This window comes from Tamandua tetradactyla, chromosome 21 (genome assembly GCF_023851605.1).
Source record: "Tamandua tetradactyla isolate mTamTet1 chromosome 21, mTamTet1.pri, whole genome shotgun sequence".
Taxonomy (NCBI): Eukaryota; Metazoa; Chordata; class Mammalia; order Pilosa; family Myrmecophagidae; genus Tamandua; species Tamandua tetradactyla.
The window spans coordinates 25,704,194-25,848,372 of record NC_135347.1 but is presented as its reverse complement, the minus strand read 5'-3'; the positions used below and the strand labels follow the sequence as shown (position 1 = coordinate 25,848,372).

The 144,179-nt window shown below is 35.1% G+C and overlaps 1 long non-coding RNA gene and 1 other non-coding gene across 6 annotated transcripts; both read right to left on the bottom strand.

Annotated features, from left to right (window-relative positions):
* Positions 1–47,860: 47,860 nt before the first annotated feature.
* LOC143665533 (uncharacterized) lies at positions 47,861–132,215 on the bottom strand. 5 transcript variants are annotated; one of them, XR_013167040.1, is made up of 6 exons: positions 132,114–132,215; positions 103,620–103,875; positions 98,696–98,735; positions 96,875–96,942; positions 90,089–90,258; positions 47,861–47,975 (listed from the first exon to the last, which is right to left on the bottom strand). It is a non-coding gene; the product is annotated as an uncharacterized LOC143665533 (long non-coding RNA). The 5 variants fall into 5 exon arrangements; XR_013167042.1 differs by lacking the exon at positions 47,861–47,975 and adding an exon at positions 49,648–49,768; XR_013167041.1 differs by lacking the exon at positions 96,875–96,942.
* LOC143665879 (U6 spliceosomal RNA) lies at positions 78,721–78,825 on the bottom strand. The gene has a single exon (XR_013167274.1). It is a non-coding gene; the product is annotated as a U6 spliceosomal RNA (small nuclear RNA).
* Positions 132,216–144,179: the final 11,964 nt, after the last annotated feature.

Below are 144,179 nucleotides of genomic sequence, written 5' to 3'. Positions count from 1 at the left end.
CACCTTGCTCATTACTGGTACATAGAAACACTACTGATTTTTGCATGTTACTCTTGTACCTTGGCGTTTTGATGAATTAATTGATGAGCTCTGCCAACTTTGTTGTAGATATTTTGGTATTTCTCTATATAGGATCATGTCATCTGCAAGTAGTGAAAGTTTAATTATTTCTCTTTCAATATGGATGTCTTTTCTTTCTTTTTCTTGCCTTATTGACCTAGCTAGAACTTCCAGCACTGTATTGAAAAACAGTGGAAAGAGTGGGCATCCTTTTCTTTTTCCAGAATCTGGAGGAAAAGTTTTCCTTCTCTGACCATAGAATATAATGTTAGCTGTGTATTTTTCATACATGTGCTTTATCATGTGGATGATGTTTCCTTCTATACCTATGTTTCTAAGGGTTTTTAACAAGAAACGATGCTGAATTTCGTCAAATGCCTTTTCTGTGTCAGCTGAGATAATCATATGTTTCCCCCCCTTTGTATTGTTGATGTATGTATTATATTAGTGGATTTTCTGGTGTTGAACCACTCTTGCATACCTGGATAAAACACTTTATTGTAGTGTATAATTCTTTTGATGTATTGTTGGATTTGATTTACAAGGAATATGTTAAGGATTTTTGCAACTATGTTCACAAGAAATTGGTCTGTAATTTTATTTTTCTGCATCTTAACCTGACTCTGTTATTAGGATAATTTTGGCTTCACAGAATGAATTAGGTAATGTTCTCTTCTCTTCAATTTTTTGAAGACATTTGAGCAGTATTTGTGCTAATTCTTTTTGAAATGATTGGTAGAAATCACTTGTAAAGCCATCTGATACTGAGCTTTTCTCTCTTAGGAGATTTTTGGTGACTGATTCAGTCTTGTGGCTCATAATTGATCTGTTGAAGTCTTCTATTTCTTTTAGAGTCAATGTAGATTGGGTGTTTCCTGTCCATTTCACCCAGGTTGTGCAATTTGTTGGCATACAGTTATTCATAGTATCCTCTTATGATTCTTTCTATTTATGTGGGGGTATGAATAATATCCACCTTCCCATTGCTGATTTTATTAATTTGTGTCTTCTCTCTTTGTCAGTTAATAGGATTTTGCCAGTTTTATTGATTTTTTTTCAAAGAACCAACTCGTGCTTTTGCTAATTCTCCCTATTTAATTTTTTTCTGCTTCATCTTTGTTATTTATTTTCATTTGTTGCTTGGGGTTAATTTGCTATTTTGTTTCTAGTTCCTCCAGAGGTACAGTTAGGTCTTTGATTTTAGGTTTTTCTTTTTTGATGAAAGCATTTAGGGCTATACATTTCCCTCTCAACACTGCCTTTACTGTATCCATAAGTTTGGATAAGTTGTACTCTTGCTTTCATTTATCTCAAGATATTTACTGATTTTCCTTGCAATTTTCTTCTTTGACCCAGTGGTTGATTAAGAAAATGTTATTTAACTTCCATGTATTTCTGGAATTTCCCAGTTCTCTGCCTGTCATTGATTTCCAGAGTCAATCCATTATGATAAGAAAAGATACTTTGTATGATTTTAATCTGTACTTATTGAGACTTGTTTTATCAACCTTCACGTGGTCTCTCCAGGATAACCGTGATGCACTTTGGAAGAATGTATATGTCCTGCTGTTTTCGATGTAATGTTTTGTATAAGTCTCTTTAGTCAAGTTCATTTATCATAGTTTTCAAATTCTCTGTGTCTATATAGTTCTTCTGTCTAGATGTTCTATCTATTGATGAAAGTGGTATATTGAAACCCCCAACTAGTATTGTAGAGATGTTTTTCCTCATTTAAGTTTTGCCTCATATATTTGCCCTCATATATAGGGCACTGTGGTTTGGTGCGTGAATATTTGTGATTGTTATTACATCTTGTGGATTTTCCCTTTTATTATTACATAGTATCCTTTTTCTCTTAAAAGAGCTTTACACTTAGATTCTCTTTTTTGTTTGTTTGTTTTTGTCTGATATTAGTACAGTTACTCCATCTCTTTTATGGTTGCTATTCAAATGGAAAGCCTTTCAACCTATTTTTGTCTTTGGGTCGAAGGTAAGTCTCTTGCAAACACATAGTTGAATTATGTTTTTTATCCACTCTGCCAACCTGTCTTTTGGTTGGGACAGGTTTCTATTCCTCATTTCTGTGTTTGTATATATATTTTAAATATTTTTTTTGTTTACTCTGGAGTTTATATTACACCAAATACTTTCAAAATCTACAACTCAAAAGGAAACTGACAACTTTAATTGCATACATGTTCTCTACTCCCTTATCCCTCAGTTTCCCTTCTTTATGTTGTGTTTGTCCCACTATACCACATTCTATTTTGTGTCTGCTTTCAGAAAATATGCCTTTTTCATTTCCAATTTTATTCTGGTTTTCATATGATTTAAAGAGTAGAGTTGTATATTGAGGATGCAAAACTACTTTTACATTTACCCTTTTAGTTACCCTGACTGATGATTTTCAATACTCCACACTATTCCAAGTCACTGTCTCTTGTCTTCATTTCAACCTGCACAACTTCCTTTAGTAATTCTTGTGGAGCAAAATGCCTTCTTGCCTCTATGGTTTCTGATGAGAAATCAGCATGTAGTTTTATTTAGGATACCTTGCATGTGATGAATTGTTTTTCTTTTGCTGCTTTCAGAATTCTTTATCTTGGCATTGGATATTCTGATTAGTATGTGTCTTTGAATAGGTCTACTAGGATTTATTCTTTCTGGAGTACATTGAGTTTCTTGCACATTTCTATTATGTCATTCATGAAAACTGGGATGTTTTTGGCCATTATACCCTCAAATATTCTTTTGCCCCTTTTCCCTTCTCTTCTCCTTCTGGGACACACTTGGCCCATGTCTGTGTGCTTCATGCCATCATCCAAATCCCTGAGACACTGTTCAATTTTTTTCTAGTTTTTTCTCTATCTGTTCTTCTGACTGTACAATTCTGATTGTCTTACCTTGTAGCTTGTTGATTCTTTCATTTGCCTGTTCAAATCTTCTGTTGCCTTTAGTATATTTTTTAATCCCTGCTATTGTGTCTTTCATCCCCATAATTGCACTATTTCTTTTATCCTTTTAAATTGTTCTTTATGCTCATACACTGTCTTCTTAATATCCTTTTTCTCTTTGTGTATATTTTCCTTGAATTGATTTAGAATATTTGGTTCAAGATTTTCTATTAGTTTTTACAACTTCTGAGTATGATCTCAAGTTTTCATTTGTTCTCTTGACTGAGCCATATCTTCCTGTTTTTTAGTATGGCTTATGATATATGCTGATATATTGTTTTGATGGGTTAATTATGAAGATCGATTTCTCTCTTTTGTCTATAGTTTTATTGTGTACTGGCTTTGTGTTAATGCTCTCCTTTGCTGCTTGGTCTATCATTCTAGATTTTAGTAACTGTTCAGACAAACTCAGATTATCTTCCTTTGGTTCTTGCCATGAATATGCAGTGCAACTTTTAAGATTGCACTTTTTGCGCAATTGTTTTACCTCCAGGAGAGAATTTCCTTTTCTGTGTTCTTTCTCTGGAATCTTGATTTCTTCTGTTTCTTTTTGTGCAGACTTTTTTTTCCCCCTAGCTGTCATGATTTGTTTAAATTCTCTCCCACATTTATTGTCCTGTTTTCCTTATACTTTTTAGTTCTGAGACCCATCTTATCTTACAGCAGTTCAGCTTAGTACTCTCTCCCCTTTCTATTGTCTCTGAAAAGCTTTATTGCCCCCAGTTTCTTCCCTGCTAGTATATCTTACCCTGTGAAGCCAGAAGAGATTAATCCAGAAGATGGGTCATTTCAGGAAATCAGTTTTGCTTTTAGGTGTTCCAGATGACTGAAACTGGATTGGTCACAACAGTTCTCACCAACCTTTCTACAGTTGTCTTTCTCTTGTGTCCCATTGGGGGGCGTTTTGCATATAGCACTCTTCAGTGGCTCATGATCTGTCCCTGAGTTTCTATGGACTTAGATCCCTGTGCTTGGATTGTTGAGTTTTAACTTGCTGCTGTGATTCAGTCTACAGTCTCTGCCTATGAGGAGAGGGAACCAGGGCTGTGTTGCCCTACTGTGGCTTTCTAGCCCCCCAGGACTGTAATGCAAACCCATCACTTTACGTAACCTGAGAATGATTGTTGCTGGATCCTGGAAGAGCATAACAACAACGAAACAACTGTATAGTATACACTTATCCAATTTTTCTTTCCACCGATGTAAATTTGAGAAAAAAACCCTAAATCAATAGATCACATTGCTTCTGTGAGTTAAATTTCTAAGCCAGGCCAAAAAATGTTTCAGTAGAATTTATGTTTCTAAAATATGCATAAAAGAGGCACCATTATTGTTTACTCATTGTTTCACTGATATTCAGTGAATCCATGGTTTTCAGATGATAGCTTTATTATGGCATGACAGTCTGATTTGTCTCTTTCAATATGGTTTAACTCACATTCTTATATACAGAAGACACTTAATAATTTGTTTTAAATAAATTTCTTTTAAAATAAATCTTTATTATAAATTTGAGTGATTTATTTAATTTTACTCAAATATCCTATGCTTGATAAAGAAATAAAAGGGAATTTAGACAAGATGAAAAATTACTTCTTATTTTCCTACCAAGAATTAATTACTGTTGAAATTTTGGTGTCAATTTGTGTATACTTTCAAAATTATCTAGAAAAATGTGATTGTATATATATATATATATATATATATATATATTTTTTAGGTATATGGCCTCAGGAGTCAAACCTTGGTTTCCCGCATAGAAGGCGAGCATTCTACCACTGAACCACCTATGCATGCATGATTGTATAATTTTGTAACCTCCATTTCTCAAGTATCAGTTGAAATATATATTCAAATATACATATATATTGATAGAGCATATATTTTAAATTTTGCATTGTGTTCATTACACTTAATACTGTAACTAACAATTTTCTTCATATATATGTCTATACTTATTCAATTATTTCTTCAAGATGCCTTCTTGAAGATATATTATATCAGAAAATAGACTTTTAACTTACTTGAAATATAAAATTATTATAACTTTTCACTTTCAACATTTTACTAGAATTACTGTTTTCACACATTTGTACAACCAAAGTCTGAATAAGTAAAAACAATATTCTAAATATTCATTTCTTTTATTATTATTATTTTTAAAAATTTCTTATTGGTGCCTTCTTTCCCTCCAAACTTTGGAGACAGTTTCCTTTTCTGATTGACATCTAATGTTTCTGTGGACAACTCCAATCAACTGATTTTCATCTTCATAAGTTACCTTCTTTATTTGTCCTGAATATTTGCAAAATGTTTTCTTCTTTTTTTGGTGGTGGGGAGAATATACATGGGTCAAAACAGAGAGAGAAGAATCAAAGTGTTAGGAAACAACAAAGGAGGAGTTTTGAGTACATTCTTCCTCATTTCCTTACCTTACCTCATTTTCCTTCATAGCTGTGCTGGTTTGAAACTGCTAGGTATCCCAGAAAAGCCATGCTCTTTTATCTAATACAATCCTGCAGAATAGATTATATTAAGATTAAATACAATCTAATCCAGAAGATTCAAGACAGATGCTCAGAGAAAAGGCCACAGGAACTAGGAGTTGAAATCAATGTAACCCAAGAGTAGAGGGCCAGCAGACATCACCATGTGCCTTCTCAGTGACAGAGAAATCATGGAAGGGAATCGCCTTTCTTGAGAGAAGGTATCCTTTTGTTGAGGCCTTACTTTGGACATTTTCGTGGTCTCAGAACTGTAAATTTGTAATTTGACAATAGTCCCTGCCTCCTGGAGTTCCCTCTCTGGGAAGGAGGTGGGAGGAGAAAAATAATGATAAAGGAAACAGGTTTGCTGTCAAAGATGATTAAAACTAAGAAGAAAAATAAGGTAAGCTAAGGAGATGAGGAAGAATCTTTTCTTCCTCATTCTTATGTCTTCATATATTTATATGATAAGCCCCTTATCATACAAATTCCATATAAATTTATAGTTCCATACGTGTTTGAGGATTGGTTTTTACTTTTCTGCAAAAAGAAACAAAAAGCTGTTGGGATTTTAATAGGGATTGCATTGAATTTGTAGATTGTTTATTTTAATACTGATATATTAAAAATTTTAACTCTTCCACTCACGAAAATGGATGTCTTGCTATTTGTTTGTGTCTTTAATTTCTTGCAGTAGTGGTTCGTAATTTTCAGAATACACATTTTTACCCTTACATAAATTTATTGTAATATATTTTATTATTTGAGTTGCTATTATAAGTGGAATTATTTTCTTAAATTTCTCTTTTGATTGTTCATTGCTAGTGTTTAGAAATGCAATTGTTTTTGTGTGTTGATTTTACCATACGACTTTGTTGGATTTATATATTAACTCTGATAGTTTTCTTCTGCATTTCTTTGGGTTCTTTCTCTATGAGGTCTCATCATCTGTAAATAGAGATAGCTTTATTTCTTACTTTCCAACTTGGATAACTTTGCTGCTGTTGTTGCATGGACAGGCACTGAGAACCAAACCCACGTCTCTGGCATGGCAGGCGAGAATTCTGCCTGCTGAGTCACAATCACAGTGCCCCCAGCTTGGAGAACTTTTGTTTCTTTTTGTTCCCTAATTGCTCTGGCAAGAACTTTTCTAGTACAATATTAAATAATACAGTGAAAGCAGACATTCTTATCTCAGTTCTGAACTTAGGGGGGAACACTTTGAGTCATTCACCATTATGATATTACCTGTGGGTTTTTTTCATGTTGAAAAATTCCCTTCTCTTTCTGAGTATTTATATCAAGAAAGGGTGCTGAATTTTGTTGAATGCCTTTTAAGCATATATTGAAATAACCATGTTTTTTTTTTCTTCATAAGCTATTTATGGAGACTATTAGATTGATTGATTTGGATATGATGAACCACCTTTGCATTCCTGGGATAAATACTGCTTGGTAATTATGTATATTTTTTTAAAATGCTTTTGGATTCAGTTGCTAGTATTTTGTTAAGAATTTTTGCATCTGTATTCTTAAGAGAAATTGGTCTCTAATTTTCTTTACCAAACTTTGGTATCACAGTAATACTGTCCTCATAGAATGAATTAAGAATTGCTCCCTCTTCTTGAATTCTTCAGTAGAGTTTGAAAAGTATTAGTACTAATTATTCTTTAAAGGTTTGGTAGAATTCATCAGTGAAGCCATCTAGCCCTGGTGTTTTCTTTGGTGAAAGGCTTTTGACTATTAATCCAATCTCTTCACTTGTAGTTTTGTTGATGTTCCCTATTTCTTCCTGATTCAGTTTGGGTAATTAAAGTATTTCCAGGAATGTTTGCATTTCTTCTAGATTTTCGAGTGTGTTGGTGTACAATTTTTTATACTATTCTCTCATAATCCTTTTTATTAATTTAAGGTCCATAATGATATCACATTTTCTTTTCTAATTTTAGTTGTTTACTAAAGATTTGTCAATTTTATTGATTTTTCAAAGAACTAATTTTATTTTGTTTATTTTCTCAATTGCATCTCTCTTTCTCCTTGATTTAACCTTAATTGTGTCCTTTCTTCTGCTTAATCTACTCCTGTTTTTATAGTTCCTCAAGATGCAGGTTATTACTTTGAGATCTTTCTTCTTTTTTTAATACAGCCACACATTATCCCCTCAGCACTGCCTTTGCTGCATCCCCTCAGCTTTGGAATGTAGTTTCTTTATTTTGTTGTTGCTGTTCATTTGTTTCTAGGCATTTTCTAATTTGTTCTTTAACTTGTTTGCTTAAGATTGGGCTGCTCATTTCTGCTTATTTGGAATTTCTCCTGTTTTCCTTCTGTTATTAATTTCATAATGACCAAGGAGGTTATTTTTATGTTTTCAATATTTTAAAATGTATTTAGACTTCTTTTGTGCTAAATCTGTTGTCTATCCTAGAGAGTGATCTGTGGGCACTTGAAAAGAATATGTATTCCAGTGCTGTTGCATGAAGTGTTGCATACATCACAGATCTAGTTGGCTTATAGTACTCTTCAGGTTCTCTATTTCCTTACTGATCTTCTGTTTAGATATCCTATCTAGTATTGAATATGGTCTATTGAAATCTGCAATTATTGTAGAACTGTCTATTTCTTCCCTTAATTCTGTCAATGTTCATTTAATATATTTTGGTGCTTTGCTATTAGGTGCTTATATGTGGATAATTTTTAAAACTTTGCTGAATTGATACTTTTCTCAATATGTGTAGTTCTTCTTGGTCTCTTGTAAGAATTTTTACTTAAAATTTTTTTTTCTGGCAATAATATAGCTACCCCTTCTCTCCTTTGATTATTATTTGTGTGAATTTTTTCCCCATCTTTTCACTTTCAACCTATTTGTATCTGTGGATCTAAGGCAGGTATCTTCTAAGCAGCATAACATTGGGTCACGTTTCTTCATCCATTTTCTCATTCTCTACCTTTGGATTGCAGAATTTAATTCATTTTCATGTCAGTGCCGTATGGATCATTCTATCCCTTTCCTCTTGCTTATTTCTAAACTTCCACTCCAAAAGTGCAAAACTTGGACCCCACTATCAATCTTCTCTTCATATCTATATTCCACTGTGTGGATGAATCATAGTTTGTTTATCTTTTACCTATAACAGCTCATCTTTTGCTTCCAATTTTGGGGAATTATGGATAAAGCGATCATAAACATTCATGTCTAGTTATTTTTTTTTAACAACAATAAATTACATATTACTGCTAATGCTGAGTAAACTGCAGCCAAGTTGATTCTGGGAGAGACAGTGTTTAAATCTCTTACTTTGACATAGATTTCATAAATACAAATATAAATGCTATTTCTTCAATTTATGTTAAAGTGTGAAATGCTATTAGCTATATGAATCCTTTTGCCACCGATAGACTTTGACAATTGAATAGTATACCTAATTTTTAAAGGTGCTTTACAGATTACATGCAACTATAATATTTTGAATATTTGTTATATTTATACTAATATTTAAGCAATGGTGACTATTTCAAAATGATTATTTTTAGAGATAATGATAGAAAATACTTTGCTTAAAAAATGATTATCACTTTAGAATTGTTTGACTATAAACTTTATCTATTATATTTGAATTAGAATTAAAAAAAAATCACACTGATGTTTTTCCTTTTTAAAATATTCCTCCTCAGAGCCAAGATTATATATGATTGAATTTATCATGGTAGATAGAAACAAAATGATTGGGTCAGTCTTGTCCTAGGGCTGCCAGTATCAAACATATGAAGTTATTATAACCAAGGTCCTCAAAAAGTCGTAAAGCAACAGACTTGAGAAAAATAGGAGATTGCTAAAGTCACTGTACTATTTGTTCACTGAGAAGAGGTTGGGGAGTGATCACTGACCTCTAAGCAACAGAGAATGGAACTAATCTTTCACTTCTGAATGAGTTCCTCACTGTAATTGATGATATCTCCTGAAATGGCTGTGATCATTAGGGCTCCAGTGACTGAATTAAAAGAAAATGAAGGATGCAGATGGCTGTAGTAAAGCACAGAAAATGCATTTCTTCATGGTGACAGATACAACTGATCATTTTACAAGGAAGTGCTTTACTGGAAGTGTTTCAGCTATGTAGTTCTCACGGAAAATGAAGAGTAATGTAAAAATTGGACAAGATGAAACTAGCTGTTTCCTTCCAGATATTGACTGCACAAGTCACTTTCAATAAATCAGTTGCTTATTGTACCTAAGACAGCAGTTTATTAATATTATGAAAGCCCTACCAAATATTCTCTTTGGTTAGGCAATCTTGGAGCACTACATGATAAAACAGAAGTTTTTCTACATATTTTTTCCGTTATTGACACTTGAACTACTAGGCATATTTATTGAGAAATAACCTTGATGATCTAAAACAGTCAGGAGTAGGCAACACTTTTTTGTAAAGGGCATGATAGGAAATATTTTAGGATTTTTAAGACCATACATCCTCTGTAATTCAACTTCACTGTTTTAGGGGGAAACACCTGTAGACGATACTAAAACAATGGTGATGACTCTGTTTCCATAAAACTTTATTTGCAAAAGTAAAACACAGATGGATTTGGCCCTGCAGTTATATATGAATCTATGATCTAAGAAATCTATTCATACTAGACAATGTTGTTAATTATAACAATTAAGAAGCTTAGCAACTTACTATAATAAAATAAATGGAATGGTAGAGTTAAATACTCTAGTTTTCTACAGCTAATGGGGTTTATACAAATCCTACAAGATTTATAATTATTTCATTTAAATAAATACAGAACACTATTCCAAAAGAACCACAGGTCAATGTCACCTTGAGATTTTTTTCAGCCATTAGGAGGAAAAATATACACTTAGTGACCGTTTTTATTAGTTATTTTTGAATGCTGGTGTGTATTTCTAACCAAAATTGTCTAACAACTTTATCTTTCCAAACCCCTTTTCTATCACTGGCAGGTAATTTTTAAGTCTTTTTGTTTCATTGTCAAACCAAATAAGGTGTTTCTGTATCAATTTACCAAGGCCTTTTAATAATAAATTGTGTTAAATATTCAATAAATATTAAGAGAAAATTATAATTAATAAGTCTACTATATCCATAATTTCATCCTGTTTTAAGTGGCTTCTCCATTTTTCAAACATAGAAAGATAAAGAACTTTCCTTCAGCTGAAGGAACAAAGGCTTTGGAGATCACCTAAAATGTCCAATCAATAAGAATACCCTTCTTGTGACATTTTTCTCCTCCCAGCACAACTACATAGTTATGAAATATTGGCAAGAAAGTAAGATATTTTTCCATTAACTTCACATTTTTCCCAGCATTCCTGATGCCAATTAGTATCTTAAAAGGCCTTTCAATCAAGACAATCGTGCTGACTAATAATCTCTTCACCAGAAACAGTCACTTAGGCTTCCTTTTCTGTTACAACAGAAATAGGAGATAAATTACCCTTACGTCCTATCCAATACCTCTTCCCTTCATTTCTTCTATGACCAGATTTGTAAAACACAAACCAGTACATAGAATTGTCGATATATATATATATATATATTGACCCAAAAAGAGGTTCTATGTCTCATACTCAGAAGATTTCTCTGACACTCAGAATTGGCCGTTTAGTATGTCTAGAAGTTGGCTGTTCACTTCCACCTTTCTCCACTTCGGTTTTTAATTCCTACACAAGGAGAAGTTCTCCTATGGATTTGCCAGTTCAAGGATGTTCATAAACTGGTTCATTGTTGGAATTCAGTCTCTTTCAGCTCTTATTAATGCTGAGGTGGTAACAACTGGCTTTCGCTTTGGCTCTACCTTCCCCATCTCTCAGGGTTCTCTTTGTTTCATTCAGGTTAAATTATAGAAAAGCTGAGTCTCCCCATCACCACATCATTGGTAAGTAAAAGAAGAATGGTTAAACATTTTCAGGTTAGGAAAACCTTTCTTGGGCCAAAAAGTTAAAACAGTGTCTCAAGAATCCTGCTGGGAACCCATAAAACTCAATTTAGAAGTATTTACAGAGTACTAGTTTGTCATAAGAGTAATCAGAAATACTCCTTGGGAAAAAGAAAGAATACTACTCTAAGATTTTTATCTGTTTTAAATGCTAGAGGCTTCCATTAGACATTGGCAGTTCTTTTTCAAAAAAGGGTATTTAGCCATTCATAAGTGTTCAAGGTAAAGAGAACATAAACATATCCCTGGAAATTTTTATTCTGATTGTGAAAATTTGAAAAAAAATATTTGGGAAAATTTTAAGTGTTTAAACATTATTTTGGGTTATTGGTTAGCTAAATTGTCAATGCTCCTTTAGCACATATATACTCTCTATATCTGAAATGCACAATGTGTAAATCCCAACAATCACTTCCATCTTTATAGACTATATGAGAATACTGTTAAAGTTCCAAAAACTAAATAATTCTAGAAATATGTCAAAACAGTAGTTTTTCTCATTACAAAAATAGAGTGTGAATACCATAGAAAAGACAAAGAAAAAGAACACCATGAATTTTAAATGGTGTTATTAGTGCCACATAGATTAATAAATGTAATCCTATAAGATGATAGAATCAAGCCCCATTGGCACCAAGAAAAATATAGTGCAAAAGATAAATGAGGAATATTTTTAATGTTCATATATAGGGATTTATTTATTTTTCTATATTGAGTTATGTGAAATCTTCTAGAGTTCTTACTGTGGAATTAATAGGAGAGTTCATGAGTTCAAAATGTGGTTAATAGAAATAAGAAACTAAAATGCATTTATAGTTTTCAGGAGAGTGAAGGAAAAAATAAGAATTTATGAGCAAGATCAGTAGCGACTTCCATAAGAATTCTACAACAGGGATACACATACAATGACCGATGGATGAAATCTAGCATGCTGCTTTTTTTTCTAAAGCCAGTGAACTAGGAATGTCTTTTACACTTTCAAATCGTTGAAAACAAGTAAAAGAAAACTTTTGAGGACGCATGACAGCTACATTAAATTCAAAGTTCTGAGTTCATAAGTAAAAATTTGATTTTCAGCAATAAAAATATGTATAAGATCTTATCCTGGATTCTTGCCCCATGTTGTACACAACTTGTATAATCCCCTTTTCTTGGACTGGACCAAGATATATGATTGGATTTCCCTAAAGTGATTAGTTTAGAATATATGATGCAGAAGCCTGTAAAAAAGGGAGATTGATTATATGGATGGGCCTTACCTAATCATATGCACCTTTTAAATCTGAGTCTTTGGGTGAGACACAGAGTAAGTCAGAGATTCAAAACAGCAACAGGTGTCTTGTAGGAGCAGAGAAAGGGCATCCATCCACTGTTAGCAAGTAAACAATGACATGAGTCCTATAACTGCAAGGAATTGAATTCTGCCAATGATGAGTGATCTTTGAAGAGGCTGAGAATTCAGCCTCAGATGAACCAACATCCCTGGCCAATATCTTTAGCTCAGCCTTGTGAGATCATAAGTTGAGCAGTCATGATGGGCCAAAGTCTTGACCCACTGAAAGAGAAAATAAACTTGTTTTAAGTGACTTGTTTTAAGTCACTAACTTTGTGGTAAGTCATTACACAGCAGTAAAAACTAATACATACCTAATCCAATTTTTAAGGGAAGTGAAATTATTTCCCCTCTCTCTTGGGATTCTTGGGGACCTTCTGTTTTATTCATCTAGGACAGTTTTGCCAATTGAATATCTATTTGCCATTGTGTTTATTGTATCCTGCACTGTTGTCCAGTTCTTATTTCTAGCTGGATACTGTAGCTATTGCATTTTCTTTTCTAGATGTGAATGCTTAATTGTGTGTATCTCTTTTACATTTCTGCAAAATTGTCAAAAAAAGTTTACAACAAATGATTATTTCATTAACAAAAATTCTCTAGTGCTGGTCATTTCAACAAATTATAAGTTATTAGTATACAATAAAATGGTTTTGCAAGGAAAGCAGGCATATCACTGAAATAGCAGGGATAGCAGGCATAACAGTGACAGCAGAGTAAACCATGTAAAATGTGTAGTAGGTATCCCTCTGTTAATAATCCCCTGATTCTGGGTTCACTAAGGGAATTTGGCATGGTTTTTACTTGGATTCCATTCTCTGGTACATTGCTGTTTCCTCTTGTCAATTTACACCTTATTCCCCAATTTCTTATCACACATCGTGAAGAGCAGTTAGTCTAATCTTAGCACCCTCAGGTTTTTCCCAAAGGTCTCCTTTTCATAATCAAATATGCATAAATCTGTTTATTTCAAAACAAGACTGTTCTCCCTGAAAGAAGCCATTTATTGACTCATATATCCTCTATTTTGAGGCAGCATTTTATAATATTGCAATATGTTAAATATAATTATTAGTGTAAGGTAGCACAATATTTCTGTTGATGGTGGAATAAATTAGAAATGATATAAGAACATTGCATAGAAGCTATACAGATTTCTTTAATTTTCTCTAGTGGTTTTTTGTATTTTTATTAAAAAAAAGAATATTAAAAACTTAAACCTATGGTGTTGGCCTGATTCTTAACAATTTGTTGCAAATATAATGCAACGAAATATATATTATGAAGATTTATTATATCTGTGAATGATGTTCTAAATGTTGAACTATAACATTTAAGCTGTAGCATCAAGAAGCTTATGATATTTTAATTGCATCTCAATTAGCAGTAGGCATTCTAACTGTGCTTTTCATCTCTATTTATTCATCTCTTTAAATTTTTCTATACATTACATTTTCTATTTCACCAAAAACATAACTCTTGTTTATTTAATTTGCTTTTCCATTTTGCTTCTTTGGCTACCTTTCCAGGATTTCCCAAACAACTTAATCGATTTGATATTTTTAAGTACTTACCCAATATATTTTTCCATAATAGTTATGCTTCTCCATTACTCTGTCTCAATGCTTGATTGTGCATATCTTTTTTTACATTTCTACAAAATTGTTAAAATAATTTACACAGAATGATTATTTCATTAATAAAATGCTCTACTCTAGTGTTGGTCCTTTCAAACATTTCAACAAATTATAAATTATTAGTATAAAGATAAAAATAGTTTTGCATGTAAGAAATGGGCAGGCATTGGCCTTTATCTTGCATCTCTTCTGTTTAAAGAGCCATGGCTTCCCTCCAGGTGTTGCTATATATGTTGCCTGTCTGCCAAGTTTTTTAGAGCATAAAGAAAATTCAAATGTTCTAATTCAGTGTATTCACCATGTAGATATAGATACTAAAGTTGAGTTTAACACACTACTGCTAATATGTTTTTCACATATTATTCAGCTACATAGTTGCAGAAGCAGAACTAGGCTTCAATTTCAGATTTTTTAAAGCTACATTTTAAATGCTTTTAAAACATGTTTTTGCTTTATCCCTAAGGTTGTTGATTACTGCCAAATTGCCTTTATAACATCACTTTAAAACCTCTGTAAGTGGCAAGTGTGTATCTGCATAGTAACTGCTCAGTTTACAGCTGGTCAATTGATTGACTTGATCTAAAAATGATATTCTAATTTGTGAGCCTCTATTAAGAATAGTATTCTAAAGTAGTAACCATTAACATCTCTGTGAAGTTGTGTTCATTCCCTTTAGGCTCATTTATTGGCTCTCTTTTCTCTATTAATGAAATTTGTTCCCTTGAATTATTTTATATGTACCTTGAATATACTTAACTAATAAAGTGTAGTGTGATTAATAATAATCTCTATAGCCAATACTCCCAAAGCGTACATGCTCAATTAAGGTATACTTCTGTAGTGAGTGGGTAAACAAGAGGCATCTCCTATGAAAAATGGGTATATTTGGCCAAGCTCCTGTATTCTAGTTCTGTATATTAGGGCTCATGCCTGCTTCTTCACATTATGTATACGGCATACCTATAAATTCCGCAGAATTGAAACACAACCATTTTTATGACTACTGTTAACATTATACTTATATAGTTGTTGTTGTTGTTAATTCTCCATTATAGGCATCTGATCAAATTAATGTTGGTAAGCTGATGTACAATGAATTTGTTAGCCTTACAATAGGGATTTCAGTATATTAGGCAAACATTCATGAAATGATGCATGTAGAATATGCTCTTTATGAAGATTTTCTATGTTTTCTACCAAATTATCTATTAGTTTAACAAATTATATTGATACAATTTTTCTGCATAATAGACCACTAAAAGAATCTCATGATCTCAAATTTCCTCTTTTATATGCAGAATAACCCAAAGGACTGAATTGCTCAATTGAACATTCTGTTTTGATTATACAGAAATAAATGTTGGCTCTTAACAAACTTCCAAGTGGACATTTATTTGATACTCCTTGCTTCGACTAATCTAGCATCTTTTCTGTCTGTTAAACCATATATTTTGCTTTGTGTCACTGAAGTTGATGCAACATCTGCATTTAAAAACCAAGGTAACTGAGCACAAAATAATGGAATCATATTCTTTGAGCTATTTTTTAGGAGCAACTGTATATATTTTAAATTTATATCTGTGTTATTTTTTCATTACTTTGGAGGAAACATTTTAAGAAAATCATTACACTTTCATATGGACAATGTAGTGTCTATATTCCAAAGAAAAATGGATTTGCTAAATATTCCTCTTAAATGTTTTGTCAGGTGTATTAAAGTGAAAAGACTGTCTATCTTATGCCATTCAGAAAGAAGCATTAGTAACAGTCGGTTCTGACATGGAAGATAAATGATACAAATAAAAATGATGGAAATATCATTTTGAAATCTTCTACTCATCACTCTGTATGCATTTGAACATTTGCTGGATGATGACTTTTGAAGCTTCTGCCCCAGTGGATGATTTCAAAACAGATTTCCTTTACAATATAAAAATTTTCTCATTTTCTTAAGCAAATAAACAGAGAAAAGAGTCTGAACAAAGCTCTGAAGATGGAAATGAAGGAGAAAAGTTTGCCAAAATGACAACAAAAAGTGAAAAGAGATGCACTCTTTGAAAGAATGAAAAGATCTCAAAGAAATAAAGGGATTATTTGGCATTGCTCAATTTCATTAAAAAGGGAAAGGAGAAGACAGCTGTAGTGAATATTTTCTCACACAGTTGCTGGCCTAAATTAATTTTAAATGAAGAGGGAAGGGGGAGATGATTGATCCAGGTTTGAAATTAAGATATTGATGAGAAATCATGGATTAGCCTTTGAGCTTATTGATCATGAGAGTGCTTGTGACTTTTATTAGAGTGCCTCTGAAAATTGCATTGACAAATATTGTTTTCCTTACTGTCTCAAGTAGACATTTAAAGTGAAGGAGGGACTCCAGTGATACTGAAAAACAGTTGTGAAAATTTTGGCAAAGTAATTGTCTAACTGAATTCAAACAGTGAAAATATTTAAATATTGCTAAGGTAATTTTTTGTTTTCACATAATATTTATTTTTGAGGTTTTTTAAAAAATATTTTTAAAAGTGAATATTCTAATATGCTTTGTGAAAGAGGAAGATCTGATTATTATATAGGTCCTAACATAACTCTTAGAAAATTATAATTATCCTACACTTGTCATATTACTTTAGAAAATACCACTCACTATGACATTTTTTTAAATGAGATATGTATAAATAAAGTAGAATCACATATATTAAGTATAAAATTCAAAGAGTCTTCACAATTGTATCCATCCTTATAAACAAAGCATATACCTTGGTTTAAAACATTTTCTTCAACAAAGATCTCTTATGCCATTTCCTAGTCAATTTATGTTCCCCATCCCCAGACAATCGTAATTGTGGTTTTATGTACCATAAATAGATTTGTTTGTTCCAGAAGATCATATAAAGTGAATATCAGACTATGTTATCTTTTGTATCTGGCTTCTTTTACTTTTACTTCTCTTTACTTCTTTTACTTAGCATAAGTAAGAGATTCACCCACGTTGTGTGCATCAGTAGTTTATTCCTTTTTAGTGCTGAGTATTATTCTTGAAAGGATATACCATAACTATATTTTACCCATTCTGGTATAGATGAACATTTGAACTGTTCTCAGTTTTTTACTGTTATGCAAAAAGTAGCTTATTAGTTAGGATTCTCCAGAGAATTGGCTCGCCCAACCATGGAACTGAAAAATCTAAATATTAATAGGGCAGGCCACATGCTGGAAGCTCAGTCTTCTCTTTCCTCTCCTTTTAAAACTTCAATTATATGGGATTGATGGCTTAAGATTGTCCCACATATGAGGGAGTTTCTGTTAATTTTTACCAGTCATGTTTTCTCAATGTGCTTCAGTTTAGATAATTTCTTTTGACATGACTTCAAGCTGACTGCAGTGTTCAAACTTCTCTTTAGTTCAAACAGGGATTTTCTTTTTTTCTTAATTATCAACTTTCCCATTTGTTTCTATTTAAATTCATCATTTATTAGGATTCCCATTTGTTGCTTTGTTTGCTTTTTTAATTTTATTTTATACAAATTATTTGATTATTAAGTTTTATGGTTTAATTTTCATTCCAGTAGCATATATACAACCTAAAATCTCCCCTTTAACCACATCCATATGCGTAATTCATTGCTGTTAATTATACTCGCAATATTGGGATACTGTCACCACCATTCATTTCTAAAACTTTACAATCTACCTAAATAGAAATTTTGTACAAATTAAGTATCAACTCCCCATTCCATATCTCAAATCCAGCCCCTGGTAATCTATATACTAGACTTTACCTCTGTGAGTCTGTTTATTCTAACTTTTTCATATTTTTGAGATCATACACTATTTATCCTTTTGTGTCTGGATCATTTCATTCAACATAAGGTCTTCAATGCTTATCCATGTTGTCACATGAATCAGAACTTATTTTCTTTTTAATACTGAAAAATATTCCATTGAGAATGATACTAGCTATGGGCTTTTCACATAGACTTTTTATCATGTTGAGGAAGTATCCTTCTATTACTCCTTTTTAAAGTGCTTTAACCAATGAAAGATGCTGGGTTTTCTCAAATGCCCTTTCTGCATCAATTGAGATGATCATGCTGTGCCTTCACTTTGTTTTGATAAAGTCGTATATTACATTAATTGATTTTCTTGTTTTGAATAGATCTTGCATCCCTGGGGATAAAACCTAATTGATTGTGGTATGTAATTCTTTTGATGTGATGTTGGGTTTGATTTACAAAAAGAATTTTGGCATCTATATCCACAAGAAAAAATAATCTGTAATTTGCTCTTCTTGTATTTTTAGATAACTTTGGTATTAGGATGATGTTGGCCTCAGAATGAGTTAGTATTCCCTTCTCTTCAATTTTTTGGAGGAGTTTGAGCAGGATTAGTATTAATTCTTCTTGGAATGATTAGTAGAATTCACTTGTGAAACCATCTGATCCTGGGCTTTCTTTGTTAGGAGGTTTTTGATGACTGATTCAATCTCTGCTTATAATTGGTCTGTTGAGATCTACTATTTCTTCTACAGTCAGTGGAGTTTGTTCACGAGTTTCTAGGAATTTGTCCATTTCAACAAGGTCCTCTACTTTGTTGACATACAGTTGTTCAGAGTATCCTCTTAATTTTTTTTTTAATTTCTTGGGGTGCAGTAGTAATGTTCCCCCTCCACTGCTGATTTTATTTACATCTCCTTTCTTTTTTGTGTGTCTCTAGCTAGGATTGGTAAATTTTACTGATCTTTTCAAAGAACCAGATTTTGTTTTTGTTGATTCTGTATGATTCTATTCTCCATTTTTTTTACTTCTGCTTCAATCTTTGCTATTTCTTTCCTCCTTCTTTCTTTTGGGTTAGTTTGCTATTATCTTTCTAGTTCCTTCAGGTTTGAAGTCAGGTCTTTGATTTAGTCTTTCTTCCTTTTTAACAAAGGCATTTTGGGCTATAGATTTCTCTCTTGGCATTACCTTTGTTACATCTCATAAGTTTTGATATGTTTCTCATTTTCATTCATTTCAATATATTTTCCATATTCCCTTGCATTTCTTCTTTGGTCCACTGATTGCTTAAGAGAATGTTATTCAACTTCCATGTATTTGTGGATTTTCCAGTTCTCTGTCTTCAATCCATTGTGTTAATCCATTATGTGTGATTTCTAAATCTTTTCTAAGTATTTCTAAATGTATTCAGACTTCTTTTTTTGACCCAACATATGATCTATCCAGAAGGATGATCCGCATGCATTGAGAAGAATATATATTTTGCATTTTTCAGATATGATGTTCTGCATATGTCTGTTAGGTCTAATTCATTTATATGTTATTCAAGTTCTCTGTTGCCTGATTGATTTTCCATCTAGTTTTTCCATTTATTTATGAGAATGGTACACTGAAGTCTCCAACTGTAATTGTAGAGATGTCTATTGTTCTCTTCAGTTTGTGAGTCTGTGCTTCATGTATTTTGGAACAACATGGTTGGCTGCATAAGTATCTATGATTGTTATTTCTTCTTGGTGGACTGTCCTTTTTATTAATATAAAATACCCTTCTTTTCCTTTTATAATAATTTTTGACTTAACGTCTCTTTTATTCCAATATTAATAGTTACTTTATCTTTATTTTGGTTATTATTTGCATGGAACATCTTTTCCGATCGTTTTACATTCAACCTATTTGTGTCTTTGGGTCCAAGATGACTCTATTATAAGTGGCATACCTTTGGGCAATGCTTTTTATGCATTTTGCCATTCTGTGTCTTTGGCTGGGGTCTTTAACCTATTAACTTTAGTGTTACTGTAATGGCAGTACTTACTTCTGCCATTTCATCATTTGGTTTTTGTATGCCATATCCTTTTTGTGTTTCTATTTTCCTTTTTCATACCTCTTTTTTTTATAGTTGATCTTTTGTGATGTAGCTGACTGATCTCTTCTTACAATTTTGTTTCTGTATATTTTTAAAATGCTTTCTCTTTGGTTACCCTAAGGTTTGTATTACACAAACTACATCTTTAAACTACTAATTTAAAAAGATGCCAGCTTTGCTTCAATAACATACATTTTCTCTGCTCCCATACCCCTTTCTTTCTCTTCTTTATGTTGTTTTTGATCCACATTAACTCTATACATTTTGCATGTCAGTATTATCAAATATGCCTTTTTCTTATTCAATTATATTCTGACTCTTACAGGAATTAAAGAATGAAGTTTCATATTGAGGATCTTCATTTCTTCACACTTCTTCAAACCACTCTCTCCTGCATTTTCCTCTCAACCTGCAGAACTTCCTTTTTTAATTCTTATAAAGCAGGTTTTTCTGATGAAATATTTCACTCAATAAAATTCTGTGGATGTATTCTTTCTCTCTTAGCTTCTCTCAGCTCTGGGCTGTACTCCAAAATATCTCTCCCTTAAAGGACTCCAGTAAACAGATTAGGACAACCTTTAATGCGCAGGGTCACATATCCATGGAAGCAACCTAATCAAAATATCCCATCCAACAATAGGCCTGCCCCCACATGATTGTATTAAAATCTCTCAGTTTCTATTTATCTGTGAATATTTTAAACTCTACCTCATTTGTGAAGAAAAATTTTGTTGGATAAAGTATTTGGGGCTGGTAGTTGCTCTCTTTTATTACCTTGAATATGTCATACCACTACCATTGCACCAACCTGTTTTTTTTTTTTTGATGAGAATGGAACTTAATCTTAAAGAGCATCCCTTATTTGTGATTAATCACTTTTCTCTAGCTTCTTTTAGACTTTTTTCTTTATCTTTGGCACTAGACATTCTGATTGGCATGTGTCTTAGAATAGGTCTATTAGGATTTATTCTGTTTGGAGTGTTGTTCTAGTTTGCTAGCTGCTGGAATGCAACACACCAGAGATGAATTGGCTTTTTATTAAAGGAGATTTATTTTGTTAGTTCTTGAGAGGACAAGCAGCTGACTTTCAACTGAGGTTCTTTCTTACATGAGAAGGCACAGGATTGGCTTTTTATAAAAGGGGATTTATTTTGTTAGTTCTTCAAAGGCAGCTGACTTTCAACTGAGGTTCTTCTTACATGAGAAGGCACAGGGTGATCTCTGCTGGCCTTCTCTCCAGGCCTCTGGGTTCCAACAACTTTCCCTGGGGTGATTTCTTTCTACATCTCCACAGGTGCTTAAATGACAGACTCAATGTAGCATAGCCCAAGCAGCTCAGCATACCTCATCTCAGCACTCACAGTTCAGCCAATTAAATCAAATGTCACTCATTGCATCAGGCATGCCTCCTAGTTGACTGCAGATAGAATCAACAACAGATGAGCTGCACATGCCAGTGGCTCCTGTCCACAGCAATAGAACTAAACACCTTCACCTGGCCAAAATGACACCTGAACCTAACCACCACAAGTGTGTTGAGCTTCTTGAACATATATATTTATAGTTTTCATAAAAGTTGCTAAGGTTTCAGTCATTATTTCCTCAAATTTCTTTCTGTCCCTTTTTCGGTTTGCCAAAGCTGCCAGAATGCACTATACTTTTCATGATTGGATTGACTTTTACAAAGGGGATTTATTAAGTGAAAATGTTCAAATTTAGGTGCTAACAAAAGGATACCTTTTTGAAGGAAAGGCTGCTGGGCATCTAGGGTTCCTCTGCATGGGAAAGCACGTGGTGATCCCTGCCTATTTTTCTCTCAATAAAATTCTGTAGGTATATTCTTTCTCTCTTAGCTTCTTTTTCTCTCTTAGCTCTCTTACAGCTCTGGGCTGTACTCCAAAATAGCTCTCCCTTAAAGTACTCCAGCAAACAGATTAGAAGAACCTTGAATGTGCAGGGTCACCTATCCATGGAAACAACCTAATCAAAATATCCCACCCAACAATAGGTCTGCCCCCACAAGATTGTATTAAAAGAACATATGCTTTTCTGGGATACATAACAGATTCAAATCAGTATGCTCCCCCTCTGGTCCCCCAAAAGATATGCTCTTTCCATATGCAAAATGTATGCATTCCATCACAATATCACAAAAGCTTAAATCATTTCACTAACAATAAATAAGTACAAACTCATTATCAAAATCAGTTAAAGGTATGGTTTGTCCTAAGGCAAAATTATTCTCTAACTGTGGACCTTGTACCTTAGAACAAATTATCTGCTTCCAACATATAAAGAAGGGACAGTCGTAGAATAAATATTCCCATTGCCATAGGGAGAAGTTGGAAAGGAAACAGGGGTCAAAGTTCCAAAAAAGATCCAAGACATGCAGGACAGACTACATTAGATTCAAAGTCTGAGAGTCATCTTACAGGATATTTTATCATTGGGGCTGGAGAGAGTGGCAGTCCCACCCTCACCAATGGCTTTTGCAGTGGCTCTGCTCTCTTGAAACTTTGGGAAGACCACCATTTTCTCAGCTTCACCCTCTTCAAGCATTGGAGTAGCACCTGGACTCTCTATCATCTCCAAGGCATACTCTCAAATCCTTTAGAATAGTGAGGTGGGGATCAGGCTATCCCCAATTCTCCAAGCATCTGAGAGCCCTGGGGTGGCAACACTTCTCCTAAACCAGGGAGAAGAAGGTTAGCACTCTGTAAACTCATCCCCTCCATATGCATGGGTAGGTCTGCTCTCCTGGATCAAAGTTTCTTGGCTCTAGAACTTAGTTTCATGATTTTTCCTTTGAAGACATTTTTCTTTCAATTTGTCCATCTTTTATCCCTTTTAGCCCATATTGGCAGTAGCTCCAGACATACAGATCCTATCAAAACTTTTCATTTTAGCATGCACCTACAGGAGTCCCAACATTCAGACAATAGGGCCCTCTTCAAATCCTTTCTGGATAACTGCATTTCCCATCCTGGCTTTTTATGAAATGGTTGACTGGTTCCATGGATTGTCAAATACACACATGGAGCATTACTTTCTGGGAACTCATTTTCTGAAAGTCCAAAATTTTCCAGATCATCAATTTCTCATTTCATTGTGTCTGAGAGTTCAGTTCTTAGCTTATCCGTTTTAGCTTGCATTTTACCATAAGCTTCAAGGAGAAGCCAGGTTGCATCTTCCACATTTAGTTTGAAAATCTCAGCTACATATTCTGGCTCGTCACTTTCAGACTCTCCCTTCCAATGTCAGTACTCAATTTGCTAAATAGTTTGCCACTTTAAAGCAAGGATCACCTTTCTTCCAGTTTGCAATGACACATTCATCATCTCTATCTAAGGTTTCATTGGAAGAATCTTTAGCAGCCATGTTTCTACCAATAGTACCTTCAAAGCATTCTAGGGCTTTCCTTTTATGCTTCTCACAGTTCTTCCAGAATCTTCCCCTTATCTGTTTAAAAAGTCATTCCAACATGTCTGGTATTTGCAAACTCAGCAGCACTTTACTTTTCTGATACCATCATCCTTTTCAGTTTGCTAAATCTGCTGGAATGCTACATACCAAAACTGAATTGACTTTACAAATGGGATTTATTAAGTTACAAGTTACAATTCTAAGCCTGTGAAAACGTCCAAATTAAGGCACCAACAGGAGGACACCTTCTTGAAGGAAAGGCTATTGACACCTGAGATTCCTCTGTCAGATGAGGAAGCACATGGTGACATCTGCTTTTCTTTCTTTCCAAAATGTCTCTCTGGTTGTTTTCTTCCTCTCTTCCTTTGCCTCTGAGCTCTCTCCAAAAAGTCTCTCCCTTAGAGGTCTCCAGCAAGCAGATTAAGATCTGCTAGAATGTGTGGGGTAACAGCTCTATGGAAACAAACTAATTAAAAATCCTACCCAACAATAGGTCTGCTCCCACTAGATTAGATTAAAAGAAGGTAGGCTTTGAGGGGTATGTAGCAGACTCAAACCAGTACAGCTTGTTTTCCCTTCACTTCTTCTTCTGAGAAACCCATGACGTATGTTTTTTTTTTTTTTTTACCTCATGCTGTCTTTAAAACTCTTGAGACACTGCTCATTTTTTTCTGTTCTTTTTTGTATCTGTTCTTCTGATTGTATGATTTTGAATGTTCTTACTTCTAGCTCATTGATTCTTTCTTTGCCTGTTCAAATTTGCTGCTAAATGCTTTTAGTGTTATTTAGATCTTCACTGTTATGCCTTTCATCCCATAATTTCATTGTTTTTATTTTTTAACCTTTCAAATTCTTCTTTATATTCACGCATTGTCTTCTAAACTTCCTCTAGCTCTAAAATCCATATTTTCTTTCATCTCCTTGAATTGATTTAGGAGATTTTTTTTTTTACCTTCTTTGATTAGTTGTTCCAAATTCTCTGTGTCCTCTGAAGTTTTCATTTGTTCTTTTGACTAAGCTATATTTTCCTGTTTCCTAGTATGGCTTATGTATATATATGTATATATTTTGCTAAAGTCTGGACATCTGGTTATTTTCATTTTTTAACTCTGAAGGTCAGTTTCTCCCTCTTGTCTAAGGTTTTACTGTTGACTGGCTTTGTGTTAAATCTCTACTTTGACTCTTGTTCAAACTTATTCTGACATTTAAAGCAGCCTGTGTTTAGCTGTCCAGATTTTCTCAGCTCTTTTTCATCTGTTTGTTGCCCTAGATATACAGAACATTTTTAAGATTGCATTTTTTGGCAATTTTTCACCTTAAGTTGAAAGCTTCCTTTCTTCTATTCCTTCAGAAATCATGATCTGTCCTGCTTATTTTGTACAGAGATTTCCCCCCCCCCCCCCACCTGCTGTGATTTGCTTAAGTTCTCTCCCTCACGCATTACCCCCTTTTCCTTTAGGTTCTGGAAACCATCCTGCTTTACAACAGCTGAATTTTCCCGTGTGTGTGTGTGTCTTTCCTGTCTCCAGTTTCTTCCCCTTAGAGCATCCAGGATCCCAAATGAGGTCAATCCAGAAAGGTTTGTTTTGCATTGAGGCAGTTCAAGTGAACAGAGACTACATTGAGTGTGTGCATCTTTTACCAACAGTTCTGCCACAATCACTCCCGTTATTTTTTTTTCTTGGGGTCCCTTTTGTAGGTAGCACTCCTCAGAAGCTTGTGCTCCACCCTGCACCTCCACATACTTGGGTCCCAGTGTCTAGATTGCATGAAATTCTAACTTTCTGCTATGACTTACTCTACACTCTTCATCCATGGCAAAAGGACCCAGGCTATGCTGTCTCTGCAAGCATCGAAAGTTTTGTGGGGTGGAGGGAGGCAGAGGAGTCTGGGCTGGTAACTTTGGAATGGAAATCTACCTAATTTGCAGATTATTTTTTTTCTTTTTCTTTAATTCAGAATTAGTAAAGTCCTTCTCCAGTCTCTATTATCCTCCAAAGTTCTAGTCAAATGGCATTTGTCCTTTTATTGGAGGATTCTGAGAGGACACTTATCCAGGGGATGTCTAACATCACTATGTTGATGAGATCCCTATTTGTTTTTAATTTCATTTATGCTTACTTTCATATCCTTGAACATGTTTATAATGGCCGTTTTAATTTCCATGTCTCCTAATTCTATTCTCTTGTTTTATGTCTGCTTCAATTGACTGAGGTTTGTGTGCATTATTCTCTCTCTCTCTCTCTTTCATCTCTAGATTACTTCTGTTTGTACAGTTTGAATTTTTATCCTTTTTTTTTTTTTTTTTGACTGGAATGAGGCAAGTAGCCTGATCTTCAGATCAGCTTATTTCTTTAAGTTCAGTTTAAGGATTTTGGGAGATAGCTATAAGTTAACATTTATTCCAAATGTAAGAGTTCTATGTTTAGTTTGCAGCCCTTTTTGGAGTTTCCCTTTAATGCCTTGGGCACTCAGTGGGTTGTGTTGATGCTGGGTTTTCAGAGCTTTTATTCCCCTAGTTCTATTTGAACCCTCCGTGTTGATTCAGTTATAACTCCAAGTATTTTTTTTTTCTTTATCTAGCTGTGCTGGTTTGAATCTGTTGTGTGCCCCAGAAAAGCCACATTCTTTAATCCTCATTCAGTACTGCTGGGTGGGAGCTTTTTGATTGTTTCCATGGAGGTCTGATCCTCCCAATTGTGAGTGGTAACTTTGATTACACGGTTTCTATGGAGAGCTGTCTCCACCCATTCAAGGTGGGGTTGCTTACTGGAGCCCTTTAATGGGAAACTATTTTGGAAAAAGCTTTAGACCCCACAACCAGAGGTCTTTGGAGATGAAGAAGGAACCATTCCTGGGAAAGCTTCATGAAACAAGAAGCATGGAGGGAAAGCTGGCAGATGTCTCCATGTTTGCCATGTGCCTTTCATGTTGAGAGAGAAACTCTGAATGTTATCAGCCTTCTTGAACCAAGGTATCTTTCCCTGGATGCCTTAGCTTGGACATTTTTATAGCATTGCCTTAATTTGGACATTTTCTGTCTTAGAGCTGTAAACTTGCAACTTAATAAATTTTCCTTTTTAAAAGCCTTTCCATTTCTGGTATAAAGCTTTCTGGCAGCTTACGAACTAAAACACTAGCTGTTATGCTCTAAAAGGTTATGTGTTAGCATTGTAAGCTCTTCCTGCAAAGCCACAATTTAGTACTCAAATGCTGTGGCAGATCCCTATGCATAAATCCAGATTCTCTTAACTCCTGGGATTTAGGAACCTGCCCAGCAATTCCAGCCATGTCAAAAGTCCCAAACTCCAATCAGTCTTCATTTTGTAAGAACATATTATTTTGCTTGGCTTTTTCTCCTTGTGTCACATTCTGGTTTAGTGCCTCCAACAAAAACCTCTCCCCTTTTTGTTTTCTTTCTCTTATGGCCTTGCTATTTCCCACATGCTGTCTAGTTTTACAAATCAGTCCAGTACCAATCATTCCACCATGTTTAAAGGGAAATCCCTCTGATGATTCTTTAATGAGGATTTTAATTTGGTAATATTATCAAATTGAAGTTCATTCTAGTCATCCCACTGACTTCTTCATAGAGGCTATATTGGGAGTTGGCATAAATTTGGTTTATTTATTGTGTGACTTGATGTCCAAGTGCAGGGAATATTTATCAACACATTCAAAATACTTTCAAGTTCTATATTGCTTTATTTGTAATTACAATTCTTTCTTTGACAACAAAATATATTTGTCAAACTTCACTGCATAGTGTTATGCTATATTTTCAGAAATTACATTATTTGTAGCTTTTATTGCCTGTTTAACTTGAATCCAATGCACTATTATTGCTAAAGTATAGGCCAGTATTTTTCACTTATTCTGTGAATAAAATATTTTGAGCTCTCTTACTTGTTATTGCAATGTTAATTGCCCATGAATTTGTAGTAATATTCTGTCATCACATTCTTATTTTCAAATTAATTTAAGTTTAAATTATTCCTGCAGCGATAAAATGTAGGGTGGGAGAAAAATCCCTATAGCCACCTAAGGGGAGTCTCTTCTTAATTCAATCCAAGGATTAATGAACAATATATCAAATTTCCTATTAGAATAGCAAAAGGATAGTAAGAATCTGAAAGTGGTAAACTCAGTAAGTATCAAATTCAAGACCACATTTATTAGTCTCTTTTCCATATCAGATTCTGGGCTATTTGAAAAATGTGCTGATTTTAATAGGATTTGTGTGATGTTTGTCAGAGGTTTATTATGAAACAAGGGTTCTAATAACCATCATACATAAACTTTAGATATAAAGTGTTTGTACTAGTGACATCTGTGATAATATTGTTATTTTCATTATTCTTGTGACATTTCCAAGGTAATAAGGCACTCGATATGATTTTGCATAGTCTATGAGTACCCAAGGAATAAACTATTTAATTAAAGTTACAATATCTTGTTCACTAAATAAAAGATTTACAGAATATTAATAACAACCCACACTAGTGTTAAGAAATAAGGTTAGAAAAATGAATAAGTCAAGGCCAGAGAACTAAAACAGCATAGAAACTAGCGCAGGCATTTTGTGAATAAGCATAAAATGAAACAAATTTATTGTAGGTCATGGAAATAACCTCATTTCATAAATGAGTTTTGTATGTTTGTTCAATGAATAGAGTTGATTGTATTAAAGCTTGTAGACAAAAGACAAATATGGAAGTGCTACATGCAAGTGTATGTCTTATTGGAGTTGAAATACTAATGGAGATTGATTTATATTACTTTGAATTTAGCTTGATATTTCAATTTGTGGACTCCAATCTTCCGTAATGGAAACTTCTCATCACTTCCATTCAAATACGCTTTACTTTTATCTCTTTTTTTTCTCAACCAAGATATAAAAATTACTTTGAAATTCATATTCTAATTTTTCTAAACATTCTAAATCAAACTTTATCAAGCTATAATTTACATGCAAAAAAATGCACCCATCATAAATATACTATTCAATTTGTTTGGCAAATAGGTATAACCACAGAATTAAGACCACAAATATAAAATTTTCCCACCACCCTATGAAATTTCCTCTTGACAAGTTACTGTTTAATCCCCTAACATTGACCTTACACAACCACCATCTAATTTGTGTCAATACTGATTAGTATTGTTTGTTCTAGGATATAAATGTAAATGGAATCATACAATATATACTTTTAAAGTCTAGCTTCTTTTGTTCAGCATAATGCCCTTGACATTCAGTTGTTTTATGTTTCATTGTGTTTGTAACTTTCTAGAGCTGAATAACATTTTACTGCGTGGTAAAAAAATATCTTGTCTATCAATTCACTCAGTGATGGACTTTTGGATCATTTCCAGCTTGAAAATAAAATAATAGAGCTGATTTAAATTTTTTATAAATATATTTTGTATATATATATATATATATATATTTCATTCTCTTGGATAAGAATTTAGCAGAAGAATTACTAAATCACATTTTGAGTGTATGCTTAAATTTGAAAGAAACTATCAAACAGTTCTCAAAAAAATTCTAACATTTCAAACCCTAATAGCGATAAATGAGGCTACCAGTTTCTCTACATCCTTGCTAATACTTGATAGTGTTAGTCTTTTAGTATGATTAATACTAAGGGTCAGGTGAGGGATTACATTATAGTTTTAACTTGCATTTTATTAATGATTACTGATTTGCGGAATATTTCAATTTTTTAATCTTATATATCTCCTTATATAAAGTGTTCAAGTTTTGCCCCAACTTTTTTATAAGAATTTTTTATCCTTTTTATTGAACACAAGTCCAATTATCTAGGCACAAGTCCTTTAATAAGTATGTGTATTGAGAATGTTTTCTTACATTTGAATGCCCACATTTACATTTTTGTTTTCTAAAAAATAATTTCTTAGTTTTAAATTTGATGGAGCTTAATTTCTGATTTTTTTCTATTGCAGTTAGTGAATTTTTGGCTGTTTCTAAGATACCTTCACCTGTCTGCAACATTTTTTCCTATGTGCTTTTCTAGAACGTCTATAGTTTAAATTTTACAAGAAAGTGTATTTTCCATTGCACTTTACTCTTTGTGTATGATGTGAGATAAGAAGTCAATTTTCTATTTAGTGTGTGTATCCAGTTGTTACGGTCCCATTTGTTGAAACAATATACTTTACCCATTGAATTGTTTTGACGTGTGTGTTGAAAATCAAATGATTATATATGTTTGTGAGTATGTGTTTCTGTTTTCAACTCTCTCTTTTGTTCTGCATGTCTGGCCTTATCTCAGTAACATATTCTCATGATTTTTACAACTTAATTACAGCTTAATTACTTACTTACAGCTTTTGTGGACAGGTAATGTAAGTTTTCTAAATTTTTTATTCTTCAAAGTTGTTTAAGTTATTATATATTCTTTGCTTTTCCATGTACATTTTAGCATTGACTTACCAATCCCTTAAAGACGTCACCTAAATTTTTTATATCTATAGATCAATTTAGGGACGATTAATATCTCAATAACGTAATTTCTTAAACTGAATTCCTGTTCTTTTTTGGTAGCTTCTTTAAATTCTCTCTATATATGATCACGTTGTCTGCAAATAAATATTATTTACAATTTAGGAATTCTATTTTATTTTCTCTCTTGCAGTACATCATTGAAGTGAAGTATGAGAGACCTTGAGACAAGCCCTGAGATTACAAGAGAAAGTACTGTCTATATTCCCCAATGTGCTTCAAACCCTTCATTATTGTTTGAGTTTTGTCCCAAATCTTATTGCAACCAAATAAATGATGCTAACACAAAACTGCTCAGATACAATCTCTTCATTTCTCCATTCGGAGAAATTGTGAAAGATAATAAAATGTTGTTTTAAGGTCTGTGAAGGTTTGAGATGATTTCTTACATATTAATACATAAATTTGTGCCTAGAAGCAGTATGCTGCCTTAAAAAAACACCTAAAATATTTGACATAGGTTTCATAGTCAGGCAGAAAGCAAAACTTGAAATAGACTTATGGTAGGTTGAATTATGTACTCCAGAGGGGGGAAAAAAACTGTTAATCTTAGCCATTCATGTGAGTGTGAACACATTATAAACAAGAACTTTTGACTAGGTTCTTTTTAGTTATGATGTGAACTAACTAAATGAGGTTGGACCTTAATCCTATCACTGGGGCATTTATAAAGAGAAAGGAGGCAGAGAAGCAGAAGCAGGAAGTCAGTGAAATCAAAGACAGAAAGAAGAGGATGTCACCATGTATCAGGAAACCCAAGGAACCCCAAGAATTGCCAGTTCGCTAGAATGCTGACAACTCTGGGAGGAAGTGAGAAATCCAGGCTCAGAAAGTGTAAGACAATAAATTCTCATATTTAAGTGAACCCATTATGTGGTGTTTATGATAACAGCCAAAAAACTAAGGTAGGGCTTGAGAATATTCATTTTAACATCCTGAAGGAGAGTATTAGTGGAAGCCCAGTAGCTCTGAAGAAAATCTGTCAATGAGAGATTTTAAAAATGTAAAGAAAATATGGAACTGATAGAATTGTGTAGTGGTGAAAATTTAGGAATACTATCACCTTCAGTAATGAAGAAAATATGAAATGTATCAAAACTTGATTATTTAGCGAAGGAAGTGTCCTGAAGGAATATCAGTGTTTCTTTCTATATATGATAAATGCCAGAGGAGAGGGATTGCCTAAAGAAAAACTTTTAAATAGTTTTTAAACAACCTTTATATTTAAAAAAAAAAGAACCAGTATTTATTGAATTTGAGAATAAAACTGTTTTTCAGTGCTTATATCCACAGTTAGAAAAACAAATAAACCAAAAAAAGATTAAAAGCCATTTTCACACTAAAATATATTTAAAGGGAAAACTTCAAATCCAACTTTATCTCTAAGAATTTTATTAAGACATCATAAAAATTGTAACTAGTTTCTTATACACTCTTTTCAAATAGACAAAAGTTTTTCTAAGGTTTTATATGACTGCCTCACAGAACTTAGAACTTATCTGTCAAATGATAGAGCTTTTAAGAAACTTAAGAGTGGGTGGTCCTAAAGCAGACTTTCAGAGAGCCCATAATAAAGGGCAGGCTATTTGAAGATATTTCTATGTATTTTTCTAATGGACTGGATTATAAATTAATATATAAGAAACACACAAGTTTTTTTAAATAATTATACCAATTCTGAAAGGGGCAGAGATGGTAAAAATAAATAAAGAAATGAGTCCTTTGGTTCTCAGATGCTAGCTTCTAAGACACCAAAAAAGGAAGGCACAATGGTCATGCCAAAACAGCTTCAGGAACTTCTCCTGCTATAGGCTTGAGGATAAGGCCATAGAAAAAATTCTCATTCAAAACATAGTAGATGTTTTGCAGTCATTTCCTAAGCTAGTGTCTTTGACATCTATGTGTTTCTTACACTGTATGTGAAACTTTCCTACTACGTGAGATGTGCCATTAACAACAAAGTAATCAGGAGACAAAACTCCCATTTACCCCTTCCCTCCCATGGAATTAGATCTGTGGGTATGTCCTGCTGCCAAAGCCCTTGTCAGTAAGGAGCTGAGCCCTTAAAGACTGAAGAAGAACTAGTCTCTAGAAAAAAATAAAAAAAATAATGGAAATCAAACTTAAAAAAAGAATACTTTATATTCTCAAACCACGATTGCTTCACATAATCTCTTCAGTTTTGCCTTGAAGTTTTAACATAAAGGTCTTGCTATCTTTGTATTTGCAGTTATGGATTCTGTCATTTGTACTGTCTTATGTTCGTGGTTTCCTCATATGTCTTGTAATTTTTGTTTATATTTGCCAAGTCAGTAGGAGTTTTTGCTCCTCTTTCCCCAAATTTCTCAGTTATACCAGTGCCCTGGATTGAGTAGTCTATAATTATGAGAATTGAAAGATTTATATGATCTGAAGAGGAGACAGAAGAGGGGAAGGACGTGTAATAAAATAAAGTATAAGTGGCCAGGGAGGATCAAATGGAATCAAGAGGTTGTTCTGGAGGCTGCTGTTATGCAAACTTCAGTTAGATAGTACTAATTGCCATGGTTTGCTAAATCCCAGTCCACATCACTGCTGTTGTCTCTTAAGAACACCTAAGGGCTTGAACTGAGACTTGAACCATCATAGAATGGTTACATGCACTAGGTTTGCCTTTCTGAAACATACAATTGCCAGATGGTTCCTAGGTCTGATAAATATTGAAACACAGAGGGACCAGCCTCTCTAGGATTATCAATTAATTACATCCCCCTAACCTTCAGTGTGGATACCTCTTCTCAACATGAAAAGGTCAGAGTAGGCATTCACCAGAGATCCCTATAGAATGGGCTAAGGATTAAAGGAGAAGGAGAAAGTATAATAGAGAAAATGGGATTTAACAAATGAGTATAGCTGTTGAATCATTATATTAATATTCTTTCTAGCCTCCAGTGCTTTGGGGCAGCTAGAAGGAATAATCTGAGATGATGGAATAGTAGTCCATGGCAAATTTTTTTTTGTAATTTTGTTGAAATATGTTTTGAAAATTGTTGATTTTTCCTCTTTACTTTGTATATATGTTATACTATATATAAATATATATATATTTTTTCAAAAGGATACTATTAAGCTTGTTTCAAGCAATGTCTTATGGACTTTACCCTTCAAAGTTAGAATTTCTCAGTTTTGGTTTACAATTCCCTATGTGTTTAGTTTTGAGTACCTGGTATTTTAATTATTTTTTCAAGTGATTCTTGTTTCCAGTCATGGTTTGGGTCTGATAGTTTACTGCTGCATAACTCCAGACTGTGTCTCTGCCAATGGGGGAAATTTTTCCAATGTCTCTTCTTTTTCTAGATTGCTTTTTCCAGATTTTTTGCTTAATATATATATAGATATTGGATAACAAATAAAGTATAATGTATATATTATATAATATATAAAGTATATTTATATGTTATATATGTGTGTGTGTTTAATAAAATAAAAATCCATGAAAGAGGTGATATTTAAAATTACATCATGGATTGTAACATTTATTTACAATGTAACAGATATGTAAGATTTCCTTAAAAAACAGTATTTATTTTAGATCTTTAGTATTAAGATCTAAAAAAAATTAATTGTAAAACTGTCATTGAACCTAGATAATGGTGACCTAGGGGTTTAGTATCCAATCTTCCTTTCTTATAGGATTGAGATCTTCTATTACAAAAGAGTTTTAAAAAATTATTATGTATGAAATAATGTTTTAAACTTTGTAAGCAGTCACATCATCATATTCCCATGGATGTCTTTATTATAGTTGCTTTAGTTTGAAACCTCCCAGAATGCAATATACCAGAAATGGAATGGCTTTTATAAAGGGAATTTATTAAATTGCAAGTTTATAGTTCTATGGTCATGAAAATGTCCAATCTGAGGCATTGAGGGAAAGAAACTATAACTCCAAAGAAAAGGCTGATGCAGCTCAGGGTTTCTGTCTCACCAGGAACAGCACATGTTGATGTCTGCCGTCTTTCTCTCCACATTTCACAAGGCTTCCCTAGGGCCATTTTCCTTCTTCATCTCTATGAGCTCCATTGGTTCTCATGGCTCTAAAGCTTTTTTCCAAAATGTTTCTCTTTTATAGGTCTCCAGTAAGCAAACCCTCCTTGAATGGATGGAGACACCTCTCCATGGAACCCATCTAGTCAAAAGTTACCACCACAATTGGATGCATCACACTACCAGGGAAACATTCAGAAAGTTCCCACCCACTAATATTGAATGAGGATTAAAGGACATGGCTTTTCTGGGGTATATAATAGGTTCAAACTGGCACAACATCTAAAGATATCCTCTTTGTATTCAAAATTCAAACCCACTAACTTTATAGCATATTTGTGCAATTTAAGGCAAAAAAAAATATTGCATGTGAATAAAAAACAAACTTATCAAGAAGTTAAAAAAATACCTTAATTAGGAGGCTCAGAACAGAAACAGGGCCTTCCTACCAATTTCATTTATTGCTAATGACAGATTTACAAATGGCACAAGGCCAGACTATGGTTCAAACTGAAGCTTGATTTGAAAACAACACAAAATGGAAGCAAATTCCTAAAGCTTCTTCTCTTTATACCTTTTTAAAATAGTTCACTAAATGTGAAATTTGGAAGAGTGTAAATCTGTTACTCTTGGAAACTGATTATCACTAAGAATATATCTTCCTCTAAAGAGCAAGATAGAAAGGCAATTAAGAAAAAGAAAAGGTCTGTGAGAATATATGTAAACCTTTGTCAAATGAACATAATGAGGACTAAGGCCAGATTACACTAATATTGGAAACTAATACTGGAAACGTCATTTTATACCTTTGAGTGCCTTTTGGCATTCAGTGCAAGAACCACAGCTGGAGCTTATAGTTTTGTAGATTATTTTTAATCAAGCCATCCTCGAGCATTGTTAGTTATCCTTTTTAAAACAAAAGTGTTCATGCTGAATAGTTTCATTATCTTTTTGTTATTTTTCCTCCTCTTCAAGCATTTATTTTGCAGGCAATATCAATCAAGCAGAAGGGTAGCATTATCAAGCATTGTATTCTATCCTTCCATGTCTCATTTTAGACTAAGAAGAAGTCATTTTATCCTTTTTTCCTTCTCTTAAGATTCACTAGAGTTCCAGGTAAGTAAACAAAAGTTGAAAGAATTCTTTCTTTTTCACAGTAGGCTGTTGCACCCTGGGATGTTTTGATGCCCCTTGTGGTTGAAGGTAATTTAAATCCACTGTGGAAATAGTTTGAGTTATTGAAGAAGACTGCTCTAAACTTTTTGTGCTATCCAAAAGACATGAAGTGCGTGAATGTGTGAAGTCCAGCCTCTTTCCTGAGATAGAGTGTATTATTACTATATAAAATATGTGTGTGTCTGCTGGGAGGGGGAATTACCTTGTGTGTATATTTTTTAATATTCATATGGTATACATAAAATCTTCACCTTATACATACAAGAGGAAACAGCAGTTAATTTTCTTTCATTTTATAATAATCTTTATCAATTTGCAATTTGGAAACTAGTACACAAAAACAAGCCTTTGGGTATCAAAATATTTCTCATCACTAACCGGAGATAAGATATGCCGTTTTGCATTTCTGCAGTGGAACCACTTAGCCTGTAGGTAAAATGTGCTTCATTTCCCTTTCTTTCTGATGAGGAGCACTCTGCTGGTTTTGATTTATAGTTCTCATAAGGAAGGTAACATGTTTCATGATTAGCTTTAGTTATAAATCATCTGCTTATTGAATAAGAGATTCTGAAAAGACAGTAAGAAAATAACTATATACCTTTATTTATATTTAATAATCAACATGATTCATGTTTTCAACACATTTTTATATCATGACTTATTTTAAATGAATCACATGAAAATATGTGCCTAAGATAGTTATCATTTTAGAACATCTTTTTAGGTTCTAAATTTAAAGTCAACTTAAAGCCTTATTGTGGATGCTACTTATGCCTCATTTCAAGGACTCACTACTCCAGCTACTGTAAAATTCACCAAATGATTGCAGGCTTCAGTTTTGCTTAAATACAACCTAACGGATATGTTTTTTGACCAACAGGAAGGAGAAAAGACCAAAACTTGATCAAAGGAGCTTCATTTGGAGACTATGTACAGACAGGCTAAAGCCTAAAATGGTGAGAGTAGCAAGCAGGGAAAGTGGTAGAGCTTACGTAGAATGGTTGGTGAGAAATAAGGAAAGGGAGGGTGTGGGTTTGGGCATGGGAAATTGGCATAGTCTCATTGATGGGTTTAGAAGTGGAGGGCTAAGCAGTGAGTCAGCAGGTTTCATTAGCAAGGTTTAAAATTTAAACACTGCCATAGTCATGTAGAGTTGCAGCTGCTGGAGGGCAGATGTTGGGTAAGGGGAGCTTAACTCAAGATTACAGCTCCCAGGGAGCAAGAGAGCATGGGCTGGGATGGGCTCAGTGATCTTCCTGGAAATCATGGATGAGGGGAAACTTCTTGAATTATTTGCTAGGAGTTGGTTACATTATGGGGGAAGGGGTTCTGCCTAACATTTCAGCCTTTTCCTTTTAGTTTTCTTGGGAGGCTGAAGGGCAAAAGTCTGTTTTCTGTATCTGCTTGCAGCTGGTGGGGGCATAGAGTGGTCCCTATGTTTCATCATTGGCAGTGACTGGTACTGATGTTTTTGCTGGAGGAGTAGCATGTCTCCAACAGCATGATTCATCATTATTTGGACAGTTCTGCAAATAAAGCTGGTTAAGTGTCTTAAGAATCAGGACCCAAAACTAAAAAGAGATATATCTGGTTGATGACTCTCTAACTACCTCAAAGGTGGAAAGAAGCATTGCCATTAGGGGCAAAGAGATGATACAATGAAACTGGTTGCTGTTCTTGGAAAGTCTGGCATCTTTGGGTTTAAAAGAGCTTTCCTGGCATTGGAACAATCCAGCAGTTTTAAGTCTTTGAAAAAAAAAAACCTAGTAAGTAAAATTTTATAGCACACAGGATATGGAAAATTATTGATTGGGTTTGCCATATTGTGGCAGTTTGCAATATCTGGCTGAAACTTGTATAAATGTAACCTCCAGGATGACCTCTCAACTCAATTTGAAATCTCTTGGCCACTGAAAATCTATTTATTTTCCCCTTTTGGTCAGTTAATCTATGATGCCAGGGCCAGGCTCATGATTCCATTTCCACAATGCCACTGCCAGGTTTACACCCCTGGAAATCATGTCCCATGTTGGAGGAAAGTTCAGAGTTTGGCTTATAAAGAGGCCATATTTGAGCAATAGCAAAGATTTTCTGGAGATGATTCTTAAGCAGTAATTATAAGTTTGTTAATACAGAAATAAGTTTCATAAGGGCAAGCCTCAAAACTGAGGTATAGCTTATTAAATTGGGAGCACCTCTTGCTTAAGAAAATTTCAGGAATTCCCCAGGTGGGAAAGTTAAATAGTTCTATTTTTCCTAGCCCCTTAAGGGAATTTGCAAACATTTTTTTTTCATTTTGTGCCCCAAATACCCTGAAATGCATCATTGCATAACATTGATTTGTACAGAATATTAAGATTTTTGTTCCATTTTAGGTTCTATACTAAATAAAGCTGAATTGGGTTGTTTAAATTAAAAGACTAGCCAGATGAAATTAGATCGTGTGCTTCAGAAAAATTAGATTTGGGACAAAATAAACATTTTTCTTTTTATCTCACACAAAAGTTAAAGCTTTAAAACACAGACAATTTTATTCTTTACCTTGTATATTAATATATCTTAGTTTTAACCAAATCAGTTTCATGACATCTTTAATCAGAGTTTGATCTTTTTCTGTTTTCTTTTTAAACAATTGTTGTATGTACTCTTGCAGACTTTCAGAGTTGGAGAACTAAATCTGAGCTTCAGGTGTCATATGGACACTTAAAGTTACAGGGAACTACTAGCTATACAAAAAGCAAATCATTTTAGAATTTAAAAATAACAGTTAAAGCTTTCACTCTGAACTTCAATTTTTATAAGCATTTTTAAATGAATTTACTTTTAGAAATAAAAAATTAGACAGTTGTTTTATGTTAAAAAGTAGCAGAGCTTTTGTTCTATTTCACTTTTACCACTTAGCAGAATTATATTAATTAACAGATAAAATATTATATATATGTATATATTTGTCCTGTCTTTCTTTTGAAATTTTTCCTTGTAAGGAAACAGGGCTCTGACTTACAGATGATCACATGTACTTTTAGAGAAGTACTAGAGCAAAGCAGTGCAACTGGTAATATAATCTTTAGCTTTTTAAGAATAATTAAAACTATTACTAACAACATCATACCATTGCTGAACATCATACAGATTAGTATCAAGATATAACATGGATAGTGAGAACATGGTTAGATTCTCAGGAATTCTTTGCAATTTCTAAATATAAAAATAATATTATTTTACTTGTACATATTTAACCAGCCATAGGATAGAAATCTCTTTTAACCACTGTAGTACTTCCCAAACATTTCCCATGTAAGAGGCTAAACTGTTTTAACACACCACTACCTATAGAAGGTGAAAGAACAAATTGTTTGCAACAGATTTTTCCTGAACAGTGAAAAGACTTGTCTTCTGAAATAAAGGATGAGAAGGTTAAGGATATTAACAAGGTTATTATTCTGAAAATCTTTGTTTCTAGACTCAGATGATTGAGAAAAAGTTTTTGAAAACTTTACATTAAGAACAGACTAACAATCCATGTTATTTTAACATGGAGAAAAAGTAATATTTTAGTTTAGTGTGAATACTTGGCTTCATACAAAAGCTTTCTTTATGAAATATATGATAAACAGACTGTGCCAGTTTGAAGGATTATGTACCCTAGAAAAGCCAAGCTTTAATCCTGATCCATCCTGTGGAGGCAGTTATTTCTTTTAATCCCTAATCAGAAATGTAGATTGACAACTTGATAAGATTTTCTCCACAGAGATGTGACTCACTCAAATGTGGGCATTAAAATTTGGTTAGAGGGAGATGTGACCCCACCCATTCTAGGTGGGTCTTCATTAGTTTATGGGAATCCTTTAAAAGAGGAAAAAAATTGGAAAAAGCTTCAGAGTCACAGGATCCATGAGAGCCAAGAGAAACACAGAGCCCACACAGACAGAGACGTTTGGAGAGGAAGATGGAAAACACCCATGGGGAACATCATGAAACAAGAAGCCTGGTGAGAAAGCTAACAATCATCACCATGTTGACCATGTGCCTTTCCAGTTGAGAGAGAAACCCTGAATTTCATCTGCCTTTCTTGAGTTAACCTTTTGTTGGTGCCTTAATTTGGAAATTTTTATAGACTTGCTTTAATTGGGACATTTTCATGGTTCTAGAACTGTCACTTTTCAACTTAATGAATTTCCCTTTTTAAAAACTGCTCCATTTCTGGGAAAGCACATTCCAATAGCTTGCAAACTAGAATGCAGATTTATTAAATTTTGGTCAGCATTGACTATGACAGACATAATTGATTTTCATAAATTTCTTTTTGCAACTCTCTGTATTCATTCAAAGCTTATAGCCAACAATGATTATTACAAACAAAATTCACCTCCTCCATCCCTTTACTACTTTCTGTATCCATTCACGGCTTATAGCCAACAATGACTAAAACATGCAAAATCCATTTTGTTAAACTTTCTATCACCTTCCGTATCCAACTTTCTATCACCTTCCGTATCCATTCCACCTATAAATTTTATTTATTCAGACTGCACATAATTAGAAATACATTTGATACTAAATTCATAAAGCTTTTGAACCTGCATACTTCCTTCCAATGATAGTATTCATGAAAGGGAGAAGAGACAGAGATACTACAAAATAATGGAAGAAGGAAGAAATTTATGCTTGGGTTAGGAACACATCCATGCATTTATATATTTTATATTCAGAACACTCAAATAATTACTTTATAATATGCCTAAAATATCTGTCCAATTCAATGTTACTTTAGGCTAGTCTGTTTTATCAGTAAGCATATACACATTTATGAAGAACACACCCAAGCAGAATAAAATCACATTTGTTTAATTCAAAATTTATCATACATTTCTTTTATCAGAGGTTAAAAATATGTTTGTTTTCATATCTTAAAATTACAAACAATTTAAAAAGTACATTGACTGTCAGTTCTGGAGAATATACTGTAATTATTTAATTTGTTGCAAACTTAAATCCAGGAAAACTTTTCCATATTTCTCAAAGATCTTTCATTTTACTTAATGAAATTTGATTAGATTTTATTCAGTTACTCCTATTTCTAGGCTATTTATATTTTAATAATGATCTGATTACTACAGCTGCTATTGCAAAGGTTTTATTGTAAAAAAATTGAATACTTTAGTCAACAGAATGGTTTATTTGGTTGCATTTCATGCTTATAATTTCTAATTACCATACTCAGTAGAAAAAAGAATTCTAAACCACACTTCACCATATTTTTTTGTGCCTAGCCCTCCTCCCACAACTGCATTAGGTGGTTATGCCTTGGGGCAGAGATAGGTTGGACAGAAAGAGCAGATTCCTTGAGCTTTGATTTGAAAGTCTTAGGTGAAGGTCATGGAATTTGGGGAGGTCTTACACCTTTCTTTAACTATTTCCAATTATTAGATTTATTTTACTAAAAGCTATGACCAGGAGTATTGGAAAAGGCCTTTGCTATTTTAGAGGCAGTTTTCTGCTTCCTTAGAGAAATTCCTAGGGCAATCTCTTTCAAGTCTAGGTTTCTTTGCAGTAATTACATTAGGAGGCACTGTATGGGGGTAGGAGGAGGAGGGGAAGTTTCAGAGGAAGGTTGAGACTCTGTGGTGGAGTCTGGGGATGGTGGGAGAAGATATTGGGGAGTGTCATCTTCTGGCTCTGCTGCAGCAGCTGCAGCTTGTCTGGGCGAAGCTGCATTTGAGAAAGTGAGCTGAGGAGGTCTTAGTGGGGCCTAAGGAAGAGTCGGGAAGAGGAGGAGAAGGGGTGCTGGTTTCAGAACTTGACTGTTTTTGCAAGAGGGGAATGGAGAAGAAGGACTTGATGAGTAAAACAAGTTTGACAGAGTGGGGGAGGGTAGTGCCTCCACAAGCCAAAGAAGGCCTGGATATATGGGACTTCACTCCATTTGCTGAGACACTGATAGTAACTGTCAAGGTCTGGAAGAATTTGTGGGTCAAGTGTTCTATTTTCAGGCTAAACTGACCCATTAAAATATTTGTACTGTGGTCATGTGGTAAAATTAATCTCTTAGGTCTTAAATTAGCAGCAAGATTAAAGACTGCTCATTTTCCATGATAGTGGAGAGGGTAAGGAGAACTTTCACTCTTAGATGTCTTTAAAACAATCATATCATCTTAAAACTTAAAAGGAAACCATCAGCACAACCACAGTAACAGCAGAGGTAAATAATGGAGGTAGGGACAAGAGTTAAGAGGAGGCTTAGGTTTCCTATTTGGTGAGGGTGTGTTTATTGGTTTTATTTCTCTTGGGATTTTTTCACAAAAGAAAAAGGAAAAAAGTCTATTGTGACAATAAAAAAAATATTTAAGCCCTCTACCCTCCTATATTCTGGAATAGCTAGAAGGAAAAATATGAGAGGATCATACAGTAGCCCATGACAAACTCTGGGGTCTGTCATGTAACTACTTGTTGAAGAGTGCTTTGAAATCTGTTGCTTTTTTAATTCTTTGCTTTGTGTATATGTTATGCTATACAATAAACATTTAAAAATAAAAAAGATGCATTTAAGCTTTTTGGGTGGACCCAACTTGTCTTAATTATTGATAATTAACGATGAACAGTGACTTTTTCAATGGATTGCTATTGGTTAGAAAATGCCATGTCAGTCAAGTCACTAACCATTGATGGCTGGCTTAAAAAGGAACTTTTGACCTGGTACCACTTGGGCATGGCTGAGGACTGGTGGAATTTGCCTGACATTCAACGGGTTCACAAGTTAGTTGCACTTACCCTGGCTGTGTGTGTTAGGGAAGGTTCTTTAGGTGGTAAATATCAGAAACCATCTCTAGCTAGTTTGAGTAGAAAAGGACTTTTTTGGGGGTGGGGGGGTGGATACTGGGAAATCTCACTGAAGCCTGGGAGTCACTGAATCTCCAGGCCTCTGAGAAGCTGGCACCAGGGCAGCAACTCTGGGCCTAGATTGGTCTTTTCTATTTGTCTCTCCGGCTCTACTCTCCACCTTTCTCTATCCTGTACCATCCTGCTCTGTGCATTTCTCTGCTGGCTCTTATGTACTATACAAATGGGCCCTTTGACTTTTGGTTGGGTTTGGTTAGCAGCATTTCCTGGTAGGAGAGCAAAGAAGGAAAAGAGAGTGAGGTCAGGATTCTTATTCTTTTGGCTCCCACTTTTGGAGATGACTAAGGCTGCTCAAGCTACTTGGACAAAGGTTAAACTTATTTCAAGATGGCCTTCTTGACACAACTCTCTTTCCAAATTCTAGACATAATGCATGATTTTCTTCCCTTTTGAACTTCCCTCTTAAGAGTTTTAAGCTCCAGTGAATATGTGGAGGAGTGAAGGTGGAGGCATCCCACATCTCTCTTGCTCCTGGGGTCCTGGTCCCAACAAAGGCAGCTTTCCCCTAGTGCTAATATTTCCAGATATGTTGTCCTGGACAACAGAAAAAGAAAATGCCACACAGAACAGAGGAGGGCATTTTTCCTTACCCTGAGATGATTTGTCAGTGTTGGTACTGAAGTCAGGCAAGTGGGTTCCATCTCCTCCTATGGAGGTTTCATCTCCATTCCCAGTCTGCTGTCTTCATGACACGTAAATATCTTGATTGATTCACTTTGGGAGTTGATTTCTTTCAGTAATCTAAGGCCTTGTATTTGAAGGATGGTTGTACAGCAGGGAGCAGGGTATGGGGCAGGGCATTCTGTGCGGCAATTTGTTGCAGGGCATGTATGGTTGCAGGTTGGGGATGTTACACTGATGCTTGTGAACATGGGCACCCAGTGGCCAAGGAGGTTGCAGCTGTATGGGTGCACCAGTCTGAGGCTGTAACCATGGTGTCTGCAACCCTGATTTTTGCTGGTCTAAGGCACGAGGCCCTATGTGCACATGCGTAGAGCTGTGACAGCAGGTCAGCATTATGCCTTTGTGGATTGGGGGTAGATATGACTCAGCTGCACAGGTCAACACTTTCTCAGAGCTGGGAAGTGTGGCTGAGGGCCATGCACAAGTGCAGTTGTAGGACTGCTGTAAGATTCAGTTCCAAGAGTTGAATGACATGATCAGGGCCCATACACATGAGTGAGCCTAAGAGTGCTGTAAAACTGGTGCACAGAATTCAGGGGAGTGGGGCAGGGTGAGGTATGTGACACTATGGGCAGGAGGGTAGGTGTAGCCTAGGTATGGAGGTTGTTCTAGTTTTCTAGCTGCCAGAATGCAATATATAGAAATGGAATGGCTTTTAAAAATAGGAATTTAATGAGTTGCTATTTTGTAGTTCTAAAGCTGAGAAAATGTCCCAATTAAAACAAGTCTGTAGAAATGTCTAATCAAAGGCATTCAGGGAAAGATACCTTGGTTCAAGAAGGCCAGTGAAGTTCAGGGTCTCTCTCTCACATGGAAGAGCAATGGTGAACACAGTCAAGGTTTCTCTCTCTTGTCTGGAAGGGCACATATTGAACGTGCATCATCTGCTAGCTTCTTCTCCTGGCTTCCTGTTTCACGAAGCTCCTCAGGAGGCATTTTCCTTCTTCATCTCCAAAGGTTGTTGGCTGGTGGACTCTGCTTCTCGTGACTATGTCATTCTGCTCTGCTATCTCTTAATCACTCTCATTCTAAAATGTTTCCTCTTTTATAGGTCTTCAGAAACTAATCAAGACCCACTAAAATGAGTGGAGATACACCTCTAGCTAACCCAGCTTAACAACAACTCTTGATTAAATCACATCTCCAGGGAGATGATCTAATTACAATTTCAAACATACAATACTGAATAGGGATTAGAAGAAATGGCTGCCTTTACAAAATGGGATTAGGATTAAAACATGGCTTTTCTAAGGCAGATACATCATTTCAAACCAGCAGAGAGGTTAATGTCCATTGTACTTAAGCACTAGCGCAGCCTGCAGAGAACATGGAGGAAGAGGTAGTTCCAGGAAGGATGCAGAAGAGGTTGGTTTGACTGCGCTTGGCGTGGGGTGGGGGGAAGCTACATGCATTGGGAGCTGGTGGGGTGGGTACACCTGGAACGCAGAGAATGAGAGCAAGGGGTAGGGTTCAGGTGTGTGCAATGTGGGGTGAATCGCCAGTCATGGGGCTACACTGGTGAGGGTGGCATGCCCAAGGAACACTGCCTGGCTTACTTCCTAGTCCCCAGCTCCCGTCTGTGCACTCCCACATTCTCAGAGCCTCCTCACTAGGCTCCAGCCCTCTGCCTCTCAGTTCCTTGGCCTCTGCAACCAGGGCTGTCCCATGTGGTGCAGAAGGCTCTCCCAGGTCAGCTGCACTCCTGATTTTCTGCCTCAGTCACCTTCCTAACTCTTCTCTAACTTTTCAGGGGAGCAAGGCTAATTTTGAGCCACTCTATTCCAGTACACATATATTTTTTACATAGTGAAAATGTTTCCACATGTACTCTCCTAGTTCACTGACTTACATAAAATTTTCTTTTTATTAAAGTAATTTATTTTTATTTTCTTTTTCACCCTTCTTTCCTTTGACAGAATCTCTTCTAAAACAATTCATCCACAAACCAACATATTTTGCACAAATACATCTTATTCCCTTTGAATGCCTCAGAAAAATTTGAAAAGCTCTTGGTATGGACTAAATTGATACTACCTCAATTTTCTAGATAACCTGAGTTATTTTTCATTTGTAGAAAATGTGTTTTTCATAGCTTTTAGATTATAACTTGTCAAAATAGTGGGGTTTTTTTTGTGTATCTGTGCATGAAAAATATGACAAGAAGTACTTAAATGTTAAATGATGAACATAAGGTGATGACATTCAATTTATTCATTCACTATTGAAGACTAAAAAATATTCAATTTCCCTTAAAGGGCAGAGTATGTTATCTCCTCGTGAATCTGTACTTAGTTGAATATTTGCTATGGTCAGTGAAAGGGAACAAGAACAGTGGCATACCAGATCAAAGCCCGTGCTCTTTGAATATATTGAGAATGTCATGTGATTCACGCTGCTGCAGATGAGAAGACACTCATAGAAGAGGCATTCCAGGCAAGGTATTCTAGATCAGTCATCCGTGCTTTCCACACCAGGCTGAACTCAGACATATAAGATAGTCCAGCCAAGACCAATCGAGCTCGACCCTTCCCAGAAGAAACCTCCAGACAAAATGTAGGAATATTTCAATGACAAATTATTATTATCTTAGGCCAATGATTTCCTTTAAAATTCTTTTCAGGTTTATTGAGGTATAATGTGCATATATTGAAATTTAGACATTTAAGTTGTGCAAGTCTATATATATTGTTTTTGGCGGGAGGGATACATAAGCTGATAAAGGTCTACATATTTTGACAAATCTGTATAGTCACATAACCACCATCACAATGATGATATACAAAATTTTCATCATTCCAAAGAGTTTCTTTGTGTCATTTGATCAACCCCAATTCCACCCTCAACTACTTTGGCCCCTGACTGCTATTGATCTGATTTTTGACCCTATAATTAGATCTTTTAGAAATTGTCATATAAACGGAATCACTTAGCCTGTAGCATTTTGAGTGGAGTTTCTTTCACCTAGGATAATGCTTTTGAGATTTATCCATGTCATAGTATGACTCAGTAGTTCATTCTTTCTTTTATGCTGAGTAGCATTATATGGATATAGAATAATTTGTTTTTCCACTAATCAGTTGTAGGTCTTTAACTGTTGTCAGATTTTGGAAATTATGAATAAAGCTTTGTAGGCAGGTTTATGTGTGAGTTCATGACAACTTCTCTTGCCTGTTTTATATAGTATATATTTAAGTTTATAAGAAGTTGCCAAATTGTTTTCCAAATTGGTTATACTATTTCACATTCCCAACAGTGAAATTTTAAGAGTTTCTATTTTTTAATTTTTTTTTGCCATTCAAATATGTATGCAGTGATATCTCATGGTAGTTTAATTTGCATTTCCTGAATGACTAATGATGAGAATATTTAAATGTGCTTATTTTAGACTCATAAATAGTCTGTAGCGAAGTATCTTTTCATATATTTTGACCATTTTCATTTGGTTATTTGCTTTTTCATTCTTGATTTTTCAGAGCTTTTTATATATTCTGGTTATTAAATAAGCGTTTTTCAAATATTTTCTCTGACACCTTGGCTTGCCTTTTCTTTATATTGTGTCCTTTAAAGAGCAGAAGTTTGGATTTATTTATTTATTCATTTATTTAAGGAAGTCTGTTGTTTTCTAATGTGGCACATGTTTATTATGTCCTAAGAAATCATTACATATCTTAAGGCTCAGAGATTTTCTTTTATATTTTCTATTAAAAGTTTGAAATTTCAGGTTATACTTTTACATTTACGTTATTATTATCTTTTTGCATATGGATGTGTAATTGTTTTAGCACCATTTATTGAAATGACTAAAATTTCTTTGTTGAACTACATTGCCAAATTTGTCAATTTTCTTTTGTTCATATGCATATGAGACTATGTCTGCACAATAAGCTTATTCTTTTCCATTAATATGTGATTATTCCTTCACTGAAACACATCATCTTGATTACCATAGTTTGCAGAAAATCTTGAAACCATGCAGGGTGAATCTTTCAACATTTTTTATTTTCAAAATTGTTTTGACAAGTTTAGGTCTTTTGTTTTTCCACATAATGTTAAGAATCAGCTTGTATATTTCTTCAAAGTAGTCTGCTGGTATTTTATTTGGGATTATGTTCAATGTGCAGATCAATTTGAGAAGAATTTGTCCTGACAATATTGAGTCTTCTATTTGATGAACATGATATATCTCAAACTTTACTTAGATCTTCTTTGATATTTCTCAAAAAATGCTTTGCAGTTTTTAGCATATGAATTTTACCCAGTTCTAAAATTTACCCCTAATTACTTAGTGTTTTTTAAGCACTATTACAAATGGTATACTTTAAATTTCAATTTCCAATTTTATATTGCTAACTTATATAAAGACAATTGACTGTAGTATGCTGACATTATTTCCTGTATCCTGCTAAACATACTGATTTTGGAAGATTAAGGAGTATTTTCTTTGATGACAATCATGCTTTCTTGAATTAAGGAAATTTTATTTCTTACTTATACAATCTTTGTGCCTTGTATTGTTTTCCCTTGCCTTTATTTCACTAGTATTTATGCTATTGGATAGGAGTGGTGAAAGTGTACATTCTTGTCATGGTCCTAATTATAAAGGGAAATAATTCAGTTCTTAAATGTAAGTTATGATCTTAGCTGTAGTTATTCATAGATATCCTTTGTAAGGTAAGATATTTGGCTTTTATTTCTAGGGTATGTAGACATCTTGCTATGAATGAATATATGAATTTTGCAAAATCCTTTTTCAAGCCTCTTTTGAAAAGAACATATGTTTCCCTCTTTAAAATGTAGTTGTAAGTTAATTATATTGATTGATTTTTAAATTTTGAACTAGTAGTTTTATTCTCAGGATAAAATTCATTTGATTAGGGTGGTACGATGGTGGCTCAGCAGCAGAATTCTTGCTTACCATGCTGGAGACATGAGTTCAATTCCTGGTGTCTGCCAATGAAAAAGAAAAAAAAAATCATTTGATCATCATTTATTATCTTGTGTATATATGCAGTATTTAGTGTGCTAATTGAAGAATACTGGTACTCATATTCATGAGGTCTTTTTTCTCTTATAATATTTTTGTCTGATTTAGGTATCCTTGCAATTTAGGGCTTAGAAAAATTTGAGGGGTATGACCACTTCTTTTATTTTCTGGAAGATTTTTTTTTCTTCTTTTATTATTTTGTGGCCTTCACTGGTGATGCCACCCTAATCTTTAGTTTTCACTATGAATGAATTTCTTAATGCATATAGAATTATTTGAGTTATCTATTTCTTGAATGAGCTTTGGTTATTTGTGTCTTTCAACATTTTTTCCCACATTCTCTCTGCTATAAAATTAACTGACATGTCAACAGGTTTCAGCTTGGTTTGCTTTGCAAGAAGTGCGAACTGATACAGTTACTCACTTATTCATTCAACAATTTATCAATGAATCTTTTAATGGGGGTTTAAAAAGCCACTGATATTGTTTAGATTCTGTTATATACATTGAGCAGATGACAGAACTGAATTCTAAGAACTCAGAGAAGACTATGTTACAATATTTAGAGCCCAGTGTGATAACATTATCTCATACAGATTTACTCTGCATGGGCTCTGAAAGTAGAAAAAAATAAGGACACACTTTACTCCTTGATAAGGTCAGAAAAGTATCACAGAAATGTGACCAGGGTCTTAAAACATAAAGAAAAATTTTATAGATGTGGAAAGAACCATTTAGAGGCTTTAAATATTTAAAAATTCATACAAAGAAGAACTTATGTAAAGATACATCCAACAAAAGCAATCAGTCTCCTTGCTCCTTCTACTGTAGCTACACTGACCCCTTTGCCACTCATTTATCATACCTCACACATATTCCCCCCATGGAGACATTGTACTAACAATTAGCTCTGCCTGAATATTTCATTTAGATTTCTCTTAAATGTTAACTCCCCAGAGAGGCCTTCTCTAACCACTCTGTTTAAAATGATATTATTCTCTCCCTTTATATCTGCTTACTTTTTAAAATTTTCTCATAGCATTATAGGATAGTATACCTTTTTTTTTCTTCATGCATTTGCTTATTTTCTTTCTTGCAACATCTCTCCCTTTAGTATACAAGTTCCAAGATGGGAGAGTTTATGGTTTATCCTTTGTTGTTATTGTCGTTTTTTACTGCATTACCTCCCATATCACAGACATTTGATAAATATTACTGAAATATTACTGAACAAATAAAAACGAATGAAAATCAATTATTTTAGGAGATTTTTTTAACAACTAAGAAACTCACCTGGAATAGGAAAAACAGACTTTGATTCTGTGAACTGCTACTACTCATTTGAACACATTTTATAATTTTTCTGAATTTCAGTTTTCTAGTCACAAGATTTAAATTTCCAATTTTGTCATGATGCACATTAACTTGTTCCCCCTGTAATGACCAGGCATCTCCAAATATCCAACTTTCAGATATCACTCACTAATACAACTGTTGTTCCATATGCTGCATACTTCTATAATCACTTAACACTAATTGGAAACTTATTCAATTTACTGTATATTAGTCCTTTTTCCTGAACAGCTAGATGAAACAAACTGAGTTGAATTCATTTTATTTGTTAATTTATCATAATAATTCCATGGATCAACTTCACTGCCCTTGGACCATCATTAATGAAGTCATTTCAAGCATCTGACTTGGTCTGTCTTCGTGTGGACCCGGACTGAAGGTTTTCTCTTTCTTTACTGAATTACTGCACGAGGAAGGATAAGAGCATGCAGAAGCTTTTATAAGTTTCAATCACTGCTTAACTTCAGCTCTATAAAATTTATTTAATATATAAAGGCAAAAGAGGTGTGAAAAGTCAGGTGTTCTGTCCCTAGTCTACCTGACTTTCCCACACTAATTAGATTATCTAAATATTCCGCTTGGATTTTCTTCCAACCAGCAAAATCTGACCTCCCTGGAGCAGCTCATGTCTTACATTGCCCTTTCCGAGAGTCATCACGTTTCCTCCAGAATAGGCTGGGCTTTCCTTTTCCGCCTTCTCTTGGGTATCAGAAATCTTCAAGTTTCTGGCATTCACGTATATTACTTTCTTTTGCTAGGGTATAGAGAGAGCTAGGAGAACTTCAAGCCCAAACACGGACCAGGAAGTAAGTCCAACAAAATGGCATTATGGATGTAGGATCAGAAAGGCAACTTATCTGGTTTCCTTTTTTAACATCATATAAAATAAACACACAAAACTAATAGTAGAAAACTACACACTTTTTACTCTGAGGTTAGAAATGTCAACAGTCACACTTTTACAATCTTATTTTGCTGGAAGAACGTTCTTTCTTAGTCCTTAAATTCCTTTAATTTAATTTTATTTTTTTACCCCTTCCCAATGTGTTCAGGGAAAGTAGGAAAAACTTGAGGACGGAGATTATATGACCAATCTCATTTATGCCTCTAACTGTTAACTTAAATACTTTGTGTAGAATAAATTCTTGATAAGTGTGGGGGAAATTATAAAGAAAATTAAAATAATGACATTTATTTTTAAAGCTATGTGCTTGTTTTTTATTTATATTTCTTGAATAATATGGAATGCACATTCTACCTTCCTGAGATGTGAAAAAAACTTTTTTGTCTTTTCTAAGTTTAAATATATATGTAAGGAGATGTAACAGGGTCAATATTCTACTTCAACTAGTAATTCTAACTCTATTTTTTTTCTGTTTTATTTAACCTTCCCAAAATCCATTTGCAGTCTCCTTACATTTTATTATCTTCCCCATACTGAAAAAAGTAGAATTTTTCATTTATATCTTAAGATACATTTATTCATGTTTAATAAAAATTTTTAAAAACTCATTTCTCTTATTTCTGACACCATTTCTCCAGAATTCACGAGAGGAATATGTTGCATTTTAGAAAGCGCTTTATGCATCTTCTCTCATTAGAGCCACACGCCGACCTCAGGGAGGGCAGAGCAAGTGCAATTCTGCTTGTATTAGTGAATGATCAGAAACAGTAAGAGATAAATCTTAGCTCACATTGCTTGAGGTGGCAGAGATAGAATTCGGGTCTCCTGCCCTACAATTATATCTTAAGTCACTCCAGAAACATGTTGCTAAGTTTTCCAGCACTGTCTGGTGCTATGTAAAAGAAGCCAATCACAAAAGAATAAACACTACCTGATTCTGTAAAAAAAATTAAAAACTAAATTTTTAGAAAGAGTGACACAAGTAGATCAGCGGTTGCCTAGCAGTGAGGGTGGGGACAGAGAACGGACACGCAAAGGAGCACAAACAAGGGAACATTTTGTGGTGATGAATGTATTCTAAACGCTGATTTTGGTGGCAATTAAATGGCTGTTTCCCAATGTATTATACACTTAAGATGACTGAAAACTTTTTTATGAAATTATACCTCAGTCAAGCTTAAAAGTAAACAGGAAATTGCCACCTCTATGTCAGTAACATCAGTATAGGAACTTTCCTTTTAATTTATAGTGCACTCTGCTTGATCAATTAACATTTACAAAGCTCCTACTTTTAAATTCCCTGATAGCAGGTTTAAGGGTAAGCAGTTGTTAAAAGTACAGAGCCATGAGATTTTCTCTCAATTGAACTGAAGCACTAATCACTAGGGCACTGTTGTGTTATTTAGAACATGGAATGAGGTCACATTTCTCCCTGGTGGAGAATAAACAGGAAATGTACTTCAAAAAGTACCTAGCATTTAATGCCTAATCCTTAAGAGAATGTCTCTTTTATCACAAAAACAATTGACATTTTTTTGGCCAAAAAATGTCTAGATGCTCAGTCATATTCATTTTAAAATAAGAGAGTATACTTATGTTGTATAGTGGGTATAAATAACGTAAACCAAAAAGATAAGAAAAAATTAAATAAAAATGAAGCACAAATAAAGTTATAGTCACTTTCATTGTTCTTTAACATAAAAATCTTGTAAATGACTTCAAGTGATCATTTCTCCTTACTTGGATGCAATGGTATCTGTCATATTAGTGTTGGTACTACATCAAAACAAAAAAAAACACATGCAAAAAAAAAACATTTTAGTATGGAAAAGTACAAATATATAAAAAAGAGAGAGAGAATAGTATAATGAACCTCCATGGGCCCAATATCTAGTTTCAACAGAGTTAACATACTTTTGATAAGCTCACACATATTCTCTACTGTCCCCACCTTACACAATACTTTTAGTCAAATTCTAGATATCACGTTATTGCATTTATTGATATTTCAGCTTATGTGTGACAGATTGTGGCCTTAAGAAGTTCAAGATTAAAATTGAGAAAATATTATAAATTTATGAAAAATATATTCATGGTTATATATATATATAAATTACATATTCTGTGATTCATTCTTTCATAAAGTAAATCATTAAAGTTACATATATTGAACACTGCCATATTACCCAATACCATTACTTCCATTTTGCCCATGATTATTTTAGGGAAGTAATTATGAAAACAAAAACAAATCTAAGCTGTTATCACTATCACAGATAAGTCAGTATTTATTGATCATATTACTTCTTTCTTAGATCACCTGGAATTTTATTTAATCAAAACTTAGAATAGATTTTTCTTGAATTCCATGCACACATTTCTGTGTTTCATTTAGTAATTATTTGGTCTTAAACTTAACAAAAGCTGAATCAAGTGGTTGATCATATTGCCTCATTATTTTTAGAAGTAAATGTGTTATTTATCTCTTGCAATAGAACTGTATTTTTCAGCATGTATTCAGTGTTACATGCAAGCTTTTTTTGCCTCTCTGTTTTTACTATCCTTATTCTCAATTCCTTCATTTATTTTCATCTTGTTTTTTTCTCTCTACAATATATATCTGCATATGACTCTTCAGAACACCCTTTATATTAAATGAAGCAGAATAACTCTATCCATCCATTTACTGAACATCCTTTAGTATAAAAATAAAGATGTGAAAAAGATGTGATTCATGCATCCAAGTAACTTACACACGTGTGTTTTTAAATTCAATATCCATAAGAGTAAATGAAAAACACAAAGCAATAGATATCCTAACTACAAATTACTTGAAGGAAATAATATTGCTATAATAGTTTATAGCTGGGATTAATCAGTTTAGGCCAAAGTGAAAAATAAACATGGACAAGTGTCAAAATGTTAGGATTTCAACTGACACAAAGAATGGATAGGAAGGATTTCAGTTGAAGAAGAAACGGGATTTCAGAAAGGTGGCAAATTGCACAGTGTTACAATGATAAGCAAATACATGGTACATACAAGGGATGATGCTGATTCTATAGAAGGTTTCATAATTAGGAGAAGTGGAAAACGGTCTTATCTAGGTGAGAGATAGTCAAATTGCAAGCAATATGAAGAAACAAGGTGAGAAATTTAAACCTGCTTAGGGAGAGTAACGGGGAGCAATTGTTTTTTTTTTTTTTTTTTTTTGAGCACAGCTAGATTGAAAGGACCTAAGGGGGATTTACCCAGAAATTGTGTGCAAGATAAACTAGAGTCAGAGAGAGGAAAAAAAAAAATAAATAGGAGAAAAGAGACAAGAGAAATGTGTCAGAGAGCTATGCTAGAAAACTTGTTAAAGAATCCAGACCTCTGATGTCAGGGTCTTAAATAAACGCTACCGATTTAGGAGATCAGCTAAGTTTTCCGTGATTCTCTTAAAATTCTAATTTCTCTATCACAGCTTAATTTCTCCTTTTCATCTCTGTTGTATTTGAGACTTTGGCATCTATTTCAGGAATGTTTTCATCGATATCGCAAGATTCCTTTCTAACTCTGGAAAACTACGCATAAACTTTGATTTTAATATACATGACATGAGAGTTTATTTATAATTCTCACTAATAAAACCCAGCACTATGAGAATGCCAAGTTTGATATTTTCAGCTGTTATCTTTAATTTCCGAGCTGTGTTAATTTTGCTGATTGTGGTAGCCTCCTTTCCACCTCATTAATGTCTCTTTTTTCTTGAGGCTACCCTAGCTAGCACGTGTGCATGAGGTAGGTGAACTCTACTTTCTGGATGTTTTTTTTTCCTGAATTTTACCTTTCTCGACTGATTTTTCTCTTTAAAAATTTTTTTGTTTTATATACCTATTTCAAGGGTACCTTTTATGCCATAATTGATTTTGAGGACTCTTTGGCCTGATACTATTATTTAGATAGAAATTTATGGGAATGATTTGAGATGCTACTCAAAATTGCACCATCATCAGTCTTTATAACTCTTTTTTTGAATAGGAACCCAGAAAACCAATTCTCTTCATTTTAAGAAACATATTGAGTTTCTGTGGACATTTTCATTTTTTGAATCTAAAAAGAATTTTTTCCCCCAAAATATATAACTCTAATGAGACATTCCTTAGATGAATTCATGTAAATTTAGACCTGGATAAAGAAATAGGTAGAAATGAAAGATGCTAAATAGCTTAATTATGCTCATTTGAGTGTCCTTCAAGATTGCAAAATAAAAAAAAAAGACTGATCAGTATAGAGAAAAATTGGATGATTATAGATTGTTCAAAACATGTTCTACATATAAAATGTTTTAGAGTTGGTTTGTTTTGAGATAAAGAGTTCTCAGAGTTCCTTGAGTCAGAGCCAACTAGACATCCGTTTCTTATAAAATGCCCATCTGCTGCTGTGAAACCAGCCTCGATAGCGACATGGCAATTTGTATTGATTTTTGAAATTGAATTCCTAGATTAGCAACTTTGTACTAGGCATGTCTTGTCTTTATTAGAAGAATAAATGTTTCAATATACTAAATTTTTCAAAAGAAATCCTGGAATGAACTTTCAGATGCCACAATTGTATAAATAAAACTGTAAATAATATAAAAGTGCATATTTTCATAAATTTTGCTTTTACTTTTTGCCTCTGAAATAAGATGCAAAAGTTATTTTTTCTCTATTTTAATGTCTCATTTTATTTTCACCAGAAATATCTATAAATATATACTTCCATGATATGTATTTACTGCTTTCATACATACATTTTCATCTATTGTTTATGTAAATATTGTTTTCATCTATTTTTATCCACTTTACATTATGAATTATAGTCATATTGTAATGTGATAGTTAAGTTCATACGTCAGCCTAGCCAGGTTAAGGTGCCTACTTGTTTGGTCAAGCAAGTACTAGCCTGATTGTTACTGTGAGGATATTTGATGGCCTTAGATCATCAGTAAGTTGACTGTATCTATGGTTGATTGCATCTACAGTCAACCGAGGAGATTGTCTTCAACATGAGAGAAGTGCCATCCGATTAGTTGAAGGTATTAAAAGGAGAAGTGATTATTTCAGGAGTAAAAGAGAGAATTTCTCTCTCTTCTTCAGCCAGCAGCTTCTCCTGGAGAACTCATTGGAAAACCTTCATCAGTGTTTTGCCCTACAATTACGGACTTAGCCATCCCCTCAGGTGCATGAGGGAATTCTTACAAAAATTTCCTAACATTTACATATATCTCCTATCAGTTCTGTTGCCCTAGAGAACTCTAACACATCTAATTTGAAAATATGACTATTTTATTTACTAGGATATAAACTGTTGATGGCAGAGATTAGGAAGGTTCTAACAGTTTAGGAGCTAACACAATTTTACTTAGTGATCTCCACTTGGTAGATGCTTAATACATCTCTATTGAGAAGTGAATGAGGCAAATATTTTTTGTTGTTCTTGAGTTTGTTTTAATAGTGTCAATGATCTCTAGGAATTTACCTTTAATAAGTATCTAGCTATCCCTTGACTTTAAACAAATCAATTTAATATTCAAATAAATGAGTTTGTTTCATTTAATTATTTAAATATGTGTTTGTAGGTGATCCATTCCAAGTACATCCAAACTTTGTGTGAAGTTAAAGTTATCATTGGTTTATAATCACCTTATTCATTCAGATTTTGATTAACAATATCTGCATTTTCTTTCTTAAAGTAAATATGATACTTCAATAGGCTTATGATTCCAAATTACTATGGAAGAGATGTCTTGAATATCAGTATGTACTTATGACAAAGTGATGGTGTTTGGATGAATGTATCTTGCTTTTTATTCACAATGTTTAAATATTAAGGGTCATGCATTGAAGGAAAATGAATTTCATGTGGTTTCTTATCATAATTATCACTGAATACCATTGATTTGACAAATTCATACTTCAGTTTTCATATTAAATATCAACTTAAAGAAGTCATTCTTAACCGGGGGCATGCAGCATGATTGCAGGAGGAGCTCTTAGAAAGTACTGCTGGATTCCACCTGAAGAGCCTCTAATATAGATTAAGAATGACATTCAGGCTGTGTGCATTTTGAAAATTTACCTCAGGTTATTACTATGTACACTCCTCTTATAACTACTGGATTGTAGGCATACTGGGAACAGGTATTTACTATTTATTATTTCAGCTAAATTGTACATTTATACAAGTTCTAATGTTATCCATTCTCTTTTTCTGTTGTTCTATACCTTGGATTTCAAGTCAATATCCCAAGCAATCAATGTATCTTGGTGATAGTGAGCACTATTTCCCTGGCTAGGTATGGTTTTATTTATGAAGAAAGAGAAAATTTGGAGTATGTTTTATATATATATATATATATATATATCCCTTGCATTCCTTTGTGTTATTACCCATTTTCCCACAGAAATTTCACAATTTTCTTATTTCTGTGCCATTCTATTTCTAACCTCCTGAACAGTGCTTTTTCCTTTCAAGGCAATTTATCTTCCCATGGAGGCTGTGCATCCTTCTCTTTAGAACTGTACTTAGAACATTACTCAATACTCCTAGAGGCTTCTGAAACCACAATCCTTTTCCGAGTAGATTCTCACATAAACAGTAATCAGTCTGAGGACCTGGATTACTCTAGCCTTTGCACAGCAGGTTGCACTTGGCTTTGTCATTTCGTTCCATGGAAGCTGTTCTTAGACTGTACAGAGGAAAGTCCAGTTTCCCATATGGGGGGTTAATATGAAATCTCTACTAATCAACCCCACCATATCTTCTCTATTATACTTCAAATCTGATACAGACAGAATAGGAAAAAGGTAGCAGTGTGTTGCAGATACTGAGAGATCTTTCTTTTATTTTTTCTTCTGTATAATTTATTATAGATATATAAGCAAACAGAAAGCAAAAATAATACAATAAACTATTTCAATATTTGCATTTCCAGTGCGCAAAAAACTATGAGCCTCTCTTACATCACTGCCTTCCCAAGGGGAATGAAAGTTTGAAGTTTGGGTAAACTGTTAAGTCCACATTTTCTAGAGATGTTAACTTCAAAAGTCAACAAGACAACAATCACAAAACCCATGGGCACTGTAGTGAAATACAGAGGTTATAGTCACCCCTTGCTCTCTCCCTCTTTCTCTCATCTCACTCTCCATTCTCCATTACTTGGCAAGCACACCTTCTCAGACTTCCTGTTTACTTATCTTACTCTGTTTCCTCTATAATGGGGAATTTTTTGGTCTCATACTACTCATCATTTTTGAGTTGAAATGGAAGAAAGCATTTAGGAACTAAGAGAGAAAACCATATTGCCACAAAAAAAGAGGTCAACTGCAATTGGGTCCAAAGTTCCATCAAATAATAATAAAACAATATTTTGTTTACTTTCGAGCAGGTATTTTCTCATTTATATTGATTTTGTATCTCTTCTTTGCAAACAAAGTATCTCCATAAACAAACAAAACACACACTAATCATAACAGCATTAATGAGTATAATGAAAATTGTATTGAGACACAATACAACATTGAAGACTGCATTTTGTTACTTTGTACCAGGAGTCAAAAAAGAACCCAAATTTATATTCAGTTTAGCTACTTATTAATTGTTTGTCTCAGAGACAAATTTCTGCGAGCCTCAGATTTTGCCTATACAATGGAAAAGAGGATTCTTATTCTTCCCAAAACAGAAAACTCCTTTAAAACCAAAATGCAGCAAGGAACGTGAAAAAGTTGTATGCAATAAAATCACTATAAACCAAAGGTAGCAATACTATGGAAAATAGTCTACTAATGTCTGATGTTCTAAATCTTAAATCAGGTATTGAATTCAACCACATTGATTCTTCCAAATTTAGTGTTTGACTTTCACCAACTTAAGAAAACGTATCCTAGAAAATGTAGACAACTTCTGATAATCACATCATTCTCTGCTTATATGTGGCTAAGTTTCTGTTATGTTTTTTAGAGACTTTTAATAATTATTCATATTGTTCAATGCTTCAGTGTTTTACTACATCTCAGGATGCAACTACTAAACTTACAACTTGAAAGTTTAGTAAATAAATATAATGTGCTTTAATTTTTTTGCTGATCTTGGTTTTTAACCTTTTTTTATTAGAGCAGCTGTAGGTTTACCGAAAAAAAAAAAAAAAAAAACTTTTTCTCCGCTTCAACTCAGAAGTAATGAAACCTGAGTTTGTATATATGCCCTACCATTTGCCCCTGCGGTTTAACCTGTAATTATTTTGCATTAGTGTAGTAAATTTGTTATAATTGATGAAAAATATTATTGTAATTATATTATTAGCTATTATCCATAGTTTACATTAGGGTTACTTCTTTGTGTTTTACAGTTCTATGTTTTTTAGTTTTTATTATTATTATTCTAGTAGCATATATGCAACCCATTTTATCCAGTTTTGGATATACAATTCGGTGGTGTTATATTCAGATTGTTTTGATTTCGAACTAGGCAAAATATATTCTAATGTATAAATGGAAAAATAAATAAACAAAAATATTCTAAAGACATTTTTAAAGTAGTGCACTTATTAGGGACTTATGCTTTTACAAGTCAGATGGGTCATAGCTACCTTAATTAAAGAATTTCCTATCATCTTATGATTTTACAGCAAAATCAGTGAAAAAGAATGGAGAGGGGCAGGCCACTGTGGCTCAGCAGGCAAGAATGCTTGCCTGCCATGCCAGAGGACCCAGGTTCGATTCCCCGTGCCTGCCCATGTTTAAAAAAAAAAAAAAGAATGGAGAGGCATGAGATAAACCCAAATTCTGGTATGGATTTAGTAGACGAATATCAGGGCATTTCAATGTCAAAGTAGGAGGGAATTGTGGTTTTAATAATACGCGCAGTTCAGTTTTCTGGTTCATCGTAGAAGTACAAGCAAAAAAAATACATATAGTTAGATGCCTACCTAACTCCTTCCCACAACACAATTCTAGAGAGAGTAATTCAAAAGTTAAAAATGAAACTATAAAAATATTAGAAGAAAATGTTAGAATGCTAATTTTATGTACACTTAGAATAGAGAAATATTTTCTAAGCAAAGCATTAGCCCTGAAAATATAATGTAAAAAAATAAGTGAAGAAACAAAAATATAATAAACAGGAATTTTCTTATTAAAAAAACTCAAGAAAATGAAAGACTGGGAAAAACATTTAAATCATCTGTTTGAAAGAAAGGTGAAATTTTTAAATATATTTTTTAGAGATCTCCAATTAATAAATAAAAGGCCAAATTTCAATGGTAAAATGGATAAAAATGTACAGTTCTTATTAAAGGATATAGATTAAAAACATATAAAAACTCTTCAAGGGTGTTGCAATGGTGGCTCAGTGGCAGAATTCTGGCCTTCCATGCTGGAGACCTAGGTCCTAATCCTGGTGCCTGCCCATCAAAACAAAAAAAAAAAAAAACAACTCTTCAAAGACACATACATAATTAAAATATAAGTAATACCAGATGAAGTGTTACAATAATAAAGGCAATAATCCTAAACTGGGTAATATTCGATATCAATCAGTAAATACATGGAGAAATACAAAATGTGGCGTTCAAAAAAAAATACTGAAAAACTCTGTATTGACATTTAATTCCACTTCTAGCGATCTCTGCTATAGACATGCTAATGTATCTGTACAAAGATGTAAGAACAGAAACGATAACTGCCGCACTCTATGTAAATAGCAAGATATTCTCTAATTTGTGCCCTCAAAAAGAAATGGAGGTAATTCAAGGGTAGTTCAGTGGTAGAATTCTCACCTGCCATGCAGGAGACCCAGATTTGATTCCCGGACTGGGCACTTTCCACCCCCCCACCCCCACCCGCCCCCCAACAAAAAAGAAATGAAGAACAGCAGAATAAATGGGCATATATTAATTTTGAGATTCATTTGAAAAGTGTAGTTGGGGAACTCATAAACATGCTCAACAGTCATTCCCCAACCCTGGCCTATGCTCCTCCATTACTTTGTGTGCAGGTGTTTCAATATGTTTCCATTTCATCACCTGGGGGGAGACTTTAGGTCTAATGTAACCACCTGACTGGACTTGAACCCAAAACCTGGAGCAAATAGCCTAAGCTGTTTGTCAGGGTGGGACCTCTGCACAAAGGTTGCTTGATACATGGTTTTTGCTCAATGGCAAGTCCCCCTTCTCCTGTGCTGTAAATTCCCACTGTCTGACAGTAGAGGCATCTCTCCTCTCTGATACATACTAGGGTGTGCAGAGCTGCCATCACCCAATCCTGACCACAGCAGTTGGACTTTCTGGAAGACCAACCATGATGGGATCTTTTTCCCTGTCCTCTTGGACCCTTTGTATTGTGTAAGAATAAAATGGTGTTTTGCTAAAAGTTTTGTTTTGCCTGAGCCTATGTCCTCACTACCATGTAGCAAATCACTCCAGAGTGTATCAAATGATGCTTAGTAAAATAAAGACCAAAACTTGACTATTGGATTGTCAAGAAGTTGGTTGCTGACAAACACATAAAGAGAGATTTTAAGAGCCAGTGTGGAGTGATTACTTTGTGTTTTGGAAAGGTTGAGAAATGAGAATACAGAGCTGAATTGTGTCAACCAAAATTTTTAAGTTTGCTAGGAATTGGGTGTCATCTGGAAGAGAAGATGAGGAAGAAAAGAATTGTTTCTCAAGTGGCAAAGTATAATTTATTTGAACCCAAATGGAGATGTTTCTGTAGAGAGTAGAAGCACGATGATTCATGAGTTATTCATAATTGAGGTGCAAAGTTCTAGACTCTTTGAGAGGAGTTGGGATCCAGCATATAAATGGAGAATTTTGATCTGGATCTGGAGTAGTTCATTCATTGAAACAGGAGGAAAAACAGAAAATACACTTCAACAATAGCAAATATAAAGTATATAATATTTAAGTCGAATTTGTTTAGTCTTTCCCTTCATCTTGAAAGCTTTTGTAGTTTTTCCCTCATTTTTTTATATCAAATATAATTAGACTTCCAAAACTAGGTATTATTTTATCTGTTCCAAATGAATTAAGATTCATGGAAGTTCTAGATGCTAAAATTTCTTTATCAGGAAAAAAGGACAGAAAAATTATGGTTCTGAATGGAAAGTCATAGCATTGAAAATAATAGAGAATTTGGGCGATGAATAAATAAAACATTTTTTAATAAAATTTTTTTTTGTAACTTCCGTAGAAGTTCCTCTATTTAGTTGAGAAATGAATTTAAGTAGGAGGCCTAAAGTAAATTCATTTATCAATTGACTAAATAGAGGAAATTATAGATGTGGCATATGGGAGAAAATCTTAATTCTTTATTTTCCTTCCTGGAAGTGTCTTTACTTCATCTGCAGTAACCCAGTGGGGGTAAAACAAATCCTGTAATCTTCACTTAAGGCTCTTACATTATTTCTACCGTTGAATTTGAATTTGATATTTATCGGGAATAATAAGTAGCAGATAACAACAACGTTATGAATTTTGCGTCATCATATTTTAATTTTTTTCTGTATTGCAGGTATCATTTTAAGGCTACAAAGAAGAATGTATTATTTGCAAATGAATTACTATCATTACTATTTAATGATGAATGATTCATAATTTTATAAACATATTTAATTTGTGAATGTTTAATATAACTATGATTTACTAGAATGAAAGTGTGACAAGTTTCCTTTGCATATCAGTTAATTGTGTCAACTATTCTATTTATAAATATTTATATTTCAAGTAAATGAAAATTCAAAGGTGTTTTGAAAACAATATTATATATTTCCTGCTCTATTCCGAACTTTTTGAATACCTTCTGATTGGATTCCTTAGAAAATTAATAAAACTGATTTTTCATCAATAGTTTTTCTTCTGAATTAAAAAACAGAAGCCTAATAATTGGGGATATTGTGGGGCAAGTAATGATAACCAAGAATGAATGAATGAATGATTATATAATTAATAATATTCATTCACAAACCAAAAGAATAGAAGAATAAAGCAGCAAGGGGTCCAACATAACTTTGTATAAATTGTGGAGCTTTCTAGGCTTTGAGGAATGTGTGTACATGACAGGTGTGTGAGTGTTTTGGCATGCATATGCATGTGTAATGTTGTTTATCTTCTTATTGCATATAGTGGTTAAACACAGAAAGTATTTATTAGTCCTTCTCCTGTCCAAGCCACTATAGTAAAAAGATGAGTAAATAATACAAGGTTTCTCTTTCAGAGAAACTTATAGATTGATAAGAAAAATAGACACATATAAATAGTTCTAAGACAAGACAGGATTGATGAAAAGACCCAAAGCAAAATGAAAACATCAGAAAAAAGAAACTAATTTTGAGTGAGAGTATCTAAGAAATTTGGGGGGAGAAAATTGGATTTGAGTTAATCATTATAAAAGATAAGTAGAAACAAATAAAGACAAACATGGTGGTGTTTAATCTAAGCCTGAACATTCATTTTGCATACAGAACTCTAGGTCATTTCCCACTGAAACAAGTGGTGGCATCAGACCACTTTTTATCTAAAAAAAAGTTTAAAAGTATTAGACGGCTTTTTTTCCCTTTCTATTCTCACTGAGAACTAGTAATATTTTTCCAAGTTTTCCAGCTGTATTAACAAGTATCAAAATATGAATCAAAATGTTATTAAAATTTATAACCAAAATTACCATGCACTTGTGAAATTATTTAGGATGAATAAAGACATTGCATCTTCATTATTCATTGTTCAACTGTAGTGCAAATTATGTAAAATTGTATTTTAAAGGTTTGCTTCATATTCTACTTCTCAAAAAAAATGTTTATTAAGATAGACATGAGATTCCCTGCCAAAATATCAGTTGACCATTAAATCACAACAAGAATTATCTGGATATCTAGGCACATTAGACTCCCTAGAATTAGTAAATTTCAATTTTCTAGAGAGTTAATAGCTTTCACAAAAGCCAATTCACTTTATTACGGATTAGAAAAATCGTCATTGTGACCCAACCCATATTTATTTATGCATGTATTTATTCTTTAATGCAAATTTTGATAACAACAGTCTACTGAGTTCTAGTACCAGCTTTCATTAACCAGGGATGCCCCACAGTTTATGTCAGGGTCTGGAACAGAAGACCATATAATGAAACATCTTATTGTTTTGCCCTGCACTCTGAAAATATAAGGTTATACCTTCAGGGCGCGTGTGTGCACGTGTGTGCAGGGGTGGATGCGTTAGGTCAGGAAACCAATAGAGAATGAAAGCAATGCGTGGGATAGCTGAGGAGAGGGATTGTGGTAATTTCAGGTGCTTTTCTTTTTGTATAAATTAAAGTAGGTAATACTCACAAGAATCTAGGCAACGATAGCAATAGAATAAACCCAAAAAATGGGTTTATTCATTCTTTAATAATGATAATGGGTTTATTCCTGTTTCCTTTGATAACACAACAGGAACTCTACAGATAAAAATAAGAAACATTCTTTCCCTCCAGAATTTTCAGTGTAATGGGTGACACAGACACATAAACAGGTAATAGCACCTGAAAGGATAATGGCACCTCTAACCCTCTAATCTATTCCGATACAAAGAGAAGACCTTTCCAAGCAGTTGACTCCTAAGCTAATATTTAAAACATGAAAAACAGCGTTAATGGTGAAAAAGGTACTATGATGAGTAAATGTTTTCAGCCTAGAAAAACCATACGAGCAAGGACACAGGTGGGAAGGCAGGCACTTCAAGCTTTCTTTCTTTCTTTCTTTCTTTCTTTGTAGCCCATTTTGTAGCCCAAATGGGAGGCATGCGGTATTGTGAAGGCAGGCTGCAGTGTTTAGCAATAGGTAGGTAATGAGAGAAATCTACTTAGAAGATTAATGCTTATAAACTTTATGTTGTAGGAAATAGTTTCTCTTTGTTTCAACAGACAAGATTTATGAATAAAGATCTCATGCTGGCTTTCTTTGTAGAGAATAGATTTGAAAGACTGCAATCTGGAGTCACAGAGAGCAGTTCAAAATTCTTCACAATAAACAAGGCAAGAATTGATAAAGATGGTTATGCTAAGTGGTTTGCATATGTCTTGGGAATTCAGAAAGTTTTGCTAAAAGTGTAACCATGTAACTTATACCACAGTTGAGGTATAGAACTTTTTTATTCCCCGGAGTTGTACCTTGTAATTAATATCAACTTATCCCTTCCCATCTTCATACAAATGGAAAAGCAAAGTCTGTACTCTATTGGAAAAGTCTGCTTTTATCCAACCTCATGCTTTTGAAATTCATCCATGATGCATGTGTCGGTTCATTCCATTCGATTTTGGATTTGAAACTCAGCATATATCGGTATCAAATATATCTGTATATATCACAATTTTTTCATTCATCTCCCAGTTGATAAAATTCGGGTCATTTCCAATTTGGGACTTTTTGTGGGGGGGGATGTATGGTAGGGGAATCGAACCTGGGTCTCCTGCATGAAAGGTGAGCATTCTACCACTGAGACACCCGTGCACCGCAGGGACTATTTTTATTTAAGATTCTATGAGTTTTCATTTTTCATTGGGTGGGCGACGGTGGCTCAGCAGGCAAGAATGCTCGCCTGCTATGCCAGAGGACCCGGGTTCGATTCCCGGTGCCTGCCCATGTAAAAAAAAAAAAAAAAAAAGATTCTATGAGTTTTCATGTATAACAATTTTGTGTATATATGTTTTTATTTCTCTCGGGTAAATGAATACATAGAAATACGGTTTTACCCAATAAAGGCTAAGGGTAAAACCGTACGATGCCGCCAAACGAATTTGCAATGTACTTGTATCATTCAACATTATTACAAGTAAATTATTAAAGCTGTACTCATTTTGAAAACTTGTAATAACTTCTTGTTAGTCTTAACTTTAGCCATTCTTAGAGGTCTAAAATGGCATTGCATTGTGGTTTTATTTGCATTTTTTAGATGACTAACAATGCATAATGCCTTTTTATGTGTGTATGATCATTCAAATATCCAACTATTTGTGTGGTTGTTTAAGTCTTTTTACCCACATTTAACTGTTGTTCTGGGTGGTGTTTTTGTTTCTTTGGTCTTTTAATTATTGAATTGTATGAGGTCTTTATATATTCTAAAGGCTATATGTATATATATAAAATATTTTTTCCAGTTTGTCTTATTTTTTAATTTTCAGAATTGGGATTTTTATTGTGATTTTAATTTTAATTGAATCAAATTTACTTTCCCCCCTTTTATGATCTTGTTTGTTAGGCCCTGTCTAAAAATGTTTGCTTGTCTAAATCATGAAGATATTTTCCTAAGTGTTCTTTCAAGAAGGCATCATTTTATTTTTTGCATTTAGGTCTATGATTCATCCCAAATAATTTCCTTGTATGTTTTGAGATAGGGGTTAAAATGTGTATTTTTAATCTAGGATATCCAATTGTTCCAGCACATTTGGTGACAAAATTTTCATTTTTTCATTGAAAAAGCCTTGGTTAAAAATCAGTTTATTGTAAAAATCTGGCTATTTCTGATCTCTCTATTTTGATCCATTGACATATTTGTCTTTCTTCATACTACAATATTAATCTAGAAATAAGCCAGTGTATATCTACCTAATTCATTTCAAGAATATTCAGTATATTCTAGGTTCTTTGTATTTTCATTTACATTTTTTTTTTTCTTTTTTTTCTTTTTTATTAATTAAAAAAAGAATTAACAAAACAATTAGAAATCATTTCAATGTACATGTACAATCAGTAATTCTTAATAACATCACATAGTTGCATATTCATCATTTCTTAGTACATTTGCATCGATTTAGAAAAAGAAATAAAAAGACAACAGAATAAGAATTAAAACAATAATAGAAAGAAAAAAAAAACAAAAACAAAAAACCTATACCTCACATGCAGCTTCATTCAGTGTTTTAACATAATTGCATTACAATTGGGTAGTATTGTGCTGTCCATTTCTGAGTTTTTATATCCAGTCCCGTTGTACAGTCTGTATCCCTTCATCTCCAATTATCCCTTCTCTTTTTTTTTTTTAACAGAAAAAAAGAAATTAACCCAACATTTAGAGATCATACCATTCTACACATGCAATCATTAATTCTTAACATCATCACATAGCTGCATGATCATCATTTCTTAGTACATTTGCATTGGTTTAGAAGAACTAGCAACATAACCGAAAAAGATATAGAATGTTAATATAGAGAAAAAAATAAAAGTAATAATAGTAAAATCAAAACAAAACAACACAAAACAAAACAAAAACCTATAGCTCAGATGCAGCTTCATTCAGTGTTTTAACATGATTACTTTACAATTAGGTATTATTGTGCTGTCCATTTTTGAGTTTTTGTATCTAGTCCTGTTGCACAGTCTGTATCCCTTCAGCTTCAATTACCCATTGTCTTACCCTGTTTCTAACTCCTGCTGAACTCTGTTACCAATGACATATTTCAAGTTTATTCTCGAATGTCCGTTCACATCAGTGGGACCATACAGTATTTGTCCTTTAGTTTTTGGCTGGATTCACTCAGCATAATATTCTCTAGGTCCATCCATGTTATTACATGGTTCATAAGTTTATCTTGTCTTAAAGCTGCATAATATTCCATCGTATGTATATACCACAGTTTGTTTAGCCACTCTTCTGTTGATGGAGATTTTGGCTGTTTCCATCTCTTTGCAATTGTAAATAATGCTGCTATAAACATTGGTGTGCAAATGTCCGTTTGTGTCTTTGCCCTTAAGTCCTTTGAGTAGATACCTAGCAATGGTATTGCTGGGTCGTATGGCAATTCTATATTCAGCTTTTTGAGGAACCGCCAAACTGCCTTCCACAGTGGTTGCACCCTTTGACATTCCCACCAACAGTGGATAAGTGTGCCTCTTTCTCCGCATCCTCTCCAGCACTTGTCATTTTCTGTTTTGTTGATAATGGCCATTCTGGTGGGTGTGAGATGATATCTCATTGTGGTTTTGATTTGCATTTCTCTAATGGCCAGGGACATTGAGCATCTCTTCATGTGCCTCTTGGCCATCCGTATTTCCTCTTCTGAGAGGTGTCTGTTCAAGTCTTTTTCCCATTTTGTAATTGGGTTGGCTGTCTTTTTGTTGTTGAGATGAACAATCTCTTTATAAATTCTGGATACTAGACCTTTATCTGATATATCATTTCCAAATATTGTCTCCCATTGTGAAGGCTGTCTTTCTACTTTCTTGATGAAGTTCTTTGATGCACAAAAGTGTTTAATTTTGAGGAGTTCCCATTTATTTATTTCCTTCTTCAGTGCTCTTGCTTTAGGTTTACGGTCCATAAAACCGCCTCCAGTTGTAAGATCCATAAGATATCTCCCTACATTTTCCTCTAACTGTTTTATGGTCTTAGACCTAATGTTTAGATCTTTGATCCATTTTGAGTTAACTTTTGTATAGGGTGTGAGAGATGGGTCTTCTTTCATTCTTTTGCATATGGATATCCAGTTCTCTAGGCACCATTTATTGAAGAGACTGCTCTGTCCCAGGTGAGTTGGCTTGACTGCCTTATCAAAGATCAAATGTCCATAGATGAGAGGGTCTATATCTGAGCACTCTATTCGATTCCATTGGTCGATATATCTATCTTTATGCCAATACCATGCTGTTTTGACCACTGTGGCTTCATAATATGCCTTAAAGTCAGGCAGCGCGAGACCTCCAGCTTCGTTTTTTTTCCTCAAGATGTTTTTAGCAATTCGGGGCACCCTGCCCTTCCAGATAAATTTGCTTATTGGTTTTTCTATTTCTGAAAAATAAGTTGTTGGGATTTTGATTGGTATTGCATTGAATCTGTAAATCAATTTAGGTAGGATTGACATCTTAACTATATTTAGTCTTCCAATCCATGAACACGGTATGCCCTTCCATCTATTTAGGTCTTCTGTGATTTCTTTTAGCAGTTTTTTGTAGTTTTCTTTATATAGGTTTTTTGTCTCTTTAGTTAAATTTATTCCTAGGTATTTTATTCTTTTAGTTGCAATTGTGAATGGGATTCGTTTCTTGATTTCCCCCTCAGCTTGTTCCTTACTAGTGTATAGAAATGCTACAGATTTTTGAATGTTGATCTTGTAACCTGCTACTTTGCTGTACTCATTTATTAGCTCTAGTAGTTTTGTTGTGGATTTTTCCGGGTTTTCGACGTATAGTATCATATCGTCTGCAAACAGTGATAGTTTTACTTCTTCCTTTCCAATTTTGATGCCTTGTATTTCTTTTTCTTGTCTAATTGCTCTGGCTAGAACCTCCAACACAATGTTGAATAATAGTGGTGATAGTGGACATCCTTGTCTTGTTCCTGATCTTAGGGGGAAAGTTTTCAATTTTTCCCCATTGAGGATGATATTAGCTGTGGGTTTTTCATATATTCCCTCTATCATTTTAAGGAAGTTCCCTTGTATTCCTATCTTTTGAAGTGTTTTCAACAGGAAAGGATGTTGAATCTTGTCAAATGCCTTCTCTGCATCAATTGAGATGATCATGTGGTTTTTCTGCTTTGATTTGTTGATATGGTGTATTACATTAATTGATTTTCTTATGTTGAACCATCCTTGCATACCTGGGATGAATCCTACTTGGTCATGATGTATAATTCTTTTAATGTGTTGTTGGATACGATTTGCTAGAATTTTATTGAGGATTTTTGCATCTGTATTCATTAGAGAGATTGGTCTGTAGTTTTCTTTTTTTGTAATATCTTTGCCTGGTTTTGGTATGAGGGTGATGTTGGCTTCATAGAATGAATTAGGTAGTTTTCCCTCCACTTCGATTTTTTTGAAGAGTTTGAAGAGAATTGGTACTAATTCTTTCTGGAACGTTTGGTAGAATTCACATGTGAAGCCATCTGGTCCTGGACTTTTCTTTTTAGGAAGCTTTTGAATGACTAATTCAATTTCTTTACTTGTGATTGGTTTGTTGAGGTCATCTATGTCTTCTTGAGTCAAAGTTGGTTGTTCATGTCTTTCCAGGAACCCGTCCATTTCCTCTAAATTGTTGTATTTATTAGCGTAAAGTTGTTCATAGTATCCTGTTATTACCTCCTTTATTTCTGTGAGGTCAGTAGTTATGTCTCCTCTTCCATTTCTGATCTTATTTATTTGCATCCTCTCTCTTCTTCTTTTTGTCAATCTTGCTAAGGGTCCATCAATCTTATTGATTTTCTCATAGAACCAACTTCTGGCCTTATTGATTTTCTCTATTGTTTTCATGTTTTCAATTTCATTTATTTGTGCTCTAATCTTTGTTATTTCTTTCCTTTTGCTTGCTTTGGGGTTAGCTTGCTGTTCTTTCTCCAGTTCTTCCAAATGGATAGTTAATTCCTGAATTTTTGCCTTTTCTTCTTTTCTGATATAGGCATTTAGAGCAATAAATTTCCCTCTTAGCACTGCCTTTGCTGCGTCCCATAAGTTTTGATATGTTGTGTTTTCATTTTCATTCACCTCGAGGTATTTGCTAATTTCTCTTGCAATTTCTTCTTTGACCCAGTCGTTGTTTAGGAGTGTGTTGTTGAGCCTCCACGTATTTGTGAATTTTCTGGCACTCTGCCTATTATTGATTTCCAACATCATTCCTTTATGGTCCGAGAAAGTGTTGTGTAAGATTTCAATCTTTTTAAATTTGTTAAGACTTGCTTTGTGACCCAGCATATGGTCTATCTTTGAGAATGATCCATGAGCACTTGAGAAAAAGGTGTATCCTGCTGTTGTGGGATGTAATGTCCTATAAATGTCTATTAAGTCTAGTTCATTTATAGTAATATTCAGATTCTCTATTTCTTTGTTGATCCTCTGTCTAGATGTTCTGTCCCTTGATGAGAGTGGTGAGTTGAAGTCTCCAACTATTATGGTATATGAGTCTATTTCCCTTTTCAGTGTTTGCAGTATATTCCTCACGTATTTTGGGGCATTCTGATTCGGTGCGTAAATAGTTATGATTGTTATGTCTTCTTGTTTAATTGTTCCTTTTATTAGTATATAGTGTCCTTCTTTGTCTCTTTTAACTGTTTTACATTTGAAGTCTAATTTGTTGGATATTAGTATAGCCACTCCTGCTCTTTTCTGGTTGTTATTTGCATGAAATATCTTTTCCCAACCTTTCACTTTCAACCTATGTTTATCTTTGGGTCTAAGATGTGTTTCCTGTAGACAGCATATCGAAGGATCCTGTTTTTTAATCCATTCTGCCAATCTATGTCTTTTGATTGGGGAATTCAGTCCATTGACATTTAGTGTTATTACTGTTTGGATAATATTTTCCTCTAACATTTTGCCTTTTGTATTATATATATCATATCTGATTTTCCTTCTTTCTACACTCTTTTCCATATCTCTCTCTTCTGTCTTTTTGTATCTGACTCTAGTGCTCCCTTTAGTATTTCTTGCAGAGCTGGTCTCTTGGTCACAAATTCTTTCAGTGACTTTTTGTCTGAGAATGTTTTAATTTCTCCCTCATTTTTGAAGGATAATTTTGCTGGATATAGGAGTCTTGGTTGGCAGTTTTTCTCTTTTAGTATTTTAAATATATCATCCCACTGTCTTCTAGCTTCCATGGTTTCTGCTGAGAAATCTACACAAAGTCTTATTGGGTTTCCCTTGTATGTAATGGATTGTTTTTCTCTTGCTGCTTTCAAGATCTTCTCTTTCTCTTTGACCTCTGACATTCTAACTAGTAAGTGTCTTGGAGAACGCCTATTTGGGTCTAATCTCTTTGGGGTGCGCTGCACTTCTTGGATCTGTAATTTTAGGTCTTTCATAAGAGTTGGGAAATTTTCAGTGAAAATTTCTTCCATTAGTTTTTCTCCTCCTTTTCCCTTCTCTTCTCCTTCTGGGACACCCACAACACGTATATTTGTGCGGTTCATATTGTCCTTGAGTTCCCTGATACCCTGTTCAAATTTTTCCATTCTTTTCCCTATAGTTTCTGTTTCTTTTTGGGATTCAGATGTTCCATCCTCCAAATCACTAATTCTATCTTCTGTCTCTTTAAATCTATCATTGTAGCTATCCATTATTTTTTCTATGTTTGCTACTTTATCCTTCACTTCCATAAGTTCTGCGATTTGTTTTTTCAGTTTTTCTATTTCTTCTTTATGTTCAGCCCATGTCCTCTTCATGTCCTCCCTCAATTTATCGATTTCATTTTTGAAGAGGTTTTCCATTTCTGTTCGTATATTCAGGATTAGTTGTCTCAGCTCTTGTGTCTCATTTGAGCTATTGGTTTGTTCCTTTGACTGGGCCATATTCTCAATCTTTTGAGCGTGGACAGTTATCTTCTGCTGCTGGCGTCTGGGCATTTATTCAGATTTCTCTTGGTGTTGGACCCAGCAAGGTTGTAATATTTTTCTGTGAAATCTCTGGGTTCTGTTTTTCTTATCCTGCCCAGTAGGTGGCGCTCGTGGCACACGTTTGTCTGCGGGTCCCACCAGTAAAAGGTGCTGTGGGACCTTAAACTTTGGAAAACTCTCGCCGTCCTGGGGGTTCGCTAGCCGAAACGGCTTGAGCCGGCCCGGGGTCCGAACGCAGGGAGGGTTGCTGGTCGCCGCAGCCAGGGAAAGAGCCCGTCCGAATTTCCTAGTCGGCCCTGGGCAACAAGCGTGGCGGGAGGGCGCCAGCGGCAGCGGCCCGCCCGAGAGAGTGCACGTTCCCCGGGAGTCACGGGTTTGGAAGGGGCCTCCCCCACCCGTCACCGTTCTCCGCGGCCTGGGGGTTTCCGATCCAATTCTCTCAGTTGGTCCGGGGGCTGCGCGTGGTGTGGGCGCCAGCCGTCTTTGTTTCAGGGGACCGCCTCTCCAATTCTCCCAGCCGGCCCGGGAAGGGGGAAGGGAGTAACTCCGGCCGCTTGCCACCCCGCCCGGTAAGGCCCGCGCGCCTCGGCGATCTCACCCGAGCTGCTTCTCTCAGCCAGCCAGCCGTTCCAGGATGGGGTACGCTGTCTTTTTTATCTCTGTTGTGGCTTTGGGCGCCTTCTGTATCGTTTCTACTCCCCTAGTAGGTGTCCTGGAGAAGAAACTAAGATCCGCGCGTCTTACTAAGCCGCCATCTTCTTCATTTACATTTTATAAAGATTTTACCCATTCAGAAATACTTGCTGAGATTTTGATTGTGATTGTCTAGTACTTATGGAAAATTCAAATCAATGAAATCTTTATTAAGTTATCTAATTCAGGTGTGCGGTATTTTTTTTTTTCTATTTATTTAGGTTTGCTTTCATATCCCACATCAGTGCTTTATAGTTTTTATTCCAAAGAACTTGGATGATTTTCTATTAAATTTTTCTTGTGTTGTATGATTTTGGTGCTATAATAAATGGAAACTATTAATTTTCTTGACTCTACTACTCTTCATTATGCCCAGATAATGATTTTTAATTTTTAATTTGTCTGTATTTTTCTTATCATGGGGAGAATAATATTTAAATATTAGATATTCAATAACAGTTTCTAGAAAAAATAGTGTTTAATATACGTTCATTTGATTTTACATTTTACACAAAGCACACGTCACAAAATGCAGTAAAATATAAAGTGGTCTTTACTGTAAATTCCATATAGTCAACTGATGTTGCCAGAATAAGCAATTTTTGTCAAACTCTGGTATTCACAGTCAGTGTTGTAATCCAACCATGATTTGATAAAATCAGGCTATGAATAAATGTGTCATTGTTATCTGATTCATCAAAGAAGTTATTCATGTCATTAGTGAATGAGTTTAGCTGTGTCATAGATAGTAGTTAATATTTCCATTTACATTGAGGTGAAAATGAAACAATGGGGATATTTGTTGGAACTTCATTTGTTCATCAACAACATGTGTTACTTCTTTTCTAAATTGCATAATGGATTTTAAATGTTGGAAGTATATTTTCCTTCTTTCTATTTTAGCCATTGACCACATAATGTCCTCAAACAGGATACACTTCTAAATTTAATTTGCATTATTAGTATGTTCTCATCATCACCTTAATCCTTAAAAATCAACACCACAATAAATCAAGGCCTTATTTCCATGATGTACATATTCCTTTCAAGGACGATTTAAAACTACAAAGAAGATGTTACTGAATGTGGAGTTGGGAATTGATGTGTCATAACACACTACTGTATAGAATATTTCCCGATGTAAATATAATATATATGTAAAGCAAAATGTGTCATAATGAAGAGCAGTAAAATAATTAAGAAGTGACGAGTTTTGAGTTTTTATTACCTTTGCTTTTGCTTTTGGTTTTTCATTGTTGAAGTTTTTTTTTTTTTTTATCTTTTTTTCAGATGGTGTTGGATGCATATATTTTGTACATCATAAAGATAGTTTCACTTTGTGCTGGTTTGAAAGGAAGAATGCCTCCTAAGAAAAGCCATGTTTTGATATAAATCCCATTCTTAAAGGTAGAATAATCCTTATTCAATACTGTATATTTGAAACTGTAATGAGATCAACTTCCTGGTTGATGTGATTTATTAGAGAATAACATGTCTCCACCCATTTGAGTAGGTCTTGACTGGTTTACTGGAGTCCTATAAAAGAGGAAACATTTTGGAGAAAGAGATTCAGAGAGAGAAGAGAATGCTGCAGCACCACGAAGCAGAGAGTCCACCAACCAGCGACTTTTTGAGATGAAGAAGGAAAACACCTCCCGGGGACCTTTATGAAACCGGAAGCCAGGAGAGAAAGCTAGCAAATGATGCCGTATTCGCCATGTGCCCTTTCAGCTGAGAGAGTAGCCCTCACTGTGTTTGCCATGTGCCTTCTCACTTGAGAGAGAAACCCTGAACTTCATCAGCCTTCTTGAACCAAGGTATCTTTCCCTGGATGCCTTTGATTGGAGATTTCCATAGACTTGTTTTAATTGGGACATTTTCTCGGCCTTAGAACTGTAAATTAGCAACTCATTAAACTACCCCTTTTAAAAGTCATTCCATTTCTGGTATATTGCATTCTGGCAGCTAGCAAACCAGAACACACTTTTTAAATATTTATGATATTTATATATATATATGATATATAGATTTTCTTGAGACTTTTTAACTTAGCATGATATCACAGAGTTGTTCTATGACAATATTGTTCTTTTCAATTGTCGCCTAGCATTCCGTAATTGTTTCCTTAACATAAGCTATTTAGGCTCTTCCTACATTTCATTACTGTACAAACTGTACCTAAAATGAACATTCTCACAAGCGAGTAATTCTGGTATAGAAACATAGCATGGTTTTGTTAAGTATAGTTTTTTGAATGTCCTACTTAATGGTCTTAAAGAATAAACAATTCCTGAAAGATTTACCATACTAACTACATTTGGTGGATTTTTATTTGTGATGACTTTGATTATATGGCTTAAGGGTTGAACTCTGCGGAAAGGTCTTCCTGTATTCAGAATATTTATAAGTTTTTTCCCTAGTATGGTTTCTCTGATATCTAATAAATTCTGAGTTAAGGCTTTCCCACATTTCCTTCTGTAGTAGGGATTTCATCTTTTTGATTTATCTGATGTCCCATCATTTCAGCTTTTCATAAAAGCTTCCTTAAAGTAATTACAGAGACAATTCTTTTCTAACTGTGTTTTCTGATGTTCTGCAAAGAATGCACTATGTCTGAAGCATTTTTCACATTTACTAGAGTGATAGGATTTCTCTTTTGTATACATTCACCGATGACTAATAACAGGCGAGCTAAGGGGTTTTCCACATTCATTATACTCAGTTTCTTCTAAGTAGGGATTTTTTTTAATGTTCCAATATGTCTTATTTAATCTTGAAAGCTTTTCTGCATTTATTACATTTATAAGACTTCTGTGCATTGTATTGTCTCTCATGATGGGTAAAGATTGGATTCTAGGCTTTTTTCTAGCCATAACAGTTGTAGGGTTTCATACTCATTAACTCGCTGATGATTTGAAAGCTTTCCTTGATCATAAATAAACATTGAATGCTTCCTGAAGAATTTCCCATAACAGGCATTTCTAAGTTTTTTTTTTTGTCTGTATGAAATTTATGATTATCAAAAAGAGATGAGCTTCTCAGGAAGGGTATTCCATATATAATTTTTTTACATTCTTGTTTTTCTCACCAGCATGATTTTTTTGATGATTGATAAAGGATTGTATTGGAAGACTTTCACACATTCCTCACATTTATAGCTGTTCTTTGTGAAGCCTCTGCCCTACCAGTCACAGTCCTTCTCATTTTGACATTTTATTGTTTGTTCCCTCAGAAGAGATACTTCAAAAGTATTTTGTCTTAGGATTGATGTCTTTGTTTCAAACAAAGAATCCTGCATATGTACTTAATAGAAGTTCCCTCCTTCCATCCAGGGTTCACCTCCCTGCTCCAATTGGGTGACTAGTTTTGGTTAAGATGAGAGAAGCCTCAGAGACACCAGTTTTCCATCATCATATCACCTGACATGGCTCACTAAGGAGTGAGATGCCTCCACTCAATCTGGGTAAAGCACACAGTCATTTTTCCAAATGTCAGTGGTCCCTGGATCTAGGCTACTGGAAGTCCTAGAACCATTCTGTCTCTTGTTCTTCTGGGCAGCTACAGAGGATCCTTAGTAAGCCAATCCCAGAGCTTCAGCACAAGTATTTAAGCTTCTTATTATGTGCTAGACTCAGGCAAAGCTGTTAGCTCCAAACCTCAATAACTGCAGAGCTTCTGTGAGATGGAGCTCTGTCCCCACCAAGCCTATTCCTCCTAAACCCAGGTTCTTTCTCCTGACTAACTTCCTTGAAAGGAGGGCCTCTGCCTGGCCCAGCCTGAGGCCTCAGTGCCGTAGTTGCACAGGGGCCACTCAAACGTGAAAGAATGTTCCACTTTGGGTCACAGAGCTATATGCAAGCAGCCTACAACCACTTCGTGATACATGCCTGCATGGCCATGCAATTGGGTAGGACCTCTCCTTTTGTTCTGAATATAATAAATTTAGTTGTTACTTTATATAATTTGTTTTAATAGTTGCCCTAACAACTAGTACATACAATTTATGAAAATTAAATAATCAGCTCTCCCTCTGCTTTATACATTAAATCTAGTTTGCCAATGTCTTTTACATCTTAACTAGCAACAGAAGAAAGCTGCATTTTTGTTTTAATCCTTCAGTCACCCATTGCTCTTTTTTTCCTCCTAGTGAACAAACTTTTTATTCTACCTACTCCTATCTCTTTTTGTTTGTTTTTGGACTCATTATTTTCACTATTAATCTTTATTAATTTTTTTTAAGTTTTATTTAATAAATTCCGGTGCTTTGAATTGAAGACAAGTAACCTATTTCACTTCATATATATAATTAAAGAGATGGTATTTGTGGAGAATAATGATTTAACATTGTAATATAGGCTCAGATATAGATTGTCTTTATTGTCATATTTTCGTATTTTGTTGATTTTCAGTTTTAATGCATTTTGATCTAATGATATTTGTTCCCCTCATCCATCTCGCTCTCTCTCTTCCTTATTTATGGTTTCCCTTTAAAAAAATGTAGGAGCACTTGAAAAATTAATATATTCTCTGTTATTGTGTTACATTGTTCATATTCTTTAATATTTATTGTATATATAAATAATGTATCATGAAAGCGGAGAATGTATATAATGTGTATAAGTGGTGTGTCTTTATTTATAGACTTACTTTTTTGTCTTTTTCTATAATAATGGTAATCTTATAATTATTGCCCCCCAAAAGTCTATATTATATCATGTAACTGGTTAAGAACATAAACTCATTTTAATCTATACCAAATGCATATTGTTTCCCTCCCCAATAGAAACAAACAAAAACTATTTTTCCATAAGATCAATTACTAATTGAAATCGAACTCAATTCTGTACAATTTCATTGCTGTGATCTCCAAGATTACATTTTTGTTTTAACAAGCTTTGTTTATATGAAAATTATTAGACATTTTAACATATCATATATTGCTTTAAAATGATTGTATCCATTAGTTAGGGACCAAACAATAATTTTGCAGAAAGAATTCTTCTTTGAATACCAGTGCACTGCTTATTTGCTATGTGATTTGGGGCCATTTACTTTAACTCACTGTACCTTAGATTGTTAATCTGTAAAATGGGAATAAAAAATGCCTCATAATTTTTTTCCTTTGCTTGTTTTCATACTGTTTTGCTTTGATTTTGTTGATTTATATGCTTGTTTTATTTTTATGAGTTAATGAAATAGAACACATAAAACAGTATGTGACACAATTTTGGCATTTACTAGTTTTAAATAGTCTTAACTAATCTGAAAATGTTTATTTTAATCACTTTAAAGTCTGTTTGCATTTATTAATAGGTCAACTGTCCGTGGTCTTTGTTCTGTCATATTGTTTTGTGCTCTATATTTCCTTGGCACTAAAATAGTTTACTAGTGTTTTTTTTTTTTCAATAGTATGCATGTATATATATTTGATAATTTGAATGTTCGTATTTCAGTTTCTGTATTTATCTCTGTAACTATAATTTTATATATCTGAATCTTTTACCTTTTTTATGGTACCTATTACATGTCCTCTATTAGCAAAAATGAAAATTAGCATATTTTGCTTTCCTTCAACTTTCCCCTCCTTCTACTCTTTCCTTTCAGGTGATTATACTATTTTTATGTTACGTATTTATATTGTTAAATATATTTAAAATACCATTGCTTGATTTTTCTCTTTAACTTTACTCCACTTATAAATGAGGTGATAATCAGTGTATTAAGTTATAACTTCTCCCTCTTCCTCTTCCTAGTTGGTTATATACATAAGTTTTGTTTTGCCATGAGAACTTACCCAACTTTTTTTAGCTTTAGTTTTGCAATAAAGTAAAATCCATGTTTATCTTCATTTCCTTAAAGGTAGTTTATTTTTCATTTATTATTTGTTTTATTCATGAACATATGATAACAATTATTTTTTTGTTTCTGAAAAAGTGCAAATAATATTTGTTGGTGCTATATTTGAACTAGAGATGGTTCGGGCATAAAAATACCTGAGGTATACTTTCATACATGAATACTTTTAAGAATTTTCCCTAGCGCTGCTGTATTGAAAATATTGCTGTAAAGAAAAATAATATAGCCTATCTGTTTCCTCTTTATGTGACTTGATATCTTTATTTATTTAACCACACAAACTCTTTAAAATAAAGTAACTATATGTATATGTATGCTAGCATGAGCATTTGAATCATCTTTACTTGAACTATAGTGTATTCTTTAAAACTGTAAATCCAAATAATTTTTTCTTCCCAAATATATATATATATATATATATATATATATATATATATATTTCAAATAAATATTTAAAATTCTGTTTAATATTTTCACTTTTATCTTTAGGAGAACTAATTTTGTGTGTCTTGGATTCTATTAACTTAACTGAATATCTACCATTGTCTTGCTAACTCTTTTAAAATGATCTCTTAATTTTAAAAATATGGACCGCGTCACAAATTTGCATGTCATCCTTGTACAAGGGCCATGCTAATCTTCTCTGTATAATTCCAATTTTAGTATATGTGCTGCTGAAGTAAACAGAAATTTTTTTAAACTCTATACATTCCATTTCATTTTGCATACCCTTTCTCATTTCTCTTAGCTGTCATCCACACTTAGTGTTTGGCAGTTTGGATTTTTACCTGTTTCTTTCAAATGTGCCTTTTTTATATGTTTTTATTTTATTTTGCTTTTATATTTTTCTCCTAAATTCTGAGTTCTTGTATTTCTGACCAATGGGTTTGTAAATAAATTATATTGCTTTATTTATCATACATCCATCTTAAAGTAAGTGATTCCCATTTTAATTTTTTTTCATGGAAACACTTTTCAACTACCATAAGTATTTTCAGGTGTCTTTCCTCTATTTGTGATATATATTCTATGTTTGTTCTCTTTTTTTTTCAGGAATTCTCCAAATGGAGATGCTGAATTTTGCCCCTTTCTCACCATTTCCCAGGGAACTTTGCAAATGTTTCTTTATTCACTATTCAAATCACTCTAGGATTTAACAGGACATCATACCGGACAAACCCACAAAATCTCATGCCCTATTCAAGGTTCCATGTACTTATGGTGTTCAATTAAACTGTCCATGAAAGTTATATTAGGAAATGTACTAGTTAAAATATGAATTTTGTACCAATTAAACATCTTTTTGCTTTAGTCTCACACAGAAGTTGAAGTTTTAAAATATGAATGACCATCTATTTTCAACACCCTGCAATATTGACATTCCTTTGTTCTTCCTCATGCAAAAACAGTTTTTAGTTTGTACATTTAGTAACTATCATTGTTCATTCTAGGTGTTCCTAGGTTATACCATCTCAGTCTTTATTTATCGTCTCTCTTCCCTTCTGGTTTCATATGTACCCCCAGCCCTCCTCCCTCCATCATTCTCACATTCAGCTTCATTCAGTGTACTTACATTATTGTGCTACAGTCAGGTAGTATTATGCTACCCATTTCTGAATTTTTACAATCCGTCCTTTTGCACGATCTGTATCCCTTCAGCTCCAATTACCCATTTTCTACCCTATTTCTATCTCCTGATGACCTCTGTTCTTAAATGAAATTCTCCAAGTTCATTCATTGATGTTAGTTCATATCAGTGAGACTATACAGGGATATCTATAAAATGCATAGGAGTGGGGAAGGCGTGCTTCCCCAGACCAGTTTCTTCTCCAGGACACCTACTAGGGGAGTAGAAACGATACAGAAAGCGCCCAAAGCCACAACAGAGATAAAAAAGACAGCGTACCCCATCCTGGAACGGCTGGTTGGCTGAGAGAAGCAGCTCGGGTGAGATCGCCGAGGCGCGCGGGCCTTACCGGGCGGGGTGGCAAGTGGCCGGAGTTACTCCCTTCCCCCTTCCCGGGCCGGCTGGGAGAATTGGAGAGGTGGTCCCCTGAAACCAAGGCGACTGGCGCCCACACCACGCGCAGCCCCCGGACCAACTGAGAGAATTGGATCGGAAACCCCCAGGCTGCGGAGAACGGTGACCCCGTGACTCCCGGGGAACGTGCACTCTCTCGGGCGGGCCGCTGCCGCTGGCGCCCTCCCGCCACGCTTGTTGCACAGGGCCGACTAGGAAATTCGGACGGGCTCTTTCCCTGGCTGCGGCGACCAGCAACCCTCCCTGCGTTCGGACACCCTCCCTGCGTTCGGACCCCGGGCCGGCTCAAGCCGCTTCGGCTAGCGAACCCCCAGGACGGCGAGAGTTTTCCAAAGTTTAAGGTCCCACAGCACCTTTTACTGGTGGGACCCGCAGACAAACGTGTGCCACGAGCGCCACCTACTGGGCAGGATAAGAAAAACAGAACCCAGAGATTTCACAGAAAAATATTACAACCTTGCTGGGTCCAACACCAAAAGAAATCTGAATAAATGCCCAGGTGTCAGCAGCAGAAGATAACTGTCCACGCTCAAAAGATTGAGAATATGGCTCAGTCAAAGGAACAAACCAATAGCTCAAATGAGACACAAGAGCTGAGACAACTAATGCTGAATATACGAACAGAAATGGAAAACCTCTTCAAAAATGAAATCGATAAATTGAGGGAGGACATGAAGAGGACATGGGCTGAACATAAAGAAGAAATAGAAAAACTGAAAAAACAAATCGCAGAACTTATGGAAGTGAAGGATAAAGTAGCAAACATAGAAAAAATAATGGATAGCTAGAATGATAGATTTAAAGAGACAGAAGATAGAATTAGTGATTTGGAGGATGGAACATCTGAATTCCAAAAAGAAACAGAAACTATAGGGAAAAGAATGGAAAACTTTGAACAGGGTATCAGGGAACTCAAGGACAATATGAACCGCACAAATATACGTGTCGTGGGTGTCCCAGAAGGAGAAGAGAAGGGAAAAGGAGGAGAAAAACTAATGGAAGAAATTATCACTGAAAATTTCCCAACTCTTATGAAAGACCTAAAATTACAGATCCAAGAAGTGCAGCGCACCCCAAAGAGATTAGACCCAAATAGGCGTTCTCCAAGACACTTACTAGTTAGAATGTCAGAGGTCAAAGAGAAAGAGAAGATCTTGAAAGCAGCAAGAGAAAAACAATCCATTACATACAAGGGAAACCCAATAAGACTTTGTGTAGATTTCTCAGCAGAAACCATGGAAGCTAGAAGACAGTGGGATGATATATTTAAAATACTAAAAGAGAAAAACTGCCAACCAAGACTCCTATATCCAGCAAAATTATCCTTCAAAAATGAGGGAGAAATTAAAACATTCTCAGACAAAAAGTCACTGAAAGAATTTGTGACCAAGAGACCAGCTCTGCAAGAAATACTAAAGGGAGCACTAGAGTCGGATACAAAAAGACAGAAGAGAGAGATATGGAAAAGAGTGTAGAAAGAAGGAAAATCAGATATGATATATATAATACAAAAGGCAAAATGTTAGAGGAAAATATTATCCAAACAGTAATAACACTAAATGTCAATGGACTGAATTCCCCAATCAAAAGACATAGATTGGCAGAATGGATTAAAAAACAGGATCCTTCTATATGCTGTCTACAGGAAACACATCTTAGACCCAGAGATAAACATAGGTTGAAAGTGAAAGGTTGGGAAAAGATATTTCATGCAAATAACAACCAGAAAAGAGCAGGAGTGGCTATACTAATATCCAACAAATTAGACTTCAAATGTAAAACAGTTAAAAGAGACAAAGAAGGACACTATATACTAATAAAAGGAACAATTAAACAAGAAGACATAACAATCATAACTATTTACGCACCGAATCAGAATGCCCCAAAATACGTGAGGAATATACTGCAAACACTGAAAAGGGAAATAGACTCATATACCATAATAGTTGGAGACTTCAACTCACCACTCTCATCAAGGGACAGAACATCTAGACAGAGGATCAACAAAGAAATAGAGAATCTGAATATTACTATAAATGAACTAGACTTAATAGACATTTATAGGACATTACATCCCACAACAGCAGGATACACCTTTTTCTCAAGTGCTCATGGATCATTCTCAAAGATAGACCATATGCTGGGTCACAAAGCAAGTCTCAACAAATTTAAAAAGATTGAAATCTTACACAACACTTTCTCGGACCATAAAGGAATGATGTTGGAAATCAATAATAGGCAGAGTGCCAGAAAATTCACAAATACGTGGAGGCTCAACAACACACTCCTAAACAACGACTGGGTCAAAGAAGAAATTGCAAGAGAAATTAGCAAATACCTCGAGGCGAATGAAAATGAAAACACAACATATCAAAACTTATGGGACGCAGCAAAGGCAGTGCTAAGAGGGAAATTTATTGCTCTAAATGCCTATATCAGAAAAGAAGAAAAGGCAAAAATTCAGGAATTAACTATCCATTTGGAAGAACTGGAGAAAGAACAGCAAGCTAACCCCAAAGCAAGCAAAAGGAAAGAAATAACAAAGATTAGAGCACAAATAAATGAAATTGAAAACATGAAAACAATAGAGAAAATCAATAAGGCCAGAAGTTGGTTCTATGAGAAAATCAATAAGATTGATGGACCCTTAGCAAGACTGACAAAAAGAAGAAGAGAGAGGATGCAAATAAATAAGATCAGAAATGGAAGAGGAGACATAACTACTGACCTCACAGAAATAAAGGAGGTAATAACAGGATACTATGAACAACTTTACGCTAATAAATACAACAATTTAGAGGAAATGGACGGGTTCCTGGAAAGACATGAACAACCAACTTTGACTCAAGAAGACATAGATGACCTCAACAAACCAATCACAAGTAAAGAAATTGAATTAGTCATTCAAAAGCTTCCTAAAAAGAAAAGTCCAGGACCAGATGGCTTCACATGTGAATTCTACCAAACGTTCCAGAAAGAATTAGTACCAATTCTCTTCAAACTCTTCAAAAAAATCGAAGTGGAGGGAAAACTACCTAATTCATTCTATGAAGCCAACATCACCCTCATACCAAAACCAGGCAAAGATATTACAAAAAAAGAAAACTACAGACCAATCTCCCTAATGAATACAGATGCAAAAATCCTCAATAAAATTCTAGCAAATCGTATCCAACAACACATTAAAAGAATTATACATCATGACCAAGTAGGATTCATCCCAGGTATGCAAGGATGGTTCAACATAAGAAAATCAATTAATGTAATACACCATATCAACAAATCAAAGCAGAAAAATCACATGATCATCTCAATTGATGCAGAGAAGGCATTTGACAAGATTCAACATCCTTTCCTGCTGAAAACACTTCAAAAGATAGGAATACAAGGGAACTTCCTTAAAATGATAGAGGGAATATATGAAAAACCCACAGCTAATATCATCCTCAATGGGGAAAAATTGAAAACTTTCCCCCTAAGATCAGGAACAAGACAAGGATGTCCACTATCACCACTATTATTCAACATTGTGTTGGAGGTTCTAGCCAGAGCAATTAGACAAGAAAAAGAAATACAAGGCATCAAAATTGGAAAGGAAGAAGTAAAACTATCACTGTTTGCAGACGATATGATACTATACGTCGAAAACCCGGAAAAATCCACAACAAAACTACTAGAGCTAATAAATGAGTACAGCAAAGTAGCAGGTTACAAGATCAACATTCAAAAATCTGTAGCATTTCTATACACTAGTAAGGAACAAGCTGAGGGGGAAATCAAGAAACGAATCCCATTTACAATTGCAACTAAAAGAATAAAATACCTAGGAATAAATTTAACTAAAGAGACAAAAAACCTATATAAAGAAAACTACAAAAAACTGCTAAAAGAAATCACAGAAGACCTAAATAGATGGAAGGGCATACCGTGTTCATGGATTGGAAGACTAAATATAGTTAAGATGTCAATCCTACCTAAATTGATTTACAGATTCAATGCAATACCAATCAAAATCCCAACAACTTATTTTTCAGAAATAGAAAAACCAATAAGCAAATTTATCTGGAAGGGCAGGGTGCCCCGAATTGCTAAAAACATCTTGAGGAAAAAAAACGAAGCTGGAGGTCTCGCGCTGCCTGACTTTAAGGCATATTATGAAGCTACAGTGGTCAAAACAGCATGGTATTGGCATAAAGATAGATATATCGACCAATGGAATCGAATAGAGTGCTCAGATATAGACCCTCTCATCTATGGACATTTGATCTTTGATAAGGCAGTCAAGCCAACTCACCTGGGACAGAGCAGTCTCTTCAATAAATGGTGCCTAGAGAACTGGATATCCATATGCAAAAGAATGAAAGAAGACCCATCTCTCACACCCTATACAAAAGTTAACTCAAAATGGATCAAAGATCTAAACATTAGGTCTAAGACCATAAAACAGTTAGAGGAAAATGTAGGGAGATATCTTATGGATCTTACAACTGGAGGCGGTTTTATGGACCTTAAACCTAAAGCAAGAGCACTGAAGAAGGAAATAAATAAATGGGAACTCCTCAAAATTAAACACTTTTGTGCATCAAAGAACTTCATCAAGAAAGTAGAAAGACAGCCTTCACAATGGGAGACAATATTTGGAAATGATATATCAGATAAAGGTCTAGTATCCAGAATTTATAAAGAGATTGTTCATCTCAACAACAAAAAGACAGCCAACCCAATTACAAAATGGGAAAAAGACTTGAACAGACACCTCTCAGAAGAGGAAATACGGATGGCCAAGAGGCACATGAAGAGATGCTCAATGTCCCTGGCCATTAGAGAAATGCAAATCAAAACCACAATGAGGCGGGCCACGGTGGCTCAGCGGGCAAAGTGCTTGCCTGCCATGCCGGAGGACCTCGGTTCGATTCCCGGCCCCAGCCCATGTAAAAAACAAGCAAACAAACAAAATACAATAAAACAAGAAAATGTTTAAAGATGTTTCCCTTTCTTCCTTCCTTCCATCCTTCCTTCCTTCTCTCTGTCTTTCCTTCCCTTCCTCCCTCTCTTTAAAAAAAAAAAAAAAAAAAAAAAAAAACCACAATGAGATATCATCTCACACCCAGCAGAATGGCCATTATCAACAAAACAGAAAATGACAAGTGCTGGAGAGGATGCGGAGAAAGAGGCACACTTATCCACTGTTGGTGGGAATGTCAAAGGGTGCAACCACTGTGGAAGGCAGTTTGGCGGTTCCTCAAAAAGCTGAATATAGAATTGCCATACGACCCAGCAATACCATTGCTAGGTATCTACTCAAAGGACTTAAGGGCAAAGACACAAACGGACATTTGCACACCAATGTCTATAGCAGCATTATTTACAATTGCAAAGAGATGGAAACAGCCAAAATCTCCATCAACAGAAGAGTGGCTAAACAAACTGTGGTATATACATACGATGGAATATTATGCAGCTTTAAGACAAGATAAACTTATGAACCATGTAATAACATGGATGGACCTAGAGAATATTATGCTGAGTGAATCCAGCCAAAAACTAAAGGACAAATACTGTATGGTCCCACTGATGTGAACGGACATTCGAGAATAAACTTGAAATATGTCATTGGTAACAGAGTTCAGCAGGAGTTAGAAACAGGGTAAGACAATGGGTAATTGAAGCTGAAGGGATACAGACTGTGCAACAGGACTAGATACAAAAACTCAAAAATGGACAGCACAATAATACCTAATTGTAAAGTAATCATGTTAAAACACTGAATGAAGCTGCATCTGAGCTATAGGTTTTTGTTTTGTTTTGTTTTGTTTTGATTTTACTATTATTACTTTTATTTTTTTCTCTATATTAACATTCTATATCTTTTTCGGTTATGTTGCTAGTTCTTCTAAACCAATGCAAATGTACTAAGAAATGATGATCATGCATCTATGTGATGATGTTAAGAATTAATGATTGCATGTGTAGAATGGTATGATCTCTAAATGTTGGGTTAATTTCTTTTTTTCCGTTAATTAAAAAAAAAAAAAAGAGAGAAGGGATAATTGGAGATGAAGGGATACAGACTGTACAACGGGACTGGATATAAAAACTCAGAAATGGACAGCACAATACTACCCAATTGTAATGCAATTATGTTAAAACACTGAATGAAGCTGCATGTGAGGTATAGGTTTTTTGTTTTTGTTTTTTTTTTCTTTCTATTATTGTTTTAATTCTTATTCTGTTGTCTTTTTATTTCTTTTTCTAAATCGATGCAAATGTACTAAGAAATGATGAATATGCAACTATGTGATGTTATTAAGAATTACTGATTGTACATGTAGATTGGAATGATTTCTAATTGTTTTGTTAATTCTTTTTTTAATTAATAAAAAAAATCATAAAATGTAAAAAAAAAAAAATCACTTGAAAACACTGTACACATCCCACAAACCTCAGCATCGATAGCTAGTTAGCATCGTGATGCTTTCTCTAATATTATAAACACTCCAAAACTATCAACTTAACATTTTGAAAAAGCACATTAAATTTTATTATATGAATATTTTATACTATAAAGAAATTCAAATAGAAATATTTATTTTCATTTTCATAATATATTTCATGCATTTTTGTTCTCTGGTATCTAATAAAGATATAACTTGATTTCTCAAAAAAAAAAAAAAATTCATAGGAGTAACCTCCAGGATAATATCTTAACTCTGTTTAAAACCTCTCAACCACTGATGCTTTATTTTGTCTCATTTATCTCTTTCCTTTTTTGGTTGAGAAGGTTTTCTCAATCCCTTGATGATGAGTCACAGCTCATTCTCGGATTTCTATCCTATGTTACCAGGGAGGTTTACACCCTTGGAAGTCACGTCCCAGGTACAGAAGGGGAGAGTGGTGAGTTTGCTTGCTGTGTTGGCTGAGAGAGAGAGAGGCCACATCTGAGCCACAGAAGATGTTCTCTCGGGGTGACTCAGGCCTAATTTTAAGTAGGCTCAGTCTACCCTCCACAGAGATAAGTTTCATATGAACAAACCTCAAGTTTGAGGGCTCGGCTTACTGATTTGGTTGTCCCCGTTGCTTACAAGAATATCAGGAATTCTTCAAATGGGGAAGTTGAATTTTCCTCCTTTCTCACCGCTCCCCCAAGGGGATTTTGCAGACTTTTTTATTCACTGTTTAAATCACTCTGGGATTTATCGGGGCATCACTCTGAACCTCCATACATAGTTTTCCATTACTGTTCAAGTTCTAGGGAATTTGACAATATCACAAACAAGAATTTTGGTTGAATTGCCAATATTGCGTTTCTCATCTTACTGAAATTTTGCTTTGTCATATTTTTCTGAGCTCTGGAACCAAGATCAAACTCCCATTTTTCTACTGAAACTAATGCAGCTGGCAAGTTCTCCACCTGTCTGGTTATGTTTTATTTCTTTGAAGATGGAGTTAATCATTTATACCTTGCTCTTCTTGCTGTTTCAGGGTTGTTTCCAAGATCAATAGAAGACAATACTAACTGAATATCTCCAACTTTGAGCTAATTACTGAGTTATTGTCTCTAAGCTCCAAACTTATTCTTATACAGTTTGCTTTGTGATGTTGCTGCTGGACTCTGCAATCTACATTACTTAGAACCATCTGTATTTCTATTAGATCCTTACAGTAGAGATAGATTCACAGGCAGGAGTGGGAACACATTTAATCCTTCTTTTTTCTTTGTTTGCTCTGGGAGTTGTTTCATTCTCAGCAAAAACAATAGTTTCTATTGTTCAGCATCTTTCTGCTCTTCCAGAGTCAGCTTAATTGTACCCTTTCTTTGAAGTTTAAGTATCCAGGCTTGGTAGTTCCCCTTCTTGTCTCCTAAGGTACCAGAAGCAACTGGGCACTGCACTTTAAAGAGATTTGTGTACCAGCTCCAAAGCGCTCTTCATTCATTTTCCTAAGTCTGATCATTGCAAAAAATTTCCTTTTGTTTTTCTAATTCTCTGAGTTTTAGTTGTTTCCTATACTTTTAATTTGTATGCTACAATGTTCCCTATTTGCTTTGTGTGTGTGTGTGTGTGTGTGTATGCTGTATGACAGGGGCCACATTCATTCTTTTCCCATGTGAGTATCCCATTGCTGCGGTACCATCTGGTGAATTTTTTGGGGGGGTGTGCGGGCAGAGTACACAGGCTGGGAATTGAACCCGGGTCTCCCACATGGCAAGCGGGAATTCTACTACTGAACTACTTCTTTTGCACACACACACAAACCCCGCCCACTTGCTTTTACTCGTCTTGCTGCCAAATTTCAAACAATTCTCTAAATTAAGTTCTGTGTCAAAGTATATAGCATGGTTTCTATTTTCCTGAATAAAACTCCATTGATGCAGCCTTCAATACATGCCTCTCCCTGGTTTAAAATAAGAGAATGGAGAATTATCTTTTGCATTAACTGCCCATCCAATGTGTTCCTTTGATCATGGCTATGGCTCAAAGAAAAATTCCTACACTTATTTTCAGTATCTCAGGCTATGAAGTCCTAACAAGCGCTAATATATTGTCACTTACTATACAGAGTTACCTCTAGACCACTTTGAGACATTTATCACCTATTTAGAACAGAGCTCAAACTAGGCTAAAAGCTTCTATAGGATATTAAATGTAAATTACAAGAGTCTGTTCTGGAAGTGTCATCCATAGTGCTACCTCATATGTCACCCCCGTGATACCTTCCTTTGATCAACACTCATTTACAAGGAGGACAATATGGCCACTGGAAGTTTCTTTTACTATGATCTCAGATAATTTTGTAAAAAGGGAAATTACAACAGTAAATTTGAGAATGCTTAAAGGATGTTGTTTCCCACATTTGCTGTAACCTGAGGCTTGCCAGCTAGCACTGTTTCATTGTTTCCACTTTCAATATCACACTTCCACATTTTCCCAGTCTGTCTTCAATTCTACCTTAACATTTCTGGTATGACACATTATACCTCTTCACTATAAAATGTTAAAAAATCCTACCTGGACTATTTAAATATGTATAAAATATATGAATAAATTAGCTGCCAGCTTTTATCTAATAAACCTTCAATTTGGAGACCATTTTTACTGAACACATATGTGCCTGGAACCATTTGATGTACTGGAAATAAAACAGTGAATACAACAAAACAAAATCCAGAACTTCATATGGCTTACCCCAAAAAGGAATGGAATTAGCCGCTTAATGGTAATTAAGCCAATTACCATGCATGTGTGTTCCATGAAAACTGAGAATCACTGAGCTAAGTAATCCAATAACTACCTAATTTTTTACATCTCCATCCAGAGCAATAGATCCTACCACCTACCAGGATAGTCCAACGTAAGATATGTTTCAATATTGAATTTTTATGGACAAATCCTAGTTTCATTGCCTCCAAATATAAACTATTACAGGAAGCTGATTGATATGTTTAGTAAAACTGAAAGCATTTATAAAAATCTTTTTTCACAACTACAAGTAAATTACACTCCCATTTCAACATGGGCTCAGCTGCTTCTTATGGGTCAATTTTTGCACCAGAACTTTAATAAATGTAGAGAAGACATATGTTTTCCTCACTGTAAAATCATGATTTGGCAGCAAATAGAAAATATTTTTGTAATATCACAGAAATGATTTCTGATAAAATTGATAAGGGTAGGGATAAAAATAAAATAAATTTAGTTTAAAAAAACAATATTTTAATCTTCATGGCAAAATGAAACAGGAATTATATTTAACTTTAGTATTTTTAAATTATGCTTCTTATATAAGGTGTTTTACTTTAGAACATCTTTAAAAATAAATGGTTTCAAATGAATTAAACATTTGAATATTTAGAGTATGACACCTTCTTATCTCAGCTTCTTGCCACAAATGCAGCGTGAATACTCACTGTGACTTGGCAATTGCCCACTGACTGCAAGTTCAGATTTATGAGGAGGCAACAATCCAGTTCTGTTTGTTTGCCTTTGGTTCAGCAGTCTGTTCCTGTGGTGTTTTCCACATGGCATACAAGTAGGAAGGTCAAGATCATCTTGGTCCAGGGATTTGGAATCTAAATTACTTATTAGAAAAAACAAATCATGGTCCTTAGAGGAATATGAGGCATTGCATTATTTGGCAAGGATTGCCTAAAATAATCAAACTCTTACTCTAAGGCAAAGAAAAGGCATTCACCTCCTGGGGAATGCACAAAGAGTAGAAGCTTGCATATAGGTGCCACTCCTATGAGTATGTAATAAAACCTAGCTACTTATAAAGACAATCTGTATCAAAAAATATTTTAAATTATGGAAATAACTTAGATCATGCACAAATGGAATTAATTACATTATCAGAAAAAAGTGGCATATGCGTGTGTTTAAATCATGGATTTAATTCATACTGAAATTTGTATATCTTCAATATAAAGGACGGAGCAATTATAGTTTAATCGAGACAGACAGCTCATCCATAGCATCGGAGCCATCTGACAGGAGTTCCATATTTCTGGGTTGCCAGTTATATTTGGGATTTGCCAAGGAGCCAGATGCTTTCATGGTTTTCCACTGTATAGTAATTGCTCTCCAAAGAACAAAAAAGTGAAAAGACAAGAATAGTTTCATTTTTGCTTATTTTAAATATTTTTGCTTTCTGTTTTCTTAATTTATTCTGCTATAAACAAATAATGGTGTTAAAAATACTTATTAGAAATTAAAACTATGCATTCTGAAAGTGAATCATTTATATTTCTTGAGCCATTAGAACCAGAAAAAGTGAAAGAAAAAGACTTTGGATCTCATTACCTTCAATGTGTAGAAATTCTTGAAAATTTCTAAGGATGGCTGAGATTGGACTGCATGTTATCAAAGGTGAAGGATAATAGCACCACGCATACAATATTAACTCCATACATATTTTTTGAATGAATAAATAATTGGTAGTAAGAGATATGATAAATACAATCAGGATAACGATTATCTACACCCCTAAAAGGACATTAGAATGGAAATTGGGACATTACTGTTTTCCAGGGTGTTATGCAGAACCTCTTACCCCATGTGACCAGCCTCTTGCAAAACCAAACCTGCCCTAGCCCACATGGCAATTGCATGAGTGTCCTTGCATCTCCCTTTGGCAGCTCCATTCCTGATATAAATCCTCTTATCCAACATCCTCTCTCCCCGGGAGTTACAGCCCCAGCAAATGCAAACTTGCAGTAACTTCCCATATAGCTCGCTGCTTCTAAACTGATTGTCATGGTCAGGTTCATGTGTCAAGTTGGCCAAGTGGTGGTACCTGTTTGTCTGGTTGGGCAAGTGCTGGTCTGTCTGTTGTGATGAAGACATTTCATAGAATTAAATCATCATCATGTCAGCTACATCCACAGCTGATTCCATTTGTAATCAGTCAAAAGGAGAGTGTTTTCTGCAATGAGTGATGCTTAATCTGATCACTGGAAGAATTCAGAAGAGACAGCCTCCTTCCTGCTTCGGCCAGCGAGCCTCTTCTGTGGAATTCGTCCAGACCCTCCATCGGAACTGAGGGCTTTATAGCCTGCTCTGCAGATTTTGAACTCCGTGTTTCTGCGGTCACTTGAGACACTCTAATAAATTTTATATTTGTGAGTGTTCCCTGTTGATTCTGTTTCTTCAGAGAACCCTAACTAATACACCAGCCAATAAACATCTTCTAACTTCTCACTCCCAAGCTGGACAAAGAAAGCCCACTGCCTCCCTTTCCTTATTTCCCACCAACCTTCCTATATAAGCTGTACCCCTTCCCTGCTCACTGCTGTTGCCATCTTAAGTGGCAGCCCACCTGCTCATAGCTTCACAATAAAGCTCCTTTGATCTAATTTTGGCATCTTCTCCTGCCTCCCTGTCAAAAAGCCCATCACAAGGTATAAAGATATTTAAAGAAGACATGGGCATGGGAGTGAGTGAAAGAAGAAGATGAAAACCAGGTGGAGCATCCTGGCAGGACCTAAGTGCTAAGTTAAAGCACATTTTGGCTCTGTTCACAGCACAGTAAGTCACCACTGACCAGCCAACTACTTATTTCCTGAAGTGCTTCATATAAAATCTGGTTCTCTGAATATCTGGCATTTTGTGTCTTACTAGCTTTAATGTCCTATCCTAACCACGTTGATTTAGGTAACTGGAGGCATCCGCTCTTTACCTCAGAAACAATATCTCACGCACACGCACTTGAACACATGCATGCATGTAAACTGACATGCACCCACCTATGCATGTATGTTTTGACAACATTCTTGGTTTCCTCCTTCCTCAGTTTTAGCCCTATAGCAATCCAGTTTTAAGCAGAAATTAAGGAGAATACTGGTAAACCTTCACAATGAACCATGTATTTTAATAAGTGTCATGAATTGGGGAATTAAGTTGACAGCCCCATCTGAGCCAATCATCATCCCCAACATCAATATCATCATGCCCAACAACTTCCATGAAAGCTTTGGTTCAGAATCAGTAAAGCTGCCTAACATAAAACACCACTGAGACACCCCCTGTGCCTTGAGCTAGATGAGAATCAGAGGTCTCTGGTACAGTGTAATCTAATTTGAATTCCTTGCCAATTGGTCGGCTCCTGTAGACCAACTATAGTTAGAAAGGTAAGGGGTGCACCAGCTTGTCAGAATACAGAATTAGTAAGTGTACATTTCTATTAAAACCATAGAATTAACCTGTACATGCCTCTTATTCGCACTTTTATGCGTGCATTTTAATGTTGTTGCTTTTGTTTTTAGATTATAATCAAAGAAAAATATCATCTTTTTTGAGTCATATCTCTTACTTATTTAGTATTAACTAGATATCACCATAGATTTTAAAAGTTATCTAAGAATATAGTAGAAATGCATCTTCATTGAGAGCCATGAATTGTCTGGCACATAGTAAGTGTCCATAAATATTAACCGTTATTATTAATTTTTATATAGCTAAGGGTTATCATGGAATTTCAGAGAGCACCAAATTCATAGACAGAGAATCTGGTTTCTGATTCTGGCCATCTTACAAACGCCATTCTCCCTTGTAAGTAAAACACAAATAATACCTCCTTGGTGTGGATCAAAACTTAAATTTAAAAATGTGTTTTAAAATATTTTGGAAGCAATAATGCAGAATTTAAAATACTAGTTATAATACAGAGGACAGCCTACCTTTCACTAATGTTCCTCATCTATAAAGCAGATTTTAAAAATCACTAACTTTATGGCTTAAATTGTTAGTTTTTCCAAAATAAAATATTTTATTTCTCTCAATTGTTAAAAAAATCACATAAATTTTGAAAAATGAAATGCTATAACAATAAATAATAAAACAAGCCAAATTATTTCACTCTATTCAGGGCTATCCAATATAGCATATTTCTAAGTATCACCCTCTGTGTCTAGTTTATCAAATTATTGGTCTTAAGAATCACTCACCCCCTTTCCTGCCTATGTAAGTCGTGTTGCCATGTTACGCATAGCTCCTCTTTGGGGAAACACACGTCATGGCTTCGTTAGCATTGTGCTTATCCATGTGACTCACTTTGGTCAACAGTAAATAGGTGGGCAGGTTGCACATCTTGTCTAAGAAAAAGTTATTGGTACATTGTGTGTTTCCACTTGCTCCTTGTTTATCATAAAGGAATAAAAGGGCTTTTCTTTCAGCCAAGTCATAGAATGATATATAATCTAGAATAGAGCCTAGGGTAGGCAGAATTCTAAGGAGGCACCCATGACCCTTGCTTCTGGTGTGACTCCATGATTATGTTATAGTACATGGCAAAAGAGATTTTGAAAATGTAATTAAGGCTCTTGATAAATAGCCTTTAAGATAGTGAGATTATCCAGACAAGCTTAACCTAATCACATAAACCTTCTGAAAGCAAAGTGTTTTATCTGATTAGTAGTAGAGGAGGAAATCAGAGGGATTCAAAGCAAAAGAGGGACTCAATGCAAAAGAGGTTCTCGGCTATGGAGGAGGCCACAAGGCAAAGACTTAAGACAAGCTTCTAGGAGGTGAGACCACTCCCTGGCCATCAGCCAGTAAGAAAATAGAGGTCTCTGCCCTGCAATTGCAAAAAGCTGAAATTTGCCAAAAAACTGAAGAAGCATAGAAGATTTTCCTCAGAGTCTTTAGATGAGAGCCCAAGCTGGCTGGAGCCTTGACATCAGCCTTGGGAGACTTCAAGCAGAGAGCCCAAATGGGCGCACCTGGATTTCTAACCTACAGAACTGTGAGATGATAAATGGGTGTGATTTTAAGCTGCTAATTTTATGGTAATTTGCTACACAGAAACAGAAAACTAAAATACAGAACAATAGCAACCAGTTCACCACCACTGAAATATAACATAAATAAGAAATAAATATTATAATAAACCACTGAAATTTGAGGGTCATTATGGTACTTCAAAGACCAGATTAGTGAGCTATGTCTTTGCACACACCACAGTCACTCACTACATACACACACTACATACACACACACAGTTATTTATCGAAATGGTATCATATTAAAACTATTTTAAAGAAACTAACTCATTCACTCAACAATTAAGTGTGGAAAAATTTCCTGCCAATAAAAATGGCCCCTGGGTGGTGTGATGGTGGCTAGTGGCACAATTCTTGCCTGCCATGCTGGAGACCTGGTTCGATTCCTGGTGCTTGCCCATGTGAAAAAAGAAAAGACCCCCAAATACTGCTTTTTATGGCTGTGAGGTTTATCATTGTGTGAATGCACAATACATTACTTTCTTTAGGTTCTGTTTTTGGTTCAAAACAACCAATAATATCCATTTTATAGATAATGCTATCCTACTTGTGCCCTTCAGAAGAATCTTATTAATTTATAGTCATTTTATTACATCTTATTAGGGTTTTAGTTATTCTCTTTTACATTTAATATTTTTTAATAATCATTAGTATTTTCTCATTTTTGCTGTTGATCAATTGATCTATCTATATAACTATCTATCCTTTCATACTATTTTAAATGATCTGAAGCCAAATTTTCCAGTTTTCTACCATTTTTTGGTTTTGACTAATTGTCCATTCCCTAAATGTAGAATGACAAAAGCATAAATTTCAAGTTAGAGATGATGATATTTAAGTATTCATGCTTTCCTCTTTCTTTTCACATTTTCTACTGGTATTTCAAACAGCACTTGGAAAGTCCAAATTTTAAAGCCAGAGCAGCTGTTCAGCAAAATGTTCACACAAGCCAACAGGCAAGCATGCTCTCAATAGGTTTGTGTAACAAATAACTGCAAAGTTGTTTCTGCATAAATGAGAAGTTCATGGCCAACTACAAAGTTTACATGTGTAATTTAGGTCTAAAACTGGAGTAGCAGCTCAGAATGTTATATCTGGTATATATAATGAGACAAAGTCAGGATAACTATGGAAGCAGTGAGGAGTTTTAACATTTTTCATATGCATAACTTGAGATATTGGCCAGAGTTCAGTGTCACTAATGACTGTATTCCTCAGAAAATGCATCACAATTCTTTGAGGCAAATATTTTCTTTAGGGAAATCTTATGAGCCTGATAAGAGTGAACTAAACTGTCTTTCTTCTCTAAACAATGAATGTCCCATGTATACCATGGGAATTTTATGAAGTATTCATTTCTTTCAGAATGAAAAGCATTGCTTAGCCTGAAGATGGGAGTATTTAAGTGATATTATGGCAAATAAGATATTCGTTTTTTCCCTAACTAAAAAGCCCTGTTTAATTGATCATTAACTGTCCATAGTAATTATATTTCCAAGCTGTTTTCATTTGAAAACACAAAATGTCTTTAAAAATTTTAATGTTTAAGAAATTTGATCGATGCCATTTATTACAAATAAGTGACTCTAGCTGTATTTTTTATTGGAAGTACAAAGCCTTTACCTAGAAAAAGAATAACAATGTAAGTAATGTTTGTGCTCCCTGATTTGGTGGCTTGTTTGATTTTTAGCAGTCTGGGGTTAAAACGAAAAAGCAGTAAATGAATAATGAAAACCTCAATGAGAAAAAATAATGATATACTAGGACCTAAATTTGATTTCTTTTTTTTATTTTTGTGGCTATGTTAAAATTTCTTTTATTTATGAAAATTTATCAGACCTGTGGAACATTTTCAAGTCCAAGTCCTTAAACTTGTGACTATGTAAGCCTAATATAGAGAGACCTCAACTTACAGTTGGAAACTCTTAGAGCATTCCAACTTCATCAATCATGCTATTCTTTGTGATGGAATTGCCAACTAGAACGTTACATATCACCTAGCTAATTCTGAAACAGTAAAAGAGAAATTATCTACAATCAATTGATGATTTTATTATTGGTTTTAGTTGTCTATTAGTCCTTGCAAAATTCCAGTCAAGCCTACTTGTCAAAGCCTGATCAAGACGTGTGTTTGAGTTCCATAGTTTTGATGATAACATAACTCTTCTTATGCTATGCTATGGTAAAATAGTGACTGCTTCTTATGATTTGGTATAGTAAGTACCGACAAAATGTAAAATGAATTTTATGTGAGTGATTGGGCATCTGTATAATATTACATATTTTTAAAGTGAAGTATGGTAGCTGTTTCTCCTATGAGGAAGAGAGATTGAAATCGATGTCATAGTCTGTATGAAAAGAGAGACATGCTTAATAATAACTGAGCTCTCAATGTCTGTGTTTCTGTCTATCCCTTACCGGGCAATTCATGCTGGGTCCTTGAAGTTACTTTCTTCAAACACAATTTTCCCCCTACATCTCTTCCCCTGCATTGGTAAAAGTTGATAAATTGCACATGACTGCTATTTAATTACAGAAATAAATGTGTCTGTTCATTTTGGTAAAATGTTGGGAATAAGGGACTTGTCATGGTCAGAGATTCCAGTGATATCACTGTTTTTAAGTCTTAATCTATTTTGACTTCTAATACTTTTCTCTAGAGCTATTACTCTCATATATAAAAATTGTCTGCTTTCCTTGCAAAGCATTATGAAGATAAGACCATCCTAAAAAGTCTACAACTGGTTTTAAAATAGCAACCCTTTTTCCGGAAGTATAGACAGGACTTAGAACTTTAAGCATGACTTTAAAACTATATAAGTATCTGTTGTTTATTATGTGTCAGTTATCAAGGAGATCAGTAGAGAAAAAATAATGAACAGCCTGCTCATTATTTTAAAGTTTGTCACCTAGTTAGGAATATACATTGCAGTGCAATTTCAAATTGTTTAATGACTTGATATGATAATTACAAAGTGCCATGAGAACCAAAAGGGAAGGCAGATAATTCATTATGAATTGTGGATGGGGGTTGTGGTCAGTGAGGGGGTACAGAGATAGAGATATTTATGCTGATTTGAATGAAGAGTTCATATTAGATAAGGAGGATCAGCACATGGGGAAAGGACAGGCAAGAAGAGATTTCCAGGGATAGCCAATGTAAAGGCGAAAGCAAAGGCCCAGAGGCTCCAATGAAAAAATTGCAGGAATGGAAACACAGACTTCAAACTGCTTTATCATTTATTATTATTAATTGATATCTTATTTAATATAATATATCATTTATTTAAAAACTTCTCTATTTCATGTATTTGTTTTTTATTTTTTACTTTTGCATTCTTATGTTCTCTATTGTATCTGGCTATTTTTGGGCCTGCTTCAACGGCAGAAAATGTAGATAAAAAAGAAGAAAGACAGGTTCAGTGTAACCACGGGTTCTAACACATTGGTGTTTTTAAATGAAGATTAAAAAACCAACTTACAAATTAATATTTGTATGAGAAAATATGCTGAGTTCCATTCAGGAGACTTCTGGTTTTTTGGAATGTAACTGTTCACAACTACCATTAGAACACTAAATCAGTAAGTAATTTTGACAGCTTTTGAATATTTTTTTTTAAATCTCTACTCAGCAAAACAAAATGAGTCTTTTCTGATTATTCATTTTTCTCCATTAAGGGGCATTCTTAAGGGCAAACTAGCAGGCTTCATATCTGCTATATATATATATATATATATCTCCCTGACTACTGGAAATAAAAATGATGCTCAAAGCATGTTGTCTGCTTAATTGATAATGGATTCTAGAAACAATTCATGAGCTTTACTATAGACATCTCTTTACAGAACCAAGATGCAGATTAGAAAATGTTGATAAACGGGGTTACAAGGATAGCTCAGCAGTAGAATTCTCCTGCCATGTGGGAATCTTGGGTTCGATTCCTGGTGTATGCACTTCCCAAAACACAAACAAATAAGCAAAAACCAAACAAATAAAAAATGGAAACAAAATTCATCAAATGGTGCTTCAATAATGGGGTACTCACGTGGAAAAAATAATGAAATATGACCTTGCTATACAGTATACAAAAAAAAGTTGATAAACACATAAAATCACTGCTAATAAGCACCTCTCTTCCATATTAAAAAAATATATATATATCAACAAGTTGACAATACTCTTCTAAGTCATATGCTGAAAAGTGCTTTGTTGTTCCACATATCTTGACATATACTTACTGTGCTATCTATTGCTGATACTTAGGAAAGCGCTTTGTTCCTAAGGACAGAAGAAAGAGCTTTATTTAATACAGGTGGAGCAGTAATTATGATCAATGTAAATTTCCAAGCACAGATTGTGCAAGCTGCTGGTGCTGGCAGTGGGCTTTGTGTGTGTTGATGTCCATGTGCCAAATGTTGTATTTATTAGCCCAGAGACATCAGCAGGATTGGACATCAGCTGAATATGGCATACTGAAAAGTAAACAGGATTTCAGTATCTTAATTCAAGATGCAAAGAAAGAGCATGACAAAGAAAATGGATGAGAGTTCAAAGGAAAAAGGAATTCATGAATAACAGTTTATATGAATTTAAATTCCTAAATTCAAAATCCCCCATAAGCTCAAAATCATTGCTAGCCAATGATTTATATTTTTGTATTTTAGTTCTTGTTTGTGTAAATTGCAGAGTGATTTTTAGAATGCCAAATTCTACAATGATGCAAGGAAGGATTCTTATGCAATAACTGAAACAATTACTATGAAATATTTGATACATAAAATAAATAAGAATATAAGTAATATGAGCTGAAACCCCAAAACCCATTATGTTATAAAGCTTAAAAATAAAGTTAAGGCTGGTGAATCTATCCACCCAGCATGTGAGTTCCAACATTAGTAATATCATTGAAGCTTCCTTTATGCTCCACACAACCCATAAATATTTATAATTCTTCTTTTATAGATGCTAGAAAGTATCTTCCATAAATTCGCGATTTACCTTTGAACCCTCTTTTTGGTATGATGAACATAAGTTCTATTAAATTAATGAATTTATTTACAGCTAACATTTAATTTCTCCTTTAATAAAAATTCTTCTCTAGTATGAAGATATAAAGATATATTATCATCTATTTCTAGGATATTTTTCACAATAAAATATTTAGTCCATGTTGCATTTAATTTTTTGTGTATGTCTGATATATTGATTAAATATTTTTTTTTCCAATTGGATGTCTTTGCATCATTATTGACAATTTCAAATAAAACATGTAAAACAAAATCCAAACTATTTGGTTTGGCTGTAAATGCAATAGATGAATAGATCAATCTTCATGATGAGTTCTGTCCTTGAAAATGGTGTGTATTTCTTCATTTATCTGGATTTTTTAACATCATTCAATTTTCTTCACACTTCCTACTTAAAGTTCTTGCATATCTTTTGATAATTATATCCCTTAATACCACAAAGTTTTGTTGTTCTTGTTGAATATTGTTTTTATTTATTTGTATGCTGTGTGGTGGGGGTAACATTTCTCTTTCCATGTAACTATCCCATTATTACAGCACTTTTTTTGAGGGGGGCAGTACATGGACTGGAAGCTGAACTTGGGTTTCCTGTGTGGCAGGTGAGAATTCTACCACTAAATTACCTTTGCACCCCCAAAAGATTGTTTTAAAAATATGTTTATTAACTACTTTTGTTGATAAATAGAAGTGCAATCATTGTTTATGCTGATATTTATTTGTTAATTCTGAAATACTTTTAGTAATTTTTCTATAGATAAATTTGGGGTGTTTCAAGTATAAATATTCATATGATTCATTAATAATTAAAGCTTGTTTTTTTTCTCTCAAAGTTACTTTTTTCTCACGCTGGCTAAGGACTTGATTTTTATAAATAGAATCAGTTTGCAATAATATTCTTCCTCTTGCTATCGATATAAACAAAATGCTTCTAGTGTTTTCTGAGAAGAAATTATGTTTATTGAATGTTTCTGATAGAGTTTAGGAAGTTGCTTCCTATTCCTAATTTGCCAGGGATTGCTCATTAAAAGGATAATATATTTCATCATATGATTTTTCTTCATCGATTGAAATGATAATACGGATTTTTTTTTTTTGGCATGCTTTTTGGCAGGGTCACATTTCATTTTTTTCCCATGTGAGTATCCCGTTGTTGCAGCACCATTTGTTCAATCTTTGTTTGTTTTTGTTGATTTCTTTGTTTGTTTGGAATGTGCATGGGCTGGGAATCCAACCCGGGTCTCCCACATGGCAGGTGAGAATTCTACCATTGAACTACTTTCACACCCCCTGGATTTTTTATTTTTAGTCTGTTAATGGGGTGAATTCTATTTATGGATTTTTAAATGTGAAACCACGCTTTGCATTCTTAGGATATAGCCTGCACCACTTTTTATATGTATACACTTGCCTGCCAATATTTGTTTTAGAATTTTGCTGCCTTTCACAGTTCTAGACTGGTTTTGGATTGAAGGTAATACAAGACTTGCTCAATTCTCTCCCCCATTATGTATAAGGGATGGTTAAGGTTATCATTTTAAATTACTAGAAACTTTGAACTTTCCTGTAGAACAATTTCAACCTGGTGACTTTACAAGAAGATTTACTCAGTGATTCCATTTCCATAGTGATAATATACATTTCTTCTTTGCTCTTGAACCAGTTTTATTAAATTACCTATGTCACGATAGTTATCCATTTAATGTTAACATTTTAATCTTTATTGCCATTAAGTTTTCATAATGCTCATTTATTAACTTTGTAATCCATGCTCTATCTTTGGAGTATCCTCTTTTCCATTTCTACTATTATTTGTGTTCTCTTTCTTTAAATCAGGCTTACCAGAGGGTTTTCTTTCTTCCATTTATTAGTCTTTTGAGCAGTGCCAGAATTTTGGCCTTGCTGAATTTCTCTATTGCAGTTTAAGGAATTAAATTGTGATAAGTTTCTTTGCGTGAGAATTGTGGTTTTTCCTTCCAGAATCCAGAGGCTGCACCAACCCAAAGCCACTTTACCCCTCAATAGTCACAGACCCATGGGATAATTTCAGGGTCAGTCTTCAGTCTATCTTGTGGAGAACGTCAGGTTCACTTTTTCCATTGCCAATCAGACATTGCCATTTTTCCTGAGCGCAACCCTGTTTTTTTGTGTGTACCTATTATCCCAGTTTCAGTTTTACCTCATTGGCTTATCTTCATTTTTATTTGTCTTGGGCAGCAGTACTTTAAAAGTGTATTTGTTGTAAATTATCAAGTATCAAGTTAATTTCTTCATGTGGCTTTACTGTCAGACTGCTGGAAATGGAATCTTATTTCAGATATTTTCAAAGGTTTGTGTATTTCAGATAACCTTTGCTTAAATATTTGATCCTAGGGAATGTGTCCTTTAAGTATCCTTGTTAAATCTTTAAGTAAATTAATAAAGTAATTTTAGATTTAACAGTTGAAATCTTAGCTTCAATTCTTTGAAAATATGAAAATAAATTCCCCTACACTAAGACAAATCTCTTTCCTAATCTAATATCTTGCCAACTGTTTTATGTCACATTTTGCACTCTCGATATTCAGAAAAAGGAATGAAAAAAACTAACTTTTATTGAACCTGTGTAAAGTGTCAGATATTTTATTAGTTGCTTTTCATTTGCCAACTCAATAAATCCTCACTTCAATTATATAACGGTTATGAGCATTTTTAATTTGTAGAACGAGAGAAGTAAAGACATTTTCACAAGCTAATACCAGTTTAAGAAGTCAAACTGAGATCTGTTGACTCAGTTATTTTACAATATAGTATATACTACCTCTATTTTTAAAGGTGGAAATTAAAGCTTTGACAGTCTGAAAGGTAACATCCAGATAAAACTGAAATATGGGTCTCCCTGAGTCCAAAGTCTATATGCTTTCCAACATATTTTGCACCATGAATGTTTCATTACAATAGCATAAAATATGGTATAATGCTTCAAGTGTCACATTTTCTTAAACTACCATGCCTCTAAGAATAGTGTTTTAATCCTAATTCCTTTAGTCATTTACTAATGCAAACATTTGACTCATTTTAGATTACTGTACAATTGACTTTTGCCCTATCTCAAATGTATTTAATGTTATTGGAAATTTACTTTCCTTCTCTGTATTTCAACCATGAATTTCCCCGTTTAACCATCCCAAGGGTTTTACCATTTTCTGTTCTGTTATATTTAGTTTCTTTATCCTGGAATTCAAACCTTTTGCTCTCTTTCTTTTCACACATTTTCCCCTTCTTCAAACCTTCTCCAAGTTTTTGAGTTGCTCCATTAAGGTAATCTCAATTTCAAAACTTTTTGTTTTCACTTTTTCAATGGATTTCAAAGTTGAATTATTTTTGCTATCTTGAGCTTATGTTTAAAATTTTTTAAGACTGATTGCAGCAAGAAAAAATCCTAGAAAGGGCGTATTAGAAGAATTCTCCTATTTTTGTTTACTGTTTCTGCTTTTATAGATTTTTCATGTTCATTGTGGTTAATACCAGGGAAATAGCAAACAAAGCCCCCTAAATTATTAAACTCAGGAGAGGAGGAATGAAGCAGTTTTGCAACATTAAGCAGTGGGGAAAGTTGTTTTTCTTTTAACTTTGGATGCACTTTCTTAGCATAGGATCGACTAACAAACATTACATTAATAAGTGTAATTGCATAACAATGGTAATGAATGTTGTGAAGGAAAAGTGGAGAGTGTGATGGGAACATATGATGAATCATCTAACATAAACTGAGAAAGGACTGTTTTAGGATTGAAGATGAGAAAGGGGTATACACACAGACGCACATGCCTGCACACACTTTTATTCATTTCCTACTATTGCAATCATTTTACCTTACTGGGAGAGTTGGAAGAAATTTGGTCCAATCTGATAATTTGTAATTTAAATACATTCTTTTGGCCAAATCCATTTTTTTTTCTTCTCTTTTCTTTTTATTCATTGCATTAGAGATTCAACCAAAGAACAAGATTATGTATATGTGCATGCATATGAATATATATGAATATTTTGAAAGTTTATATATATGTAAATATGTTTGTATACGCATACATAGAGTTCAAATACACAGATAAACGAAGATCAAGATTATAAGATCTGTTACTGAAGTTTGGCTTACATCATTGCAGGGACTGATGAAGGCTGCGTCTGTAAGGCTGTGTCTCCTTGCTGCAGTTTGACGTCCTCAGGGCAGACAGGGAAGAAGATCACATGGAGACTGGAACGCACAAGTGCGATCAGTAACCCTACGGGCATGGAGTGAAATCTGTGTCCATTCTTGTTGCTTCTGACCTTGGAGATGACAGTATCTGCAGAAGCTGGGCCCCTTCATCACAGATGCAAGCACACATAGCTCAGGGATGAGAGAAAGTGATCTGGGGGAGATAGGGCAATTGTAGGCTTAGCTTCTGCTTCATAGTAAAGAGGTGAATCAGCAGATCGGCAAGAATACATATGTGCATTTCCAAACACTACGACTTCCCTTCTACCTTTCTACTACCCCAAGACCCGCCCTTGTCGCCCACCTAACCAGAAACATACAAGGAAGGAAATCATGGGCAATATAATTCAACCTTGTCAAGTTGGTACATGTGAAGCTATACCTTTCTTTTCTAAATACTGTCTTTATATACTACGAAAGCGGGGTTTACATAATCTCATGGCTCCACTTACTGTCATGAAGTGTCTAGCTGGATTTTACTGCTTCCCAGTGAAACTACTGATTCAACCATCTGATTCTACTCCCAGTTTACCCTCACACTGTGTACTCATTCCAGGCCTTTGCTAGTGCTCAGATCTCTTAGAATTTCCATATCCCCTCAACTAGCACACAACCTGAATCCTTCCCAAATGTTTGCACACATGCTGACCATGTTTATTTATACTATGTTTGCTCTTGAAATAGCTGGATTCCATGTTTCCACCGGACTTAAGAAGCTTTCGCTTTCATTACATATCCAGAGAAATGTGTTCTCAAGGCTGGCATTTCCAAGAGATGTGTCTAAAGAGACATTTCCAGTGCATTTTTCTAAAACTTAATTGATTTATAATGTGCCATGCACCATATCCATTTAAAGTGTTTGACTTGATGAGTTTTTACAGAAGTAGACATCCATGAATCCATATTCACAATCATAATAACAATACTGAAAGTTTCCTTCACTCCCAAAAGGGTCCTCTGGCCCACTTATCATCCATCTTTTCCTTGCACACAGCTCAAACAACCACTGGTACACTTTTGCCACAATTGTGCAATTTGTGTTTTGTCAGGATTTTTCTATAAATGGAATGATACAGTATATTCACATTGTCTCTGACTTCTTTTATTACAATGATACCGAGGTTCATCCATACTGTATATGGCAGAATTTCATTTCTTTTTAGACGAATAATTTTCTGTCATACTATATTCTGTTTATCCATTTCACAGTTGAGGGACACTTGGGTTATTCCAATATTTGGCTATTGTGAATAAAACTATTAGTGCATTAATGCACACGCCTTTGGGTTCATATGTTCTCTCATTACTCTTGGATAAATTCTTAGGATGGCTGATGTATATGATGTATATGGCTAATGTATATTTATAATAACTGTGTTAAAGCCATTTTCTTATAATTTTAGTGTATGGTCAATTTAAGATTGGTCTTAGCAATCAATTAATTTAGACCCAAACTTCCACACTTGTAGTAGGCAGCAACTCAAATCTCAGATATTAACCCCAGTCTGTTTTATTCTATACCATGCACATATATTCAGAGGCCAGCATAATTTGGACAGAATTTATATAAAGAACTTGAATGTCCCTTATCTCCCTCCTTTTCAGTGATGCCCACTTCACTGACCAGTAGTTGCAATTGACTCAGTTTCTTTCCCCTATTTCTTCAGACCGAAAAGCATGTTTTCTGTTGGAATTTCAACTACCCTGCGCTCTACTGCAAATGCAGCCTATCCTTAGCAACTGTGAAAATCTTACCCCATGTTCTTCTCTTCTTTGAAGTTTTGGAACTCTTTCAAAATGTAACTGTTTTTTGTTCACTCTCTAGAGCCCATTGGAAGTGTTTGGGAAGTTATTTACTGCTTATTTGCTATATTTTATCAAAAGTTTATAATTGTTATATGTAAGATGGCAAGTTATAACTTTACTCCACCATACCTGATTCAGAATATATACTTTTGGTTCTCATACTTAAAGCTGAACATACCTCTCACACTTTTTTTTTCGGAGGGGGTGTGTGCATGGCCCTGGAATCGAACCCGGGTCTCCCGCATGGAGGGCGAGTATTCTACCACTGAACCACCTGTGCACCCTGTATTAAATTTTTTGTTAATTGTGTTAAATAAATATTCTGTTTCCTTGCAATTTTTTCACCTGTTTGTTTTGACAGTTACTAAGATGTATGATAAAAATCTCCCCTGTAATTTTGAGTTTACTTGCTTCTTATAAAGTTTCTGTCATTTAAAAGATATTAAGTACTGATGCTGTGAATTTAGATGCAACATGCTTTGATTCATTACATCTTCCTGGTAGGTTAGACCCTTTATAAAGCACAAAGAATGCAAACACCATTTCCCCCATTTTATCTCCTTTTTCTTTTTTTTGCATTTTGTGCTATATTTATTATAAATTCATAAATGCTACAAGAAGTTATTTTTATTTTATATGGCCAACTCTCACTTAGAAATAGCCCCCTAGCCACTCTTTCCATCTTATATTTCCATGCTTCCAACTGAATCAATTGTCTTTGTGCTGAAAGAACCTTGTCAGTGTTCACTGAGAGATACAATTGTTTTTATCTTAAATTTTGCTACATAAGTCATTGTTGAATGATATTTGCACTAGATATAGAATTTTAATTAGCAGTTATTTTTCTTTTATTCTCTTAAATACCTCATTCCACTGTTCTCTGACTTCTACTAAATCACCTTAGCCTTATTGCTCCTTTTTTAAAAATTAATATTGTTTAATAATTATTCTATTATAAAAATTAAATTAAATTGTAATTTTAATCAGAATAGCTATCAAATGCCTAGGTGTTGATTTCTTTACATATATCCTTCTTAGAATAATCATGCTTCACATATCTATTGTTAAAATTTTGAAAATTTTCGGCCATTATACTTTTAAATATCTTCTTTTGCTTTATTTTATCTCCTTTCCCATTTGAAATACAATTAGAATATGTTAGCTATTTCACTGTATTGTATGATCTCTTAGATACTTCTCTGCATTTTTGCTTTTTTTTCTCTTCATGTGTCAGTCTGGATTATTTATTCAATTTTCCAGATAACTCTTCTTTTAATGCTCTATCTGTTTTTTTACAGCTGTCTATTGATTGTTTATTTTCATTAATTATATTTTCAGTATTAGGATTATTATTTGTAATTTTATGGTTTCCCATTTTCTAGTGAAATTCTCCATTTTGTCTTTTAGTTTTTTAAATCATTAATAACACTTATTTTATCATCTATAGCTAATAAGTCTTCAGGATGTTTTTTGGGTCTGTTCTCAGTTCTGTCAATCCTTAGTTCTTTATACATGCCTATTTTTTCTTTGTTAGAATGTTTAGGGTTTATATGAAAAAATAAAGAGAGAATTTTAGGATCTGGCTAATGTTATCTTCGTCTAGAGAGGATTTTTGCTTTGGCCAGACAGGTAGCAAAGAGACAGATCACCTTCATTTACTCATAAATTGGGCTGATTTAGAGTTAGGTTACAGTCTCTGAGAAGATTTTTTAAATTCTAATTCAACTCATTTCTATGGTGTAGTACTTCCCAAGAGCCACCTATGGAATCCTGGCTTATTCACCTGTTTCTCTTCCACCGAGGATCCCAAATACCAAAGTTTATATCCTAATTCCTTAGAATGCCAGGATGTCTGCTGTAATTAAAGACCATGAGAGGTCATTTTCTGTTTAGCTTTTGAATATATCAGCTGCTCCTTTCGACTCAGTAAATGAGAAGAAGAGAGGCATGAAATGTTGGTCTCATAGCTTTTTCTTCTTTTCCCTCTACTATATTGTACTTTCACATTTATCCTGCATTTTAACTCTCTAATCTTTTATTAGATATTTATTTAAATCTGAGTTTTCTTGTTGATTGAGAATATTCACCTACAAATTTCCTTTGTTGAAAGTAGAATTCCAATTTTCCTTTCCGTGATACTAAATATTTCACAGGTATTAAAATATTTTAATGTGTTTATCAATTACTTTCATTAGCTAACTAATGTCATCTTGTGAATATATATTGATTCATCATTGATTTTTTGATTAATGAAATTTGATATCAGAAAAATCAAAGCAAGCTTAAATAATATAACAATTAGGATTTGAATCTTTGTCTATTTTATTCATTCGATAGATGCAATTTTAGTACTCACTCTACTATTCCATACAGGGCATTTTGCAAATTTCATTACCTTTCCTTGTCTCAGTTTTCTGAGATAAAAGAAATGAGTTCCAACAGATAATCTTTAAAAGTCCTTCTACATCTAAAATTCTGTGATTTAATAAGAATAAATTAAACTTGAGTCTTTGATGATTAAAGTTTAATTTGCACCTTGAAATCCATGAGATTTTTGTAGTTTCTAAACTTAGAAAAAATAATATTCTTCCTTATCCCCAGTGCTAGAAGATGTCCCATATCACCTGGACGTTTCGGTGCAATAATTACTTTGTGCATATTTAATTACCCCCTGCAATTTTATCTTGTTAAGATGTTCTTACTTCATCTTAGCTGGTTCAGGTCTATTATTGTGAAAAACAGAATTATAAAATAAATTGCAAACAGTATAAAAATAAGAATAGGCTTCAATTTCAAAATCAAATAACATTAAAATAATAAACCCAGTGAAATAAACCACTAAACTATTTTTCTATATTTCCTTGAGGAATATCGGTATGTTGAATTTCATCTGTTTTAGTCCTGGAATTAATTTATTTTTGAAAAAAAATTTAGTCAACTTATAATGCTAACATTCAGAAATGGATATCTTAAAATATTTTTCTATACTATTCGTTTTTCCAAGTTAGAGAAATCTATTAGAACACTGGACATTTCCTTCTTTAATCCCTAATTTGGTATATTTTGAATAAAAGTTTAGCTCAAAATTTGTTGAAAATTTAATTTTAAAAGAAAAGCAGTGTACCGGCTAGCCAAAATTTATATATTCGTTTTAAAATATATGTTAGAAATTTAAGCAATGCAACTATTTTCATATGTATTTTAATGCAATTTTATTGAGATTCATTCATGCACAGTACAATTGATCCAAAGTATGCACTCATTGGCTCACAGTATCATCACATTGTTTTGCATTCATCTTCATGATTAATCTTAGAACATTTTCATCATTACTACAGAAGACAATTTTTTTTGCTGAAAATTTCTACCACTGATTTGAGAATGAAATAATCTCCTTCTTCTTCTTAACAAGAGAGTACTTTTCTGGGGCAGGGGGAGGGCATGCATGGTCCAGGAATCAAACCTAGGTCTCCTGCCTGGAAGGCGAGTATTCTACCATTGAACTACCTGTGCACCTCAAGAGAGTACTTTTTGATTTGAATTTGAAGAACTCTATAGACCTTTTCTACCCTTCGTGCTTATGTTCCTAATTTTAGTTAATAAAATTATTTATTCATTCATTCCTTCATTCAAAAGTATTTATTGAATGCCACTATGTGCAAGGCAGAGTTCTAGTTTTTAAGGATAGAGCTGTAATCAATCAAAATAATAACTGACTAAAATTTGAAAGCTTTAGGAGGATGTAGTTTATGTGAAATATTATTTTGTTTACTTAAAAATATTTTTATTGACAAATATTCACACATATACAGTCCATACATGGTGTACAATCAATGGTCCACAACATAATCCCATGGTTGTGTATTCATAACCCTGATAATTTTTAGCACATTTATATCACTCCAGAAAAAGCAATAAAAAACAAAAAAGAAAAAAACTCATACATCCCATATCACATACATCTTGCTCTCATTGTCTGGTAGTATTTCCATCCATCCATCCAATTATTTTACCCCTTACTCCCCCTATTACTGGTTTATTTTTTTATCCAAAATTTTTTTTTTACTCATTTGTCCATACCCTGGATGAAAGGAGCATCAGACACAAGGTTTTCACAATCACGCAGTCACACTGTAAAAGTTATATCTTTATCCAGTTGTATTCAAGAATCAGGGCTACTGGAATACAGCTCAACAGTTTCAGATACTTCCATCCAGCCATTCCAATACACCAGAAACTAAAAAGGGATACCTATATAATGCATAAGAATAACCTCCAGGATAAATTCTTGACTATGTTTGAAATTTCTCACCACTGAAACTCTTTTGTCTCATTTCTCTCTTCCCTCTTTTAGTCAAGAAAGCTTCTCAATTCCTGATGCCAGAAACCAGATGAACCTTGGAGTTCTGTCCCACATTGTCAAGGAGATTTATGCCCCTGGTAGTCATGTCTCACATATGGGGGCAATGAGTTCACTTGCCTAGTTGGCTAAGAGATAAGGCCACATATGAGCAACAAAAGAGGTTCTCTTGGGGTAATTCAGGCATAATTATAAGTAGGTTTAGTCTATCCTTTGCAGGAATAAGTTTCATAGGAAGGAACCCCAAGATTGAGAGCTCGGCCTATTGGTTTGTTTTTTCCCACTGCTTGTGAGAATATCAGAAATTCTCCAAATGGGGAAGTTGACTATTTCCTCCTTTCTCTCCATTCTCCAAGGGGACTTTGTAAATACTTCTTTATTCACCGTCCCAATTACGTTGGGATATATCAGGGCCTCACACTAACCTGACAAACCAACAAAATCTCACACCTTATTCAAGATTCCATGTACTTATGGTGTTCAACTAAACTGACCATACAAGTTAAATAAGTTAATGCACTACCCAAAATATAAATTGCACCAAATAAACAACTCTCCCTTTGGTCTCACACAGAAGTTTAAATTTTAAAATATGGACAATATCATTCTTTACCCTGTATTGTGATCTACTTTAGTCCTATTCAGATCAGTTTCCTTCATATCTCTAGTCAAAGTCTGATCCCTTTTTCAGATTTTTACACAGTTCCTCTATGGGGTATTGTTGATTTTCATAGTTTCAGGATTCTAAATCTGAGTCTCAGGTGTCACATAAATACCTGAAGTTTCTGGGAATGAGCCAGTTTTATACAAACAGCTCAGTATCTCAGAATTTATAAATAACAGTCACAACTCCTGAGTATATGTGACTGCTGTAAGAGCTCACAATCTAGGACCCTTTACAATAGGCCCCAACCTGATAGCCCATCCTCTCAACTTCAGTTCAATGAATTCTTATATTATGGTTAGTCTATATGAGTGAGGCATGATGTATGTCTTTTGTTTCTGACATTTCATTAACATACAGTCTTTAAGTCTCATGCCCCCAGTTCCATGCTTCACAACTTCATTACTTCTTGCAGCTGCTCAGTAGTCCTTTGTACGCATACACCATAGTTCCCCCTTCCCTTCATCTGTCATTGTACCCTTTGACACCTCCATCCATTGTGAATCATGAACACTGCCACCATAAACACTAGTGTGCAAGTGTCCATTCCTGTCCACCCACTCAGTTCTTCCAGGTATATACTGAGCAACAGGGTTACAGGATCATATGACAACCCCACCCTTAGCCTCCTCTGGAACCACCACACTGCATTCCAAGGGGCTACACCTCTCAATTTCCCAATCAACAGTGACTAGGTACATCTCTTTCTCTGCACTTTCTCCAGCACTTGTTTCTCTCTGTTCATTTTTACCTCTTTATTTATTTATTTATTTATTTATTTATTTATTTATTTATTTATTTATTTTTCTATAATATAATATATACAAAGCAAAAAAAGAGAAAAGCAATAGTTTTCAAAACACTCTTCAACAGGCAGTTACAGGACAGATCCCAGAGTTTATCATGGACTACCATACCCTCATCTCAGGTTTTTCCTTCTAGCTGCCCCAGAATATGAGGCTAGAAAGAATAAATATTTTTTATCATCACCATCAACTTTGTTTTCCTTTTTGTGAAAAATAACATATATATAAACAAGCAACAAATTTTGAAACACAGCACAATTAGTTGTACACACAGCACATTTCAAAGGTTGGCATGAGTTGCAACTCCACAATTTTAGGTTTTCACTTCTATCTGCTGTAAGATGCTGGAGACTGAAAGAAATAAGAATTTAATGATTCAGCAATCATACTCATTTGTTAAATCTTACTTCTCTGTATAACCCCACCATCACTTTTGATCTTTCTATCCTACTCTTTGGGGTATTTGGGCTATGGCCATTTTAACTTCTTCACATTGGAAGGGACTGCCAGTAGTACGGGGTAGGGAGATGGAACTAGCTGATGTTCTGGAGAGGACGGGCCCTCTAGGTTTGAGGATTTATCTGGTCCAGGGACCTATCTGTATGTTGTAGCCTTCTGGAAAGTTACCCTTGTGCATGGAAACTTTGTAGAATGTTATATTTTGCCTAAGTGTTCTTTAGGATTGAGTGGAATGGTTTTGGTTGGAATTTAGCAAGTTATGATAGGTAGCAAGTATCTAAATGAAGCTTGCATAAGAATGACTTCCAGAATAGCCTCTCAACTCTATTCCATCTTACTGCTGCATAATATTCCATCATATGTATATCTTACAACTTGTTTAGCCACTAATCCCTCAATGGATATTTGAGCTGTTCCTATCTCTTGGCAATTGTAAATTATGCTGCCATGAATATTGGTGCTCAAATGTCCATTTGTGTCCTTGCCTTCAGTTCCTCTGAGTAAATACCTCGTAATGAGATTGCTGATCATATAGCAATTCTATACTTAGCTTTGTGAGAAACCACCGAACTGCCTTTCAGAGTGTCTGTACAATTTTACATTCCCAACAACAGTGGATAAATTGCTTCTTTCTCCACATCCTCTCCAGCACTTGTTCTTTTCTGTTTTTTTTTTTTTTTTTTTGATAGTGGCCATCCTAGTGGGTGTCAGATGATATTGTGCTGTTGATTCTCATTTCTCTAATAACTAGTGAAGCTGACCAACTTTTCATGTGTCTTTTAACCACTTGTAATTCCTCTTTTGAAAGTGTCTGTTCATGTCTTTTGACCATTTTTTAATTAGGTTGTTTGTCTTTTTGTTGTTGAGTTGAAGAATCTCTTTTTATATTGTGGATACTAAACCCTTATCTAATATGTGGTTTCCAGATATTGTCATCCACTGCATGGGCTGCCTTTTTACTTTCTTGACAAAGTTCTTTGATGCACAAAAGTGTTTAATTTTGAGGCGTTCCCATTTATCAATTTCTTTTTTCAATGCTCATGTTTTGGGTATAATATTTAGGAAACTGACTTCTATTACAAGATTTATAAGTTATTTCCCTATACTTTCTTCTAAAACTTTTATGGTCTTAGCTCTAATGTTTAGGTCTTTGATCCATTTTGAGTTAATTTTTGTATAGTGTGTGACATATGGATCCTCTTTCATTCTTTGGCATATAGATATCCAGTTCCAAGCAAGACTTATTGAAGAGGTTGCTTTGTCCCAGGTGGGTTGATTTGACAGCCTTATCAAAGATCAATTGCCCATAGATGAGAGGGATTATTTCTGAACACTATTCTATTCCATTGGTAAGGATATCTATCTTTACACCAGTACCATGCTGTTTTGATCATTATAGCTTAGTAATAAGCTTCAAAGTCAGGTAGTGTGAGACATTCCACTTTATTTTCCTTTCTCAAAATATTTTTAGCTATTTAGGGAACCCTCCCCTTTCAAATAAATGTAGTTATTTGTTTTTCTATTTCTGCCAAGTAACTTTTTGGGATTTTAATTGGTATTGCATTGAATGTATAAATCAATTTGGGTAGAATTGAATCTTAAGTGCATTTAGTCTTTCAATCCACAAACATGATGTACTCTTCCATTTATTTAGGTCTCCCATGATTTCTTTTAGCAATTTCTAGTGATTTTCTGTGTACAGGTCTTTTGTATTCTTAGTCAAATTTATCCCTAAATATTTTATTCTTTTGGTTGCTAATGTAAATGGAATTTTTTCTTGATTTCTTCCTCAGATAGCTCATCACTAGTGTACAGAAATGCTACTGATTTTTGAGTGTTTATCTTGTATCTTGGCATTTTGTTGAACTCATTTATTAGCTCTAATAGTGTTGCTGAAGATTTTTCAGGATTTTTGACATGTAGTACCATATCATCTGAAAATAGTGAGAGTTGTACTTCTTCCTTTCCAATTTGGATGCCTTTTATTTCTTTTTCTTGTCTAATTGTTCTGGGTTGAACTTCTAGCACAATGTTGAATAACAACAGTGAATGTGGTCATCCTTGTCTTTTTTTATGAATCTAAGAGGGAAAGCTTTCTGTCTTTCTCCATTAAGTATGATGTTAGTTATGACTTTTTAATATATTCCCTTTATTATGTTGAGAAAATCCCCTTGTATTCCTATCCTTTGAAGTGCTTTCATCAATAAAGGATGTTGAATTTTGTCAAATGCCTTTTCTGCATTAATTGAGATTATCATGTAGTTTTTCTGCTTTGATTTGTTGATATGGTGTATTTTCTTATGTTGAACAATCCTTGCATACATGAAATAAATCCCATTTCATCAAGTTATATAACTCTTACAATGTGCTGTTGGATTTCATTTACAAGTTTTTTTGTTGAGAATGGTCTGTAGTTTTCTTTTCTTGTAGTATCTTTGTCTCACTTTGTTACAGGGTGATGTTGGCTTCATAAGAATGAGTTAGGTAGCTTTCCCTCTGCTTCGATTTTTTTGAAGAGTTTGGGAAGGATTGGTATTAATTCTTTCTTGAATCCTTGACAGAATTCACACGTGAAGCCAGATGGTCCTGAACTTTTCTTTTTTGGGGAGGTTCTTGATGACTGATTCAGTCTCTTTACTTGTGATTGGTCTGTTGAGGTTGTCTCTTTCTTCTTCAGTCATTGTTAGTTGTTCCTGCCTTTCTAGGAAGTTGTCCATTTCATCTATGTTGTCTATTTTATTTGCATATTGTTGATCATAGTGTCCTCTCATTACTTTCTTTATTTTTGTGGTGTCCTATTCTATTTCTGATTTTATTTGTATCTTTTCTCTCTCTCTCTCTTTTTTTGTTGTCAACCTAGGTAAAGGTCAATCAATTTTATTGAGCTTCTCAAAGAACTAACTTCTGATTTTGTTGATTTTCTTGATTTTTTTCATATTCTCAATTTCCTTTATTTCTGCTCTAATCTTCATTAGTTCTTTCCTTTTGTTTGCTTTGAGGTTAGTTTGCTGTTCTTTCTCTAGTTCTTCCAAGTGAACTATTACTTCCTTGATTTTTGTTCATCTTTCTTTTTTAACATAGGCAAAATTTCCCTCTTAGCACTGCCTTTGCTGCAGCCCATAAATTTTGATATGTTGTGCTTTCATTTTCATTTGCCTGGAGATATTTATTGATTTCTTCCTTTACCCACTGGTTGTTTAAGAGCGTGTTGTTTAGCTTCCATATGTTTGTGAATATTCTGGTCCTCTGCCTGTTAATTAATTTCAAACTACATTCCATTCTGATCTGAGAAAGTGTTTTGTATAATTTCAATCTTTTAAAATTTATTGAGATTTGCCTTGTGACCCAGCATATGGTCTATCCTTGAGAATGATCCATGAGCACTTGAGAAAAATGTGTATCCTGCTGTTGTAGGGTGTAATGTTCTGTAAATGTCTGTTAAATCTAGTTCATTTATCATATTATTCAAACTTTCTGTTTCTTTATTGATCTTCTGTATTGATGTCTACCCATTGATGAAAGCAGTAAATTGAAGTCTGCAATTTGTATGGTAGAGGTGTCTATTTCTCCCTTCAGTGTTGTTAGTGTTTGCCTCATGTGTTTTGAAGCACTCTGGCTCAGAGCATAAATATTTATGATTGCTATGTCTTCCTGTTCTTGTTTCTTTTATTAATACATAGTGTCCTTTTTTCTCTTTTAATTATTTTACATTTGAAATCTAATTTTTTGAATATTAATATAGCTACTCCTGCTCTTTTCTGATAGCTTTTTGCATGAAATATCTTTTCCCAACCTTTCACTTTCAACTTATTTTTGCCCTTGGGTCTAAATTGAGTATCCTGTAGACAACGTATAGATGAATCTTGTTTTTTAATCCATTCTGTCAGTCTATGTTTTCTGATTGTAGAGTTTAATCCATTAAAATTTAATGTTATTACTATAAAAACAGTAATTTATTCTGCCACTTTATCTTCTGGATTTTATATGCCAATCTTTTTTTTTCTCTTTTAACCTTTTCTGATAGTCTTAATCTCACTTTTTTCTAGACCTACCTCTTCTGCCATTTCCTATCTATCTGTAGTGCTCCCTTTAGCATTTCTTGCAAAGCCAGTCTCTTAGTCACAAATTCTCTTAGTGATTCTTTGTCTGAAAATATTTTAATCTACCCTCATTTTTTAACAATAATTTGCTTAATATAGAATTCTTGATTGGCAGTTTTTCTCTTTTAGAATCTAAAATATATCATACCACTGCCTTCTTGTCTCCATGGTTTCTGCTGAGAAATCCCCGCTTAGGCTTGTTGGGCGTCCCTTGTATGTGATGAATTGCTTTTCATTTGTTGTTTACAAAATTTTCTCTTGTCTTTGACATTTGACAACTTGATTAGCAAGTGTCTTGGGGTATGTCTACTTGAATCTTTTCTGTTTAGATTATGCTGCACTTCTTGGATCTGTAATGTTAAGTCTTTCATAAGAGATGGGGAATTTTCAGTGATTATATCCTCCTCTTAGTCTTTCTCCTCCCTTTGCCTTCTCTTATCCTTCTTGGACACCCACAACATGTACATTCATGTATTTCATGTCATTTAATTCCCTGAGAACCTGCTCATATGTTCCCATTCTTTCCCTATATTTTCTTCTGTATGTCAGATTTTAGATATCCATTCCTCTAGTTTACTAATCCTTTCTTCTGCCTCTTCAAATCTATTGTAGGCTTCCATTGTTTTATGCAACTCTTCTGTTGTGCTTTTCATTCTCATAATTTCTGTTATTTGTTTTTCTCAAACCTTCAAGTTCTTTTTTTATTGTTTGTCCAACGTCTTCTCTATATCTTTCCTCAAATAATTAATTTGATTTTTGCTATGATTTTCCACATCTGTTTGAAATTCCTGAATTAGCTTTTTCAACTCCTGTATTTCATTTGAAGTGTTTGTTTTTTCCTTTGATGGGGTCATATCTTCAGTTTTTCTAATATGACTCAGTAATTTTTGCTGGCATCTAGACCTTTGATTTCCGAAGTAGTTTATTCTGAAGGTTGTTTTCACTCTTTTACATATGTTTTCTTCCCTGGATGGCTTTGTTTTCTGTATGCTCTTTGACATTCAGTTCAACTTATTCTAGACCTCTAGCATAAGTTCTGTTTAACTGATCAGAAGTTTTAATTCTTATTTTTCTGCTTCTAGCCCTACTTATATGGAACCTTTTTTTGTTTTGTTCTGTCTTTTGAGGAGGGTCCCCTCAGATATCACAGACCCCAGTCAGATTTTCCCAGACCAAACAGGCCCATGTATCAAGAGGAAAATGTGACCAGCCTCAGTTTTCCCTGAGGGTGAGACCTACAGGTTGTCATACTTTTCTATGAAGCCTCTAGACTCTACACTATTTTTTCGGTACAACATGTGGTGCTTTCTGCCTGTGGCTTCCCACCAACTTAAAGTGATGTGGTGCCTTTAGCTTCAGGAGATTTCCTTGCCAAGTGCATGGTTGAGACAGAAGCGAGGTAGTAAGATGGCTTTAACTGCTTCAGTTTTCCAGTCCCTGGGACCTGAATTCCTTGAAGAAGGGATTCCACTTAGTTTACTGGGTCCTGTCTCTTTCTTGGTGAACATACACCCTTTAGGGAATTAACTCCTTTCACCTAAGTGCCTTGTCTCTCAGACAAGTTTAATTCTGCTATTATTGGGACACTGCTGGAGCCTGAGTATGCTTCCAGTTCTATCTAATGAGAGTTCTGTGTGGGATTTCAGCCCTTCCACCTGGTCCAGGCTAGTGTACACTGTGTGTTTGGTCACTGAAGTTTCCCCAGCCATTATTCTGAAGCATTTTTGGCTGTTTATTAGCTGCTCTGGAGGACAAAATAAATTCCACACCTCACTATGCCATCATCTTGCCCTGCCTTCTCTTGATAAATATTTTTCCCTAAATTGCTTCTTTGTTTGATAAACTATATTTTGTTCAATTTGGTTAAACTGTTATGAAATTTTGCATGAATAGAGGGCAATTAAGCATTGCAAAATATTTCCAGAAACTTCTTTCAATTTTACCTGGTTAGTTTTCTTAAAAATATAATTTTAGATTAAAATACATATTTTTTATTATCTTTTATTTCTTAATGAAAAAAGGTTAAATGATTTTCATAACCTAGTCATTCCAAATATCTTTGTGGGAAAGAAATAGAATATATTCAAATATCTTTAACTTATTTTAAATTTCTCTTGATTATCATTATTTATATATTTATTTATATATAAAAGGCAAAAGCAAATGGATTCTAAGGTGGTACATTGTAAATTATTGCATATAATTTCATGTGCTATTTGGAGTATTCTAATACAGTTTGGAGGAACTATATATAGCAGAGTCAATATTTTTTGCGTGTGTGCATCAATTCCTAACCCCATTACAGGTCAGCTTATTCCAAATAAGCAGTAATGAATATTGTTAAAAAAAAGATTTTTTCATAATCATTTGATAAAATTTAAGATCCATTTATAATTGAAAATGTCTTCTCTAATTAGAAATATAAAGACATTGCTTTACTCTGAAAAAGGCTAGTTAAAAAATCCTGTGGTAATCATCCTATCTAAAGAGAAAATATTGAAACTTTCCTTCTGAAATTAAAAGAAGACAAGTGTGCTCACTTTTTCCATTTCTACTCAACATTATATTAAAGATGGGCAATAAGGAAATGAAAAGAAGACAAAATATGGTATGAGAAATGACAAGGAAGACATAAAACTATTATTCTTTACAGATCATAAGATTATTTGCCCTAAGTCCAAAATAAAGTCATTAATATGTGAGCTTGGGAATATGGGAATCTACTCTACCACATATCAATAAATATTATTGTCCTAATAATCACAATAGTAGGATGTTGGCATAAAAATATAAAAATTAATAAATATTTATTTTAGATGTGCTGCATTAAGAAAATAAACATATTTCTATAGCAAAGCACACTGCTCTTAACAGTGTGTATTAATTGCTGATTAGTTTAGTCACTAACTGAAATTTTTGTGTGTGTTTCATTCAGTTGCATGAGTAGAAGCATAGTCCCTTGGTGATATAAGAAAACGTATTTTAATGCAGCCTCTATGATGTCTAGGAATATGTCCTAATATCTTGTACATAAACTATAATGTTTCATTTTATTTTACACAAGCCTGAAGTCTTTAATTTTTCATTAATTAAAAAAAATTACAAGAAGAAAATTCAAACATTCTTAGTATATGCTCATCTGTTCTACATATATAATCAATAATTCACAATATCATCGCATAGTAACATAATCATCATCATGATATCTTAGAACATCTGCATCAATTCAGAAAAAGAAAAGAAAAAAATTAATAAATGGAAAGTGATGGGGGACATGAAAATGGATTTGTGTACCTATGAAAGAGCTAACTAAGATAGTGAAAGTTAGCATTCTTTATAATGGGGGGGATATAAGGTAGCTAATACATAGTTATGGTAGAGTTAATTCCTTACGTGGAAAAAGAAAAAAATCCCCACTTCACAATGTACACAATCAATATTGAGTAAAGACCCATATTTTAAAAATATCTTAAAAATTACCTCAGGGTTACTAAAAGTTTCTTAAATATGACACAGAATTTTCAAGTCATAAAGGAAAATAATTAACAGTTATGGGTATAGGAGGTAGAGAAATTTGGGTGATTAAGATTTAGAACTCTGTCATCAGATATAAGTATTTAAGTCTTGGAACTACCGAGTTGTAACTGGATGTACTTGGAAGGATTACATAAACTCTTGATCCATATTCTTCACCAACTATAAAATGTGAAAAACATACCTGTTTTATGAGAAATTCTATGTATATTAAATAAGACAATATGAAAATATTAAATGTAGTGTCAACAAAAAGTAGTGTTCAACTAGAGATAGAAATTATACCTGAAAGATCTAAATTTTCCTTACAGAGATTGATAGTATTTGGAGTGAAACTGAAGGGTTGAAGAGGGTCATCATTTATGGAAGTCTTTGCATCCATCTAGTACAGGCTAAACACTCATATATATCAGAGATAAAAGAGAGGCAAGGCATGGTGGTCATCTTTCAATAACTCCAGTCTAGTAACCTTTGTGAATAATGAGAGAGGAAGGTCAATAAGCTCCCAAAAGGACTGACAAGTGCAGAAGGTCCATCGTTGTAAGATTGGAGACCATGATATATAGTGGCAACAGTCTACACATTAGGTGACTTTATTTATCACAACACAGCATCCAACAGTGTCAGAGAAGTGAAGAATCTATTGTTCTAAATTGAAAGATCTATATTGTCAGTATTGCAAAAGGCCAGATTTTTTTATGTTTTTGATTATGTTATCTTTTTAAAAGTGTTATGACATCCAAGAATTATGGAAAAAGAACTGAATTATTCCAGGTTAATGTTGTAAGAGAAGAGAGGACTCGAATAACCAGAACTTCAATGAATTCAGGCAAACTGTACCTTACAATAACAGAGTAAAAGAACAAAGATAATATAAAGTTTAGACAAAAATGATAAACTAGGGTGTAAGATTGCAGAATTAAGATGCTTCAATGTAAAGGCAAATCTAATATTTAACCATGTGAATGATTTATTGAAGTGCAGTGAACATGATAGTTCAGTTGAGGTTCCTTAAAACTTCTGAAACCCAGCTGGCAAAAGAAGTGCTTTTGTTAAACACGGGTATGTGAAAATTTTACAATAAATTTATTTTGTTTTGTATCTACAATATAAAGAAGGGCTTGGCCTATTATATAGACATTAAATTTATTGTACATATCAAAATGAATCGTCTTCTACAAACTATTTCACTGATCTTAAAAGGATTCTGAAACTGAGGATAATGACTGTATCAGTAAGTGTTCTCCAGGAAAACAGAAATGACAGGTTATGTGGTGGGTAAGATCTTTGGATTAGGTTATTTCAGTTGAAGCCTGCCCAGGGTGGAATTATCCCTCTTATTGGAGTTCCTTATGAGATGATAAAAGACAGAAAGAAAGACAGAACAATGAGAGATGAAATTCAGAGAAACACACACAAAAAAGACACAGAAGCATTGAAAAGAAGCCACAAATGAAGAGGCCAGAAGTTGAAGCAATGAAACCTAAGAAAGAAGGAACAGAAGACATCACCATATGCCTGGCCATACGACAGAGCTGTCCAGATTGCCAGAAACCTTTCTTTAAAGAAAAGTATTACCCCGCTGATGCCTTTGGACATTTTTCATGGTCTCAGAACCATAAACTGGTAAGCTAATAAACCCTCATTGTAAAAGTCAATCAGTTTCTGGCATACTGCATTCCAGTACCTTAGCAAACTAAAGCGACCCCTCACTAATGAATCTCTTGTATTAGCAAAACTCTTCTTTATCTGCATTGTGTAGGAGCAATCCTATTTCACCTTGAAAATCAGGATCAACAACCCCAGTCAGTACAGTAATTCTCTTTCTTGCCTGTTGAATCAGGGGTATGGGGATCCCAAAGAAGCTGATTGGCATTTGTAGCTTCCAGTTCAGTGGAATCATTGTTGTGTCTCCTGGTGGAAGCTTTCTTCCTTTTGTAACTAAGACCCATGGACCATCATAACTTAGGCATGGTGACAGGAAGCAAAAATTTTGTAGTGAATCACTAGGAATAGTAGTAAATGTTGCCACTTTCATTTTCACACCTGAATTCCTGGACCTGTGAATCCTAGATTTGGAAAAAACACCTTTGTGGAGTAGATGCTGATTAAGAGCATACACAAATTCCTGGAGAAGATTGTCCCAGCCCTGCAAATATTTCCACACAGTCAACAACATAACTGATTCCTCAGTAGGTCAATCAACCATTTTATTAATCCAGTTGCTCTAGGATGATGGGAAACATAGCAAATCAGGGAATTCTTTGAACATGTGCCCATTTCCATACATCATTTGTCATGAAGTGGGTTCCTTGATCAAAAACAAAGGTATATAGAATAACACAACAGTGGATAAAACATTCCATAAGTTCACAAAGTGTAGTTTTAGCAGACCAATTGCATGTGGGGAAGGCAAATCCATAGTGGTTCACCTCAGGAAATGGTGCCATATTGAGTGATGTTCTATGTTACTCACACATTGGGCAATCTTAAGTGGCTGTAACTAAGTCAGTCTTTGTGAGTGGAAATTCATATTGTTGAGCCCATGCATAACTTCCATTCCTATAACCATGGCCACTTTGTTCATGAGCCCACTGGAATGTCTGCAGAAAGAGGCTGACTGGTATCCACAGAATGGGTCATCCTCATTACTTAATTTTTAAAATCCTCTTCTGCTGTCACACTTCGGTGAAGATTCACATGCAAAACAAATGTCTTCACATTTTTTATCCATTAAAAAATGTCTATCCACATACATCTTCCCAAGACCCTTTTATCACCAGCTTCCCAATCATTTCTTTCCAAGACCTTGACCATTTACCCAAGTCATTGGGCACAGCCTATGAAGAAGTATACAAATGCACTTATGGCCATTTCTCCTTCAAATAAAAATGAGAAAGATAGTGCACTACTCTGGGAGGATTGATTTTCTTTTACAACTGTCCTTAAGGGGTATTCCAGAAAAGGGGTTGCATTTTTGCAGCTATCCACTTTCAGGTCATACTTGTATATTTTAAAGAACCATCTATAAATGAGGCCTGAGCTTTCTCTTCCTCAGTAAACTTACTTAGGGAATTGTCTAAGAGGTGATAGTTATAGGCTGGGAGGGAAAAGATAATTATGGCAGAAATAGGGAACATGGGCATGTGGGCCACTTCCATATGTAACTTGTGATTTCAGTGCCTGCTCAAGACTGATTCCATACATAATACTTCCATTTGATGATGGAGTGCTCTGATGGGCACCCAAATTTATGGCTTTGTGGGTCAGACAACACCCAGTTCATTAGAGTTAATTCATATCTCATGGTAACTTGGTGACCTCTATTTGAGTTTTCAGTCTCTACCACTGCACAGTAACAAGCTAAAGGCTGTTTCTCAACAATAATTATATTTTTGAAGAAGATGGCAGGGTCTTGATCCAAATTCCTAAGGTTCTGAATTGTGATTCTCCTATTGAGGCTAGATAAAGGCTTCAGGCAGTATCTGTATTTGCCACTGATGCTTCCTGCAATATTGAATCTGCTGGATGATATGGCCTAAGTGGCAGAGCAGCTTGCACTGCAGTTTGGACCTATTCAGAGCCTCATCTTATTCCAGTCCCCAGTAAAAACTAGAAGCTTTTTGGATCACCCAATAAATAGGTTGGAAAAGCACACCCAAAGGAGGGATATTTTGCCTTCAGAATGCAGAGATATCAACTCTACATTGTACCTCTTTTTTGGTTGTAGGAGGGGCCAGATGCAATAGTTTATCCTTTACTTTAGAGGTGCTATCTTGATATGTTCCATACCATTAGATACAGAAATTTCAGTGAGGTAGAAGGCTCCTGAAGTTTTTTAGACTTTGGTCACACCTACTGAAACACACGTGTCTTATCAATATATCTAAAGTAATTGGTGCTTCCTGCTCTCTAGGTCCAATCAGTATGATGTAATCAACATAATAGACCAATGTGATGTCTTGTGGAAGGGAAAGGTTACTAAAGTCCCTGAAGACTAGATTATGACTCAGGGCTGGACAGTTGATATATTTCTGAGGTAGGGCAGGGAAGGTGCACTGAAGCCTTGCCAACTGAAATCAAATGGCTTCTGGGGGTCTTAATAACAGGCATTGAGAAAAAACTTTCAACAAATCAATAGCTACATACCAGGTAACAGAGGATGCATTGATTTGCTTAAGCAATGACCACATCTGAAATAGTAGCTGCAATTGGAGTCATCTTCTGGTTAAGTTTATAATAATCTTCTGTCATCCTTCAAGATCTATCTGTTTCTTACATAAGCCAAATTAGAGAATTGAGAGCAGATGAGGTGAGAATCACCACCCCTGCAAATTCCTTATTGGTAACAATAATCTCTGCAACCTCTTCAGGAATGAGGAATTACTTTTGATTTGCTATTTTTCTAGGTAGAAACAATTTTAGTTGCTTCCATTTGGCCTTTCCTACCACAATATCCATCACTCCTTAAGTCAGGGAGCCAATGTGGGGACTCTACAAGTTGCTGAGTATGTCTCTTCCAATTATGCACTCTAGAACTTGAGAAATAGCCATAGAATGGATCAAGGGACCCACCAAACCTTCTGTAAGACAAACTTCAATTGATCATCTGACTTTCATAAATCCCCAACTCTGACTGGGGAACCACAGTGATGTTTTGAGCCTCATAGAATTAATGTAAATTCCAAACCAGTGCCTAATAATCCCTGAAATATCTGATCATTTTCCTTTCTACAATGAACACTAACCCTGGTAAAAGGTTGTAGGATCCTTTGGGGAAGTTTGGGAGAGAGATTAGTTGTATAAGTTTTGACAGCTTGGCAGGGTCCTTCACCAAATGGACCCAGTCTTCTCTCCATTCAGGGGGTTCTGAATCCGCAAATGTGTTGAGCCTGGGAATTGATTGAGAGGCCATGATTCTTTTGTTTTGTAATTAAGTTAAAATCTTGCTCATTTGACCTAGCACACTATTGCTTTTACAAATCAAGTAAGAGTTTATGAGATTGCCCACCTATTTCACTTGTAGGTACCTGATAATCAACTAGCCAATATCCATAGGTCTCAGCAAGTCAGCTTATTCTGATTAATGCTTTGACTCTGCTGTCCATTACAGTAGTCATATCCCCCTTGTCTTTAGTGATTAATTGCTCCATTTGGATTCTGTCAGCCTAGGATCTGATCATCTCCATTGTGTTTAAGGAATCAAGTTTAGTGGTAGCAATTCTCACAGTAATATCTGACCGACAGAGAAGAGCAACTTCAGACATCTTTGGGGATGATGGAGATGCTCTTAAAAATGTATTCCTTATAGTCCTGGTGAAAGGTATGCCCTCTGGACATTCCTGGAGTGGATGAGTATGACTTACATGATTAATTGAATCTAACAATTGAATCTCTTTAAGCTTTGGATTCCATCATCTACATTATACAATGGCAGTTCTGGCATTTCCATTTTAGGCAATGCAGGACAAATTTTAATCCATGCAACTTCAGTCAACCACCAAAACAAACTGTTAGAGCCCTTTCTAATTCCTTGAGTTGTAAAACTGTATCCAGAATCACAGCTTAGTGTGACATACATTGTCTGATCTAACTTTATATTCATTCCCCCATTATCCCACACTTTTAGTGTCCATTTGCATACATATTCTCCTGATTTCTGTCCACATAAGCTTATGCATTTCTTTTGGAGCTTAGCTCTCATCCTCATGGGCCACACTTTGTATCTTATCTTCCGTGGTCTGTTAAGACTTCAGTTTTTTTATAGGTCTTGGAGAAAAACAGGGTGATAAGATGGGTTATGAGAAGAATTAGCAGTGTTTTTTTTTTTTTTTTTTTTTTTTTTTTTTTAACATGGGTAGGCACCAGGAATCGAACCCGGGTCCTCTGGCATTGCAGGCAAGCATTCCTACCTGCTGAGCCACCATGGCCCACCCGAATTAGCAGTGTTTTATAAGCCAACTACCTGGAGACATTACATTGCAATGTCATCTGGTAAACAGATTGAATCTCTTCAAATAGAGGTGTGAGATTTTGTTGGTTTGTCCAGAGTGATGCCCGATGAATCCCAGAGTGATTCGATCAGTGAGTGGAAAAGTATCTGCAAAGCCCCCTTCAGGGAGTGGTGAGAACAAGGAGAAATTCAACTTCCCCAAGTTGAATTCTTGATAAAAAAAAAATAAAATTGAGGTGTGAGGGCTGTTTCCTGAAGGGAAGCAATAGCAGGTTTATTTGTCACAGCAAGTTTAATCTCCTCACATGGAAGCTGAATGGCTGATACCACAGGGCTGATTGGAGATTGGGCGCCTAATTCTTCATGGCAGAGCATTATAGGTTTATCCGGTAAAGAAGATTCAGCAGAATCTGGTGTCCCCACCATCATCAGCAGCCCATATATCCCTATTTCAATTTTCAGGAGCCCATACCTTTCCCATCAATGTCCTCAATTTAACAGCTTACACTCTGCAATTTGGGAATTCAATTTATATTTTAATTCACTCACTTGCACAATGAGACTCTGGGTCTATTTTTGAAAAATCTCAAATCTATGGCTACTAGAGATGAGTTTGTTTCTTGGCATAGAATGTTTCATTTCCTTCATGCAATACTTGATCTGGGAATTTGAAGTCTTGAGCTCATCTTTTTCTTTAACAACTGTGTGCAGTATATTTAGGAACAACCAGCCTACAACATTATTCTTTTTAACTATGCAAAACTTTTAAAGATATCAAATACACAGTCATTCAGAGCTTTGCTTCACATAAACATTTAAATAGTAGTATCTATGGTGATATTTTGCATGTCTCTATTGTCCATTCATGCCATTGACTATCAGTATCAGTTTGATCCTTCAAAATATAGTCATTAGTACCTTTGAATCTAATCAGATAAGAAAATCAATTCCAGAACCAACTCAGAAGTCTCACCCTTAAGATTCCTTTTCTCAAGAACCACTCTCAGAACCAAACCTGTATTAGTGAAGGTTCTCCAGGGAAACAGAACCAATAAGAAACATGTATATGTATGTATGTGTGTGTGTATATATATATATATAATGAAATGTATTATGGTAATTGGTTCACATGATTGTGGTAATTGGCAAACTCAAGTTTGTATGCATGCCCCAAAAGTGATTGGATGAAGTAGAGTTAGTAATTTTTCTTTCTGAAATCATCAGTTCTGCCTTTAAAGTCTTCAACTAATTGGATGAGACTTCTATTTTTGCTAAAGGTAATCTCCTTTACGGATTATACATGTAATCAGCAATAAATACAATGGACTGACTGCATATTTAAATCTAGGAAATATCCTTAAAGTAGCAATCCGGTCATTGCATGCTTGACAAAACTACAGAATACCATAATATAGCCATGTTGACACATGAACTTATCTACCACAATGACAAATTCCAAGGAACAGAACCCTATGAACTTCAGTGAATAAGTTCCTACAGAAAAATTTCCATTTCTAAGGTAAAGATGTCACCTAAATTCCAACATTTTTATTCCAACCCATACTGAGGCAGAATAAAATAACACATCAAGGTTATGGGCACTGGTCTTCTATTCGACTTTGGAAGAGTTAATGCAGAGCTGCAAACTTCAGCAGTAAACTTCATGGAACAAAATTTTTCCCTAAAGCTCCCAAACCACTGAAATCTCCCCAAATTATGAAAGCTTATGAAATCCTGGCCACAAAGCAAATTCTTTGTTAATTACAAAAAGCATAAAGTCATAAAGATTGTTGAACATCTGCCCTAAAACAAATTTTGGGTACATGAGAGAAAACCACAAATTCTGATAGCCATCTCCTCTTAGAACGAAGAAGATATCTGGTGACCAAAGGTCACTGTAAGAACCTGGACAAAGAGGACACCTAGTGCTCAAAGGTTACTATGGAAACCAGCCACCAACAAAACTTTCTATAAAACAAGCTAAGTCTTTCCATGTGGTGCATTGGGTTATATCCACATTAGCCTCTTTAATGTGTACTCTCTCTCTTTCCCTTTAATAAACTTTACCACTTATCCTTACTGGCCCTCTTATTTGCCTAAATTCTTTCAGACTCCTGTACCTATAATAGGGCTCAGCCATTGCTCCCATTGGGGATGTTTGGGGGCTTTGGGGAAAATTTTTATTCCATGAAATTTGCAGCTGAAATTTGCAGCTCTGCATTAACTCCTCTAAAGTAGACTAGAAGACCAGGGAACATAACCTGATGCCTTATTCTATCCTGTCTCAGTATGGGTTGAAATAACACTGTTGGGATTTATGTGACATCTTTACCTTAGAAATGGAAACTTCCCTGTGGAAACTTATTTTGGTTACCAGCTGGCCACCAGTAACATATTCTGGTGAGCCAGTCAGAAGATTGCAGGAGCTTCCAGGAGCTCTCAGAAGTAGTGCCTTCCATGTAAATTAGCAGTCCTTGAGATCTGCTTTTTGTAGTTATGCCCTTCAATACTGATCCTTGCCATTTGACCTGGCCCTTTCTTCTTATCAACCTTTTCCTAGCCATTGTGCTCCTTATTCTTGTCACTCTTACTGGTCTCTGCTTTCCTTCTGTCTGGGTAGACTTCTCAGTGTGAATACCTCACAAAGTTTCCTTCTCTTCCTTTCCCATTTCAGGCTCATTTTTTTTCCTTCTTTCTGCCCCTCTTTCCTTCCTTTGCTGCCAACTGATACAATCAAGTATTCATTTCTTTACTTCCTCCCTGTTCTTCATCCTTCACACAAACTTGATGTTGGGTTTACAGTAAGATTTTTCTTGGTGAAACTTCCTGTGGTGTAAAGGTTGTGGATTTAGTAGGGGTCATCCTTATAACCTCCGTAGAAATATTTGTCCCTGGCCATTCCCCCTCCTTTTCCTTTCCTTTACCCCAGAGGATATTCTTCAGGACATTCTCACTCAGTTCTTCATTTGCATATGGCTTATGTTTCATTCTTGTAAACAGCCTTTAGGCACTCTTTATAGCATCAACCTTCTCCTCCAAAAGGAGAATGCAGACCTTAGTCAAATGGGACCTCCATCTCTTCAACTTCTCTGTTTTTGGTTTTTATAGTGAGTCATGCATGAAGCTTACCAAAGGACTTTCTGCTCCCCAGAATTAGGAAGGGAGCAGAGGTATGGCTCAGAGCCAGTGAGGTGAGAAATCCAGCTCACCAGATCTCTGAGACTGGTTCAGGGCTACTGGAATGAGAAATCAATCTCACCACCTTCTGAATCCAACCCAGAGCCACTGGGGTGGGGATTGCTGACTCACAAGCTTTCTGGTTCTGGCTTGGGAGTTGTAATGGTTTGAAAGGATTATGTACCCCAGAATCCTGACTAATCTTTTGGAGCCAACCTTCTCTTTTAACCCCTATTCAATAATATAGGTTGAAATCTTTTGATTAGATTATGTCCATGGAGATGTGCCACATCCAATTGTGGGTATTAAACTTGGATTAGTGGGAGATGTGATTCTACCCATTCTAGGTGGGTCTCAATTAGTTTACTGGAATCCTTTAAAGGAGGAAGCATTTTGAAGAAAGACTCAGAATGTTGAGAGCTGAGCAGAACCACAAGAACCATGAGAGTCTATGCAGCTAGAGACCTTTGGAGATGAAGTAGGGAAACGCCCCTGGGTAAGCGTCATGAAACAAAAAGCCTGGAGAGAAAGATCACAGACATTACCATGTTTGCCATGTACCTTTCCAGTTGAGACAGAAACCCTGAGCTTCGTCTACCTTTCTTGAGTGAAGGTAACCTCTTATTGGTGGCTTAATTTGGATATTTTTACAGACTTGCTTTAATTGGAACATTTTCATGGCCTTAAAACTTAAAAATTGCAACTAAATAACTTCCCCCTTTTAAAAGCCACTCCATTTCTGGTATATTGAATTCAGCAGCTAGCAAACTAGAACAGGAGTCAAGGGGTGAAACCAGAAAGCCATCTCCTAAATCCAAGGTTCTCTCATCTATGGGCATGCCCTGGGGTGATATGGTATTGCAAGGGTACTACTCAATTGCAGAACAGAATGCCAAGCCTCAGTGAGTATCCCTCTATCTCTCTCCTTTCAGAATATAGAAAGTATGTCCAGCATCCCAGTTGATAGCCCACTGGGCTGTATTCTGAAATAATCAGAATAATCTGCTGACCCCCAAACTGGAAAATAAAAAGTTGATTTCTTCTTGGGCTCTTACTTGAACTCAAAATGAGTTTGGAGGTAGAGAAGAATGGCAGCAAGATGTCACTCTTGGCTTTAGTGTCATTCCCTAATTAGATATTTTTTTGTAAAAGAGAAGGGAAATAGCCTGAAATTCCTTGTGTCCAGTTTTCTTGGATTTATAACTGGACAATGTCATGAAGGGAGCTTGTAATGTGTGTTATCTTAAAGGAGAATTAAGAGATGGATCCTTTCTGTCTTTGGAAGAGAAAACAACAGATATTTTAAATTGACCCATTGATAGCCAATCCTTCCAAAGTTTAAAACCCCCCAAAACTCAGGAATGATCCTCTCACAAACATAAACTTGAGCCCACCAGTCCCTCCCAGCTCCCACAGACCCTCCTCCTTTAAAGAAAATGCTTTCAAAACCATTATTCAAGTCTAGCTGAACACACTTTCAGTGGAGTTCCTTATCAACTCCCAGAGAATGAAAAAAGAGCTCAGAAGAAAATGGATTGTACCCGTTCCAGAAAGTAGCCAATGGAGAATAAAGGAACCATAAGGATCCATGTCCCTTTCTCTATGATTGGCTTAGCACAGTGTAAGAAGCAATTGCAAGAATTTTCTGAGATTTTCTTTAAGTCTTTTTCAGGAATTTAAAAACCTGGTCCTCACCTATGAGTGCACCTGGAGAGACATCCAAGTTATATTCTCCTCCTGTTGCACTACTGAGGAAAAATAAAGGATCTGGGTAGAAGTTCAAGGGCAAACTTCTAGGAAGATAAAGAGCTGGGACCATAGCTACCCCAAAATCTGGACTGGAGCTATCAAAGGGGGCAAGATCTTGATGTAAGGGACTATGTGATTACTTGTTTTAATAGAAGGTATGAAAAAAATTTATTATCAAGCTTGTAAATTAGTACATGTTACAGAGCATAAATCAACACTACAAGAAAAATCCTGCTTTGTTTCATGGGAGACTAGTGGAGACTATGTAGAAACATGCCAATGTAGATACAGACTCTGAGGAAGTACAAGTCATGTTTAAAATCTACTTTTATGTCAGGCAGCCTCTAACATAAGGAGAAAATTGCAAAAGGTATCCTAGGTACCCCAAACGCCCATAAATGCCCTTGCGAACACTGCTGTTTCTGTCTTTAATAGCTGAGACAATGCTGCAGAGGAGGATAAAACACTGAGAGACTGGAATAAGATAGGATTATAGCTTTAGTTATGAACAGTAAGCAGCCACCTCAAGTCCACTCAGGGTAGAAGCCACTGGGAAACTGTCATCACTGTGAAAAGTTAGGGCACTGGAGGCAGGAGCGCCTCCACGGATTAAACGAACTCTGAGAATGAGGAGAGCCTCCAGGGCCCTGGTGCAGGAAGGCAAGACACTAGGCTCAAGAGTGCATCAAGCCTCCATGGGGAAATGAAGCCTTTCCAAAAGCCCTGTTGACCACCCCAAACAGGACTGAAGGGGTTCAGGTCCAATGGCTGCCTGGAACTCACTGAAGACTATTGAAATCACTGTGGCTTGAGACATGGCCAGTAAGATGATTAATTTTTAAATTAATATAGGATGTGCTGATATTGTGAGCCATTGATTACACACCATGTATGGAATATTTGTATGTTAAGAATGCTTATGTTTCTATTTTGTTTTATCATTACAAATATTTTTAAGAATTAAAATATATATATATATATTAAAATAGGAACCACATATTCTGACTTAACCTCTCAGTCTGGCCCTCTTTCCTCTAAAATTTGCCCCAGAGTGGGAGTAGATAGGAAGTCTCAGGCTTGAGCCTTCACCCCACCTCTCCCTTTCTGAACTGGTAGTATTCTTTTGAGTCATCAGTTTTTGATAATAGTTGAGTGTCCCACCCAGCTTCTGGGAAGGGATATATTAAAAGCATTAGGTGCCAAAATTCAAACAGTAGGCTGTATGCCAAAGTAAGAAACAGAACGCACCACTGAAAATATTGTAGTCTTAAGTATGAAGTTAACTGAGAATAAAGGCACTTTAGAGTCCTTCCTTTCAAAGCTAAAATGTCAAGTGGACCCTAAAAGTAGGAGACAGATTTACCCAGGAAATTGTAATCCAGTACAGAAGGGATCCAGTACAATCCCTCCTATTGTAATCCAGTACAGAAGGGACCTACCTTTCACCAGAAAAAGACGGTATCCCTTTAAGCAGGAGCACATTAAAGGTAGTCAAACTCTCATCCCCAAATTTCTAAATTTGGATCCTCCCTTAATATTCCCATTCTGCTCATTAAAAAGCCAAAGGGGTCCTACTGATAAGTGTAAGATCTTAGAGCCATAATCTAATTTGTCATTCTCCTCCACCTTATCATACTTAACCCTTATATCCTCCTCAATGAAATCCTGAGCGCTACCATGTGGTACTCAGTTCTTGACTTAAAAGATGCTTTCTTCTACATACCTTTATATCCTATTTGCCTTAAGTGGCAAGGGTCTGGGAATGCAGTTTCAACCCAACTCACCTGTACAGTCCTACCCCAAGGGTTCAGGGACAGTCCTCACATTTTTTAAAATGCACTAGTGCAGGACCTAGCCCTCCTGCATTTGCAGTCTAACTCCCTCTTTCAGTATGCAGATGCTTTATTAATATGCAGTCCTATTATGACATCCTCCTTCAGGGATGTCATTGCCACTGTTAATTTCCTAACTGAATGAGGGTACTGAGTTTCACTTTCTAGGGCTCATATCGCCCAAAAAAAAGTTCTTTATTTTGGGTTTGTCCTCACCCCAGGTAGGCACTCTTTATCAGTCAAGAGAATCCAAGCTGTACTTTTGGTGCCACCCCTGAAGCAAAGAAGCAATTAAGAGCCTTCCTTGAGATGGCAGGGTATTGCAGGATTTAGATACCTTGATTTGGAGAAATTGAATGGTCTCAGTATGAGCTGTTAGGGATCTAGATAGTACCCCCTTAGAGTAGGCAACAGAGCAGGCTACTGCCTTCACTGCCCCGAGGGTACTCTTACCAATCTGCTTGCCCTGGGCCTGCCAAACTTGGATAAGCCCTTTTACCTACATGTAATTGAAAAGAAAGCAGTAGCATTTGGAGTCTTAGTTTGAAAACTTGAAGACATCCTCCAACCTGTGGCATACTTTTCAAAGCCATTATACACCACAGCCTACGGATGGCTGCCCTGCCTCAGAACAGTAAGGGCCACTGCCTTACTTATAAAACAAACCTCCAAGCTAATGTGGGGACAAACTCTCATGAGTATATAACTCCCCACCAAGTCAGAGACATCCTAGAGGCAAGAGGATATCAATAGCTTTCAAACAATAAACTCCTGAAATATCAACCCCAGCTGACATGCCAGAGGTTCAGATCCAAACTTGTATACCCTGAACCTGGCTGCTCTGTTGCCTATAAGCGTAGACCACGACAGTGTACTTCTTAAGCAATCATACACAGAGACATTAGCTCAAAATTATTCTAGCAGGCTAGACCTGCAAGAGCAGCCCTTATCTAGGAGTTAGAAAGGTTTACAGATGGAAACAGTTTTGTAAAAGGAGTTAGAGAAGCAGGATATGCTATTGTTTCCCAGCAAGAAGTCATAGAGGCAAAGCCTCTACCCCCCTGGGACCTTGGCTTAAAAGGCTGAGATCATAGACCTCACTAGAGGTTTAACATTAGAAGCTGGAAAGAAGGTTAATCTTTATACTGATTCTGAGTATACCTTTCCAGTGTTGCACACTCGCTCAGCTATCTGGAGGGAAAGAGGACTGCTCACTAATGATAAATCCCCTATCAAGTACAAACAGGAAATTCTTAACCTTCTGGAAGCTGTATTGCTCCCTCAAGAGGTTGCAGTATTTCACTATCCAGGGCACACAAAATCTGACTCTTTAATGACTAGGGAAAATGACACGGCAGAAAGAGCTACTAAAGCAGCTGCTGAGTACCCAATCTCTGGGCTAGCATTAGTCCTTGATGTTTCTCTTTCCTCTATTACTCCTGTTTACACCCAGGAGGAAGAAAAACTAGCAAAAGGATCAGGGTATATCTGTGAAGCAAATGGATGGTTTACTAAAGAAGGAAAACATTTCCTTCCTAGTGTAATTCAATGGAAAGTTCTCCAATGTCTCCACTAAGCTACCCATCTATGCAGAGATGCTTTCCCATCTTGGCACAAAAAAATACTTGAAGGGAAAAAAATTAGCAAAAACCATTTAAAAAGTTACTAGAAGTTGTGTTTTGTGTGCCATTAACAACCCAAATTCTAGGAACCTTGCCCAGCTGAAAACCCTAATACCCCCTGTTCAGTGGTGAGGAGCATACCCAGGAGAATGGCAAGTCAACTTCACCCATAGGTCAACTTGCCAAGGATTCAAATACCTACTAGTAGATGCCTTTACTGGGTGAATAGAAGTCTTTCCCATGCAAACAGAAACAGCTAACACTGTCTCTATACTGCATCTTAAAGAAATGAATCCTAGATTTGAGTTGCCTGTTTCCATCCAAAGTGACAATGAGCTAACCTTTGTTAGTCACATAACTCAAGGGGTGGCAACAGTTTCTAGCATAAAATATCATCTCTATTTTTCATGGAGACCATAATCATCTGGAAAGGTAAAAGAGCCAAGTGAACCTTGAAACAAACATTAGCAAGTTATATTAAGAGACCCATATGGCATGGGTATCAGATCTTCTCTTGGTACACCTCACAATGCATTTAGTACCTAAAAAACCCTTCCAGATAATCCCCTTTGAAATGATGTACGGTAGACCATTTTTTAACACAGGATTTGATGTTGGATCCATATTCTAACCGAGTATTTCAATTCCCTAGGAGCCACACAAAAACTCATACAGAACCTAGGGGCCCGATTTCTTCCTGACCTCAAACCCAAATTTATCCCCTCCTAAAGTAAAACCAGGATACTTAGTTTTAATCAAGACCTGGCAAGAAAGCAGGTCAGACTCTCAGTTAGAGACCAAATGGAAAAGACCTTACTCTAATTCTTGTTATTCTCATGGCAATTAAAGTGAAAGGAATAACCAGTTAGATTCACCATCCAGGATCAGGCTCACCAGCCAGGATCCTGCAGACCCTCCTATTCAGAAAGAATCCTACAGTTTTCAACCTCTAGATGTACTAAAACTCCTACTCAAGAAGCAGAGCTAAGTACAATGAGTTCTGTCTCATGTTCTACTATTCCTTGCACTTCACACTCTATCTGTACATCCCCTAAAAACTTTCAGGTTATACTGCCCATCACATCAATCTGTCTCATTGTTGGCCATGCTCTAAAAATTCTAAATTTACTGTAGTTTCACCAGCCAACAGTGCATATTGGGGAGCTGCAAGCCTTTTCTTTTCTCCAACTCTGCAAAACACAGATCTTTGGTCACATTAAACATGGGACCCCCTAGATTCCTCCCCAAGAGTGCTCACCTATGTTTTAGACCAATTTAAAGCTCATCAACCTACCACGCCTCCTGTAACAGGTGCAATACACTCCAAGTAGCAGTAGGTCTTAACACCACTTTCCCTTATAGAAATCAAGTCAAACTCCACCAAGGGCCAATACTTAGGAGAAATACCACCTAAGTTATGCAAATCCATAATTTACATCCACCCAAATGGACAAATTTGTGACATCAAGGTGACAGCCATGAGCCCCAAAAGCTAAGTCTGAGGGAACCCCTGAGCAGGATTAGACCCTGTTTCCTACAACAATCTCAAATGTTTTCTCATTGCTAAGTTAAATGAAGCACCAGCTATTTTCTTAAACCAATCTTCAATTAACTATCAAGACAAAACCTAATTCTGCCAAAAGAGGCCAAACTCTAAATTTTCCCCCAAAACTGCTATTCAACAGATAGACTGCTGTAAAGAAGACCTCAGAGTAATAGATCCTATGATAATAGGACCTGGCAAAATAAAAAGCCACCTAGCATTGTTTTTTATGAACACCCAGATACATAATTGTGTCTTCTTTCACCCATAACTGCCATTTGAATGGGTCTTTTCAAAATATACCTTCATATCCTTGAGGCACATAGGGCAAAAACACCTGTTGAGTAACACAAATCAGTTCCGGGTGGCCAGCTGGTTGTATCACTTCAATCTGTGGGCATCTAGGTACTCAATACTTTGGTGTCACCATCAAAGCTGAGGAAGAATTATTCTTTTTCTGTGGAAATAATACCTATATAACTTTACCCAGCAATTGGACTGGCTCTTGCTCTTTAGCCTATGCTAACCCAGAATTATCTTATTTAGCAGACCCTATCCCAGTTCCACTCCCCTCCTTTACAGCATTCTCCCAACTCAAATGTGCATTTCCTTTCTTAATTCCTCTTTTATTAGACACCACACTTGCAGCCACTGGACTTAATGTGGGAGGACTTGTTACCAGCCACCAATTCTAATACAACCTCTCCTTAGAGCTCACATGTAGTATAGAATCCACTGCACAAACTCTAAGCTTCTTCCAGACTCATATAGAATCCATAGCAGCCACAGTGCTCCAAAACAGATGAGCCTTGAATGTGCTTACTGTAGCACAAGGGGGATCTTGCCTCTTACAAGAAGAGCGTGGCTTTTATGCCAACCATTCAAATCAAATTCAAGAAAATATATGGGACCTTTGGGAACAACTCCAACAAATTAAAAACAATGCTGTAGATGACTGGAATCTTTTTCCCATATTGAATAATCTTACTACTTGAATCCTACCTTTTCTAGGTCTTTTAATACCATTTCTTCTCAGTTTTGTGTTTGGCCCATATATTTAACGAACTTGTAGAATTTGTTTACAACAGACTGTAAGCATTCTACACTGAGCTCATGCACATCCACAAATATCAAGGTGTTCCAGAACATGGCCAGCCTATCCCCACCATTACTAGAATAGAGAAAGAGTTTTACACCTTTGCAGGTAGGCTCTACCATCTTTAAAACAGCAGGAAGGAATTTCAAAAGATGGACCTTCACCTTTAGCACCCCTTAAGATTAAGGGTGTTCAACTCTTTCAGGGGGAATTGAGGTAGGATAGAATAGGGTATCAAGGCTATGGCTCCTAGTCTTCTATTCAGCTTTGGAGGAGAAACGAATAACCGCAAAGTTCAGCTGCAAAGTTCACAGATAAAAATTTCCCCTAAAGTCTCCAACCCCCCCCCAAACCATTGAAATCTCCCCAAACCATGAAAGCTTGTAAAATCTGATGACAAAGGAAATTCTTAGTTAATTATAAAAAGCACAGAGTCATAAAGATTGTTAAACATCTGCCAAAAAGCAAATTTTGAGTACATGACAGAAAATCACAAATTTGGATAACCTTCTCCTCCTAGAATGAAGAAGACACCTGGTGGCCATAGGTCACTGTGGGAACCTGGGCAAAGAGCACACCTGGTGCTCAAAGGTTAGTGTGGAATCTGCTACCAACAGAACTTCCTATAAAACAAGCTAATCCCTTCCATTCGGTGCCCATCCCTCCCTTGGGCATACCTACATTAACCTCTTTAACATGTACTCTCCCTTTTTCTCTCTAATAAACTTTACTGCTTATCCCTACTGGCCCTCTTGTTTGTCTAAATTCTTTTAGCAATGGCTCCTGAACCTAGAATAGGGTTCAGCTGGCACCATTGTCAGCAAGGCATCAGTTACAATACTCCAAAACTTCATTACTTATTTTTCTATAAGGAGCTGAAATGGTTAAATGGTGACAGGTGTAAGTAGCAAAAGGATTTGAACTAAGAGAATAAAATATTATAGTAATCGTGAAAGTACTTTAGTAAATTAAAGAAAAAAAGAGCATTATTTTTGTTCTAAGATAAAAGGACCAAAAGTGGAATATATTTTATTTTAATCACTTTTCTGTTAAGATTAAAATACGAAAAAGATAAAACATTTATTTTTGACAGTAACCTTTGTAATTAAGGATGCTTTGCATGAAAAAAGTCCTCTTAAAATTTCTTCTTATATTTTCTTGCATCTCTCAAAGATGTTTCTTAACAAATTGCAAGGTGTAGGTTTAAGACTAGAATTTATAGGCCACCATTATTCATTCCAGTGAAATGGCACAGAAAAAAACAGCAACATATCAAAGTTAATTTGTAATTGACCTGACTATTATTAAAACCAATTTAGCTTTGAAGATCCTTCACACATTCAAAAGATGAATCACTTGGTGTAGCTTTGTTATTTAAAATTATTATTATTATTTTTTTTATTAATTAAAAAAAGAATTAACAAAACAATTAGAAATCATTCCAATCTACATGTACAATCAGTAATTCTTAATAACATCACATAGTTGCATATTCATCATTTCTTAGTACATTTGCATCGATTTAGAAAAAGAAATAAAAAGACAACAGAATAAGAATTAAAACAATAATAGAAAGAAAAAAAACAAAAAAAAAACAAAAACAAAAAACCTATACCTCACATGCAGCTTCATTCAGTGTTTTAACATAATTGCACTACAATTGGGTAGTATTGTGCTGTCCATTTCTGAGTTTTTATATGCAGTCCCGTTGTACAGTCTGTATCCCTTCATCTCCAATTATCCCTTCTCTTTTTTTTTTTTTTTTAATTAACGGAAAAAAAGAAATTAACCCAACATTTAGAGATCATACCATTCTACACATGCAATCATTAATTCTTAACATCCTCACATAGATGCATGATCATCATTTCTTAGTACATTTGCATTGGTTTAGAAGAACTAGCAACATAACCGAAAAAGATATAGAATGTTAATATAGAGAAAAAAATAAAAGTAATAATAGTAAAATCAAAACAAAACAAAACAAAACAAAACAAAAACCTATAGCTCAGATGCAGCTTCATTCAGTGTTTTAACATGATTACTGTACAATTAGGTATTATTGTGCTGTCCATTTTTGAGTTTTTGTATCTAGTCCTGTTGCACAGTCTGTATCCCTTCAGCTTCAATTACCCATTGTCTTACCCTGTTTCTAACTCCTGCTGAACTCTGTTACCAATGACATATTTCAAGTTTACTCTCGAATGTCCGTTCACATCAGTGGGACCATACAGTATTTGTCCTTTAGTTTTTGGCTGGATTCACTCAGCATAATATTCTCTAGGTCCATCCATGTTATTACATGGTTCATAAGTTTATCTTGTCTTAAAGCTGCATAATATTCCATCGTATGTATATACCACAGTTTGTTTAGCCACTCTTCTGTTGATGGAGATTTTGGCTGTTTCCATCTCTTTGCAATTGTAAATAATGCTGCTATAAACATTGGTGTGCAAATGTCCATTTGTGTCTTTGCCCTTAAGTCCTTTGAGTAGATACCTAGCAATGGTATTGCTGGGTCGTATGGCAATTCTATATTCAGCTTTTTGAGGAACCGCCAAACTGCCTTCCACAGTGGTTGCACCCTTTGACATTCCCACCAACAGTGGATAAGTGTGCCTCTTTCTCCGCATCCTCTCCAGCACTTGTCATTTTCTGTTTTGTTGATAATGGCCATTCTGGTGGGTGTGAGATGATATCTCATTGTGGTTTTGATTTGCATTTCTCTAATGGCCAGGGACATTGAGCATCTCTTCATGTGCCTCTTGGCCATCCGTATTTCCTCTTCTGAGAGGTGTCTGTTCAAGTCTTTTTCCCATTTTGTAATTGGGTTGGCTGTCTTTTTGTTGTTGAGATGAACAATCTCTTTATAAATTCTGGATACTAGACCTTTATCTGATATATCATTTCCAAATATTGTCTCCCATTGTGAAGGCTGTCTTTCTACTTTCTTGATGAAGTTCTTTGATGCACAAAAGTGTTTAATTTTGAGGAGTTCCCATTTATTTATTTCCTTCTTCAGTGCTCTTGCTTTAGGTTTAAGGTCCATAAAACCGCCTCCAGTTGTAAGATCCATAAGATATCTCCCAACATTTTCCTCTAACCGTTTTATGGTCTTAGACCTAATGTTTAGATCTTTGATCCATTTTGAGTTAACTTTTGTATAGGGTGTGAGAGATGGGTCTTCTTTCATTCTTTTGCATATGGATATCCAGTTCTCTAGGCACCATTTATTGAAGAGACTGCTCTTTCCCAGGTGAGTTGGCTTGACTGCCTTACCAAAGATCAAATGTCCATAGATGAGAGGGTCTATATCTGAGCACTCTATTCGATTCCATTGGTTGATATATCTATCTTTATGCCAATACCATGCTGTTTTGACCACTGTGGCTTCATAATATGCCTTAAAGTCAGGCAGCGCGAGACCTCCAGCTTCGTTTTTTTTCCTCAAGATGTTTTTAGCAATTCGGGGCACGCTGCCCTTCCAGATAAATTTGCTTATTGGTTTTTCTATTTCTGAAAAATAAGTTGTTGGGATTTTGATTGGTATTGCATTGAATCTGTAAATCAATATAGGTAGGATTGACACCTTAACTATATTTAGTCTTCCAATCCATGAACACGGTATGCCCTTCCATCTATTTAGGTCTTCTGTGATTTCTTTTAACAGTTTTTTGTAGTTTTCTTTATATAGGTTTTTTGTCTCTTTAGTTAAATTTATTCCTAGGTATTTTATTCTTTTAGTTGCAATTGTAAATGGGATTCGTTTCTTGATTTCCCCCTCAGCTTGTTCATTACTAGTGTATAGAAATGCTACAGATTTTTGAATGTTGATCTTGTAACCTGCTACTTTGCTGTACTCATTTATTAGCTCTAGTAGTTTTGTTGTGGATTTTTCCGGGTTTTCGACGTATAGTATCATATCGTCTGCAAACAGTGATAGTTTTACTTCTTCCTTTCCAATTTTGATGCCTTGTATTTCTTTTTCTTGTCTAATTGCTCTGGCTAGAACCTCCAACACAATGTTGAATAATAGTGGTGATAGTGGACATCCTTGTCTTGTTCCTGATCTTAGGGGGAAAGTTTTCAATTTTTCCCCATTGAGGATGATATTAGCTGTGGGTTTTTCATATATTCCCTCTATCATTTTAAGGAAGTTCCCTTGTATTCCTATCTTTTGAAGTGTTTTCAACAGGAAAGCATGTTGAATCTTGTCGAATGCCTTCTCTGCATCAATTGAGATGATCATGTGATTTTTCTGCTTTGATTTGTTGATATGGTGTATTACATTAATTGATTTTCTTATGTTGAACCATCCTTGCATACCTGGGATGAATCCTACTTGGTCATGATGTATAATTCTTTTAATGTGTTGTTGGATACGATTTGCTAGAATTTTATTGAGGATTTTTGCATCTGTATTCATTAGAGAGATTGGTCTGTAGTTTTCTTTTTTTGTAATATCTTTGCCTGGTTTTGGTATGAGGGTGATGTTGGCTTCATAGAATGAATTAGGTAGTTTTCCCTCCACTTCAATTTTTTTGAAGAGTTTGAAGAGAATTGGTACTAATTCTTTCTGGAACGTTTGGTAGAATTCACATGTGAAGCCATCTGGTCCTGGACTTTTCTTTTTAGGAAGCTTTTGAATGACTAATTCAATTTCTTTACTTGTGATTGGTTTGTTGAGGTCATCTATGTCTTCTTGAGTCAAAGTTGGTTGTTCATGTCTTTCCAGGAACCCGTCCATTTCCTCTAAATTGTTGTATTTATTAGCGTAAAGTTGTTCATAGTATCCTGTTATTACCTCCTTTATTTCTGTGAGGTCAGTAGTTATGTCTCCTCTTCCATTTCTGATCTTATTTATTTGCATCCTCTCTCTTCTTCTTTTTGTCAATCTTGCTAAGGGCCCATCAATCTTATTGATTTTCTCATAGAACCAACTTCTGGCCTTATTGATTTTCTCTATTGTTTTCATGTTTTCAATTTCATTTATTTGTGCTCTAATCTTTGTTATTTCTTTCCTTTTGCTTGCTTTGGGGTTAGCTTGCTGTTCTTTCTCCAGTTCTTCCAAATGGATAGTTAATTCCTGAATTTTTGCCTTTTCTTCTTTTCTGATATAGGCATTTAGAGCAATAAATTTCCCTCTTAGCACTGCCTTTGCTGCGTCCCATAAGTTTTGATATGTTGTGTTTTCATTTTCATTCGCCTCGAGGTATTTGCTAATTTCTCTTGCAATTTCTTCTTTGACCCAGTCGTTGTTTAGGAGTGTGTTGTTGAGCCTCCACGTATTTGTGAATTTTCTGGCACTCTGCCTATTATTGATTTCCAACATCATTCCTTTATGGTCCGAGAAAGTGTTGTGTAAGATTTCAATCTTTTTAAATTTGTTGAGACTTGCTTTGTGACCCAGCATATGGTCTATCTTTGAGAATGATCTATGAGCACTTGAGAAAAAGGTGTATCCTGCTGTTGTGGGATGTAATGTCCTATAAATGTCTATTAAGTCTAGTTCATTTATAGTAATATTCAGATTCTCTATTTCTTTGTTGATCCTCTGTCTAGATGTTCTGTCCCTTGATGAGAGTGGTGAGTTGAAGTCTCCAACTATTATGGTATATGAGTCTATTTCCCTTTTCAGTGTTTGCAGTATATTCCTCAGGTATTTTGGGGCATTCTGATTCGGTGCATAAATATTTATGATTGTTATGTCTTCTTGTTTAATTGTTCCTTTTATTAGTATATAGTGTCCTTCTTTGTCTCTTTTAACTGTTTTACATTTGAAGTCTAATTTGTTGGATATTAGTATAGCCACTCCTGCTCTTTTCTGGTTGTTATTTGCATGAAATATCTTTTCCCAACCTTTCACTTTCAACTTATGTTTATCTTTGGGTCTAAGATGTGTTTCCTGTAGACAGCATATCGAAGGATCCTGTTTTTTAATCCATTCTGCCAATCTATGTCTTTTGATTGGGGAATTCAGTCCATTGACATTTAGTGTTATTACTCTTTGGATAATATTTTCCTCCAACATTTTGCCTTTTGTATTATATATATCATATCTGATTTTCCTTCTTTCTACACTCTTTTCCATATCTCTCTCTTCTGTCTTTTTGTATCTGACTCTAGTGCTCCCTTTAGTATTTCTTGCAGAGTTGGTCTCTTGGTCACAAATTCTTTCAGTGACTTTTTGTCTGAGAATGTTTTAATTTCTCCCTCATTTTTGAAGGATAATTTTGCTGGATATAGGAGTCTTGGTTGGCAGTTTTTCTCTTTTAGTATTTTAAATATATCATCCCACTGTCTTCTAGCTTCCATGGTTTCTGCTGAGAAATCTACACAAAGTCTTATTGGGTTTCCCTTGTATGTAATGGATTGTTTTTCTCTTGCTGCTTTCAAGATCTTCTCTTTCTCTTTGACCTCTGACATTCTAACTAGTAAGTGTCTTGGAGAACGCCTATTTGGGTCTAATCTCTTTGGGGTGCGCTGCACTTCTTGGATCTGTAATTTTAGGTCTTTCATAAGAGTTGGGAAATTTTCAGTGATAATTTCTTCCATTAGTTTTTCTCCTCCTTTTCCCTTCTCTTCTCCTTCTGGGACACCCACAACACGTATATTTGTGCGGTTCATATTGTCCTTGAGTTCCCTGATACCCTGTTCAAATTTTTCCATTCTTTTCCCTATAGTTTCTGTTTCTTTTTGGAATTCAGATGTTCCATCCTCCAAATCACTAATTCTATCTTCTGTCTCTTTAAATCTATCATTGTAGCTATCCATTATTTTTTCTATGTTTGCTACTTTATCCTTCACTTCCATAAGTTCTGCAATTTGTTTTTTTCAGTTTTTCTATTTCTTCTTTATGTTCAGCCCATGTCCTCTTCATGTCCTCCCTCAATTTATCGATTTCATTTTTGAAGAGGTTTTCCATTTCTGTTCATATATTCAGCATTAGTTGTCTCAGCTCTTGTGTCTCATTTGAGCTATTGGTTTGTTCCTTTGACTGAGCCATATTCTCAATCTTTTGAGCGTGGACAGTTATCTTCTGCTGCTGGCGTCTGGGCATTTATTCAGATTTCTCTTGGTGTTGGACCCAGCAAGGTTGTAATATTTTTCTGTGAAATCTCTGGGTTCTGTTTTTCTTATCCTGCCCAGTAGGTGGCGCTCGTGGCACACGTTTGTCTGCGGGTCCCACCAGTAAAAGGTGCTGTGGGACCTTTAACTTTGGAAAACTCTCGCCGTCCTGGGGGTTCGCTAGCCGAAGCGGCTTGAGCCGGCCCGGGGTCCGAATGCAGGGAGGGTGTCCGAACGCAGGGAGGGTGTCCGAACGCAGGGAGGGTTGCTGGTCGCCACAGCCAGGGAAAGAGCCCGTCCGAATTTCCTAGTCGGCCCTGGGCAACAAGCGTGGCGGGAGGGCGCCAGCGGCAGCGGCCCGCCCGAGAGAGTGCACGTTCCCCGGGAGTCACGGGGTCACCGTTCTCCACGGCCTGGGGGTTTCCGATCCAATTCTCTCAGTTGGTCCGGGGGCTGCGCGTGGTGTGGGCGCCAGTCGCCTTGGTTTCAGGGGACCACCTCTCCCATTCTCCCAGCCGGCCCGGGAAGGGGGAAGGGAGTAACTCCGGCCGCTTGCCACCCCGCCCGGTAAGGCCCGCGCGCCTCGGCGATCTCACCCGAGCTGCTTTTCTCAGCCAGCCAGCCGTTCCAGGATGGGGTACGCTGTCTTTTTTATCTCTGTTGTGGCTTTGGGCGCTTTCTGTATCGTT